The following is a 124,041-nucleotide window of genomic DNA, read 5'->3' on the forward strand; positions in this document are numbered from 1 at the left end:
CAGTGTGCTTGGTTGGATGAAAATGGAGGGGTGGGCTAGTTCTATTTTAAAAAAAAATGTTTTTATACCATATTTGATTCAGAAATTTGGGAGTGGAAGGGAGGAGATATGGTAGAGCTAAAATCCCTCCCTGCCTGTGTTTGTTTCCCCTTCAATATTTGGGGGTGGGGGGGGGGGGGGGGGGGGGGTGGATGGGAGGGAAAGTGGTTTATAATTTTTTGACTGTGCAGACTAAATTGCCTCAAATTTATTTACCACTTTATTAGGTTAGATCTACATAAGTTGAGATAAAATATTAGTGAAAGGGGATAAAAAACAATTATACCTTCTTTTCAAATTTCAAAGAGTGTAGTAAAAAAAATTATGATCTTGATCTCTCTTTTTCCTGACCCTTGGCCCATCTCGTCTGTTGTCTACTCCATAACTAAATCTTGGGTCCTAACATTGCCCTTTCCTGGAGCTACAGCCTTGTCCTATCACATTGTACTTCTATTAATTTCCCCATATTTTCTGGCCTTTGATGAATCTTCTCTCTCCTAAATAACTTGTCTGCTAACCATCACCATTACATATTCTGGCTCCACTTGATCTAGTAATTCAAGTTCCAGTCCCTCTAGCAGGTTGTTAGGCACAATTTTAGGGAAACCCAATTTCCTACCTCAAAACACTTGTTCCTTTCTTTTTCGATCCACATTCTCATTCATGAGTGGTTGTGCTCATATTAGGTTTTGTCTCAACTGTGATAGCACTTCTTCTCTGTCCTTCATATCTTGAGAGCTAGAGCCTCTACTCTGGTTTTCCTAGATAAGAGGCATACCGAGGTAGGAGGCTTCCTCCATAGACAATTTCAAAAGGCATTATACGTGTGGATGCTTCATGTAACATCGTTGGTTGTTAACTTCTCAACGGCTCACACACTGCAACACTTACACATTGACACTTCACTCAATGTCCTTGTTGGTCAGAACCTTTCATAGGTAGTCCTTTTCGAGACATCAACAACCAACTTTGACACCGCTCGGCTGCTCTCAAGATCAACACGGGACTTTTCAGCGTGTTGTTGGTCAGAACTCAATGATTGTCCCCACAAACCAACACGGGACTTTTCAGCGTGTTTTGGCCTCACTCACTCGCTTTTCGGGAAACTTTTTGAAAAGTCACCCATCTGATAATTGCTCTAAGTCAAGCACGTTTAACTATGGAGTTCTTAAGTGAAAGGCTACCAAAAAATAGATGCATCTTGTTAATATAAGTAGTACCAATTAATTTCTTTAAGATATTCTTAACTGTACAGTCTCATACTTGTATAACCTCTGGATCCCTCTCATTTCGGTGTGATTCGTTCAGGGTGTTACACTTGAAAAGATTTGTTGTACCATAGCTAAGCCCGGATCACACAATGAGGTAAAGCAACTCAAGTTGGTTTCCAAACACCTATTCAAGACTTTGGTTTGACCATTTGATTCAAGATGATATGAAGAGCTCATTGTAATTAATGTCCCATGGAACCTAAACAATTATTTCCAAGAATGGCTAAAGAAAAAAGAATCTCAGTCACTAACCACTGATTTGGGAATACCATGCAACCTTACCACATACATATCTTGAAAATAACTCAATGACTATCTTGGCCATACAAGGGTGCTTAAGCAACAAAAATGGCTATAATTTAATTGCATATCATCAACACAAATAGAAGGGCTCATACATAGTCTTGTAGGAAAACCCATTATGAAATCTCTAAGTGTCTTCCCAATGATTCTCTAGAGGCTGTGTGTGGCTTCATATTTGTTCCTTTGACAGACATGACAGGACTCCACAATGTCCTGGACACTTAGTCAATCCAGTAGACAAGGCAACTAGGGGGGTTCTCTCCCCGTCCTCGTTCCAACCAAGGACTGGACTGTTTGAGTTGAACTGAAACAATTCAACAATTTAGCATTTCTTTTTCATCCAGAATTAACAATTTAAATTGCTTATTAGAAGTTTAGAATGGGTTGGTAGAGGGTGGAATTTCTCACCACAACGGAAGTAAAGGCTTTTTTTTTCACTCAATGAACTCAAGGTAAAAGTGGTGATGAAACCCTTTCATCTTCTCTGTCGAGACTCTCCAATGTTGGGGCACCAGTCACAACGACAAAGCAGAGAGAGAAGATCTAAGATTAGAAGAAAGTTTGTGTTATTCACTGGAAGAGCTTGGACAGAAAACCAGAGCTTAACTCAGATTATATATCTGTCGCAAAAATTGCAAATCCCCCATGTCCCTTACATGCCTGCTGTATCTTTTACATTTAACTAACTGGTCATCTCTCAACAGTCAACAGTGCCAAGCCAACTATTGCCAGCTCAACTTACTAATACCTGCTAACTAACTAGCTTCTTGATCTCTCTTCTTGCTCCTGTAGTATACTTTCCAGACCTTGGGTCCTTCTCTGTTATTGTCCACTAACTGATCTGTACCTGAACTTTGGGTCCAAACAATTGACCTCAGAAAAGGCTTTATGAAGTCTAGTGTTATATAGATTATGGCTTATTAAACTTTTTACATTTACCTGGTAGCTGAACAGGGTATAGTATTTGTGCGTGACCTCTTGTTTGAGATTTGTGACATCAATAATATGGAAATATGGTATTATTTCAGTACAGAAAGAAAAATTATACAGTATTCTATTAGGAAACTATCCCCCTCCCTATTGAAGATGTTATATCTCATCTTTATCTTTTGCTGTAGGTGGATTTGTTTTAACAGGAGGGATTATTGGATTCCTTTTTTCACGGAGTCCTGCAACACTAAGCAGTGGTGTGCTCTTTGGGGGTGCTTTACTATTCCTCAGCACCTTTAGCATGAAGGTCTGGAGGCAAGGAAACTCAAGTTTACCATTTATTCTAGGACAAGCAGGTATATGATTTAAGCAGCATTGTTATAGCATTGCATTGGTCTTGGAATAAAATAAAAAAAAGGAAACATAAGGAAGCTGCAGCATAATCTTATTATTTGGATAAATGTTATGTACTCTCTTGACTTGTTTCCTTATTTTACAGCTTTGGCAGGGGTTCTTATCTGGAAGAACTTCCAGAGCTACTCATTGGTAGTACATCTATTTTGACAAAAACTGTTCTTATGTTGTGTCTCATTGGTAGTACATGTACTTATTTGCTTTTCTGGATGCAGGCAAAGAAAATATTTCCATCGGGCATTAGTGCTATTATAAGGTATCTCAATCCATTGCTTTTATCCTAATTAATTATACTTTGGTCTTTGAAATTGATAATTGTTCTTTTAGCCCCTTGTGTGTTAGATTGTCCTAATTTTGGTCTGATTGCTCTATGCTTGCGGGAAATTTTTGTTTGCAGTTCTGCAATGCTCTGCTTTTATTTATATGTGCTTATATCTGGAGGAAATCCCCCGCCTAAGAAATTGAAGGCATCTGCCAGCACTGCATGATGAGATAGTCAAGGTTATGCTAGCCTATATAGAATATGGGGATATGATTCTTATTTTTCTGTGAATTGAAATAAGTTTTGGATGAAAATCTGATAATTTATATCTATATTTTTTTTTATAAATCATAATCGTTATTTTCAGTCCATTTTAGCTGTATATTCAGAATTGGGCTACATTCTGGTCCACATGTGATGTATTGGATGTTCAATGATTTCTGATCGAAATGGATTCAGCTTATATTTTCTCTGATAGATACAGTTCATGCAAAGATTAAGAAAAGGAGAAATGGAAAACAAATGGTGAAGATTAAATTCTGTAATGCCTGTGTTTTTTTCCATACAGAAGGGGAAAAAGAAAAGGGTAACGTGATCCTTTCCCTAATATGGCTCATGACTCGTGACTATTTAGGGTAACAAAAGATTAACAAGGATCGATGTAAACAAGTTAACAATCAACCTAGGCATAAGATTGGTAGTAAAGTAGCGATTAATATTATACTCAGAGCAATACATACTCAACCAAGCAGCATTGGCTAAATGAAAAAACTCCTCTAATTAGTTTTAGTATGGACAAAAAAAATCCGTGTTTTCTGCCCAATAATATGTTTGAGATTAAAATAAATTATTGAACGTAACATGAGGCTAGAAAATTTATGCCCAATATAAATAATTTCTTGCAAGCTGAAGGAAGAATAGGTCTTGCTTTTGGGTATCTTCTTTTGAAGATGAGCAGCAGGAAATTTAAAGGAAGATGTTTGAAAACACCACACACCAGTCTACTTATATTTTCCATACGTAACTTTTTATTTTTTATTGTACCTTCATATACTATGTAATGACCCTAGCTAAGAACCGTGATTGAGTTGTCTGGATAAAAATATTCTATATACAAAACATTATTGTCACAGGTCACTTGACAACTACTACCATCAATGCAATTATGCACAAGCAAAATAGAAATAACTTAATGGTACAAAGCAACAAAAATGCTTAGTTAAGCAAACAAAAGATGCAAACAAGAAGGGTATAGCAATAGGGCAGTTTTTATTTTTTTTTATATTTCGTAATTAATTATAACTTTTGCTTTAAGAAAATTCATATTTTCTGATTAACTCTAGTAGACATCTTTTACACGTTGTTCTATCTACATAAAAATGTACTTTCAAGGCTCTATTAATAAATCAATTCCACAAGCAATACAAGTACACCTATGTCGTTTTTTTTTTTTTTGTTGGGGTAGGTTGGGAATGCTAGAATGTTAAGCTTATTAACGGTGGTTATAACATTGTTCATTTCAACTTTACGAACTCTAGTGATCCTATATAATTTCACCAAAAACAAAAATCATATATAAAACACACGGGGAATAAGTTGAAAAAGTATTAAACTCGAGAGAACTTAGTGTAATTTATTCTAGAAATTACTATATCACACCTTACCTAAATTCTCTGTTGAGAACTTGAGATATCACGCAATAAGGCAAGAAAAAGACATAAGGTTTACGTGGAACGCCCACCAAACAAATGGGTATGCCTTGCAAACTTGCACTCTTTTGTCTTTCTTCCTCCTCGCATTAGAGGTGCAGTTATTGGAGCACGTCGGTCCAACAATCAGGAGTGAGAGACCTAAAATAAACTTTACGATATTTTATTTTTTTTTTACTTAAAATGAGATATCTATACAGTTGAGCCTTTTTATCGATATATATGACACATTTTTGTTTTATAAAAGTTAATATCAAATGATTTTTTGTTGGTGGTTCTAAAGTTTGAGTTATAGTAGTTTTGCCCTAGGACAGTTCTGCTCGAGAGAAACTAGTGTAGGGGTATCACACCAGGTTCCTGCAATGTCTACAACAAGAGCCAAACAAAGAAGGCACCTGGTGGAAATAAGTTACACCCAACTCGAGACTTGTGAGTGACCTTTCTTGGCTTCAATGTCATCACAAACATCACACTCTGTATTATGCATGAGAGAGTTGTTACAATGGGGACACAAAAGTGCACCAATCTCATGATGAATAAGATTGTCTTAAGGATGAGCAACATAACTGAAATGACCACACAAAAAGGAGGTTAAGTGGTTAGACAAACTTGCCCATGCAACATTTGTTGGAATTTTATAATTCCTAATTAATTAATTAGTGTGAGTTACATATTATATTTATTATTTATATTAGTTATTTACATTTATGGACTCAATAAAAGTGATCTAATTTGGTGAGTCTATTGGACTATCTTCAGACATTAATATGGGCTTGATAAACGGAAATCAATTTGACCCGTTAGAAAATAATGAGAACTCAAACAAGTTAAAATCTAAAATAAGGTTGTGGTCCACAATACACTAAATTCAGAAATTGTATTCTCTTTTCCACATCTGACGAGAAATCTAAGGTCCCAAAAGGAAAACAGTGATTTGGTTGAGGAAGAACATAAAACCAACAGTTCCTCAGACTCATTAACTTCGATGTTTATCATGAATTCAGGTATTTTTCACAATCTCTCTTGATAATTTAAAGTAATATGTTTCTGGTGATTATTGGTATTTTATTAAGATTCTTAAAATTTCAAACAAGTGGTATCAGAGCCACCATTATTGTTAGATTATTGAGAATTAAAGTTATTTGGTTTGTGTTATATATGTATTATTTTGTTACATGAATCCTAATTTATTTTGGGATTTTATCTTTGCAATTATAATTATGATTGTAAGTTTGGAAATTTCTTTTTTTTTTTCTTTTCGATCACGATATAATAATCATTATATGCGTGTTCATGTTTTGCGTTTGGATTTCATGAGACAAACTAATTTTTTTCTCACTCCAGAATAATCATCCATTTTTGTTTCTCGTTCATGTGTTTTTTTTATGACGGTTGGTTTTGTTTCCTTATGCATCCATGAATCCATGTCATGCATGCCATGACATGATATACATGTGATACATTATCTTTAGCTTTATTATATCATCATAAGAAAACTCATGTTGAATATCGTTAAATGCAATTTGGCTTTTGCATTTTATTTTTGTTTTTCTTGTTTTTATTTGTGAATTATGTGTATTAATTGGTGATTCCCATTATGTTTTGGTGTAAATTCAGAAATTATAAACCCTCAAAATTATTCCTTTTTTTATGTTTGGTAATTTTGATTGAATTGATTGAAACAATATATTGTCAAAGCAATCTCTATTGCGTAAATTAATTTAATTAAAATTGCATAGATATTATTATAAAATTATTTATGTAAATTGTGCTCAGCCCAAAGGAAGATACAATTTGGCCAAATAATTTTATACCCGTGATGATAAATGTGTTATAATTATAAAGTATTTTCATGTGAATTACAGTCGGTCCAAAGAAAAACTATGATTTGACAGAATTTATTGTCAACATTTGATCATTGCGTTAAGATTGTCAATTACAAATTAATTTCTCTATCCAAAGACTATGAATTAATGTTGTGTTGGGTATCTTGTGATGAATTTGTTATGTGAACTATTTTGCACATGTCTTATTATATATATATATATATATATATATATATATATATATATATATATATATATATATAAAACTTATTGGCTTATTTGTGAGCATGTAATTATTTTTATTTTTATTAGTATTCAGTTTTCTGTTACTAGTGCTACAAATTTATCTGCTCAAGTAAACATATCCCTATGTTGAATGGAACAAATTTTAAGGTCTGGAAGGAAGCCGTAAAAATTGTTCTCGACTGTATGAATTTGGATTTGGCACTAAGAATCGAACGACCCACTTCCACTCCGGAAGCATCCAATGAGGTAAAAATTGAGAAATGGGATCGTTCCAATCGAATGTGCATTATGATCTTGAAGCGCTCTATTCTAGAAGCGTTTCAGAGCTCTATTTCTCAGGGTGAAAATGCAAAAAAAATTTATTAATGAAATTGAACAGTACTTTGCCAAAAATGAGAAGGCGGAGACGAGTAACCTTTTGGCTAAACTCATCTCCATGAAGTATAAGGGCAAAAGTAATATAAAGGAGTACATAATGGAAATGTCTAACTTGGCATCTAAACTGAAAGCAGTTAAGTTAGAGCTTAGTGAAGACCTACTTGTGCATTTAGTTTTTATCTCACTTCCTACACACTTTGGGCAATTCAAAGTGAGTTATAACACTCAGAAGGACAAATGGTCCCTTAATGAGCTTATATCTCACTGTGTGCAAGAGGAAAAGAGGCTGCAGAGAGATAGATTTGAAAGTGCTCATTTAAGTTCCACCTCTCAGAATAAGAAAAGAAAGAAAACTAAGGGTGTTGTTGAAGGGTCTTTTCAGCAAAAGAAACCAAAGAAGGATGAGAGATTTACCTGCTACTTCTGCAAGAAATCTGGACAGATGAAGAAAAAGTGTCCCAAGTACGCCATATGGCGTGTCAAGAAAGGTAAATCTCTTGCCCTTGTTTGTTCTGAAGTTAATTTAGCTTTTGTACCTAAAGATACTTGGTGGGTAGATTTTGGTGCTACTACTCACTTAAGTGTAACCATGTCGGGTTGCCTGTGGAGCCAACTGCCAAGTGGTGACGAAAGATTCATATTTGTTGGCGATGGCAAAAAGGTTGCAGTGGAGGCTATAGGAGCTTTTAGATTGTAATTAAAGACTGTATTTTATTTGGATTTGTTTGAGACTTTTATTGTACTGTCTTTTAAACGAAATTTAATTTCTATTTTTAGTTTGGACAAATTTGGTTTTTCTTGTTCATTTGGAAATAATAAAGTTAGTCTCTACCAGAATTCGAATTTGATTGGTTCCGGTTCCTTAATTGATAATCTATATATGTTGGATGTTAATTATTCCTATAATGAAATATTACAAACAAATTCACGTGGTACAAAAAGAAAATTAAAAGAGAATTCAGCCACTTTATGGCACAAACACTTAAGTCATATCTCTAAATAGAGAATTTAGAGACTTGTGTCGGATGAAATTCTTAAACCTTTAGATTTATCAGACTTTGAAGTCTGTGTTGAATGCATAAAGGAAAAAAAAAACATAAGAAAATTAGGTGCCGAAAGAGCTAAAGACATCTTAGAACTAGTACATACAGACATTTGTGGTCCTTTTCCAACACCTTCTTGGAATAGGCAACAGTACTTTATCTCGTTCATAGATGACTACTCTAGATACGGTTACCTTTATTTGATACATGAGAAGTCCCAATCCCTAGATGTTTTTAAGAGTTTCAAGGCTGAAGTTGAACTTCAACTTGGAAAGAAAATTAAGGCTATCAAATCTGACCGTGGTGGTGAGTACTATGATAGATATGATGGATCAGGAGAACAAAGTCTAGGATCTTTTGCGCTTTTTCTCAAAGAGTGTGGAATTGTTCCGCAATACACTATGTCAGGCAAACCTAGCATGAATGGTGTTGCAGAACGACGAAACTGAACTCTTAAGGATATTGTGAGAAGTATGGTTAGTCATTCTTCCTTGCCAGAGTCACTTTGGGGAGAAGCCTTAAAGATCGCAGCTTACATCCTTAATAGGGTGTCAAGTAAAGTAGTTAATAAAACCTCTTATGAACTTTGGACTGGCAAAAAGCCAAGCATTAAGTATTTGCATATTTGGGGTTATCTGGCTGAGGCGCGGCCTTATAGGCCACATGAAAGAAAGCTAGATTTAAGAACAATTAACTGTTATTTTGTTGGCTATGCTGAACACTCTCGGGGCTATAAGTTTTATGATCCCACTTTAAGATCAATATTTGAAACGGGAAATGCAAGATTTCTTGAGGAAGTTGAGTTTGGGAAGGAAGAGAACATAAGGAAAGTTGTCTTTGAAGAAAAACATGTTATTAATAGTGCTCAAGTCCTCATACCTATTGTTGTTCAAGAAACAACTCCAATAATAGAAAATAATGTTCAAACTATTATTGATGACATTGTTCAAGAACAAGACAACGATGAGGTTTTTCCTCTAATACCTATACAGCAACCTCAATAACCTCAAGAAGTGTCATTAAGGAGATTTGATAGAGAGAGGAGAAGTGCAATCCCTGATGATTATATTATTTTTCTCCAAGAACATGAGGATGGTATTGGTTTAACACAGAATGATCTGATTAACTTCTGTCAAGTCATGCGTAGTTCTAACTCTCAAAATTGGATCAATGCCGTGAAGGATGAGATGAAATCTATGCAAGAAAATGATGTTTGGGATCTCGTCGAATTGCCTAAAAGTGTGAAACCTATTGGTTGCAAATAGATATTTAAAACCAAAAGGGATTTAAAGGGCAATGTCGAGAGATATAAGGCTCATCTAGTCACTAAAGGATTTACCCAAAAGGAAGGCATTGACTATAAAGAAACATTTTCTCCAGTATCTTCAAAGGATTTTTTTAGAACAATAATGACACTGGTAGCTCATTATGATTTAGAGCTACATCAGATGGATGTTAAGACTGTGATTCTAAATAGTGACATTGAAAAAACAATTTATATGATACAACCGAAAAACTTTGTATCAAGTGACTCAAAGTCTATGGTTTGCAAACTAAATGAATTCATCTGTGGTTTGAAACAAGCTTCTCATCAATGGTATTACAAGTTCCATCAAGTCATTACCTCATATGGTTTTGAGGAAAATATAGTTGATGGTTGTGTATACCACAAGTTTAGTGGGAGTAAATACTTATTCTTGGTGTTATATGTCGATGATATACTGCTTGCTAGCAACGATATAAGCTTCTTACAAGAGACTAAGAAATTTTTGACGAAAATTTTTTAGATGAAAGATCTTGGGGAAACCTCTTTTGTATTAAGAATCAAGATACTAAGAGATCGCTCTCAAGGTATCCTAAGATTGTCACAAGAGAGTTATATCGATAAGGTCCTAGATAGATTCGACATGAAAGGTAGTAAAGTAGGAGATGCCCCGATAATTAAAGGAGAAAAATTTAGTCTCAAACAATGCCCCAATAATGACCTTGAAAGAATAAAGATGCAAAAGATTCCTTATGCATCAGCAGTAGGAAGTCTAATGTACGCTCAAGTTTGCACTCGTCCCGATATAGCATTTGTAGTAGGAGTTATGGGTAGATATTTGAGTAATCCTGGAATGCAGCATTGGAAAGCAGCAAAATGTGTGATGCGTTACCTAAAGAGAACAAAAGGATACATGCTCACTTATCAGAAGTCTGAGAATTTGGAGATCATTAGGTACTCAGACTCTAATTTTGATGGATTTCAAGATAGCAAACGCTCCACATCTGGATACATTTTTATGCTGGCTGGATGAGCTATCTCTTGGAAGTCTACTAAACAGATTCTCATAGCTTTTTTGACCATGGTCACGGAGTTCATTGCTTGTTTTGAGGCATCCAACCATGGGATATGGTTGAGAAATTTTGTCACTAGTTTGCGTGTGGTTGACGGCATTGAAAGACCATTAAAGATTTATTTGTACAATAACTTAGCAGTTCTTTACTCCAACAACAATAGGAGTGCAACCAAATCAAAGTTTATTGACATCAAGTTTTTGGTTGTTAAAGAAAAAGTTCCGAATAGACAGATTTCCATAGAACATTTAAGGACTAATGATATGCTAGCTGACCCATTTACAAAAGATTTGGTATCTAAAGTTTTTCATGAGCACACTGCTCATATGGGAGTGACTCCTTATAGTACCTTAGTTTAGTGGGAGTCTCATTTATGTTCTATATATGCCGTATGTTTTTCAGATATTTGTATAGATTGATTTTCTATAAAATAAAGTTGAAGGTTATCATTTCATTCTGAGCTTGTTTTGTTTGTAATATTTATATTGTGTTTGGATTGATCTCTATAAAGAATAAAGTTTGAACTAGTTGAAAATGAACATGAATGAGATCACATTGCATGTTATTTTCATGTCGCTTATCCGTATTTGATCTATGTCATCAAGTATATGTATGTGACATTGGTGATCATTGTGGCTCAATCACGTTGGATTATGAGGAAAACTGCAATGGTTCTGCGTTACTATATAAGATGGACCAAATTGTTTAAGGAAAGTCTAAAAGTAAATAACATACGATTGTGCGCCTAAAGATTTTTGCAATATAAATGATTAAGGTTAATATGAAGCTCAAGTGAGAGATTGTTAGGAATTTTATAATTCATAATTAATTAATTAGTGTGGGCTACATATTATATTTATCATTTATATTAGTTACTTACATTTATGGGTTCAATAAAAATTATCTAATTTGGTGAGTCTATTGGACTATTATTAGAAATTAATATGGGTTTGATAAGTGGAAACCAGTTTAACCCGTTAGGGAATAATGATAACTCTAACAGGTTAAAACCTAAAGTAAGGTTGTGGTCCCCAATATACCAAAATCAAAAATTATATTATCTTCTTCCCATCTGACGAGAAACCTAAGGTCCCAAAAGGAAAACAGTGATTTGGTTGAGGAAAAACACAAAACCAACATTTCCTCATACTCATCAATTCCACTGCTTATTATGGATCCAAATATTTTTCACAACCCCTCTTGATAATCTAACATAATGTGTTTCTAATAATTATTGATATTTTATTAAGATCCCTAAAATTTCAAACAACATTCCCAATACGTCAAATCCCACTTACGTTGTGCTGAAAAAACCAGCATGAATGCAAAAGATTCATCATTGCACACTGCACACACCTCTTAATAACACACAAGTAAATTACATATTCTTCTCAAGTTATATTAAAAAAATTGAAATTTGAAACTCCGAGATCGAGAAAGTTCAATCTTCATTGTACTGATTAATAATTAATCTTATGTGAAACTAATTAACAACTAACAATGAGTAAAAAGTTGTATGCCACACTACTACAAAAACACGCTGATTATATATATATATATATATATATATATATATATATATATATATATATATATATATATATATATATATATATATATATATGCATACATCGTGACGTACTGCTTATCTAGAAAACAAATTTCCTCTAAAACCCTTTAGAATGTGTTTGGATAGGATAATTTAACTAGGTAATGTATTTTTTTATAGGAAATTAAATTCTTTTTTATTAAAAGTAACTGGATATTTTAGTAAAAGGAATTCAAAATTTTAGAATTTTAAAAAAGGATTTTAGTTAGTTGAAAGAATAGAATTTCAAATTTTATATTCAAGGGAGTGAATTTGAAAATTTCTCTCTCCGTCGTCGCCATGCCCCTCCTCCGCCATCTTCACTGACGTACTTGCGACTGAGTTTCTACGGCGTGACGTCGATGCCGCAGCACACTGTTACCACGATGCTCACGGCCTGATTGACGATGTGGATGCACTCGAACAAGTTCACCGAGTTGTCGTGGTCGGCGACGGTGATGCCGAGCACGTAAATGCCGTTCACGAGGCAATACATGGCGCGGTAGCGACTCTCGACACCGATGATGACCTGGTCGTTGGTCGCCGATGGACTCCCCGGCATAGGCATCGTCGGGCGTGGAGTGCTTGTTGACAGCGAAGGCACGGCGTGTCTGGCGGAAGGCGGAGAGGGCGCTGAGGGCGCATGAGGGAGGGAACCACTCGCGCGTTTGGAGAAGGATGTTGGGTCCATTTGCAGGTTGCAGGAAAAGCGCTAGACAAGACATTGGAGATTCTCATATTGTTGAAAAGAGAAGTTATATCCAAATACAGAATTTTAAAAATAAAGAAATTTAAATTGAAATATTTAAAATTCTAAAAATTTAAAATTCTTTAGAATTATAAATTATCTCATCCAAATACTCTCTTAATGTTTCATTCGATGGTCTTGAAATATTTTACTCGCTACCAACAACAATAATAATTAGTATACATAAATGTATTTTACACTGGTGAACATTCAAAAGTTTAATATATAACCAATAGTGATTGGTTGCAGTACAAATCAAACTTTACATGAAATAACAAATATTTGAATCCTGAAGTTCTCTGCCTGATTACTACTCTCAATCCAATTAAGGGATTAATTAAACTAGCTAGTCCTCTGCATATACTTGAAGTTGGTGGGATACATGAAAAAAAAAATAATTAAATGTTTATTAGTACGTAAACCCTAAGCGATTGGGTCACAACACATACAAAAAGAATCACTTGACATGAAGAGATGATCACAACCCTAAGAGGAGATCGTGTAAAGGGAGGTTTTCTCATGTTTGTTCAGGAAAATAATATTGTAATGGGAGATTTTTTAAGTTTGTCTAAAAAACTGCTAATAGGAGGTTTCTCAAGTTTTTGTATATACAATTTTTGCATAGTTTTAACTAAATTATAATTTTCACATTCTTATTTTTTAAATCCATAATTTTAATCCTCAATTTTTAAAATTATACAATTAGTAACTTAGCCGGATGAGCATTAAGTACACAAATGACATAACAGTTATGTGGATATTAGTGATGTAGCAAAGTGGTTTAATTATAATTTAAAAAATGTTATAAAAATGAGACTAGAACTCAAGTTCTCTTTTTTTCTCTTTCTCCACCTATACCACTAAATCATTTTGCTTATTTGAATTATATTACCATGTATACATTACTGTATGAGTTAATTTTTTTTAAAAATATATATTTAATATTAAATCTAGTTTATAAAAAAATTATACATTCAATAAATACACAAATAAAATTATTTTATAAATAAATTATATAGTTCATTATTTAATAGTATATTGTTTTCTTACAAGCACTTTTGTCTTCATATTTGTATCGTATTTTTTCATTTATTTTTACCACATCAATAATTTATATAATTTATTTTAGCATCATAATATTGTAAACTATCTTTTAGTTTAAGTTTATTACTACTTCTAATTAAGGTTTTATAAACTTTGTCATGCATGCATGATATCTAACCTTATATTCTTTGCTTAAATCTGGATTTATCTTAATTCTTATGGATAAAATAATTATAAATGACAAAAATTTTCTTTGGAGTATTTAATATTACTATATGCTCAAAATTCGAATGAGTCTTCATAATTACGCTAAGCTATGTTATACATATTTAGCAATGGATTTAGAGGTGAAATATTTAGAAAAGAATAGACAATCCATATTACTAATTCTATCCTTTTTCTAAATAATTTTTTTCTAACAAAATATATCCTTATTAATTAGTAAGTGATGTACCTAATTTTATGTTTTTTTTTCTGACAGTGGACCTGCTCTCTATACGTATGGCATATTGTCTCAAAAAGGTTTATAAATACGTAGGCTGCGCTTGAGATGTTTATCATATCATGCCACCTGGCCAATGAAAGAACACATTTGAATTATTCGCAAAAGCATTTATTTAATTATATTTGTTTCAATGCACACTCCACATCACTGGGATTTATGTTGAAGCGTTTGGATCAATAGCAAATTGATGGTGGTCGATGTTCAAAACTAGGGACATATCATGAGTACTGTTTTGGTGGATGTTGTCAATTGTGGGTGTGGAGGCATTATCTAAATTGCAATCCGTATGAAAAGTAAAATGCATTATATGCATAAAGAAATTAAACAAAAATAAATAAGTAATCAAACAAAGAAACTGTTCCACGGGGAGTACTATTGATGGGTGTGCCAATTATAGGTCATCCTATTTTCCAAGAACATGATTACCAAATTAAGCACCACCTACGATGGTGGCAAGAATAATATTGTCCCTTTATCTATTGGACGAATGCATTCTAAAATTGTCAGGCTATGAGATGAGATGACACAACTATGTATATATTGCGTTGGTATGCCTAACCCATCTTGATTTGGGGGATGATGGTAAAAGAAAAGGTGATGATAGGGATCCCACAATGGGTGTGAACTATCACCTCCAGGTAGTGAATGTGTGTTTTTCAATGAAATTAGGGTTCATGGACCACATGGTCATTTAGGCTGACTTTTGGCCACGTACACGTCTTTTTCTCTTGTTGGAACCCTTGCACAAGTGGCTCGATCATTAATTCTCAGATATTATATTATATTTCAAGAGAAGAGAAAATTACATAGGTCATTGTAATATTCAATTCAAGTTACCAACAGTCGTCATTAGCTCCAGGAACTAATTCAATGATTTTAAGTTAGATCTCAAATTTAAATTTTATTGATGGAAAAATTTTGATTAAAAAAGAAAAATCTAATAAAAATGATTGATCCGATTTTTCGATGTAAAAACTTTTGAAAGCCATGTTTCAAAGCAAATGACTAGGCACTTATCAAGCATTTTGCTACAGGGTATTGAGCTAGGTGGGGGTGTTATTTCTAGCTTTCTCGACCCTTTAACTAGTCTTTTCGTGCTCGGCACTGCTTAGTGCACTTGAGCATTGATGGGATGCTAATTTCTTTTCTGTATAAAGGTGGCTTTGCAATTGCATGATTGCCTAAGTAGATAATTCTACATTGAAATGGCTATCTTCTCTCAATTTTTGTCATACCGAAAAATGTTAAAATTTAAAATAATGATATAGGTATATTTCTTTATTATAAACACTTATTCAATAACTATTTTTATTATTTTTTTCTTTTTATCATATTATATATGTAAAGTATTTATTAACTTTGTCTATAATTTATTTTTATTAAAAAAATCTAACTTACCACTTATAATAGAATCTCTAATTAAATCTGAATGAAAGCAATTCTTGCTGTGTTGCATATTTTTGAAAACTATTTCAGTTTAAGAGAAAGAAAGTCTTTCGAATTAAACAAACTTACATTTTATCTCTTTAATTTCTTATTGCATTATATTTTTATTATTATTTCTATCACTTCAATCTCTCTTAGCTTGTTTTATTTGTTTATTATTATTATTATTTACACGGCTATCTACAAAGCATTACCCTCATAAATATAAATTCTCACCTATATTTGTTGATTGTTTGAGAGGAAAGAAAATACAAAGTATGAGAAATTTTTTAAATTTAAATTGAAAAAAAAATATAAAGAAACATTTTTGTTCATTTTTTTTCCATACAAGCAAAGATCGTATAGGATGCTACAAATAATATTTATTTTTCCCACTATTATAATTGTAGTCTTGTACATTTAGAAGAATATTTGTCTTTTAGGGATCCAAAATTCAAACCTTTTTTCGTAGTTGGTGAAAGGAGTTGTCTCTGCAGCAATGCGACGGGAGGTTTGACTAAGTGGGGTCTGAGAACAATTTATGGGACGGAATAGACACAAAAATCACATAGTTAACTGAATATAAACAACACCATATATACTACATTGCAACTTGCAAGAAAAGCCCCACTCGCATGCACACATCATTATCTATCTTTTCATTTAAACTCATTGAAGGTGTTTAAGATAAGTTATTTAAATTTATAAAAATAACTTATGTCCTTATATTGTGAGTATTGTTTTTGTATTTGTTTTAATAAATCATACAATTAAAAATTTATGAATAAACTCTAATTTAAGAAGATATTATTAGTTAATGAATGTTTATTTAACTAAACTGATTATCGATCTAATATGTATGTTAGATAATTCATTTCATATTGATTTTTTTGTTGCTAATTTATTTAAAACGTTTTTTGTTAATTCCTTGTGAGACTTATTGTAACTTTTTTATATATTTATATTGAGTAATGATAAGTGCAAACTCATTCATTTCAAACACTATATTAGCATTTATTATTTTTCTTTCATAAAAGACATTTATTATTTTTTATATGTTTCTTTCTTTTATCAAATCATATCACATATTATAACTTTACTAACAAAAACTATATATATAAAAAAACTAACTTATTAGTTTGGTGATTAAGAAAGAAAAAGAAATAAAGAGGTTATAGATTCAATTCCCTGACAAAAACTAACATAAAAAGATATCATAACTCCATTTTTCTATCTTCAAGAAAATAAAACTAACTCAAGTGCTTTAATTAATTCCAATGAATGTGTGGATTAATATATATATGTCGAATATTCAATAGGAGAATTTTATTGTCTATATATATATCTGTAGTACAATCTTAGTTTACTCACACAAAATTGTCTCTCATAGAAAATATCTGTATCTTATAAAAACAATCCTACAATGAATTGCAATTGAAAATTGTTATTAAAATATTTATAACATTATAAATTTGTTATATTTTATATTAGCTTAAATTAATTTATTAGTTATATTCTCTTTAAAGTTTTAACTTAGTTTCTGTAGTTTAAATTTTTAATTAAATTCTTATATTTTTAAATTTTTTTAGTTAAGTATCTAAAAGTTAATACCCTTAAATTAAAGTCCATTATGTGCTACTATAGTATAGCATTTCTTTACCTATAGTATCCCATTATATCCTTATAAGTTGAAGGGAAGAGAGTTTTTTTTATTTTTTTTTACTGTTATTAAATATATATACTCATCATGTCATGGATGTACTCATAAATCTTCCTATGATTTGAAAAAATTGCCTATTCTTCTAATCTTACACTAAGTTGGCCATTTGACAACAGCATTAATATAATATGCTTGATGAAAGACCCAAATTAATATAATTTCCTGAAGCACAATTGTTTCACTACAAACTAGTAGAAATTAACTTTTTTTGAGCTTGGTAATGAAGTATGTTAACGATGTAGTGCATTCTTTGGTATAGATCGATCATAAGGTGAAAAAGTTTTTCCTTCTATTATTGAATACAGTTCTATACTTAGAACATGAATTCAAAATTTCTAATTAAATTAAACTAAAATAATTTCACTCAAATTAATACATGTGTTCAGTGATAGTCACATATACTGCATTCTAAAAATACTTTATAGTAGCATGAATCAGAGAATTATTGCCCCCGTTCTATGTGAAATCGTATGCATATCAAGTACGAGAGTTTTCTTAATTCACAATATTTGGTTTGACATGTTGATCTGCACTTTTATTCTATTTTATTATATATATATATATATATATATATATATATATATATATATATATATATATATATATATATATATAAAAAGAGGAATCAACTTACATTAACTTATTTTTGTTATTTATTTTTTTGAAATCTAACGGATAACATTAGTAATTTATTATAACCATTAAATTTCAAAAAAATAAATGGTAAAAATAAAATATAACTCTAAAGAAGTTTACTCTTAATATAAATTGATTATTTCTCATATATATTTTACGAGACAGACTGACTTGTATTTATCTGTACAAGGAGTTTGTAATAGGAATGTAAAGTTTTAATCTCCTGCTAAAGCTAATGTATGTATTTATCTGTACGTATTAATTTGCTATTTTTCCTCAACGAGTTACATTCTTTTTATTCTACAGCTAATGTATGTTTGTTTTGAAGTTGATCCTTCTCACTTTCCATGTTAAGCTTTTGTGATTTCGGGAATGCAAGTTTTGGTATATATATATATATATATATATATATATATATATATATATATATATATATATAGGTCTGTAAATGTGCATATTGTTACTTTTACAGTCACACATATGCATGATACCATATTAATGGTGGATTACTCAAGTCACATGCTACTTACACATCGAGAATTAGAAAAGATCATAGAATTGAAGGGTGTATCTTTTTAATGTTAGCCATGTGGTTCTGGTGCAGGGAACACTCACTTTGAGGGCCTGTGTGGAAAACGGACCATTGCGTACGTATTTTAGTCATGCGGTCAGTACAAGAAATTCATTGAATATTGACTGATTTAGAGACCAAAACTATAGAGGCACTATAGTACTAATTTAGAGACTGCTGTAGAGACAGAAAATTATAGTCTGTAAATTGGTTAGTGTGGCCATTAAATTGAGTTTTAACTAGAGACCGAGTTTTTAGTGGCTAATGGTTTAAAAAAACTCATTTATCAGATACTGATTTTTCAGCTACTAACCCATTTTGGTGACTGAGCATTTTAATTTCTATTGAAATACAACTAGAGACTGATTCTGCAGTTTCTATTTACACATTTTAGATACTTATTTTCAGTCTCTAATTGTAAGAATTTGAAAATGATATTTTTGGTGTCTAATAGAAATATAATTTGAATAAATTCTTGAAAAGTGGTAACTATTTTCCATTATTATTTATTCTGTTAAATAATATTTTTTATAAAATATTAAAACATTAAAAAAATGACATTATTCTTTATGTAATATAAAGAAATAATTAAATATAAAAAAATATTTGAAATATTAAAATTATTAACAAATTTTATTCACATATTAAAAAATTTAGGTTTATTATTATTTTTTAATTATAGATATATAAAATTAATAATATAATAAATAAAATATATATTGTAATTTTGAAAATATTTTACATGGCAATTTGTCTCTAAAACCAATTTTTCTTGTAGTAGGTGGAGTTTGTTTTTTTTATATATATATAGCATGGGAAAATGAGGATGTTAAATCAATGGTTACTCTTTATTTATAGTGTGCCATACACATAAATAGAAAATAATCATTTGATGGAGATAAGATGATTTTTAATTTGATGAGAACTACTTGTAAAATGGTTTTTAGGTACCTTTTGTACCTATTATTACATATCTAATTCTTTACTTTTGCTGATTTAAAAAAAAAGTAAATATTAATTTATATTTTACATATGTTATGATTATATTTCAGCAAAATAGCCATTAAAATGTTAATACTATTATTAATCTGACCCAGCTCATTTCTTCTTAGGAGCATTTGTGGACTAGAGTTGATTGATTTAGATGAATAAATTAAAAAGCATCCGATCAAATCACTTCTGTTTTTTTATCATTCAATTGGTTTTGATTTTAAAATTAATTAAATCTAATCCGATTCGCTTGATTTATATTAGTTCGAATTGGATTAATTTTCTTTGATATTTAAAAAAGAGTATAAAATATTAAAATATATAAATAATAAAATACACAAGATAACTTTGTTCTTGAAATACATAGGTAAACATTAAACATCACATTTCATATATAATTCAATATAATACAATAGATTGTAGGAACCAAAATAAATACTTAGATGAAAACTATATGTCATTAATAAATCCAAAATTAATCATGTTAACCGTTAAGAAATTGAAGCGATAATGTATCTGAATTTATGACAGTCAAGTAGTCAAGTGTTCTTTAAAATTATGCGGTCATCTAAATCGGCATGTACTCTTTTGAGAAAACTTTATAGTTTTCTCTGATGATAAGATGTCAGAAAAAATGAAAATAATAATATTACATTTTTTACTTTCATTTTTTTAATTTTTGACAAATTTTATCCAAAAAATTAATTTGGTGTATTTTAGTTTACCCACAAATTTAAAAAACTTAGCTTGCAAATTTAATTCATCCACAAATTAATTTTCACAAAGATTATGCATTAACAATTTTATTTAAAAGTCATATACCAACAATAATTTATAATTAAATAACCGTATAAAAAAATTAAATTATAATTAGATGACCATCAAACTCATTTAACAATGAAAACATATTTTAATATCACTTTCTAAATTAAATTTTCTTATATTTATTTACTGATCTTTATTTTTTTATGCAAAAACCTAAACAATCACACACACTTTAATTATTCGAGATTAAAATAAATATTTGAATCCATAATTATTTCTTGAATTAGTAATGTACATGAACAACAATCTTATCATTCTTCCTCTATCTTAATCTCTTCATTAAAAAAAAACCTCAATAGAACATTTGTATCTCTTTATATGAAAAAAAGAAAAATAATTTTGTGACTTGATATATTTAAGACCATAATTAGAATTTCTTATTTATAGACACCACTAGATTTCCATTATGTCAAACTCGACTAATAAAGGTATCCATTTATATATTAAGCTAATATCACATCTTTTGGTAGTCTAATGAACTTATTTAATTAGATCACTTAAAATGTAATCTACTAATTATAAATAATTAATATAATTATTACTAAAATATGAGCCTACACTAAATAAAAATAAAGAAATATAAATTTCCAACATTTAGAACCCTAGTACGTATTTTATTTAAAATAATAAATTTTTTCATTAGCTTTAGAAAATCTATAATCAACGTTCCCTCCAGCTCTCCCCCGAGACACACTCATCTTGACCCATCCGTAACATTGATTTATCTGCTGCGATAATCGAATAATTCTTGTGGCAAAAAGTTTCATATCTCCGACCACAAAACCCTAGCCAAGTACGATAGAATTGCATAATTTTCTACTTGAAAAATTTGTTTCCCACACCATTCCATACCCTCTCACCTTAATGAACTTTAACAACGCATAGTGGCCACACATGGGGATACAAATGATGACAGAAAACAGAAGAAGGCTATATGTTACACTTCCCACCAGAGGATAAGATAGCATGTGAAATAGGGTATAAACCATATTCGATGTTGGATCATGTACTCAAGGAGTAGTAGCAAAATACTATTTAGTACACTTTTCTAACAAGATCAAAATTTATTAAAAATAATGTGTGAAATTGGTCATTAAGTAAAAAATGAGACCTAAATTTTGTGATTTCAATAATTTCAATTAATAATAAAACATGTTTTAAAAAATGTGTGTTTATATATATATATTATGTTGCTAAAAATTTTCTCATGTGCTCACAAGTACCTTTGTCTTTGTCTAATTAACTAGGATAACTACACAGCTAGCTAGCTAATAATAATGCTCCAAAGTTTCTTAACTCCACATCTTGAGGTCTCTTCAGGTTTGCTATCAAGAGTGTGGTGCATGTTCTCAATGTCATCTTCTCTAGCCACATGATCATGATCATCAACTACTTAACTTCTCCACTTTACACAATTAGGTTAGTTGGGGACACTTGTTACTTGCGTGTTAATTTAGATCAGAGAAAGAAGTGACAGGGTTAATCTCATTCATAAATCCACTCCATGATGTAGAAAATTAACGCATTCAGCATCAGATATTTTTATTTTTGTTTTAGCAAATTAAGTACAAGCTTTTGTAATATTTATTTTGGACGATTGAAGCTAACCGTTAATTTGATGACACCCAGTGTCTTAATTTCTCTGTGAGCATGGGACATATATATAGATTCGCAGAATATATGTTTGATGTTGAAGAGTCTGAGAATAGCTACGTCAGTTAGGTCATATAGGCATGTGATATGCCTACAAATCAAATAAATTGGTTAGGTCTAAAGTTTTATTAGAAAGTTACAAGCACGGGGATACCCTTTCGCTATCACAAACTTAAATTTGAGTCTAGAGACTTTGAATGCAAAAATGGTCCTCTTATTAATTGTCTTAGGACGGATATATACTCCAATGCAAAGACGAATTTAAAGCATAATAATGGGGCTGTAATTTTTTTTTCTCTTTTGGATGCATGATATGTACAAACATAATCATTGCTTGACATAAAAAATATAAGATTGATCTAGATCAAAGAAAAATAAAATAAAATCACAGGTTTAAATTCTCTCACTTATAAAAACTAATAATAATAATAACTAATATTTATGAATAAAAAAAAATCACGACTTAGCATGACTAGCAATTTGCTAGCAACGCAAGCCCTTGTCTGCCAAAAGCTTAGGGGTCTGATATCTCTTTGTCAATCATTTTCAGAATAGCTGTAGTGACGATGCTCCAAGCTTCGCCAATTCACCATGTGACAATGACTTGGTACCTTATATCTAATTAATGTCCCCACCCACAAACGATATACTTGCAGAAAAAACAATCAGATACTGTACTATATGTAATTTATATATTGTTGGATTTATTATCGAACAAATCAACTGGTGCAATGCTATCCAGTTTAACAAAAAGTCTTGCAGTTCAAAGTTTTGGATATGTAAGTAGTTAAGTTAAATATTTGAAGAAAAAAATTTGTCATTCATATTACTTGATTATATCTGATTTGAATAGGATTTACTATATGATTGATGATACATTTGATTTATACCGAAAATATATATTCTTGTTGGTTTTATTAAGGACAAAACTTAAATTTAGTTTATTAGGTGTAAGTTGTTGATAGTATTGGAGTTTTACTTGCTAATATATATTAACTTTTATTACATACATTAGCAAGGTGAAACTCTAATCTTGATATAACATTGATAAGACCTAGAAAATTGCATTTAACTTTTCTCCTTATTTTTAATCAAAATCCACGTTTTATCTTAATAATTGTCAATTTTTGTTATTGAAATGAAAATAGTTATTCTAAGATGAAATATTAATTTTATTGAAGACCAATACTATATTTATGTTTTGTCCTACACTTACAGGTCGAAACATGTCCTACAACTACATGTCACTGAAAATTTTGAAATAACAGAAATTGTTGTGTAACTACGGTTGGATTTGTTTTTCTGCGAGTAATTATAAAATAGGGCTACACTCCTGGTTTGCCCTAGCCTCACAAAAGAAAGGAAATAAAACTAAACTTTAATTTTGTTAAACCCACCCCAAACAAAAAAAACAAAAAAAACTCAGTTTTTCTATCCTATTTACTCATGCAAGATAATCTTTCATATGAAGCACTTTTGGTCTCTATAAAAAACTCATCATTATGCAGGTTTTGTTAAAAATAATTTATTTCTATCTTAAGAGAGGCACAAAATAAAATAAATGGAAAAACTTTAGTGAAACGTGTGAACTAATTCTTTGAGATGGAGCGACGAAATTCAATTTACCCAGGTTCAAATTAGGTAGTTCTTCTAATGGACTACTATTCTTGCAATACTGAGCATATTAGAACTTGGTAAAATAATATTTTTTGAACTTTAACTTTTAACTATGTACATCGTGTAATTCACATAACTGTCCTCAGCTACCAAGATATAACTTTGTTGTTGTTAGCATTGTGCCCATATATGATGGCTTGTGCAAATAAAAAAATTTCTAAAACAAATAAGAATTTTTATATTAAAACTTCTATATTCGATCTCTCCCCTATGCTATACATTTTCAGACTTACATTTGTGTTCTGGATTCCTCTATGGCGAGTTGAGCCAATACCATGAAATGAGTCAACATGCTATAGCCTAATAACCAAGTTCTACTCGAATATTTAATCTTAGAAGATTAATATTGAACAATTTGTAATCTATTTTCTATCCTGAAGATCAACCATGCAAACAAAAACAACCCTATAAAGTAATGTAGCAAAGTGATCATTCTGAAATTTAAAGATGCTTTTATCGTGAATAGTTTCTTGTATTCGATCTTGCAGACAACATGGTGCACAAATTTGCATATCATAATTGATATTAAATATATATATCCTTTTTTTCTTTCGTGTGTCACACTCACACACGCCTCTCATGACATGTTTCGATCGACTTTAGTTTGGCTGCAGTCCTAGGATCACAAACCATACAGCAACACTTGTGTAATGAATTGACTGGTTACAGCCACGCCAAGGTACAACACAACATCATTTTGATTCAATCTAGCACGTGATCAACTGATAAGCATTTTAAGATAAGGTGTTTGACAGAACAATGCTTAATTTCTGAAAATTTATGATGACAATGATGCTTATACTCATAAAAAAAAAGCTTAAAAATTAAAACATGACAAATTAATTACTACCGTCTTCATACACAAATTAACTGAATGATCGAGTGTGTAAGGGCTGGCAACCGATAAGAAACAGGAACGCATTCAGGAATTCATCAAGTTGGAGTTCAATTTTTTTTATTTTAATTATTTAAGTATCTAACCTCAAATAAATAAATATTTAATAAATAATGAATTTTATAAAATTATTTATTAGTTTTACACATAAATTTAAAATTAATTTTTATTTAAACGATAAAGGAAGAAACATGTGTATTTATACTAATTTTTTATTTCAAATTTTAGAGTATTTTTTTTGGTTTTACAAGCTCAATAACAATCAAATAGAACAATAACAATAATATCATAATAAAAAAAGAAACAAATTCACTAAATATAATAATAACTAAAAATCATCAAATTTTATAACTATAATATATATAATATTAATAATAATTAAGGTTACTAATTAGATATATTGATAGATAATGAGACTTATAATGATACCTAAAACATATTTAGTATAAGTAATCAAAATTGATGAAAAGTTATAAAAATGTAATTCTTTATCATATCTATTAATTACTATATATATATATATATATATATATATATATATATATATATATATATATATAATATCTTTGGATTAGAATATAATTAATTACAAGATATATAATTAGTGTCAAGTGGTAACATATATTATCAGATTTATTAATTAGTGTATATATATTATTATTATTTTACTGGAACTAATGTATATATTAATTTGTAATTAGTATATTATTTTTATTTAAAATATCTTTTAATGAAAATATTAATTATTAAATGCCTTTAAAAGGAGTTTGAGGGAGAGGGGCTAAAGCTCTGGGTGCCTCACAAATCCATCCCTGATAAGGAGCATGGTAGTATCCCCTATCATTTATTCCATTGTATAAAAATTGTCATGAGAGAGATATAATATTGGTTGGATATTTAAGAAAGAGGAAAATGAGGGAAAGATGACAGGTTTGATATCTCATGTTAGTAAAAAAAAAACTAATAAACTAATAATTTTGATAATTTTTTAAAAAAAATAAAAATTACTATGATATTTGCTAAAAAATTGATAATTATATTAATCAATATTTTACAAAAATCCATAGGTATCTATTGATATTTGCTAAACAATTGATAATTGTATTAATCAATAATCCATAGTACGAAACAATTGCACTAATCAATAATTTATTCAAAATACTTGAAATTTATCAACATACTAATGAAAATACTTCAGTTTAAAAGTTAAATTAAAAGCCAAAATATTTCAATCCAATAAGTCTTAACAAAGTCAATAAATTAAAATGCTTCAAACTTATAAGTTCACTAGTATGAAACATTAGGACAACTTCTTAATTTATATATATGTAAGGGTATTTAAGTAATATCATATTAGCATATATTCGTGGGTACGAATACTTATTGGTGCCCATCTCGTTCATAAACAAGTAAAAAAAAATCTAATCAGTTACTCGCAACTATCTAAATACGTGAATATATTACTCTAAATATTCGTTTATCTCTTTATATTACTCTACACACGGATATTTGCATATATATACGTGAATATTTTTGAACTCCCTATATATATGTTTGTGTAGGCTAACCCTATAAAGAAATTCAAAAACTAATTATATATATTACTCTAAATATTCATTTATCTCTTTATATATATATATATATATATATATATATACACACACACACATTAATTTTATGATATTGGTTAAACTATTCATATTTGTCCCCTATAGTAATCCTCATTTTTATTTTTAGTTTCTACAAGAAAAAAAATTACAAGTTTCAGTCCTTACACGTACATAAAGGTTAAGTTCTAGTCCTTATTGCTAGCACGACGAATCTGCTAACGCATTAGCACATTTGTTAGCTTTCTTATATGCATGCAAAATTCGTTTGTAAGTTTTCTAAATATAAATATGATTGTCCCAAGAGTTTCAAAAGTTTTTCTATATTTAAAATCTAACAACAAAATAAATACAAAAAAAAATGAGATGTTTTCACATTAACCCATTAATATTAATTAATATAATTATGAAAAACGAAATCGTTCATAGAAAATCGTTCATAATATTATTTATTTTAAATTAAAATTCGTGTAGTTGCAATGTGAGGAATATGATAAGGTATTTACAATACTAAAAATATTGTCCACTCTAAAGTGGCAAAGGAATATCCAATTATGAAGAGAACTTATAGTTATACTTCAACATTGATTTATATAAATAAAAAAAGGAAAAGATCGATAAAATAATTACGTAATGTTATGAAGAAAAATAATTATATCATTATAATAAAGATATCATAGAAATATGTTTTTATATATAATATATTACCCGATTATAAATGATAATCTAATGCACCGATTTCAGCAGAGCCTGAATAATATGCATGATTCCAATTAATCTGTATGCTTGAAATTCAAGGGAGAACTGCTACTTAATAGTGTGATGTAAATATCGTTTCTTCCAATTTCATGGCATACACATACATCTGGTGCCATTTACACCACGCAATCCAGAAATGGAGGAGAACTGTATATGATGTACTAGTAATTGTTGCACAACAAAGAAGACTTCATTATCAATATGTTTGAGTCATTGATTTTAAGGACGCGATGAAAAGCATCACTCCACTGACTTTACAATTGGGAGAAAGTCAAGACACTTTTCTATGATGACATTTTAGAGAAAGCATGTAATTTTCACAAAAAGGATAGTGATACGCCCTAGTATAGACACAACACATGACCTAGTTTGTTAGTGTGTAGAAGTTATGGACATTATAGGTAAGGAAGTGATTGTTTAGCATTTGTTCTGGTTGAGCAGTAGTTCACTTTTCTTTTTTTTTGGAAGTTTGAGTAGTAGGTCACTTAAATGGATGAATTGGTAAATTATTTTTTTATTTGAACTAGTTGGAAAATATACAATTAAGCCGTTAATTATCTTTTTTGTTGAGTTAGATATAATTATAATAACTGTCATATTGAAAAATTATTCGACAGTAATTACTTGTGATTGTGAATAATTTTTAAAACTAGTTGAAGGATAAATTAAAAATAACAAATATATATGTGTTTATGAAATAAAGTAATTATCTTTATTAAAACAATTAATTTATTATATTCATTTGTAAAATCCAATTCGTTCATGATCTATAAAATAAAATTCATTCAATTCATTCGTTAACATTTTTTATGGATGAATATCTTATCCATTCATAAATTATTTTTAAAAATTAAATAACTTTTATGATTATTTCAAAATGCTCTTTCTCATTTATCTACAAAATATTCTTAAAAATTATGCACTTTTTATATTTATTTTTTTGTTTAATTCACTTTAAAGAAGTGGTTATTAGTTTTATCGAATTCTTAAGGAAAAAAATTAAAAATAAATAGTTATTTTTACAATTGAAACTATTATGAATAAGTACTAACATTAATATAGAAGAAACTATTCTAAAAAAATTAATGAACTTAAAAGAAATTCAAATATGAAAAAAAAAGTTATGTTAATTGGACTGATATTTTTATCATAGTGATGGTAATTAGATATGAAAATATGACAGGATGAATTGCTATCCATCTACATTTATTCATATATATGACTCATCCAATTCAAGTAATAATTATTTTTAAAAAAAAAAAAAAGTGGATGAATTGGATTAGATTTTACATGAAAATAAGCTAGCTAGATAGATCATGAATAACTGGATTCTTAATTTAACCACCCCTACTCACTGGTTAGAACAAAATTAAATCATATATATATTCAATATTTAATCTTGTTTATTGGATTTTCTGAATGTTGGGATCCAAAGATTCTCTTGTCATATCTAATTAATTAGCAAAAGTATTAATTTGGGGTTTTCTTGTGGATATATGTGTTAAGTTTGTGCTTTCAGAAAAAAAAATTATGGAAGTGAAGAAGAAAAATAATATAAGAGCTGTTTGAATCTTCACATCAACATGTATAGTTTTCTTAGAATTTTCTTGTTTAAATTTGATTGATGTATTAGTTAAATAAAATTGGTTAAAATGGACATTAAAAAGGTGTTATATACTAATGATTATATTAGATTAGTCTTATCGATGGTATAACATTTATATGTTTTATAAGAAAAATAAACTAACAAATAGTGATAAATAATTTTATTAATAACAAAAGTTCCCTGAATGTTAATATAAATTATTATTTTTTGAACAGCAAACAAATTACTTCATCCAAGGAGTACGAGAAGTACTAGTGGAGACATGGAGCTGTAGTATCTTGCATATACAAACAAAATAACACTCTTACATTGAATCCACTGCATGAAACCAGAACTTGATAAAGGACCAAACCACTATTACCCCCACGCGATTATCTTTAAACAAAAGCTGACAAGAGCATTACTTAATGAAACCAATTTTCAAACAAAGCATATCTCGAACAATTTTCAAATTTCAATCATATAATTTTGCTCGGGCTTGTACCTGCACAGCATGCACCACCCATCCACTTACACTCCTTTCTTCCCCCCTGAAACAAACCCTGAACACTAATTAGTACAAAAAGGCTTCACTGAACTTTGCAACATCCTGGGCTAACTATCTCCTAATTTATGCAGACAATAATGGGATTAACGCACCAATCCAAGATTATGAAAGGAGCCTTAAGTGTGATTCATTGCCATTATCTCACCTTTATTAGAGGAACAGCACCACAGAATGTCAAATCAACGTATCCTACCAATAAGTTTTGATTTGAATGTTATTGAATTTCATCTCATTAAATTAAATAAGGTAAGGCATGAGATTTAAATCTTATGAATAAAAAAATATAATTAAAAGAAAAAATTCTGATAAAACTGATCAATTAGATTATTTAATAAATATTAATTATCAATAAAACAGATAAATATTTCGTATCAATCAATATTTTCATGTTGATGAATATAGTTTCTCTTCTTAATTAATTTCGTTTTACAATAGACCAAAACTGGAGACAATGATCAGTAGTCTGATTATTAGGAGAATATGAACTAAGCCAAGAGTACATAAAATACCACATCCAAATAGAGAACTTGCAATGAGAAAATAAATGAGCGTAGATTTCAATTTGATTAGAACAAAAAAGGGTGTGTTAGTTTCTAACTAATATATGGTTGGTTATTATTAATGATTTCAATTTCCTTCTATAATATATGGTTTTAATGATGTACAAACCTTTTGATCTAAATATCATATCTTATGGTTGGCTATTATTAATGATTTTCTTTTTTTTAGAAGAATTCAAGAAGATGATAAGGACTCTCGATCTATACATCAAAGTATGAGCCAAAAATTGCCAAACCTAATAAGAAAGCTAAGTACTATAAAGTTGATTGATGTCAGAAAGGCTAACACTTTTTCAAAAAGTTAAGATTGGGTTTTTCTTATGAATAATATTCATTAGTATTTTGTGAAGATCAAGTCTTGAGAAACTTATAAATGATTATGAAATATACTAAATAATTATGTGGTCGAATCATCACTGAGATTTTGAAGATTGCTCAAGTAATGAAAGTCCTGATGAACAAGCATAGCTTTAGAAATGTTAAATTTATGAAGCATCAAACTGCATTTTCAAAAGATTTGTTACTTATGTAAAAAATGATCATTATAATATAAGTCAATTTTGCTATGAGAAGGAACATGAAAATAAAAATAATTGTTGGAGATCTCACGTTAAACAATGATGATGCTAAAATATTTTATTATAATTCATATTTTAAAATAATATTAAAATTTATCTTAAAAGATTAATTTGTTGAGCCTATCATGGCTCACCCACTATCCGACCATGATATTGGATCATTTACAAATATTCGTTCTTACAAATTTCACATTTTAAATATGGTCTTTGACATGAAAGGAGTATATTAGAGATTATACAAGCCAAGATTGCTTGTGATTAAAAACATTGGATAATTGCCAATGGTGAATCATAAATCTATTGAACATTGACCAGAAAAGCAACTTGTCTACAATCACAAAGTTAAATTCTGAGTATCTTAAGAAATCAAGTTTCTCATCATTTGAACTCCACTCAAGTTTTCGATTGAAGATTCATTGAATCAATTTAAGGAATTAAATAAAAATAATAAAAATCACAAATATTAGATAATAGTATTGTTCAATAAATATTAGAAATATAGTTAGAAATTACATATTATGAATACTTTAAAAATGTCTAATAAATTCAAGAAAAATAAGGAAATGCTTCCATTGCTCAACACCGGGCTTAACGCATAGCTAGTGTGCCAATAAGGAGCTTATAACTACCTATAACTGTCTCAAATGTCATAAGCATTTGCATGCGCTAGCAGACACTTGAATCTTACAACTTATAAATATGTATTTTGAGACCATTTTAGGGGACTTTCATGACATTCACCGCTTTTAAAATTTCCTTCGTTTTCTCTATTCTTGTGGGTTCTTAATGTGAAACAGAGTTGGAGTTTTGGATTCTTAGAATTTTTCAACTTCTGACCCTAATCTTTTCAAAAAAGTGCGCACAGTACAGAAGTGCTTATGAGCCAAAGTTTTTATATAAGAAAGTCGAAGTATATATCTTATTTGATACAAACTCTTTTTTTTTGCGGATCCATTGTAATATTGAGAAAAATTTTGGCATATCCACAAAAACCGGTCAATAATATCAAAATCAGATAAATTGGCCCAAACCAGCTTACTAATGGGATGGCCAAATACATTACAAAATTTTGCTTTCGCCAATGATCTAATTAGAGGAATAATTGGAAGGAGTTTTATTCTAGAAATGAATGTGGAGCTTTGAATGGAGTGCTTCCATAAATTCTCTTCTTTCTCCATCCTATGCCAAGTTCATAATTTTATCTTTTTAGTCTTTTGTATTAGTCAAAATGGCAAGATCCAAGAGAAGGATGAATTAATTGGATCTTCAAAGATTTTATAAGGTCCCTCACAGGATTTTCAGAAACATTTAAATTGATTCTTTGAAATTCTATTGACTCAATCCATTTCGCTGTGGGGTGTTGAATTTAAATATTACTCTTATTTAGTTTTCTAATGCAGTCCTTAATCAACCTTAATTGAGAGTGCCTAGCTACTAGTAATTCAAATTGTTTTTACAACACACAATCCATCAAGCTTCAAAATCTTCCACTTTTCTCTCCAAAGGCTTCATTTTTCCTAAGTCTTCAAGGGTAAAAGATGCTCACCTGTATTATTTTATTTAATTTTTACGGCTTAAAAAATGGCATGATGTTTGTATGGATTAAATGTGGCGTCTTGGTATTTTGATGGTTATTTTGGCCGTTTATGTTCGTGTGTGCCTATTTGTCTAGATTTATTAAAAAAATATTTTAGTTAATTAATATGATAAATAAATTAGTTACTAATTAGAATAAATAAAATCATAACAAGAGTGGCTTATTTTTTAAGGAAAATATTTACTCTTAGTACTCATAGGTTAATTAATAGCTTTCTTTAAATTTTTTGTCAGTGAAAATTAACAATTAACAATATTTTTTTGGGGTTTAAAGGTTAAATCAGATGAAAGATTAGAGGTAATTAATAAAATCATTAATAGCCACTAACCCACCCATAGAGCTAGATAACATGAAAGATTAGAGGTGCAATTATTTCTTTTCATTTCTTAGATTCTCAATCCATTTGGTTGCAATCATTATTGCACAAAAGGTAGTTAATAGAGTTGGTCAAGTCATTCGCGAAATCCAAAACCTGCATGATATATGAATTTCATTTTTTTAGCTCGTTTAAAAAAGAGAATTTTTTAGCCTATCCCACATAACCCATGGGTTTTACCCATGGGCCTCACCGGTATTTTAACCTTTAATAAAAAAAATAATGTGTAATTTAACAAACATGGGAATATTATTTATATTATATTATTTACACTTAGACTTATTTAGATTTAGATTTTATACTTTAGTTAATCTAAACTTGAGAACTTGATAGTTGATATTACCTATTTGTATTGTATTTATTTTATTTGCATTTAGAATAATTTATTTAAACAATTCAGAACTTTTAAGATTTTTAAATTTCTTTTTGTGTGAATGTTGGTTGGCCCGCAAAACCAGCAGGTTATACAAGACAGGTGGGGATTAAAATAAAAAAAAAAAAAAAAAAAAAAAAAAAACCCGCTTAGAATGCAGGTTTCACAGGATGGACTTTATGAATTGCTGGTTTCATGGGTATGGATTTTGCAGGGTGAACTTACCTACATACTTGGCTCTAGTAGTTAATTACCTTTGGGGGTTGGAGTTATTGTGATAGTCTATTTAGTAATATTCATTTTTTAAAAATCAGCAAAAGGAAGAGGACACAAGTGGGTGCCCAAAACCATTACAAAGTCAAAAGAGAAGATCGTTAGATTGTAGTAACCTACGGTTATCCAGTATTAACAAGAGGTTATTTTGTAAATATTGGCTAACCAAAGGCACCAACCAACAACAATCAAGCAATTAAGGTTCAGTAATATTCATTTAATTGCATTTTATTATACATGTTTTCTTTTTTACAGTATATATTAGCTAGGTTCAGTACTTCTCATACTTTTATTTGAATAATATTCTTAGCTTTCTAAAAAAAATTGAGGAAAACATTTAACTACATGAAAAGGAAAATATATATATACATATATAAGAGATATATATTCACAAATATATATATATATATATATAAGAGATTGTTTACTTTTAAAAATAAAGGGTTGAATTTATAATATATAAATTTCAACTTATATATTTCTGTTTATTTTCATAACAATTCAAAATCTTAATTAATATATATATATATATATATATATATATATATATATATATATATATATTATCCTCATAATCCTATTTCTTATTTTTGTTATTATTTTTATACGTAAATAAAAAAATATTTTTACATATAAAATTGTAATGATAAAAATGTTAAATACGATTATCAATTATTTTTAGCTCTATAACACTAGCTAGTCTTTCAAAATATTTGAAATCAATAATAGTTTTTTTTGTTGGACATACGATTATTAAATTTTAAATATTCAGGAAAATATATACATTTACTATTATACATAGATCATTTTCATTTTTGAAAATATTTTTTAAACTAAAAGTATTTTGTACAGAAATTAATTATGTTTGAAAAGAGAATATCTGTAATAATATGATGGGATTAACTCTCCTACCAAAATATTTTCTGACTACAAAACTCATACTTGAGATTGAGATCTTACTTAATGTAGTTAATCAAGTATATATTACTTAAATCAATCATTTATTGATAAATATTTTTTGTTTAATTAATATCTATAATATTTATTAAGCTTTAGTCTTTAAAAAATATAAAATTATTATTTTTAAACTCTTACCAAAACCTAATATCATGCTATTTTTGTTAAATGTAAGAATTATTTTTTCTTATAAAAATTGAAATAAAATAATAATAAAAACGTTACTTTTCACGTACTAACTAGTATATATTAACTTGAAAACTCAAATTTAGATTTCTAAATATTCTTTGACCAATTCTGAGGTATCCATGAATGGGATCGATTATGACAAGGTAGGTCTAAATCAGTCAATGAGAAGATGACAACAAGCAGTGGGGTAGACGAAGCACAAATAAAGAAAGAGATGGATGGGGAAACGTAGAAAACTGCTTAAAAGAGAAGGAGAATAATGTGTGAACTGAGTTTTGTACCACCTTTAAGCCTATGGTCTTCATCAATCGATCGATATAATACAAACTTTTGAACGTAGCTATAGACATATAGCATCCAAAGTAGGGGAGAGTTCGGGACAATAATAATACTTACAAACAACTTATCATCGCTAAACTCCTCAATGATTTTGAATCAAATAATTTGATAGACTCTGAAGGTACTTTTAAAGCTAGAAATTTCTTCTTTCCATATCATTGAGTGCGTTTCAATTAATCCTAATATTACAAATATAATTACACTAAACTTTAGAATTTTTTTGGATCATCATATTATCTCTGGGAAGTATCTAATTATTTTTTTAATAATTAATCTTTATTATTGAACAATCTAATTGACAACTTTTAATGAGATATCATTCTATATAATGAGAGAAAAAAGAAATATTATACTCATATGATATGATGTGATAAAAAAAGATAAAAAATAATAAATGTTAATGAAATATTTAAAATTAAAAAAATGGATAATGTGTCGTTACTCTTCTAGATCAATGAGACCAGCTTAATTTAGTACTGTACTTTTTTCAAGTATCTCTTTGAGAGAAGTTTGTGGGGGATATATAAATTTAAATGTTTTAGCAACTATCATTTTCCAAGCTATTCCATATAGCCTTGATTTCATGGTGAGGATATGCTAGATGTTAGCCTGTTAGGTGTCCTTTTGTATTCTCCATGTCATGACTCGCCACTTCTAGTGTTGGATCAAAATTTAAGTCAAGATGCTTACTACTTATTCCACTAGTTTGCCCGTGTGATCCCTTGTGAGCATCACGTGTACCAGTCCCTACATGATTCCCTCTTAACAAGATAATATGTCAGGCTGGGCCAAAGTGATTCTCCCAAATTAATCATGTCTACATCGGCATCTTTTTGAAAACACAACATCATAAGATGATGAGGAGAAAAATATCGTTTTTCTAGCCACCCAACTTAATTTGTCAGCTTATAATCAATCTGTTGAATCTTGATCATCTTATTATTAATTGAATGTGTGCATGATTGCTAAGGAAAAAAAAAACAAGAAAGCAAGAATAATCACATATAATTGTGTGACATTGTTCGTACTGCATGCATCGTATTCGTGTCTAGATAAAGAGGAATATATATTTATATACAAGTTCATTAAGAGCTTTGATAACCCCGAATCAACAAGACAACAACCATGCATATATAACTTTTTAATGACATTGAGGATGCAAGCTAGGTAAACAATTACAATACATATTCCCTCGTGTAAATTTATAAATGGGTAATATTGAATGATAGAAAGAGGGGGGAGGGGGAGAGAATGTGATGAATAATGTTATAGAAACATAAAAGATATTAAAAAAAGAATGCATGTGAGATTTCCTTCAATGGATTAGGAGTGAATTATTCAAGTGTATTTCAATTCAAAACCTTAAAGCATTAAATGTATAAATCCTTTTTACGTATATGTTTGCCAACTTGGTTATTCATACCAAATGTGAGAGATTCATTAACATTTGTTATTCCAAAAACCTCTCCCCAATCTACAAGTCCCTTTCACGTGGTAATTAAGTTCTCCGTTAAACGAAAATCTTATTCCTTTTGTTCATAAGTATTGGATTTTGATACTACTTATATTTGTACTTCCATTTTACCTTACTTCAACCTTGTCAAGGAAAACATCCAATTCAAACCTACAAGGACCCATCACCAATTTTATTGTTCAATAGTCATCTAAGTCTATCACTTGTTCATACCAAAGGTGTAGCTCTTATTAATTAGAGCATATAATTTTTTGGTGGAATAATCGACATGTTATGATGATGCTGATTGATATTCTAGCTGGGTGTGGGTCTTAGTATAGAAGGATCAAGTTTGGTTAAAGGATTTAGAAAGGGAGCCAATTTATTATTTTTGTTACAATATTGTGGGTGGGTTTTCTTTTGGATTCCGTGGTTAGTTTCTATTTATATTCATCATGAGGGTATAAATAGGAACTAACCTAGGGAAGACATCTGAATGTGTTTTGTATATGGGTTTATGAAGACTTCTCTATTCACACTAATCAATAAAAAAAATAGTAATAATTAACACGGATGCAGAAATAATGTGCCAGTAGATTTTGGCCGGTGAGGGAATAAACATCATTATGATTTTGCACATCATTTTTTTATCAGGTCTGATATATTTGAACCCAAAAAAATTGTGAAATTTTTTATAAGTGATGGGACATGGTGACAGTGTTATTTCATTTTTCTTTTATTACAAGAAATTTAAATATGAAATAAACCTACACATATAGTTAAGAATTTGTAATATTTTATTAAAATGCATTCTTGATTTTTTTTTCGTTATCAATCTTATATATATATATATATATAAGTGATGGATTCTTGATTTTAATAAAATATTACACGAAACGTATGAACATATAACATTTGGCAAACATTACTTTTCGCCACTATATATTAATGTACTAGCTATCCTCTTGTTTTTTTTTTTTTTGTCAAACTTTCATTCTATTAATATTACAAATGCCAGTTTTTTTTTATCAAACTTTATTATAATTCAATACATAATGAGAATACAAATAAACTAAAAAAAACTATAAAAAATACCAATTAAAGCAAGATTTTGTAAAGTAATCATTATTGTTTCCAATATCAGTATTTAGAGTTTTTTTTATGAAGAGTATTATAGAATTATATTTTTACTTAACGTGACAGATCTTGACTAATAATATATATATATATATATATATATATATATATATATATATATATATATCTTTTAAGTTAATTTAAATTTAAACTCAAATTATAAAATAATATCATAATTTATTCTAGTGGTTAATAGTTGATTTATTGAGCCCATATTATTAGATGATTTATAGATGTTCAGTCTGGTAAGTTTTATTTATTTACGAGATATCTAATTAATCTAAATTCAACATGCATGATGGGATATAATAGAGATCTCATGTTGATTAATATTTGTCAAAATAATTAATGGATATAAGTAGGAACAATCATTAATCCGTCATCCCATAAACTAGCATTTAGGTTGCTTAAGTCCAAACTCAATTGAATTCTAAAACTTATGATAAATTAATTTATTTTTTAAATTGATGTTGGTTGAGACTGTAAGGAAGAAGTCGTGAGATAAGAAACTAACAGGATCAAAACCACTGAAGGAACATATTTATTATGTTACTTTTAGAGTAGGGGACCCGAATTTGAGTCTCTCTCTCTCTCATCACTTAACCCTAACACCATCCAAGAGGCTTATAGTAGGGGCCGGACCCGGCAATCACTCTCCTAACTCAAAAAAGAATTCTTCTATTCCATTGTTTCCCAACCTGACAATAGTGTCTTCACTCTTCAGCCTATCAAGTACACACTACTCTTCTTCTTTGCTTGGGACCTCAAAGCCTACTTCAAGCTCAAATATGGTCCCCAAGTAAGAACTCACTCCATCCCATGTGACTGCAATGATCCTTTCTTTAGTTAAATATTAATTAGGTCAGCATTACATTTCTGCACTTTCCTTTCTCATATTAATTATTGTTACATTGAATTCAGTTCTATATACTTTTCTTTTTAGGAATTGAAGATAAGTAGCCAGAGGTTTAAAATAATTTACACTTTATATTTAACTAATTGAGCTATATTTTTTTATATTTAATTGTATATACTATATACTACTTATGAGTCTTACTTTTTGTGCTTTTTTATATTAATTATATTTTTAGTCTCTAATTTTTTGCATATTTTTATTTTTAGTTTCTGAACAAATTAAATTTTAATTGGTTCTAGTTTTTAATGTTTTTGTGTGGTTATGTTTTTAGTCCATATCATTAAATATCTCACAAATAATGATGTGATGGTCACAATGAATGGCACTTGTTATTTTTTAAAATTGTGCAACTGCACTTCATTTTTTTTTTTCTGGTGATTTTAAAACACTTCATTTTCTTTTCTCATAATTTTGGGTTTAAAATGGTCATAAAAAATTTGGATGAATTGTTCAAAAGACATATTAAACTATTCCCAAATAATGCTTCTCATTATTATAATTCTCAAGAGTGTTTTTCCATTATCCAAAAGCAACCAAAATACAAGGGGAAACTCAAATTGAGACCGTGTTTTCGCCATCCATTTCTACCGTTGCTCCCAACCTCCGCCTCAGCCTCCTTTGTTGTCGCCTCTGCCTCCCTCACTGAAGACCAGAACATCGGCAATCTCTGTCTTTCATATCGAAAATATATTAAAAGTTCACTTTTATTTTGAAGTGAATTAATTGAAGTGAAAAAAGAAAGAGATACCAAGAAAAAAAATGTAGGAAAAAAAGTGACATATGTGGAAAAAGAAAAGATAATAAATAAAAATTATGAAATTGAGATAAAAGAAAAATTGAGTGTTATTTATGACAATTGCTTTCGTATTACATCTTCTCTATCATAATTTTATGATAAAAAAACACTAAAGATATACTTATTTATTCTTTCATTTCATTTTGCATTCCATTTTCTTTTTACGTTTCTCTTTTTTTTTTTCATTACATCACTTATTACATTCATTACTTTCTCTTTTTAATATTTTATTCTTTCTATCTCTTTTTTTAACCCCATGTTAGAGTGGATGTTACAATATAACTCATTTGTTGTATGATAATATATAAAAGATAGATAAATGTTATTTATATAATGAATTGTGCAATAAATTTTACAATAATTAAGAGAGAAAGAAAGAGAAAAGAAAGAAATATGAAATACAATAAATTCTTACAATAGAGAAATAGAGACACAAGTGTAATATACTAGTGATAACTGCTAAATAATAGTGAATTAATAGTGAAAAATTGGTCTAAAATTAACTTAGAATTAATTATTTAGTAGTTATTTATGCTTTAATTTGGAAAGATTTAATTAAATTGAATTTTTGGTTGCAGATATAAAATTGGAGGTGTAACAAGCAAAAAAGACAGAAAAATTGAAGAAAAGAAGAAAATTTGAAGAAGGCCCAGTCCAATACACGCGCCTACAAAGGCCCAAAGCCCACTTCAGCAGCTATAAATAGAAAGTCAGTCCAAGGGAAAAGACATCACCACAGAACCCCCTCTCCTAGGGGTTTCATTTACTCCCTTTCTTTCTTTCACTCCCTTCTCATTGTAAAGCCCTCATGACTATGAAAGGCTAAACCCCCTAGCTAGGGCCTGGCATGCCTAAAAAGTCATTGATGTATGGAGCATTTCAAGAGTTATCAATAAAAAGAGGAATTCCCTCCAGGTTCTTTTATTTATTTACCGTTCTTTCTTTTTACATCCTGTATCTCGGAACTTACTTTCTGTTAGGGTTTAATCCACTCGGGAGGGGGTAAAGCCTAACTAGGGATAAGGAATGAATACTTGAATCTGTTTTAAGGGTTAGGCCACTCGGGAAAGGGTAACGCTTAAGAGAACACTAAAAGGAAGAAATTATCGGGTTATCTTTTAGAGGGGTTTCCTTCCAGGTTCTTTTATCTGCTTTTCTTTCTTGCTTATTCTGCATCTCGGACTTTATTTTCTGTTAGTCTTTAAGCCACTCGGGAGAGGTAAAGCCTAATTAGGGATAAGGAATGAATGCGTGAATCGGTTTTAAGGGTTAGGCCACTCGGGAGAGGGTAACGCTTAATAGAACAATAAAAGAAAGAAATTATTGGGTTAGCATGACTTAATGCCCCAATGCTCATGCTTTAGCAAACATCTAGAATGTAATCCTAATGCATCTTAGTTATTGAGTCTTCGCAAAGGGCATTTGGAAGATAGGTAATTAAGGTAGGCTTGTCATCCTGAGGCATCAGGGGCAAGTAGATGGATAGATGTGGGGCAGAATTAGTTCACTGGTATTGATAACAGACAAATCCTGACTTCATATATCTAGGCTGATTAGACTTGTTAGGTTTTAGCAATTTTATTATATAGATTTTATTTTTCCTTTATTTGAATTTCGTAGAAGTAGTTATCTTTATCGCAATTTAAATATTTTATCTTCTAATTTTATCTTTTAATCTTATCTTTAAATCTTTTATCGTTATGATCTTTTATCTTCTAATTTTATCTTTAAATATCTTATCTTTTCTTTATCTTATCTTCTATCTTTCTTTATCTTTTATTTTAAATTCTTATCTCTTGCTTTTAAATTGGATTTGCATTAATCTACGTACAAACAAAGTCCCTGTGAATTCGACACTCGGACTTCCGAGAATTTTACTACTTGTGACGATTTGGTACACTTACCAACGAGTTAACAACTAGGTATAAATTAGGTGAACAGTTTCTCCCCCCACAAAGTATAATTTTGTGTTATTAAGTCCTTCAAAGTATTAAAATTTCAATAAAATTCTGAAAATGTAATTTATTTGTGACTTTAATCCTATCGTTTAAAGATTTTCATTAAAGTTAATGTTTATTCCCATGTGACATGTTGTTTGACCGGGAACACATAAAAAAGATATGTGGCAATCCAATGCATATGTAATAACTCATGGTGTACACGTAAATGAAAGGTAATACTTAGTTAGTGTCGTGATTGATTGGATAAACATGTGTACATTGTCACATGTGCACCAAATTTTCGGTGTCATTCACATTTAAACTATCAATTACCACATAAAAAGATAACGTTCAACATAGGTACAAATGTTAATTTTAATGAAATTTTTTTAACAACACATGAATAAAAGGATAAATAAAATACGCTTTGAGCTACTTTCTTAAATTTTTAATACTTTCAAAGACCTAAATAACAATCAATTATACTTTTGAAGAGCAAGTGATTATTTACCCTTATAAATTAATACTCTATTCTCCAAATATAACCAAAAGCTCTTCATTGTTTTACACACCACATATATAGTGTACTCACTTAAAAAAAAAATGATCAAGTAAATAAGTGCATTCCGAGTTGAATCGAATTAGGGGAAATAACTTTAAAGATACATCAATAGATAAAAGACACTTTTTGCATAGCAGAATAAGCACACCACCACTTGTATATTTGTGAAAGGCATAAGTGCTAAAAATTTGATGGGTGTACTTCACATATACCCAAAGAGATAAAACAGTTGCCTGTAAAAGTATTGAGTGAAATTTCTCCACTTTTTGTCCCTATAATATCCTATATACATATTTTGTCGACTAAAAGATTTGAATATAGTTCTTTATAGGTTTTACCTTATCCATTTTCACCCTTTAATATTAGAGGAGTATTAACAAGTAGGAACACATTCTTTCTAATAATTATTTGTTAAAATTTATTAATAAAATTCGGAGAGAGTCATAAATAAAAAATAGACTTACAAAAGTTTTAATTTCTATTCAACTAATAGTAAAATATGTGTTTAGAATATCAGTGTCTTAAAGACTTTGTTGTGCTAGCATTTTTCTTCCTTTTTCATATGATTCATGACCAAAATTTGCATTTAGTATAATGTCCCATGCAAGTTTAAAAGAAGAAAAAAAAACTAATCATACTTTTATAGACTACTTTATTGTGCCAGAATTAATTCGGCGAGCCACTAGTGTAATATTATTCTTCACTAAATTTTGCATCTATTGTAATAATGTTCGATCATCGTGCAAGTTACAGTAAACAACGATTAACCACGCAAGTTAATAGAAAATGAAATCGGAAGTACATTAAGACTAATGAAATCGGAAGTCGTGGATCACCTAATTAATAATTTCTCCTTTGGGAGGAATTAATTAATTCTGCTTGTAAAACAAAAAATCAATCATATGTAAGAATTTCTATCTTCGGAGTATTTTTTATCAGCCAATGAAATTTTTATTAACAACTGGTACAAGAAGTACCTTGCAATTAAAAAAACACGAGCAACTAAAAAAGTCACTGAAGACAAGATTTCCACTGTTATTAATTATTTTTATTTCATGTGAATAAAAATAACCTATAACCATGATACACCTTTTCCAACACAAAAAACCAACATAACAAAGTCTTGTGAATATAATATCATAAATAACTTAACTATATTTGAACCAACACAATCCAATGACTACTTTCTTCGGAGTATATAATATCATAAATAACTTAACTATATTTGAACGTCGAGGCATTTAAAGTCCAGTAGTATTATAATTGAAGTTTAAACTAAAGACATCTTGTGTTAATTGAACATGCATGATAATGTTAATTATACGGAACAAAATGTATGATACGTATAATTGGAATCACATCACCTTACATCTCAGCTCTGAAGTGATTACTTACTCTCTGTAAAACAGTAGATAAATTGATGCATGCAAGAAAGAAAAGAAGAAGAAAAAGTTTATCCAAAGAGCTATTATAATAATAATAATAATAATAATAATAATAATTTAATTTACTGGCAGACAAAAAAAATGTTAACTATTAGTAATCTATTGATATAATTTTTACTTAATTAATAGAAACTAAATTGTTAGAATAAACATTGTATTTTAACCTTTAATGTTAATATATATAGAGAGAAAGAAAGAGAGAGATGGAAACTTTTTTTATAATCAAAATGTTAAGTATATAAAAAATGGTATGAGACCAATTATATAATCAAATAATGAATTGTGTGTGTGTTTAACATTGATTATTCTTTACGAAAAGCAAAATGATAAGCAAACATTTCATTTTTTTAAGTGTATAAGTGGAAGGGTTGAGAGACAAAAAAAATAGAGATAAATATATATATATATATAAGACAAATAATGTGATAAAAAAGAGAGGATTAGAAAGAAAAAAGGAAGTAAAAATGAAATGAAAAAAAGTAAATATATTACAAATAATAACTCTTACTAAAATCACTCAAATTTATTAATATATTTATTTATTTTTGCTTTTATTCTTTTCTTTCTCTCTTTAATTGATATATAAACGTGATATAATAGTTGATGTTATTTGAGTTAATCATCAAGTCTTAGATTCCAACATTTGTATTCATTGCAAGTTTGGTTTAAAACCGATTCAATTAACTCATTGGTTAAAGCAATGATTCAATACCACTATATCAATTCAAAATACAGGACCTTTAACAATGGTATTAACCTTATTTTGTAAATAGGATTTCCGAAAGTCGATTAAAAAAAAGTAAAGCTTAATTATATTTTTAACTCCTTTAGTTTCGGATTATATACATATTTCTCCTTCAATTTTCTAAGTTGATTAAATTTTCTCTTTTTAAAATTAAACAATTTTAGTTTTACCCTGAATTTTTTTTCCTTAAAACTCTCAAATTACTATTTTATATATAAATATTTGGAGGTTAATAATAAATTTGGTATATGAAAATTTTAAAAGTTTAATGGAAATTTAATAAAATTTTAAAGATTTTATCGAATGTAAGATTAAGGTTAAATATGAAAAGTTTTGAATTTTTTATTGAATGAAATTTGATGCTTTGGTTAGTGAAGGTTAAGCAAAATAAGGTTTGAAATATTAACTCTCTCCCCTAGATTTTCTTTATTGAAATTTTTTATATAAAAAGTAATTTCTCTCAAATATTAAAACCATGTTTAGTAGTCATTCAAGTAATGGAAAATATTTCAGATTGGTTCTGAAGATTAGTAAAATATATTAACTTGGGGAATAAATTGATACATATTAACCTGTTTTTAGATTGGTTCTGAAGATTAGTAAACTATAGTTTTGTTTCTAGAGGGAGTACTTAGAAAAGAAAATATTTTTTATTACAATAATATTGGTGTAGAGAGTATTTATTAATTTTATTTATGCCTAATTTATGTCGTAAATCTGACTTCTCTTCTTCTAATTCTTCTGACCGTGTTTTTTTTTTTTCATTACAAGACTTGAACTAGGGACCTTGTTCAAGGGATGAAGGGATGAAGCTCAATTTCACGGAAAAACAACATATTGATAAAGAAAATAATAATTTAGAAAATGAAATTGAGAGTTTATTTAAAAAGAAAGTAAAAACACCAAAGGACACCCACCACAAGGAATCAGGTTGCCTATAAAAGGAGTCACTCCTTCAATCTGTCCATGCTCTTCCAAACCTTCCCTTCACCTTCTATACCCTGCCTTGCAAAACAATATTCCACCCCCTCATCTTCTTTTCTTACACAAACCAATATTTTCATAAAACAGAAACCATGGTGTCATCAAAACCTAGTGGCTTCTATGAACAAAGGAGCTTTCCATCAATCAAAATCCTCATACTTATACTCCTTAATTCTATACTTCACAAAGCCAACTCAGGCTGCAGCAACTCTGTTTCCAACTCCTTAGTTCCATTTCTATCTCATGAGATACTCTCATCATTGCAAACACTACCTCTAGATGGCCACTTTAGCCTAAGGGACAATGAGGATGCTGCCAAGGACTTTGGCAACATACACCATTTTCCTCCCCTAGCAGTGCTGTATCCAAAAACAGTTTCTGACATATCACTCACCATCAAGCATGTTTTTGAAATGGGGTTTGCCGCACAGCTGAAGATTGCTGCTAGAGGCCATGGCCATTCACTTCAAGGCCAAGCACAAGTACATGGAGGCCTAGTCATTAACATGGAGTCTTTACAGGGTCCTGAAATGAAAGTTCACAATGGAGAATTGCCTTATGTGGATGTCTCAGGAGGTGAGTTGTGGATAAACATTCTGCATGAGACTCTTAAACTTGGGTTGGCACCAAAGTCATGGACAGATTACCTTCACCTCACTGTTGGGGGTACTCTTTCAAATGCTGGCATAAGTGGGCAAGCCTTCAAACATGGACCTCAGATCAATAACATCTTTCAGCTTGAAGTGATCACAGGTAACTGTTAATGCACAATCTATATTCTTAATTTTCCCTGCCTAACAGGATTTTGCATTTTAAGGTTTGTTTAGTGTTTGTTTGGCGTAGTTTTTTTTTATTCGTGGGAATTGAAGGCAGTGTCAGGGATTTACAATAACTCAGGCACCTTGTTCAACCAAGCTAGATTCCTTGACAATAAAAATATGCAATTATTCCTCCAAAAAATAAAGTAAAAGTTGTTAAATTTCATCGTACTAAATGAGATTAATAGTCCCTTCTTTGGAGTGTGAATGGTGCATTCTATAAACTTTTGTGTGGATATCACTTTTGAGTTTTCATCATATTAATCTGGTATGCAAAATTAATACTTTTGTTGTAGGAAAAGGAGAGGTGGTTACCTGCTCAGGGAACCGAAACGCTGACCTTTTTTATGGTGTTCTTGGAGGGCTTGGTCAATTTGGCATCATTACAAGGGCTAGAATTTCTCTTGAACCAGCACCTAAGATGGTGAGTGTACATTCAAAAACTCCAATAGTAAGACAAAAAAAAAATATGGTTCCCAATAATATTTATTGATTATGACATGATATCTGCCTTTTTGACAGGTTAAATGGATTAGGGTGCTCTACTCAGAGTTCTCTACATTTACTAGGGATCAAGAGTATTTGGTATCACTTAACAACACATTTGATTATATTGAAGGGTTTGTGATCATAAACAGAACTGGCATCCTTAACAATTGGAGATCATCCTTTGATCCCAAAAACCAACTTCAAGCCAGCCAATTCAGTTCTGATGGGAAAACCTTCTACTGTCTAGAGATGGCAAAATATTTCAACCCTGGTGAAGCTGAAGCCATGAATCAGGTATGCCATACCAAGCAACTCATTAATAGCACTTGCATGACCAAAATTAAAGCATTGATTGCAAAAAAAAAAAAAAATGTTCTCATCTCCATCACCTGTTGTTCAAATGCAGAGTGTAGCTTACCTACTGTCAAAGTTGAGTTACATTCCATCCACACTCTTCCTATCAGAAGTTTCTTACGTGGAATTCTTAGACAGAGTGCATGTTTCTGAGAAAAAGCTAAGAGCACAAGGCTTGTGGGAAGTTCCCCATCCTTGGCTGAACCTTCTGATCCCAAGGAGTGAGATTCATAACTTTGCTGAAGAAGTATTTGGCAATATTCTTAAAGACACAAACAATGGACCCATACTCATTTACCCCGTCAACCAAACACGGTATATATATATATTTATATACGGACATGACACAAACCAACGAGTTTAAATACTTTCAATCAATCAGAAATAAAAAAAAAAAAGACAAATATGACTTTTAAAGAACAAAAATGATTGTTGACACCAAACAACCTATTTAACACCTATATAAGTATAATAAAATTATATGACGTGATAAGAAGAATAAGATAAAAAAGAAATTATGAATGTTAATGAGGTAGATAGAATGTGGGGTATCTAAATGTCATTGTTCTTTAAAGAGATATTATAAAAGTGAATAAGCTTATTATACAAAATAATTTGTGATTGATTGATGCAGTAGAAATGTAATGGTGCAAATATTATACTCTATTAATTTTTATGATCTAAGTCATTTTTTACTTTTTGTTGTTACAGGTGGAACAGCAAAACATCATTGATTACCCCAGAGGAAGATATTTTTTACCTAGTAGCATTCCTATCCTTAGCTCTCCCAAATTCTACCGGTGCAGACAGTTTAGAACACATTCTAGCCCAAAACAAAAGAGTCATAGATTTCTACACTGGTGCCAAAATGAGAGTGAAGCAATACCTTCCCCATTACAGCACACAGGAAGAATGGCAAGTCCATTTTGGGTCACGATGGGAGACATTCGTGGAAAGAAAAAGGGCCTATGACCCACTAGCACTGCTAGCCCCTGGCCACAAAATCTTTCAAAAGGCTGTCTCCTCTTCGTGTTAGTTTTCTAGTGTGTTGTAAGGTTGTGAACTAATGATAAATTACGTAAGAGTGTTGCTTCCTGCACCTCTCTGGCATCCCATTACATTACGGAATGTCCAATCTGTAATGTAATTTAATCATTCTGTAATGTAATGGGGCATGAAGCAAAATTTGAAGGTGCACGAAGTTTCACTTGTTAATTAATCATGTATGTTTCTTTCTTCCCTCTGGCCTTGCTCTCAATAATTGTGAGCGTGGCCAATGTATTTTCTATTCAAACGGAGCCTTGCTTTTTAGGTCATGGTTAGAAGATTGAAGATTGGGTCAAGAGAACACTAAGTTGATGGTGATGTTTTAAGCTCTTTGCAGGAAATTAAGTTTAAATTTTAGGGCCACCCTTGTAAGAGAAAAATATCAGCAAAGAAAAATGTAAAGCAAAGGTTAAATAAATAGAAATTTGTTATTACCTTTTTCTTTTCATTTTTTAACTGCAATAACTAACCATTTGTTTGCTTAAACTTTTTTTCCTGCCATAATCGTGCAAATAACACAGCAAGTTTTTTCAGACGGAAAAAAAATACCTGTTTAGTCAAATTTTCAATTGACAGTCTATCAAATCCCCCTGTAATATTAGGCACTTAAGTCTTATTCGAGTAGAAGAAATAAGCTTTGATTTTCTCTGAAGTATATTTATTATCAATATAGTCTGTTAAGAATTTAATTAAAATACATTGATAATGTTATAACTTTTTTACACAGTAATTATATTATTTGTAATAACTGCTTCAAAAAATCATACTTATATTATTATTTAGTTTATTAATAGACCAATACCTTCTATCTCTGCTTTCCCACCTCCCAAACAGGCAAAGCATTGCACTACTTTTCCTGTTTTTAAGTTTTGACCAAAATAAAAACAGTTCAAAAAACTTTTAAGGATAAGTTCTTAGGAAACGAAATTTTTACATATAACATCCCACTTAACAAAGACAAGCCAACCACTAGGCAACGGATCAACTATTTGTACAAGAAAATCATTTAGTGATATTACTAACAAAATTTTCTTCAACATCATATATGGCTTTGATTTTAAAATGTACCAGCTAATATTAGCCAGAAACACATGGTCCTCCCAGCTAAAAACAACAAAAAATTGCTAATACTAGAGCACATAGCAGCAACAACATTCACTCCCCCTTAGTAGCACCAGTCCAGCCAAGGCCTGGCCTGCTTACTTGACCCTGTGGTTCTTCATAATCACGCGCATCTCGGATTGAAGCTTCGAAGTCGGTAGAATCACTTGCAACAGGAAGAAAGCTACTGATATCATCTCTTGCACCAAATCCTCCAGCCCGAATAACATCATCAGGTGTTATGGATGCCTCCATGTTTACATCCCCAGATGCATCAATTTCCTCAGGACGTGTACCCTTTGGACAATTCTCTCCACCTTTCCAATCAGCTGCTATCTTTGTCTCTGCAACATCCCCTGAAGATCTTGTAAAATTCTTCAAAACACCTTTGTCCACACCAATCTCTGGATGATTGGTGTTAGTCGATGTGTTGTCAACTTGAATGCCCTCCTTATTATCTGTTAAACTCACAATCAAAGTCTTTATTAAGGGCATCGTGTAACTTGATCAGTACATCAAAAGAAAGTAGAAGTAAAAAAAATTCCAAGATACAGAATTATTAAGTAAAGAATGTCATATTAAGTAATCATTCACTTCCACCTTATCTCTAAAGTAGTTTGAATTAGAAACAAATTCAAATAATGTATCGTGCAGCACAAGATCATACACTCCCTCGAGAAAAACACCCTACTTCAAAGCAAATACTAAAATAAGTGTTTGCACATATTTGAATGAATTAAAAAAGCATATCCAATTTATTAATTTTACTTAATAGTTTTTTACTCTTTGCAGTTTGCAAAGCAGTTACATATCACTTGAACAAATGACTTGTGGTCACTGCAGTAATATACATTATATATTAACTTAATAGATGGAAAAACACTGTCAAGAAACTCATCCTAAGACTTCAAAAGGCCGAAATAGTGAAGAGAAATTTGAATCAAGTGGAAAAAAATTGCAGGAAAGTGCAAAAACTGTCTCCAGATGAATGGCCTAAAAATTCTAGCATGTCATTGACATGCTTCACTCATTGACTATACTTCAAAAAAATAAATGTATCTGATTCCCTTACTTCAATTGTAATGATGTGTCAAACAATTTTCATGGCTTTATTATATTTCTACAAACATTTGCATATGGCATCATCAAAGTAAATTCATTGACATAATCTGCATTGTTAAATGCACTGTCAAGTATCAATTTCACATGGTAATATCAAACATTCATTCAAGATCGAAAAGTAGTTGAAGTGAGCTTCAGATAAAATAGTTAATTACTTAATGATAGTCCTCACCATGCAGCATTTTATTTGATTTGTTCTCCATTGAAGATTGAAGATAAAACCTTGTATAAATAGATTCACATTGGTATTCCTATGTAGGTTCATTCACTGTCTCTGTAGGGTTGAATCCTCCAGGTTCCTCAAAATCTTCTGAAATCTGTACCTACAGAAAGAAGTAGATTATTTGAACAATGTCCAGTGCATAAAGTAGCATGATTGCTTGATATAATTAATCAAAAATGGAGCTTTGGAAACCACTGGAGGGAAAAATGAGAAGGAAAGTAAAAGAGGAGAAACGCCCCACTGTGACTGCTATATCTATCAAGAATCAAGGCCTGCAATAATGTATTGGCATTTTCCTAATTATGAAAGAGTAAACAATATTTGAAATTGGAATGTTGGATTCTCTTGTTGACATAATAGCCATCTTAGTTATTATTTATTATTCTTTATTTTTATGTAGCTATACCAGTTGTAGTATTGTACTATAGCTTGTACATAGCATCTTTCTTAGGGATAAATAACACAAGGACACAAGATAACACTCACATACAGTTCAAGGATTTCGATCGTCTTTACCAAGGTTTTAAATATTTGTCGCGGTTGTATTGCGGTTTTAAATATCATAGTTTGCGATTTTGTCGCATTTGTTGATATCGCGGACAAATGCAACCAATGCAGTCCCAATTACGGTTGCAGACAGTTAAAATACCTTGATGTTGCAGCCCAAATCACGGTTGCAGACCGTTTTTTAAAACCTTGGTCTTTACTATTTTCTAGTTATTATAGTGGCTCACTCAACTACTTCAGGGATGGCAAACAAGTACAGAAGTATGCATTACACACAATGAATTAGATCATTAAGCTTCTACAAGGATGGGAAGTTCTACCAAACCCAGAGGGCAGAGCAATATTGTAGACGATTATAAACTTGCTGGGAGACTGAATTATCTCACTATCATTCATCCAAATACTGTAGACGATTGTTTAGCCAGTTTCTACAACTACAAGTAACAAGCTCCATGGGATAGTCACCAAGAAAGGTTCAGTTTGCATTCTGGATTCTGGAATACATCAAAGATGCATGAGGAGGGATCAATATCTTCTTTATGACGATAAGGGATACACAGTTGCACACAATCAAGCAATATTCTAGTCCCTCTAATTTTGAAATGTTCCGTTTTTCATCTCAATCAATTATCTATCTAAGTCATTTTTTCACCCTCTATAAAGCACTTTTGAGGACCAAAAGTACAAAATTTTAAAGGGACTAAAAACTAAAGTTTGAATATTTTAGAAGGGCAAATACATATTTTACCCTAAAAAGTATTGGGCAATGATACTGGCAACATGTGAATTAGAATATGCAACTTCAACTTGAAGAATGAAAGTATGGAGAACAGAATGGGACAAATAAAACAACTAAACAACGTTGGACATTGAGCTAAGCACAATTTGAGCAACAAGAATTCAGCATAGCAAGTAAATTCCAAATCATAGCCTTCAGCATAGAAATTTTGCACCTTCGATTCACAACGAAATAATAATGAAACAAAGAGACATAGTTTAAAGCGAGATTATGGGGATTGTAAGAAGAAGATGGTTCAATTGAAAAATTTAAAAGAAAAGAAGCAAAGAGCAGTACCTGAATGAAAATGAAGATATGATAGGAGAGGAGAGGGGAAGAATGATGAAACGCTGATTCTGGAGTCGCTGCGGTTTATGATGCGAAAGCGAAAGTGAACGAGACTGGCCACGTGTCTTCCAGAGGCCGCGTTTATGCTACGCTGGTGAGTGTAGAGGCACTTTGCGTAACATACATGGCCCCATGGGTGTTGCCTTTGACAAAATATATTTTTGTTTTGTCTATTTAAAAACAAAAATCTTCCATAAGTAAGTTTGTTTAAATTTACAAAGAATATATATATATATATAAAAGAAAGGCAGAAAATCTGTTTCTTAAAAAATAAAATAAAAATTATTCTAAATAAAAACAGTTTAAACAAAAATATATTTACTGAAAATTCTTTATTATGTTCTTAGAGTATATTTAGTATGAGATCTTGAGTTGAGTTTAAAATTTGATCTTCATTATATCTTTTAAGGAAACTTGAGTTGAGTTTAAAAATTTCAAGAAAATCTGTTTCTTAAAATTTGCATACTAAAATTCACCCTAAATATTTAAATGCTATAACTTCTTAATACCTTAATTAAACTCATGTCACTCATAAATCACCTAAACTCACTCTATTTTATTTTTCTCTCACCATCGTGCTTATATCACACGAACTTCATTCAAGACCATATTTTTCTTTACTTTCTCCCTTGCATGCCACCAAGTCTTCACGGTCATGCCATCCTAAAAGCCATCCAAGCCATTTTTTCTACCTTAATTGCTTTTCATGTCATGGTTTTGGCTCTTATTGGCCAAAGCTCGAACTTTTAATGAGTGAAACTATGTCAAATTGAAGTCGTGATCCTGCTTCTTATCCAATACTTGAGTGGTAAGCCTAAATCTAAATCTCTCTTGTTTCTCTTGATTTTCTCTGTCATTTCTGAAAGGGAATGTTGTGCATTTTGTTATTTCGCACAAACGACCACATTTTGCACTACTTGCAACCTTCTAATCACAGTAGTATGAGGAATTTTTAAAACATCATATTTTTTTTCATCGAGACTCATAAGACTAAAAACTTTCATGGGCATGCATGCATGTGGTGTTTCATGCCCTAGATTCCATATGCAAAGCCACTTTGGCATTCCTTTCATTATATTCTTTGATTTGACAAGTCATACACATACATCAGACATTTGTGCACGAAGTTAAATTGATCAAAAGTTCAAAGAGTAAAACACGTGCAAGGAGCTCAAACGAACCCTAGAGACCCTTGGTGGAACCCTCACCAAGTAAGAGGTGTGTAAGATGACCTATATTGTGTAGGTTGACCTATATTGTGTAGGGTCAGTTGAGAGCACCTCATTCTCAACAACTTATAACTTTGTTTAATGAAAACATGAAATTACCTTAAAATATTGGTTGAAGTACCTGATTGAGAATAATAATTTTTTTGTGTGGGGAGAGAATACTCACTTTAGAGCTTATAGAGTGAGAACAATGACCTAAATAAGTGAGAATATCGATATGAAGGATTAAAAATACCTAGTACAAATTTATATAAATGATAATTCTGAATTTAGGATTAATTAAGGTGTGTTTGGTTTGCATTTTTAATTTTTGTTTTTATTTTTTTAAAACTGTTTTTCATTCTCAAAATATTAGAATTCTGGAAACATGTTTGGTTTGACTTTTTGTTTTCTGCTTTCAATAAATAAAAACACCGAAAATACATTTTCAAAAGGAAATGTATTTTTAGATTTGTTTAAAATTACATTCCTTGCCACTATGTTTTCATTTTACCTAAAATGGAGTTTTTGGTTTCAATTGAAAACGAGATTTTATTGTTTCCAATTTTTTATTCATTTGAGAAAATATTTTTATTGAAAATGTTTTCAAAAATCTAACCAAACGTATTTCATCACCATTTTCTATTTCTAATGAAAATGAAAACATAAAACAGTCAAATCAAACACTCCCTTAAGTTTTTATGATTAATTTTCAATAATTTTAATCAAATAAAAATACTTAATTGAAAGTCAAATACATATTCAAAGATCCAAGATCCAAATCAACTAAAAATAGTAGAAAGATCTAGTTACAAATGTAATAATTTGGTCCTAACATTTTGAAAATTTGAGAACGCTTGTTAGTTTTGGAAGCTAAATTGAATGGTTGTTAATGGATGATAATGACCACTAATGAATTGTAACAACCAATAATGAGTGGTGATGGTTACTAAATGCATTCTTGATGGTAGAATGCCTATATATAGCACATGAATTTGGTCCCTAAGCTCATCCCTTTCAAATTCAGTCTGATACACCATCTAGAGAAAGAAAGAGAGAGAGCTTGAAAGAACCAAAAACAAGAAACTCTTCATGGCAATGGCTAGAGGTATGATTTTGATTTTATTTTCCGCATTTTTGTTAATAACCTGTGTTTCTTTTGTAGTTTGTAATATCACAGGTTAAAAGGTTTAATCTAACATTTGGTATCAGAGCCACAATTGCCTCTGCCTTGTCCATTTTCGGTTTTCGGTATTTTTTCGATTTGATTTCGTTTATGGTATGAAGGGCCTTGTTTCTTAAAAATAAGATTAGAAATCTTTATTTTGTTCGATTTCCTTAATTTTGGCTTTTGAATCGTGAAAAATGGTGTCCAAATGATTTAAAAAACGACCGGGTTTGCATATGGGTCGGGTTTGACCCAATAGAGGTTGAAGATGATGAATAGTGTTTATAAAAATAAAAATAAAATGAAAACTCCTACACTTTGTGCTAGCTGGGTGTCAAATCCTTGACTCTGAGAAGGCTGTAGTATGTGCAGACCATTAAACTAGTGAAGCTTTTCTGATATGCAGTCGTTTTTCATACATTATATACTCATTCTGCTTTACAATTTTTGAAATTTTGATTTATTTTATGCATGAATATATTCTGAAAAAATTTTATTCTATACATATATATATATATATATATATATGAAATCAAATGCATAATATTATGTTTCAATTATAAAATTATATGAGAATCTTATTCATAATTATATTGTATCTTGATTTCGAAATGCAAAATACCATTTATTCTCATATAATAAAGTTTTATGTTTAAGTGATCTTTATAATTTTGATTAATTATGGATTAGCCACAACATCTATATTTGATTAAAATTATATATTAAGTTGGTTAAAGATCATAAAAGGAATTGGACATAATATTGTAATTAATTATACTTATATAATGAATTTTATCCCACGGGAATTTTTTATTATATCTGTATAATTAATTGGGATAAAATGGCGTATTATTTTTCATGATTTACCCACAGGCATCATGATGTATGTATAATTTATCAATTTTATCATAAAGTAAATATTTACGATAGAAATTAAATTATTTTCATGTTGTACTCATAAAGCATGAATTTGAGCAAGTAATTTGATTATTCTGTCATAAGGTTTAATTGTTTCTTATTGAATTAAAAATTTAGCCCACAGGCAATTTTTATGTCACAAGATTCAATTTTATGGTATGTTTACATTGGTAAAAGATACAACTAAGATTAGTATGCCTCAATTTTTGACATAAGCCTTTGAATTTTGCAACTTCTCAAACTATTAGTTTTTCTGATATTCAATGTGATGTTCCCGAACTCAAAGGAGATAACTAGAAAATATGGAAGGAGAGAATTCTTCTACAATTGGGGTGGATGGACATAGACTATGTTATAAGGAAAGACGAACCACCTACAATCACTCATGAAAGTAGTCTAGCTGACGTTGCGCTATATAAGCTGTGGGAGCGATCCAATCGGCTCAGCATGATGTTCATTAAGACCAAAATCTCGACTGGGATATGTGGTTCTGTTGACCAGCATGAAAAGGTCCAAGACTTGCTTAAGGCCATTGATGACCAGTTCATCACTTCAGATAAGACTTTAGCAAGCACTTTGATCATGAAGTTCTCTTCTCTTCGGCTCACCAATGTAAAAGGTGTGCATGAGTACATCATGAAAATGCGAGATATTTCAGCTCAACTTAAGAAACTAGAGGTTGATATGTCTGAGTCCTTCCTAGTGCATTTCATTTTGAACACCCTTCCGCATGAATATGAGTCATTTAAGATTTCCTACAACACATATAAAGATAAATGGTCTATCAATGAATTAATGATCATTTGTGTTTAGGAAGAAGAAAGGCTTGTAATGGAGAAGGGTGAGAGTGCATTGCTGACTACTGCTTATGGGAAGAACAAAGCAATTAAGTCTCAAGCTAATCAGAAGGGAAATGGTAAAATATCACCTCAAGCTGATATTAAGAAGGTGGCAAAGTGTTTCTTTTGCAAGAAGAAGGGACACATGAAGAAGAATTGCCCCGGGTTCCATAAATGGCTTGAGAAGAAAGGTAAATCAATTTCACTAGTATGTTATGAATCTAATATGGTTAGTGTTAATATTAACACCTGGTGGATTGATTCTGGATCTATTATTCATATTGCAAATTCTTTACAGTGTATGCAAAACCTAAGGAAATCAGTGGGAAGTGAGCAAAGCATTTTATCAGGCAATAAGCTAGGCTCACATGTGGAGGCCATTGGAACTTGCATTTTGACTTTAAGTAGTGGCTTTATTTTAAAATTAGAAAGGACCTTTTATGTACCAAGTTTTTCCCGAAACTTGATTTCTATTTCAAGACTTGAACCGTTTGAATATTCCTTTAATTTCAAAGACACATCATTTGAGTTATTTTATAATTCTGAATGTGTTGGGAATGGTATCTTGTCTGATGGTCTTTATCTTTTTGGTTTACAAAATAGTGCCACTTATAGTTCTATGCATGTTCAAACTGGTATTAAAAGGTGTAATATTAATGAGAATTTCTCTATGTTATGGCACTGGAGATTAGGACATATCTCCATTGAGAGGATTAAAAGGTTAGTGAAAGATGGGGTACTCAATACTCTAGATTTTATTGACTTTAAGACTTGTGTGAACTGCATTAAGGGTAAGCAAACCAACATGTCTAAGGAAGGTGCTAACAGGAGTTCAAGCATATTAGAAATAATTCATACTGATATTTGTTGTCCAAATATAGATGCACGTGGTCAGAAATATTTTATCACCTTTATAGATGATTATTCACGATATATGAATGTTTATTTGCTTCATAACAAATACGAAGCATTGGATGCCTTCAAAGTCTTTAAGGCTGAAGTTGAGAACCAATGTGGCAAGCAAATAAAAATAGTGAGATCAGATAGAGGTGGAGAATACTATGGAAGATATACTGAGAATGGACAAGCACCTGGTCCCTTTGCAAAGTTTCTTCAAGAACATGGGATTGTTGCCCAATACACTATGCCTGATTCTCCAAATCAGAATGGTGTGGTAGAAAGAAGGAACCGGACATTATTGGACATGGTGAGGAGTATGCTTAGCAACTCCAATCTTCCTAAATCCTTGTGGGCTGAAGCACTAAAGATGGCAGTGTATATATTAAATCGTGTTCCAACCAAGGCTGTCCCAAAGACACCTTTTGAGTTGTTTAAAGGTTGAAAATCGAGTTTGAAACATATGCGCGTTTGGGGTTGTCCGTCTGAGGTGAGAATATATAATCCACAAGAGAAGAAACTTGACCCGAGAACCATTAGTGGGTATTTCATTGGATATGCTGAAAGGTCTAAAAGTTATAGGTTTTATTGTCCACATTATATTACTAGGATTGTGGAATCAAGAAATGCCAAATTTATTGAAAATGATTTGATAAGTGGGAGTGATCAATTTAGGGACTTAGGTTCTGAAATTGATTATATAGAATCTCAACCTTCCACATCAAATGAAAGATTGGTTGTAATTCATACCCCTCAAGTTCAAAGGGATGATGAACAACACATGATTGGCATTCCACAAACTATTGTTGATAATCTAGTAGATCAAGTTGATCATCAAATTCATGAAAATGATGAACAACCAGTTGAACAACATGATCCCCAAGAAAATGTTGATGCAACATTAAAGAGGTCTACTAGAGTAAGAAAATCAACTATTCCTAGTGATTATATTGTATATTTGCAAGAATCTGACTATAATATTGGAGTTGAAAATGATTCTGAAACTTTTGATCAAGCCATGAGTTGTAAAGAGTCAAATTTATGGTATGATGCCATGAAGGATGAGATGAATTCCATGTAGAGTAACAAAGTTTGGAACCTTGTAGAGATGCCTAATGGGGCAAAGACCATTGGATGTAAATGGGTCTTTAAGACCAAAAAGGATTCATTAGGCAACATTGAAAGATACAAGACAAGACTTGTTGCTAAGGGATTTACTCAAAAGGAAGGAATAGATTACAAAGAGACTTTTTCTCCAGTATCTAAGAAAGATTCTCTTCGTATAATCTTGGCATTAGTTGCTCATTTTGACCTTGAGTTGCAACAAATGGATGTGAAAACAACTTTTCTTAATGGTGATTTAGAGGAGGAGGTTTATATGAAACAACCTGAAGGTTTCTCCTCTAATAGTGGTGAGCATTTGGTTTGCAAGCTTAACAAATCTATATATGGTTTAAAACAAGCTTCCTGTCAGTGGTACCTTAAGTTTCATGAGATAATTTCTTCATTTGGTTTTGATGAAAACCCCATGGATCAATGCATATACCACAAGGTCAGTGGGAGTAAAATATGTTTTCTTATTTTATATGTAGATGATATTTTACTTGCAGCCAACGATCGGGGTTTTGCTACATGAGGTGAAACAATTTCTTTCTAAGAATTTTGACATGAAGGATATGAGTGATGCATCTTATGTCATCGGCATTAAGATTCATAGAGATAGATCTCAAGGTATTTTGGGTCTATCACAGAAAACCTATATTAACAAAATTCTAGAGAGATTTCGGATGAAAGATTGTTCACCAAGTGTTACTCCCATTGTGAAGAGTGATAGGTTTAATTTGAACCAATGTCCAAAGAATGACTTTGAGAGGGAACAAATGAAAAACATTCCTTATGCTTTAGTTGTTGGAAGCCTCATGTATGCTCAAGTATGCACAAGGCCTGACATTGCTTTTCCAGTTGAAATGTTAGGAAGATATCAGAGTAATCCAGGTATTGACCACTGGAGAGCTGCTAAGAAAGTGCTGAGGTACCTTCAAGGGACCAAAGATTACATGCTTACGTATAAACAGACAAACAATCTAGATGTGATTGGTTATTCAGACTCAGACTTTGCTGATTGTGTTGACTCTCGTAGATCAACATCTGGGTATATTTTCATGATGACTGGTGGAGCTATTTCATGGAGGAGTGTTAAGCAATCTTTGACCGCTACTTCTACCATGGAAGCTGAGTTTGTCTCTTGTTTTGAGGCTACATCACATGGTGTATGGCTTAAAAGTTTCATTTCTGGGCTGAAGATAGTTGATACTATTTCAAGGCCTTTAAGAATTTTTTGCGATAACTCAACTGCTGTCTTTATGGTTAAGAATAACAAAAGTGGAAGTCGAAGTAAACACATCGACATTAAATACTTAGCCATTGGAGAAAGAGTAAAAGACAAGAAAGTGGTCATTGAGCATATAAGCACTGAGTTGATGATCGCTGATCCTTTAACTAAGGGTATGCCACCGTTTAAATTTAAGGATCATGTAGAAAGAATGAAACTTGGTTCCACTTTATGATTGTATACTTATATGTTAAAATTGAAACTTTTATATTATGATATTTTCTCATATTTGGGTGCACATTGATTTATTTGAGAAAAATTATGTTTTGGACCAAGAATAAACATTGGGTTTATTCATTAAATTTTATTACCACTTTGAGTATACTGCTTGAAAGAAAGAGGGAGAGCTTGAAAGAACCAAAAACAAGAAACTCTTCATGACAATAGCTGGAGGTATGATTTTGATTTTATTTTCCGTATTTTTGTTAATAACCTGTGTTTCTTTTGTAATCTATAATATCACAGGTTAAAAGGTTTAATCTAACAACAAATTGAGAAATAATTGTAGACTTATTCAATAATTTAACCAAATTGAAAGAAAAATAGTCAAATACAAAAATACAAATTTGTTTCTTTATCTACAGGAATTGTGATTAGCGAAAGAAACAACTAAGAAAAGTTTTCAATTATAATTTATAATAATAAGTTGGTAGGCCCCACACTAGTTGACGCTCCTCCCAACCTCCCATCCCAAAGTCTTCAACGTTATTCAAAATCTTTTTAGGTTACTCGCATTACATAAGCTATATATATTCGCATCTATTTAATCTAATCACAAACAATAAGTCTAAATCATCATATAATTAATAATATTAGCTCAAACGATTTTCATCACCTTGTGGAGGAGTGTGGGAATTTGAACTCTCAAACCCGTTGGAAGTAACCATTTTTCAAAACCCTACTCTTCCTCCCCAAATGTCGTCATCCGCGGCGGTGCATCTCCAATCTCCGATCAACACCTCCTCTGACGCGCCGCCGCCGCCGCCGCCGCATTCTCCGTTCCTCCATTTCAATGCCGACTGCGTAAACCCTTCCGCCGCACGCACGAGGTCGAGGCCGAGGCTCGCCAAGCTGAGGAAGCAGTCTGCTTCGCAGCAGGCCCGGTCACGGAGCAGAACCGCCACCGGCGACGACGGCTCCGGCGCCGGCTTCAATCCGTTTCGCTCCGATCATCAGGTAAACGGTAATGTTAACAGTAGTGGAGTAGAGAGTGGTTCCGATGGTTTTGTGTTTGGGGCTGGGAAGGGCGATTCTGATTCCGCTAGGGATTTGAAGGGGCCGAGTGAGGGAGAAATTGGGGAGGGTGGCGGTGGTGTGGAATTTGTGTTTAGTGCTAAAAAACGGAGTGATGAAGATGAATTGAAAAAGAAAAATGAAAATGTTACAGAGGCGGTTTCTGGTGTTGAGAGGAAGGTGGTGTCGAATTCGGAGGGGGAGCAGGGGGAATTGAATGGTAGGGAGTTTGTTTTTGGTGCTTGTAGAAACAATTTGGATTCTGGTTTAAATACAGAAAAGGGGAAATCTGGTGTACGTGTGGGGGATTCGGGGTTTGATAGTGGTGGGGTGAGGGAATGTGAGACTGAATTTGAGTGTGGAAAGCGTGATAGTGTTAGTAATGTGGAGAAGCTGGAGCCTGTTGGCCGTGTGTGGAATTCGGAACGTGGAATGGGTGCTTTTGGTGTTAAGGTGGGAGTGAATGGTAATAGTGATACAGGTGCTGATCGGTGTGATCATTTGGGTGATGGTGGTAAGTGCGAGAATCGATATGGCAGTCTTAATGGTATTGCTGCTGCTTATAGTGACGTTCCAGTGATGCGCAATTTATCAGATGAGATGGAGAAACTGAACATCAAACATTCTGAGGGTGCTGATATTGCCAGAGATTCGGTGAATTCACATGCAAATGGTAGTGCTGGTTTTGTGTTTGGAGCAAGTGACAAGGCTTTTGGCTATTCTAGTGTTAGTTCAAGAACTGATGCCAGTGGTCAGCAGTCTTGTGCTCAGGCTACTTTTGAGAATATTGGTGGGCAATTTGCTAAAGCGGGTGGATTAAAAGGTGTTCAAAATGGAACTGCTGGTGGTGTTGCCTGTGGTTCTGCAGGAATACGTTGCTCTAAGCCATCCACTAGTCAGGAAACCATCAGAGATTTCCAGTGTGGCAAAATTCCAGAATGTAATGTGTCTGAAGATTCTAAAGTGAATGGAGCTGCAGCATCGTTTTCCTTTTCATCATTTGGTTTTGATTCCCATCCAAATAACCATGCTTCCATGGGCCATTCCTCAAGTGCAGATAATGATAAGGATGGAAATTGTTTTGCAAGTACTCCAGAGGCTTCCAAAGAGTCTTTTGCGGACTTCAAACCCCCAACATGGGATCCTTCTTGTTTCAAAGAAAATTTATTTCCTAAGTTAAATAAAAAAGTTGAATCCACAGCGAAGGACCGATCTTGTAAGGAAAAAGGATCAAAATGTATGAGGAGAAAATTGAAGCCGCATTCTGTAAATAAGAAACAGTCAGAGCTGGACCATTTGTTGAAGGAAAATGGTTCACAGAAAACCCCTGATTCTTCTGGTATCCACTCACCCATGGATTTTTCTCCTTATCAGGAAACAACAGCAAGTGATCATGCGAAAGCTTCTGAAAAATTAAATGATCTGCATTCAACAATTCCTACTGATCAATGGTATGTAGATCCAGATAATAACAAGTTATTGTCATGTAATGTAAGTTCTGTTGATGTTTTTTTTCCTTCTGAGATAGTCTGGCCTAACTTGAAAACCTATCAATTCTGCAGCGGTAGTGTAGCAGGTGCTTCAGCAGGTGCTTCTGCAGATGCTGGGTTTGACTTCACCCCAAACACTGAAAAGCAAAAGGATGATGAATTTCGTTTTGTTCATGGTGTGAATGATTCAAAGGGGAAAGGTTTTGCATTTTTTGCTTCATCAGCTGTGGAGGGTACTCCATTAAAGCGTCAACAGAAGAAGAAATTTAGGAGAAAAATGGGGTGCGACTCTTTTGTTATCTCTCCTCGTGTGAATGGAAACTTTGTATCTTCTGTACAATTTTCTCCCCATAACACTGCCAACATGTCATCACATTCTGACGTACAATTCAAGGAATTGGATGTTGCATCATCGGATACAATTCCAGCAGCCTGCGACACATGGAGACTCAGGTTTCCAACCATAAAAGAAATCAGCTCTTTTATATATACTTTAATAGTGTTTTGATATTTGTTGTGCTGATTTCTGTTAGATGTTCCTGAAATTTGCATTCTTTATTTATATGTGAAATCATGATTTTATATAGGGGGAACCAAGCTCATAAAGATGGGGATCTTTCTAAAGCCGAGGACTTCTACTCTCGAGGAATAAATTCTGTCCCTTCAAGTGAAAGATCAGGATGCTGGGCTAAGCCTCTTTTACTGTGCTATAGTAACCGTGCAGCAACACGGATGAGTCTTGGAAGGATCAGAGAAGCTCTAGAGGATTGCATGATGGCTACAGCTCTGGACCCCTCCTTTATGAAAGTACAGATGAGAACTGCTAAGTAAGTGTCTTGTTTGTTATTCTTTTAGATCACAAAATATAGAGGTTTTTAGTTTCTCCCCCCCTCAAGTAATGAAATATGATTTTCCTCTCCAGCTGTCACCTTTTGCTAGGGGAAGTAGAAAATGCTCAGCAGTGTTTTAATAAGTGCATGGAATCAGGTAATGCTGTTTGTTTGGATCGGAGGGTTATAGTTGAAGCAGCTGAAGGTTTACAGAAGGCTCAGGTATTTTAATGATTTTCTTTTATGTGGATGGCACCATTTTGATAACTTAATTTTGATGCATTTTTTTTATATACCGTCAATTTGTGTTTCAATGACTTTTTCTTGAAACTTGTATTAATATAAATATCAGTCTTATATTACTATCAGCTATTATTACTACTTTAACTATTAGTCTTCCAAGGAGCAATTAATCTTCAATTCTACTATTCTATCTTGGTTTACTTGTGAGGTATGCATGCTTTTATAAGATGTCTAATAAGTGTCACTACATTTTAACAGGAAGTGGTCAAGTGTATAAATAATGCTGCTGAACTTTTAAAAGAGAGGACTTCTGATGCAGCTGTTACTGCTTTAGAACTAGCTTCTAAGGCATTGTCAATAAGTTTATACTCAGAAAAATTGCTTCAAATGAAGGCAGAGGCTCTATGTTTGGTATTTTCTACTCTAATTATTTGCTCCACTCATCTTTATGCATTTTTATTCTGTTTTTTTTTTGTTCTTGTTTTGCTTAATTAATTTGTATTAGGGGAATAAAAGGTGCTGTTTATTATTGTAATGTCTTGCAGCTACAAAAGTATGATGCCACAATTCAGCTTTGTGAACAGAGTCAGCATCTTGCAGAAAAGAATTTTGTCTTGACAAACAATGCAGAGAATTCTGATAGTTCCTTATGTGATAGTTACTCAAGTGTAAAATTGTGGAGGTGGTCATTGAAATCCAAGTGTTACTTTCGTTTGGGAAGGCTTGAAGCATCACTTAATGTTCTCGAGAAATTACAGCAAGTTGTGTCTGTCAATGACAAGTAATTCTATTTATTACTGAGCAAGGCTAATTTTCATTTGCCATTTCAATCAAGATAAATTTTCTTTTTTTCAACAGCTAGGGATGCCTTACGATCAATTCAATTGTGTAGGTGTGTGATTGATAACATTGAAGACTTGCTGACATTAGCTTCTACAATACGAGAACTTCTGAACCACAAGGTAATTTCAAAATGCCCTTTATCCCAAATAGAGTGCCTGAATCCAGATGACAATTATTAAATCATCTTGACCATCATCAGATTTAGTTGCATAACCCTCATCTCAAAAGTTGGTTTTCTAGGGTTTAGTTAGGCCCAAAAACTATCATTCTATGATTCTAAGTTGGTATCAAAGCTCTTGGTCTTGGGGTCTCGCTTCCACACAAAAATCCAAATTTAGGATTGTATCAGAACCTATCCTAGATCCATTAACAGGTCACCTACCGTGTTAACCACGCACCAAGCCTAATAGTGCTGGGTGTGAGGGATGTGTTAGGAAAAAATTCAAGTCCCACATCAACTAGTGATTAGGCCAATATAGTGTAATATAAGTTGGGGACAACTCTCACCCTACAAGTCAGTTTTGTAAGTTGAGTTAGGCCCTAATAAAAATTCTTAGACATAGTATTCCATGTATGAATGGATCTATGACCTATGAGCTAGAAAGCATGGATACAACATGGACATGATGATATGATATTTGTTTCAGTGTTCTTTTTTGTAATTATTAGTGACTAATTGTTAATTCCTGAATCCTGTTTAATTCAGGTTTTATACAAGAGAATAAGTAGTATAGCTTATTGTTTATTTGAAAGATTCTCACATATTTTAGTTTAGTATCATTTGGTATTATGCCTATTAGTGTTATTGATCTTTATTATTCTTCTTAACAACAGAGGGCTGGAAATGAAAACTTTAAATCTGGAAAGTATATGGAAGCTGTTGAGAATTACACTGCTGCTTTATCTTGCAATGTTAAATCACGTCCTTTTATGGCAATTTGTTTCTGCAACCGTGCTGCAGCTCATCAATCTTTAGGCCAAATTGCCGATGCCATTGCGGACTGCAGTGTGGCTATTGCCCTTGATGGAAATTATGCAAAGGTATGCTTTTCTGAAGTCATTTCAATTAGGTGAATTCATGAGTGCATATTTGAATTTTCTTCTGAAATGCTTGCTTAACCTATTAAAATATGTGGATTACAGACAGAAATTTCATTTGAATTAAGCAGTTTAATGGAATATGATGGTTTTTTTGTTTGACTCAGGGTGTCAGAATCTCATTGATCTCATTTTGCAGGCAATTTCAAGAAGAGCCACCTTGCATGAGATGGTTAGAGATTATGAACAAGCAGCTTGTGACCTCAAGAGACTTATAGCTGTCCTTGAAACTCAATCCAATGAAAGAGCCAAACAATCTGACTCACCCAGTGGATCTAATGGTGTGAAAGAATTAAGGCAAGCTCATCAACGTCTGCTTTCAGTGGAAGATCAAGCCAAAAAGGGAACACCCTTGGATGTTTACCTCATTTTGTAAGTTCTTTATTCTATTGAAGAGACTAGAGGTTGTAAAATGCTTGAGTGCTTAACCCACTCAACTGATCTATATTTATATAGACTTAGGGAGTAAATATAATGTGAAATTTACAAGAATATTAATGAAGTTCTAGTACCTATGTACATGCATGTGAATTCCTAGATACATGAATATGTGACTAACTAGGTACATTAATAACTATTCTTTGTTGGAACAACTATCCATACAATGTGTGTAATTCCAACACTCCCCCTCAAGCTGGAGCATATAAGTCAAATGCTCCAAGCTTGGAACAAATATTTTGAATTCTTGGTCTCCTTAGAGATTTTGTAAAGATGTCTGCTAGTTGATCGTTAGAACTAACGAATTCAGTAATAACTTCCTTAGAAAGGACTTTCTCCCGGACAAAATGACAATCAATCTCAATATGTTTAGTTCTCTCATGGAATATCAGATTAGAAGCTATATGTAGGGCTGCCTGGTTATCATAACATAGCTTCATTTGTTGAGTATTTCCAAACTTCAATTCTTGAAGAAGTTGTTTAATCCAAAAGAGCTCACATGTGGCTACAACCATAGTTTATATTCAGCCTCTGCACTAGACCTTGCAACAACATTTTTCTTCTTACTCTTCCATGAGACAAGATTTTCTCCAATAGATACACAATATCCTGAAGTGGAGCGCCTATCAATGGGTGATCTTGCCCAATCTGCATCGCAAAATCCAACTATTTGAGTGCTTCCTTTGTCTTCATAGTGTAGTCCTGGGGTCCTTTTAATGTATCTCAAAATTCGAATTACTGCATCCCAATGATCATTATGAGGAGATTGCATGAATTGACTCACCACTCCAACTGCAAAGGAAATATTTGGCCTTGTAATAGTGAGATAGATAAGCTTCCCAACCAATCTTCGATATCTTTTAGGATCAGAATAAGGCTCCCCCTGATTGGGTAGCAATTTTTGATTTGGATCCATGGGACTATCAATTGGTCTACAATCTGACATACCAGTTTCTTTAAGTATGTCTAATGCATACTTCCTTTGTAAGATGATAATCCCATCTTTTGACTGAGCAACTTCAATTCCAAGAAAATATTTAAGTTTTTCCAAATCCCTAGTCTGAAAATGACTAAATAAATGTTCCTTCAGTCGAGCAATTTTTTCTTGATCATTTTTTGTGATGACTATATCATCTACATAGACCACCAAGTAAACACATCCACTCGATGAGGTATGACAATAAAAAACTGAATGGTCTGTTTCACTTCGTTTCATCCCAAAAGCATGAACAATTGAGTTGAATTTTTCAAACCAAGCTCGTGGGGATTGTTTGAGTCCATAAAGAGACCTCCGAAGTTTGCAAACCAAGCTAGACTCCCCCTGAGCAACAAATCCTGGTGGTTGCTCCATATAAATCTTCTCTTCTAATTCCCCATGTAAGAATGCATTTTTAATATCCAATTGATACAGTGGCCAATGACGGATGACAGCTATGGCAAGAAAGAGTCGAACAAAAGTAATTTTAACCACAGGGGAGAAAGTATCTCCATAATCTAGGCCATAAATCTGGGGATAACCTTTTGCTACCAATTGAGCTTTGAGGCGATCAATTTGTCCATCGGTCCCAACTTCTATAGCATATACCCATCGACAACCAACAGGTTTCTTGCCTTCCATCACTGAAGAGGAACCAACTCCCAAGTACCATTATGCTCCAAAGCTTGCATTTCATCAATCATGGCTTGTCGCCATCCTGGATGATCAAGTGCTTCACAAAGATTTTTAGGAAGAGAAACAGAAGATAAAGAGGAAACAAAAGAATGGTATGAAGAAGAGAGACGATGATAACTTAAGAAGTTATAAATAGGATAAGGATTACGTGTAGACAGAGTACCTTTCCTAAGAGCAATGGGCAAGTCAATATTCTCTTCGGGTAGGTCCATGGTCGGGTTGTCCGCTAGAGTAGGACATGATTCAGCTGGAATATCATTACCTTCAAATTCTGCGTCAGGAATTCTAGGACGACGTCGATATATGATGGGTGATCTTTGAGTCTGCTTAAGTGGAGGATTGCCAGGAATATCTATGGTCTATGGTAGAATCTACAGTTAACTCTGATTCCTGCAAAGAAGGTGATGGATCAAGATAGGGAATAGGAAAAATTTCTTGAAGAGTATTGGACTCAACCATGGAGGGAGCAAAGTATGGTTTTTCTTCAAAAAATGTTACATCTGCCGTGATATAATAACGATTGTGAACAGGAGAGTAACATCGGTAACCTTTTTGTAATTTGGAATATCCAAGGAAAACACATTTGATGGCTCGAGCAACAAGCTTATCAAGACCTGGAGACAAGTTATGAACAAAATAGGTGCATCCAAAAATACGTGGATCAACATGAAACAACGGTTCTTTAAAAAACAAAATGGAATGTGGTATTTTATTTTCAGTAGAGGAAGAAAGCATCCGATTTATCAAAAAACAGGCTGTCAAAACTATATCACCCCAATGCTGGATAGGTATATTGGCATGAAGTAATAATGTACGAGTAGTCTCAACAAGATGCCTATTCTTCCTTTCGGCAATGTCATTCTGTTGAGGAGTATGGGGACAAGAGGACCGATGGAAAATGCCCTACGCTGACAAAAAGGAAGAAATAGCAGAAGAAAAGTATTCTTTCGCATTATCACTCCTAAGGATCTTAATTGTCTTATCAAACTAAGTTTTAATTTCATTAACAAAAGAAGTAAGAATGGACAAAATTTCAGATCGTTCTTTCATTAAGAAACTCAAATACATCGAGAAAATTCATCAATGAAAGTAATGAAATATTTATAACCCATAGACGAAACACAACTAGGACCTCATACCATCGGCTAAAGTAATGAAATGAGGAATTTTAGGAGGAGAAAGGGATGAAAATAAAGAACTATTACCAGCAATGTGATCAAAAGCACTTGAATCAATTATCCATGGACTTTGATTATTACCAGATTGGGAAATGCAGACAGTGGAGTTATGATCACTTATAGCAGATGATGTTTGAGATTCCTTGGTAGCTTTTAGCTGGAGATACCCTTGATAGTCAGCCTCTGAAAACTTTATCTCAGATGTTTCAGACTTCGAAATATTCACCGATTTTTCGGGGAATCCGTGAATAGAATAACAAGTGTCTTGTGTGTGGCCCACTCTCTTACAGTAAGAACACTGAGGACAACCTCCTCTTCCAGCTCATCCTCCTCGGTTTCCACGATCACCTCGTCCCCCTCGGTTAGATACCATGGTAGAAGTTTCAATACTGTCAACTGAATTTCCTTCTATTTTTGGTGAGGGGACTCGAAGGAGCCGGGTAATTAAATTCTCTAGAGAATGAACTTCTTGGCCAGTTAAGACTTGGTCACGAATATGATCAAAATCTGGATGCATCCCACGTAGTACCAAAACCATATATAGATTATCAAGTTTCGTCTTTATGTCTTCAAGTTTATTGGCTTCCAATAATAATTTTAACTCCTCCATTGCAGATTGGGCTTTCGAAACATAGGCAACCATGTCATGATCAATTTGTTTAAGAGTGGCCAATTTCTGAGTAGCAACATACAATTGTTGAATGTCATTAGGAAAAACACTTTGTGCCTTTTTCCACAAAGAATAACAAGTTTTGAAGGCTCTGAAATTTGTCAATATAGTTGGCTCAACAGACTGTCACAAGAGAGCACAAAGCTGATAATTAAGTTTCTTCCATTGCTCGCGTTTGTCTTCTGAAATCTTTTCTGAGGATTGCTCTAGATGTTCATGATAACCTTGGCTAAGAAACCCAAGTTCAACAAAGGCTGACCATGCTAAATAATTTTTTCCATTCAATTTTTCTGAAGTGATTGTTGGTGTTCCAAAGATAGAGAAGGAAGGACCATCAGTTTTTTGAGTGTCTGAAGCCATTTCAGCACTTATCAAAGAGTTGTTTAATCAAAGAACTTATCACCTAGGAAGGAAGGGGAGAGGCCGGCGATCAGATCTGGGCGACTATGCAGTGATTACGATGGCTGGAAGGTGGCACGTGGGTGACACGCGCCGTCACGGTCAAGCGTGCGTAGAGGCACATGGATAGGATTCCGGTTACGCGACTTCGGTGGCTGGATGATCGGTGGTTTCTGAGTGGTTATTCGGCAACGGTGGATAGTGGGCAGGTTGGTGGAAAGAACCTTTGGATATTGAGGTTGCTGTTTGGGCAAAGGCACAAAGACGGGACTTTAGGTTCTGCTGACCAGATGCAGAAACCTTTAAAGAACAAACAAGGTGGCTCTAGATACCATATTGAAGAGACTAAAGGTTGTGAAATGCTTGAGTGCTTAATCCACTCAGCTGATCTATATTTATATAGGCTAAGGGAGTAAATACATTGTGAAATTTACAAGAATATTAATGAAGTTCTAGTACCTAGGTACATGCATGTGAATTCCTAGATACATGAATATGTGACTAACTAGGTACATTAATAACTATTATTTGTTGGAACAACTATCCATACAATGTGTGTAATTCCAACATATTCAATTGGGGGATTACCTGTCCTAAATTTTTTCCAGTATAAGTGTGTAACTCAAACGAAATTGTGTTATCAGGAAAAAAATTATACACTATACGGAAATCTTTTCACTGCTTTTTAAGGTCGTTATTGTCAGAATTGTTCTCATCGTTTATTTGTTTGGCAATGATCAATTGAAAATATGTCCCCATTATATTGTCACTTTGTCTCAGAATACAGATACACGTATCAATGTTCAATCAGGCATTGAACTCCCCAGTTTTCTATTACTGATAGTTGCTAATTCAGAGCACCCAAATCTAAATTCTGTTCTTTACAATGTCAATATCAGAGGAATCAAATCAGCTGATACAGCAACAGATATCAAGAAGGCATACCACAAGGCAGCTCTCAGACATCATCCAGACAAGGTTTGAATCTTTTGTGCCTGCATTACAGTTATCTAACTATAAGCTTTTGGTTGTAAAGATGAGCTGCCCTCATTTTTAGCTTTCAAAACTTTTGTACTTAGGGAACTTTATTTTATCTGTTTTTGGTTTGAATCTAGGCTGGTCAGTTGTTGGCTAGAAGTGAAGTTGGAGATGAAGGCCAACTTTGGAAGGAAATTTCACAGGAGGTGTACAAGGATGCTGATAAGCTTTTCAAAATGATCGGAGAAGCATATGCTGTGCTTTCAGACCCAGCCAAGGTTATACGCATTATTTTTTTGCTGGTTAATGAATCTGAATTCATTATTAACTAGTCTGAGAATACGAGCTGGGTGGGCAAGAGAGAGATAGTTGACAAATAATGATTGAATATATGAATGGCTTACTATACAATCTTAAAACACTTATTTTCAAGCTGGAGCAAACATATTATATGCTGCTAGTTTTTTGCAAATAGAGCTAACAAGTAGTCAGTAAGTAGTTTCATGATTATGAACTTAGAGGTATACTAATTTTCTGATCAAATGTAGCCAATAGGATTAATTTTTGCAAAATCTGTTTTTTTCCTCTCACAAAAGAGCGAGGATGAAGTAATATGACATTTGTCTATTATTTTACATGCCTTCCTCCATCTAATGGTACCATACCCAATACTTGATTCTGTATTATGATAATAGAGATCAACCCTTTAGACACCTGCGTGATAATCAGAACATATAAACCTCACATGCAATTTATGGTATGATAGAGTGGGTAGGTTATAATACCAATTATTTTAGCCTTCAATTGTAATAAGTTTTCTATTGGACTCATTTAGTTTTTAACAACCTCAACAACATTCGTTGCCAATAATATGTATTGCTCTTGTTGGATGTCATCCATAGAGTTTGGTTTTGGTTTATCTTTTGGAAAAGCATTTCTTGTGCTCATATGCCTATGCAGAGCTTATTTCTGCTTGAGGGGGAAACATGTATGTTTCAGAGGGAATAGTATAATAAGTAGAATACAATCTCATAGGCAGCATTATATTGCAAACACGTCTTAACAATCTTTCTCATCATTTGTACATGATGGAGCATTCTGCCTCACTCCCATCCCTTGTCTTACTTTACCTGAATTCCTGGTGTTTCCTATAGTTTAAGCACTATTTGGGGTCTTGAGATGGTCTTTTATTTTTTCCAGCTAGCATAGAGTAATGGACTAGGTACCTTTTAATGGCTTAGAAATTGTAGTGAAAAAATGTGACTGACAGTTAATGTTGTCTGTAAGACTGAGACATGATTGGCCTCATTAATTGGGAAATATGCCTACTGGCTCTATCTGTTGGGAAAGCATAAAATTTGTATGAGACTACTTACTACTGAGTATTTTCTCCTTTGTTTCCATTTTCATGCTTTGGTTGTGGAGGAAGTTTTTCAAAGTTATAAAACTAGTTCAGTTTCATAATTTTCATTAAGGGTTTATTCTTTGTAATTAATATAAAAAACTGATGAGCTTCTACTTTTAATGATATCAGCGCTCGGAGTATGATTTGGAAGAGGAGATAAGGAAAGCTTCTAAGTTATGTAACAGAGGTGGCACAAGCAGGAGATCTTCAGATGCTTATGGGTGTGGAAGATCTTCAGATGCGTATGGGTGTGGAAGACCGTTTGATGATTACAGATCTACCTCTGACAGAACTTCTAACAGACGAAATGGACGGGATCATTGGAAGACCCATGGACATTCGTATTCTCGATGGTAAGAGGATGGATACTCATGTCATGGGCATCGAGAATTGAGATTCTTTTGCCTGGTGAAGGTGATCTTCTTTCTCATTCATGATGGTATGAAAAAGAGGCTTAAATCTGCTTTTGCAGGTAATTTATGACTCTTTTTTGTACTTAATCTGGTTGAAAGTAACTGAGGCCTTTACTAATATATCTCTTTTTTTTTTAAAATTTCTTTTGGTGTGACTCAGGCCATGATTGATTTATTTTTTGGGTCTGACCCGGGCCATTACTCAAATAAGATTGTAAGTAGATTTTGCAAGCATGCCATAGCGATATATGCAAAGATGTATTTATTCTCTATGTATGTGCTTCACCAACTTAAAAGGTAACAAGGCATTGATGCTATACTAATCCTTCCCTTAATCCCATACTTGCTGCTGGACGAGTTTTTCGAAGGGAAAGGGATTGTTCATACAGAAAATCAGGCAGGAAAAACACTGACAAGGGAGCCAATGCAGCTGTTGTTGGGTTTGCATACTTTCTCGAATGTAACTGGTGCTGTTGTAGTTATCACGTATCAGTATTTTTTTTATCTGGATTGATCGAGAAACTAGATAGAAAGTGTGCTTCTGCCTATATAGAAAATATATATTTTTTGAATTGATCCAAATTACATATCCCTTGTCAAAGTTGAAAATTGCCTCTAATTCTTTCTCTTGGATTCCGAATGAGTGAACGAACAGCTTATAGAATTGTATGAAATATTGATTGATTCTTTACTTTATTAGGGTATGTATCTCTGGCTGTATAAGGATAGTGTAATGTGTATTCAAGGTTATCAAACTCAAGAGTTTACGCAGATCCGTGAGAGTTCCATAGATTGGATTCGTAGACTCGTAAGAGTTTACTTCATATAAAAATATCTATAAATAACATACTAATTGAATATTTTAACAATATAATAAAGCAAAACATTAAATTATAAAGTTCAGAATATTTAAATAATCAAGTCTAGTAATAATACATCACTATTAGACAATAACTTGTAGAGATTATAGTAGTGGTAGATTATTCTTATCGAGGGTTTGATTTGATGTTATTGGAGAACAAGAGTTTGGTATTATTAAAGGTGATAATTTTATATTTGAGAATAATACACTAGATGAAGGTATGTTGAATGCTAAACGGACAGAAAATAATAAAAAATGACCTACATTTTGGTCTAATTTTTTTAACTAATTTATTGACTCGGTAGTAAACTCGAGAGTCTATCGAGTTTATTTAGAGTTTATCCAGAGTCTATCAAAAAAAAAAATTTACTTAAAAGTCAACTCGCTTCGAAAACTCTTAAGAGTTAGCGAGTTAACTCGAGAGTTTGATAATCATGTGTGTATTTATTCTATATTTTTTATATAGAAATTGCTTATTTCAAAATCAGACAATGAACAAATCCATATGATGACACATTATAATTTTAAGGACTGAAATGAATATTCACCAGTTGGTTATTCATTTAAAAACACTTTATTATTTATTAAATTACATCGTAATATTCCATTAATTGGCAAAAATTATGGATAGGCAGAGATAATTATAAAATATAAAATATAGAAAATGCACTTGCGTACAGACGCCTATTTGGCAAAAAATTATGAGTGAAAGTACTGTTTTAATTATGGAGCTTCCCCCAATTCAAACGAAGCACCACCCTTTCCCTTTGTCTCCTTTTCTCGGTATAAAATACCTGTCATATCCAGAATTTTTTTGTTTTATAACGAATAAAGATCACTTAGCTTTTCTAATTTTTACTTTTTGAGTAAACTTCGGAACAACTCTAGAATAGGATACTAATCTAATTGGAACACGCATTGGTCCAAATATATAAGGAAAAACATGTTTTAGTTTAGGTTGCAAGTTTTGCTATTATTCTCATTTTTATGATTCATTCATCTGCGAATCTGCTTTAAGAATAGCGTGTATGTATCAAAAAGCTTTTGAGAATATAACAGCATCGAATAATTACTTAAAATGCATGGCTTTCATAAGAGCAGAAACACAATTGATTCATATGCTTTTCTTCACCATTCAGTTCTTCCTTCTTCTTCCCTATACTTTCTCATCTTCCTTTCTTTGCAACGAACAATCAAGGATTTTGCAAAACAGTGAGTGTTTTGCGTTCTGATCTCTGGTACGTGTTTGCATTTCTGATAAGATAGCCATGGCTGAATCATTTATCTTCAGCATTGCGGAGTCACTCATTGCAAAGCTTGCTTCTTGGGCCTTTGAAGAAGCTTCTGAGGCACTGGGCGTACGATCATCTGCGAGAGTTTGAAAAGACTCTCTCATCAGTCAAGGCTGTGCTGTTGGATGCTGAGCAAAAGCAGGAGCAGAACCATGAGCTGCAGGAATGGCTGAGGCAACTCAAAACTGTCTTCTCTGATGCAGAAGATGTGCTCGATGAATTAGAGTGCCAAACACTGCGAAAGCAAGTAGTCAAAGCTTATGGTACCATCAAAGACAAGGTAAGCCATTTCTTCCCAAGTTATAATCCACTTGTTTTTCGTTCCAAGATGGCTCAACAAATCAAAGATGTCAGCATGAGGCTGGACAAGGTTGCAGCTGATAGGCAAAAGTTTGGTCTTCAACCAATTGATGTTGATCAACGTGTTGTGCATTGGAGAGAAATGACACACTCCCGTGTGAGCGATTCAGATGTCATAGGAAGGGAACATGATAAAGAAAAGATCATAGAGCTTTTGATGCAGCAGAATCCTAATGATGATGATACAAGTTTCTGATGACTTTGATATTAAGCAACTCATTATCAAAATCATCAATTCTGCCAATGATTTTGCTGTCTATTGAATCATCGCTGGCATAGCTACCTCATAACTAACAAATAAATCATCGCTGTCTATTGAATCAAGCTGTAATCTGGAGTCTATCTTTGGAGGGATGAAGTTCCCTACTCTGAAAACATTTCGTGTTGTTGACTGTCAAAGTTAGAAGTCCTTGCCACTGGTTGTTAAAAATCTTCCCGAATTAGAAACTTTGGTTGTTGGATTCTGTTTTAATCTGGACTTGGAACTGTGCAAGGACCACCATGAAAAACAAAGCGACAAGTTGAAGTTAAAACATGTTCACCTTTCGGCTTTACCACAGTTGGTGTCCTTGCCCCAATGGCTTCAAGTAACTATCAACTCCTTACAGTCCTTGCATATTTCATTTTGCCACAATCTTGTAATACTTCCAGAGTGGTTGTCAAATCTGACTCATCATCTGAAAGTACTTTTTATATTAAATTGTCCAAAGCTTCTATCTCTCCCGGATAACCTCACCGCACTTGAAAGTTTAACAATTAAAGATTGTCCTGAATTATGTAGAAAATATCAGCGCAATGTTGGAGAACTTTGGTCCAATATATCACATATCAAAGAGGCTATCATTGGTGATCAAAGAGGTTTGGATATAAGGGATGGAAAAGAGAGAAATGACAGAGACTATAATGGGATGTATGATAAACACATTTCATTCATAGTCAATTAATTACAGAGGAGAGAATATGTATAGCCATTCTCTGTGCCTATAGCTAAGGGTAAGATTAAAAGGGAAATCACAGCAAATACAATTGGTAAAAATGCAATACAGAAAACCATTGTGTCCTCAATGAGACAAAACAACAGCTAGCCAAAAGAGCATCTTAACACACAACTCAGCACTTATACGACTTGGTGGACGTGTGAATTTCTGATTTTGCTAATAGGTGAACCAGAAGAGCTGGAGGAAGGAAGAAGAGGAAGACGAAGAGGAATGAATTAGTTACACATATAAGCATTGAAGCCCCTTATTCTATTTATTTATTTATTTGTTCTTGGTGTGTTTTGATTGTTTTCCTTGTTGATTCTCTTGATATGCTTTGAATTCTTCCTGAGCATACCATTTCACATCAAATTGTGCTTATTGGATCATTTGTTTGATGCATGTCTCTTTATATTCCTTTTATCTTCTACTTTTTCTTTCGTGAAAACTGAAAATAAATTTGAGATTCTATGAAATTAAAGGTGATTCAATTTAGAATCTCCTTGATAGTTGTGCAATACAACAATATTTTTTTTATCTGCAATACTTTTTCTCTCATTAATTTGATGTGCATAATGAACTTTGGAAAGCATGTTTTTTGTCCCCTGAACAGTGTACATGCAACAACTCACTGAAACTTGTGACTAAATTTATAGCTGATTATCATCATCAACTTGTGACTAAAAGTATGTATTTAATTTATATATGTTGTCAATAATTTTTTTTATACAAACATTTAATAAATTTATATTTTTTTTCTTTAAGCTAAAAAGCATAAGTTTTACATAATAGGCAATGAATCCTGGCTCTGTGTCTGGACAAGGTCTGATGTGTGTTTGGAAGGCGGTGAGGTGATCATGAATTGCTGGTGGAGGGCTACGAGAATTTAATGGGAGTCATGCATTAAAGATTTAATGTGGCATTTAATTAAAATGTAGGTCATATGCAAAAATGGATCATGACTTTCAAAAGGTCTAGTGTTTTTAAACATTAACTAAGAAATTAAAATAAAAAATATTTATTATAAAAATCATAAAAGAGGATAAAAAATTATAAAATATACAATTTTACATAACTTTACAAAATAGGAACTTCATATATAATTGGGGGAATACTTCGTATTATTTACAGGGATAGGAATTAATCATGTCTCGAGGGGTAGAGGATTCAAAAGCAAAACTGTGTGTGGGGTTTCATATGTTGCTGATTATGTTGGGGTAGGTACCCCTGTACCCTATCTTATATATATATATATATATATATAAAAGAAATGCCTAGTCTTTTCTTAAAAGTTTATTTAGTTAAAACTGTATTTTTTTTATAAAAAAAAACCTTCTAGGTCGACTTAATAGTTAATAGACAAGCCTAATTAAATTTTTACTATAAATTCAAAATACATGAAAAACAGCAAGTTATACCTTGAAAGAGCCTTTTCACTGTAAGTTTAGGCACATTAATTTATTGGAAAAAGTACGTTTTTTCTACAGTCTACATTATTGTTCAATAATATTTAAAAATAAATTTATGTACTAATTACAAATTACGTTTAGGCACATTCATAATATTTAAGTTTAGGCACATTCATAAGTCATACACCTTAATTGGCCGTTTTTTCCTTGGTGGGTAGATAAATCGGTATTTCTGCCATAACAACACCATAAACCACCATAAAAATGAATAACATTAATAACTTGTACGTACGTGAAAGTAGGCACATTGGATGGCAAGCTTGAACGACCCTTCAAATGGAACGAGATTATAGGCTGTGAGCATATTCTTGTAATAAATCGTCAAAAGCGCAAGCAAACAAGAGCTATTGCATACATATATAATAACACGTACACACACATGCACATGCAATATATGTTGATGATTATTACATTACACTCATATCTATCACCACTTTTAAGACCGATATAGTCATAGTACAATGGCCCTCCCCACCAATCTCAAGTTCTTCTGTGTGTTTCTCCTAGTGCTTATTCTCTATTCCTCATCCTTCCTTGCATCAGCTGTTGATCCTAAGGCTGGTACATATGAATCAAATTTATATATGTTGTAAAACCCTTCATTCGTTTCCTTTTTTCTTTTTCTTGATAGAGAAATTCAGAATGAAAAAAGGTGTCATTGTTGAGAGACATCATTTGACAAATATTTGAGGGAACCAAGGATATTAGTAATATCTCCATGTTCCTCACAAACATCATGTTTGCCAGTTTTTTTTGTGTGTGTGTTTATTCCTGTTCTCAAAGCAGTTATATGCACAAATCTTGATAATTAATGTTTTTTCAATAAAATTTAATTTATCTAGTAAATGAAGTTTGATTTTCCTTCTTTTCCAAACGAGTGCATTATACATCCGTACATAAAAAATTGTTGGATGAATCACCACCATAATTAAAATTGTTTTATCTTGTGAATGAAGATCTTGATTTGGCAATTGTTTCTTCGATTTTACTATTGAATATTTTCATTAGAAAGAAATGCATACTAATTGTCTACTTTCTTAATGACCAACCAGAATGAACTTTGTTCTTGCAAACAAGACGCATTCATATACAAGATAACCATTTGTGTCTCCTTTAGTTAGATTTTTTTATTCCTTTGGTTTACTTTTAAGTTTTAATCTTTGGCTTATTAAATTAATGTGAATTAGAATTAAGGAAGAAATTAACATTAAAAGAAAAAACTTTACATTTCTTTTATATATGTTACTGAACATTAATTTATTTACATGGGAGTCACGAAATGACTATACCCATTCACCTTTTCTACGAGCCTACATCATAAATTAACAGTCTCTTCGCATATTTGTGAAGGTGTATACTTTTTTTCCCATGATGTTTTAATTTCCCACTTTCTTATTTTTCGTTACCAACCTTCCCTCCTTTTACGAGGCAAATTTCTTATATGCCTTTGGAAGAAGAAAAAAAATAAAGGATCCTTTGTCGATCTCAATTTGACATTTTTTTCTCACAGAATTTACATACCCTTCATTGTTTAATCTCTCAATTTGGACAATGCATGTACAATGCAAATTTTCACAGCTTTACCCGTGATTGATGAATAGATCAAATTGATGAAAAGAGAGGAAAGGACAAACTCTTTACATTTCTTGGAACCTTTTAAGGCTCTTCTAATTGTAATATCTTGTGGTCCAATTCAAAAAGTCATGGTTCTAGAATAACAATTGGGATATAATTAATGTCTCATTCATTTTTCTTTATTGAGCTTGATATTGGCTTCTCCCTTGCGTGATATGAACAGAAGATGAAGAATTTACCTTCGCTGAAGGAAGTATCAAAGGGCCAAAGAATTGGGGGCAGATCAACCCAAAATGGAAAGTATGTGGAGATGGAAAACTACAATCTCCCATTGATCTCTCTGACCAAATGGCTCAAGAGCTTCCTCAATTGGGTAAACTTGACAAAGTTTATAAACCAGCTCCTGTTGTCCTAATAAATAGGGGTCATGACATCATGGTAAGTCACTAAACCACCGCCACTCTGTGTGCGTTTGAGTCAACATTTGCAAAATTAATTTCGAAGTAAAGTGATTTATATTTGAATATTTTTATTCTATAAACAATTTAGTATAAATTCAATGCATTCAAAATAAATTTTAGATCAAGAATCAACTCCTCACTAACGTGAATTGAAACATGCACTTAAGCAACAAGTTGTTGGTACGAGTGGTACTTGATTCGGTGTCCCTAAGTAATGTCTTGGGTTCAAGTCTTGTAATGGAAATAAAGTGAATGAGAGGAAAGAATCCCACTGAAGATGATAAACCAGATAACAAAAAAAAAATGCACTTTGTCCTATTAGTTCATGAACTTCTTATTTTTTGGATATCTTTTAGTTGTTGCATCTTATTGCAACAACTCACTTGGAAATCTTACTTATTAACATGAACTCATCAACTAGCTGGGACCAAAAATTTCTAGTCACATAGCATTACTTATCAATGGATCAGTACTTCCTGAGAGCTGGGATAAATCTGTTTAATGAACCTAATATCTGTGCTTAATGTTTTGACAGCTGCAATGGAACGGGGATGCAGGCCAGCTTAACATAAATGGAACTTTCTACAATCTGATGCAATGTCATTGGCATACACCTTCAGAGCACACGTTGAATGGAACAAAGTGAGTTTGCCATTTTTCATCCAGATTTTTTAACCTCTTTGATGCAGTGCTAGGGGAAACTCTTTAGGCTTGACTTGACTTGGCTTGGCATGATTCTCCATTTAATTATTGATGTCTTTTATTTGTTATTTAGGTTTGACTTGGAACTGCATGCAGTCCATAAAACCTCTAAAGGAGAGATTGCTGTTATTGGAATCTGGTATAAAATTGGCCATTCAGATCCCTTGCTTTCAAAGGTTTGCTATATTTCTTGGCATATGTGTACACTTTTGGGAATTCATTTATACATGACTTGTACAGTGTTATAGATTAGTACACATGTTCTTATCCAGTTTAGATGAATGTGTGCAAATGTGTAAAATTAAGCACATATAGTTCTATTCTCTCTCTATCAATTGTAAGATAACTTAGTCCCTTTCTGTGATTCTTTAAATCTCAGATTTTAGATGCAGTCTATAGATAAAAATGAAAAATAAAATGGCTCCCTGAATTCTATTCAATGCTGAAAGTCTGAACTTCGCTTTTATAAGTAAATGAATGTGGTTAACTATTTTGAAATTTTAAAAAATGGTCCACAACTACAATTTTGATTATGTCAAGGATTTTGTGATCTTTGCAACTACAATTGTAGCCATTATCAGCTGCATAGATATGTTTATCCATAATTTTCTACAATATCAAGAATACAAAGCTATAATTCTGACCACAATTTAGAACCTTGCTATTAACATTATTTAAAGCAATGAGTTATAAGAAAAGTCATAAAGGAGAATCTAATTTGGTGCTGGAAATGATTATGTGATTAATTTCAAATTTACGTATTGATTGAGTGATTAATATGGTGCTGGAAATGACTGAGTGATTAATTTCAAATCGTTTTTTCTATAACAAAAACTTGATTCTCTCTGGCAGCTGCTCAATGACATAAAATCAATTAAGGACAAGAAGATAGACGTAGGAGTAATCAACCCAGGAGACATCATGTTTGAAACAAAAGAGTACTACAGATATGTTGGTTCTCTTACAACTCCACCATGCACTGAAGGTGTTGTTTGGACAATAGTGAAGGAGGTTTGGTTCTTTTTTCACATGATTTTCTTAACTAGCAAAGACTATTTTTACTAGACACACTTTTTTAAACTTATGTTGCATATGTATTACAGGTGAGGACAGTCTCAACCGAGCAATTGAATGCCTTGAAAGGAGCTGTCCATCATGTAAGTAAATTAGCACCCACTAGATTTATCAAGTTTCCTAAAACAAATGTTTTTGAATTTATAACTGGAATACACTGACATTGTAAAGATTTTTTTAAAACTTTTTTTTACATTTAATCGTGAATTGACATATAATTAAAAGTTGTTGATTTTTATAAGAATGACTTTGATTAAAAGTTTTATATATGCAAGTACATTCTTATTGGTTTATAGTGTAAAATTTTTAAGTATATATATATATATACACACACGTGTGTGTGTGTGTTTTTTTTTCAAGAAGCATGAATACTTCTCTTTTAGAACTGTTGATCAAATATAAAATTCCCATGTAAGTGATCATATACAATAAAAGTACATCTACTTAAGCCTTATCTAAATTGCAACTTTTCCACAGGGAGAGGAAAATGCAAGGCCAACACAAGAACTTGGTGGAAGACAAGTTTTGTTATATAAAGATGTGAATTGGGAATTGTGAATTGTGAAGGGAAGTAACTGCTTCTACACTTGGTCGTAATAAAGTAGAGAGAGTACGGCGTATAGACAAATAAAGGCAACATTAAGGCACGATCCAGCACTGGGGATGATGATCTTTATTTTATTATGTTTTTAAATTGTGTTTTTGGTGTGCTTGTTTTTGTAGTATGTTGTTTTGATTTCTTTGTCCTTTGCTGGTATTATATGAGATAGTAGTGATCATTTGTCCTTTTGAGGAGGGAGAGAAACTGAGTATTGATCATCGTAAATCTTGAAATTGTTCACTTGGCTTCCACATAATATATAAACTTGATTAATTTTGTTTATGACAATATCAACACTAAAATTAAGATCATTTGTAGTATGACAAAAACATGAAAAGGAGTTTTATTATTTAAATTCAATCAAATGAAGTTTGTTGCATGCTTGCGGCAATTGAATAACAATATTTAGTGTAGATCAACATGAAGAAAAAAAAACATTTACAAGTATTATTAATAACTAATTTTTAATGGAATTTTTTCTCTTCATCACGTTTTTTATCCACCCTCGAGAACTACTTGTTACTACATTCGATACTTTAATAGTGATTTTAGTAATAGATTTCGTTGATGTTGCACCTCTGATCAATTGAAACCATCATCACATGAAGTTGTTTTCCAGAGAGCTTACCCTGGAGCAAGAGACTTTCCGCATAACACTTTTATGATTTTGCTTGCAAGCTTAGAATAATAGATATCCATTAAAAAAATGTTATTTATTAAGGAAAAAAAATATATTCCTATAATTAGATTGAAAATTTATTTCTATAACTAGAATTATTTTTTTTCTTACATTTAGACATATTTGATGTAAAAAAAAACTTTTGTTTAGCTCATAAGAATTTTTTATTAGAAACAATCATGTTTAATATATACTACTATATCATCATTATAGATGATAAAATTATCTTTAAATATGTAATATAACTAGATATTAAGTTTAAACTTTAAATAGATTTTGTTGTTGTACAACAATTTCTTTTATGAAATAGTTATAATAATTTGTTGTTTAATTTTTCATAAAATTAATAAAATTTTATTAATTTTTAGAATAAGTTAAGGAAAGTGCAGTTGGTATCATTTACATTGGAACGATAACTGAATAATTCAATTCCCTCCAAAAAAAAATTAAAAAAAAAATCATTCCCCTTCCGTTTCTTCTCGCCGTCTATACACGGCAAATTCAACCGTCAAAATCGAAACATACAGGGTAGCGCACGTTAGTGTAAACGTCACCTGTCCAGCGCACGTTAGCGAACGCCAGTGCTTCCATTCTCAGTACTTTCCCTGGCCTTATCCTGCGCACCACTCTGTTCCTCTTTTTCCTTTTACGGTTACGCTTCTTCTTCTTCATGCTTCGTCCCAGAATTAGGGTTCCTTCCTTCGCATCGTAGTTGCTCGCGTCGCAGCACATGGATCACAGACCGAAATCCAAGGAGTCACTCTCTTACTCCACTCTCTTCAATCTCGAGGTCCGTACTGTTTCTTTTCTTCGCAGAAACCATTGTGCTTCTTCTCACCGTTTGTGTCTGAATTCGCTTCTTTTGAGGTTTCCTATGATGTACTTATATAATTAATTTGAATTGAATTTTAGCATCTTTTGAAAACAAAAAATAGTTCGAGGATTTTGTTTATTTTTCGCTGTTTCTGATTGCATTGTTTTGTAGTCTTTGATGAACTTTCAACTTCCAGAACAAGATAATGATTTTGATTATTACGGAAATAGTAGTCAGGATGAGAGCAGAGACAGCCAAGGTAGACACTATTTCTATATTTGAGGGTTTTTGTTTATATAAGAGACTTTTGTTACTTGGATTTTCATGATTGTATGTAGATATTACTGTTTGGCTAGTGAGTTTGGACTTAGTTTAAGTGTGTTCTGTGTCTTTGTGATGCTTCGGTGAAGGTGTGGGGATTGCAAATCACAGTAATGGGAATGTGCATGAAAAGGAGGTGAATTTGTTCAAGAAGAGGAGGTGGTCTCTAAACAGTGACAACGAGGAGAAGAGCAGTTTTTACGGGACACACATGACGGAGGAGCGATATCGATCAATGCTGGGAGAGCATATTCAGAAATACAAGAGGAGGTTTAAGGGTACCTTGAATAGTCCTGCCCAAAATCAGGCTGCTGTTCCACTTGTGAAAAGCAACACGGGATTAAAAGCTCACAAGTCAGGGAATGAGCGCAGGGGAGGAGGATTACATGTGGCGGAGAGTACATCGGAATGGATGAATGATTCTGGTTCTCAAAAACCTGGAAACTACCGCAATGCAGATTTCTCGCCGCAATATGGCACTGATAGGTTTGCCTTTTCTACTCTGTTGCCTTTTATGGTGTTTGAGTTTTTGAATCATGACTCATGGTTTAAGTGGAAAATTACCTTGCGGTTGTGAACTCCTTTCAGGATTATGTATGAACCTGCATCTTTGGATATCGGGGATGGAATCATTTACAAGATCCCTCCAGTCTATGATAAGTTGGCTGGAGCTCTAAACCTCCCAAGCTGCTCAGATATCCATGTTGAGGATTTATACTTAAAGGGTACTTTGGATTTGGGCTCCTTGGCTGAAATGATGGCTGCTGATAAAAGATTTGGGAACAGAAACCGAGCAGGCATGGGAGAAGCAATACCACAATTTGAATCACTGCAGGCACGACTGAAGGTCATGTCAGCTTCTAATTCGGCTCGTAAGTTCAGTCTGAAAATGTCTGATGTTGATTTGAATTCCTCCATTCCGGAGGGGGCAGCGGGAAGCATAAGGCGATCTATTTTGTCTGAGGGTGGAGTATTGCAGGTTTATTATGTGAAGGTTTTGGAGAAAGGTGACACCTATGAGGTATCTATCATATAATATGAATTGATGTTTTCCCCTTTACACTCTCCATTTTTTTTTATCATTTAGCTTTGTCACATTGGACTGCTTCAGATCATTGAAAGAAGCCTACCTAAGAAGCAAAAGGTGAAGAAAGACCCTGCTTTGATAGAGAAGGAGGAAATGGAAAGATGTGGAAAAGTTTGGGCAAATATTGTAAGAAGAGACATACCAAAGCATCATAGGAACTTCACTATTTTTCATCGAAAGCAGCTCATTGATGCCAAGAGGGTCTCAGAAACTTGTCAAAGAGAGGCATTGCCCTATTTCCCTCCTTGAATACATTTTCTATCTGTTATATTTTGTATTGATTTGTGGTGTATCTAGAATCTAGCTGTCTAGTCTAGTCTAATGATTTTGATGGTAGGTTTTGTATTCGGCATTTTGTCCACAATAACTTATTACTTATATGGACCTATTTTTCTTTCAGGTCAGAATGAAAGTTAGTAGATCCCTTAAATGGACAAGGACTGCCAGTATGCGCACCCGTAAACTAGCTAGAGACATGTTACTGTTCTGGAAACGAATAGACAAGGAGATGGTATTTCTTAATTCCTTCCTGAAATTATTGGTTTTATGGTGCTCGATATTGAACTCTGGAAGACAGTGTATTTCAAGAAGTCATCTTCATTATGTGATTATGGTGATTGGTGACCATTAGTGTAACATGATGGCCTCATACTCCCTTTACTTTTTGAAGTAAATTTTCATGCATGATAGTTGATAATATGTTTTACCTACTGTTGTATGTCTGCACATATTTCATTAATGCATGTTTATTTTACGGATAATAGTTTTGAAATCTCTTATTGCTGAGATTATTGAAATGATGTCACAGTTTTTTAAAAGTAGTGGTAATGATTGATCCAGGTGGTATTGCGCACCCTTTCCAAACTGTGTTATTTAATTTTGGGTCTAAGCTGCTCAATTTAGGTGTTTTTGTCTTTTTGAGATAGAGAAAAGAAGAATTGGGGTTCTTTTAATAGATATCGGACCAACGTCTTGACTCTTGACATAAAATGGGTGGTCAATTTGGTAGACATGCAGATACAACAATGCGTACTTGGATTTATCTTTCAAATTGCAATATTGTCATGCTAGTGTACATTTTCATATGTACATTAGACTTGAATATACTGTAATTTTTTTATTTCATTCCTTGCACAGACAGAAGTGAGGAAGAGGGAGGAAAAAGAAGCTGCTGAAGCTTTGAGGCGTGAACAGGAGCTTCGAGAGGCAAAGAGACAGCAGCAAAGGCTTAATTTTCTTATACAACAAACTGAGCTGTACAGTCACTTTATGCAGAACAAGTCAAACTTACTATCTTCAGAAACTTTACCCAAGGAAGATGAAGATGCAGATGATCAAGATGCACTGATCGACTCTTCAGATGCTGTGCCCGATGAGGAGGAAGATCCTGAAGAGGCTGAATTGAAGAAGGAAGCTTTGAAGGCTGCACAAGAAGCAGTTTCTAAGCAGAAAATGTTGACAAGTGCTTTTGACACTGAATGCTTGAGGCTGCGCCAAGCTGGTGAAACTGATTCACTTCCACCAGATGTTGCTGGAGCGAGTAATATTGATTTGCAAACGCCGTGAGTTTCTTCTCTCTCTTTATTTGTTGTTGTGTAAATGCATTTCTATACTACATGGACACATATATAATTGTACATATGCAAAAATTAAAAAAAAAAAAATTGATGTTCATCTGGATAATATTGAGAGGTGAGTTAAGCAATATTGTTTTAATTTAAATTAAGTTTTTGTATCGATGTGTTGCAGCTCCACCATGCCAGTGGCATCCACAGTTCGGACACCTGAATTATTTAAAGGTGTTCTTAAAGAATATCAGCTAAAAGGTCTTCAGTGGCTCGTTAATTGTTATGAGCAGGTTGTTGAACAATCCTTAATAAAGTCTCAAATCTCAATGATTTATTTCATTTGGTTGTTAATTTGAAGGCTTTTGGTATCTTTCAGGGTTTAAATGGTATTCTAGCGGATGAGATGGGACTTGGAAAGACCATTCAAGCCATGGCTTTTTTGGCCCATTTAGCTGAGGTAGCTATTCATCCACATGTTTTGGTACATTTCTGTGACTTTTATGTAATCTGTTTGTCCCTTTCAGGAAAAAAATATATGGGGACCTTTTCTGGTTGTTGCACCTGCTTCTGTATTAAATAATTGGAATGAGGAACTTGAGCGCTTCTGCCCTGAACTGAAAAGACTTCCATATTGGGGTGGGCTTTCAGAGCGGACAGTACTTAGGAAAAGTATTAACCCAAAGGATCTTTATCGTAGGTAATTTTAATTTCTTTGCATTTTTTACCTTGAAAAACACAGGTGATAGTAATGGCTTTCTACATAGGGTTAATGTTTGAGAAAAATGGATTTCTTTTAATCAAATGTCACTAACCCTACAAAGATACTTCGATACATATAAATTTGGTGTGAGGAATGCAGTCTCCCTTGATACCTCTGGTACTGTTAACAATTCTTATTCATTATTAATACTATATATACATATTTTAGCTGATAAAAAAAAAACTTAGGTGGATATTCTGTGCTGGGAATGTGAGCAATATTTTTAGTCTAGAGTGTGCACATGACACGGGATACAAATACAATATGACACAACCATGGGGATATATGACATTTTAAAAAGTATAGGACTCAACTTGAATGTAATACAAGATATAAAATTAGTATAATACTATAATATTAACATATAGCACAAATCTAGAATCAAAAGAAGAAATTAATGTTTTAAAAGTGATCACAAGTCCTTGTAGATATGATAAAATTCTTAAGTTTATTTAATTATTATTGTGATATTCCTATCTGTATTAGTATAAAAAAATTTATTTAATTACTCACTTGGTCTCTATAGTTTCATAATTTGTACCTTTTAGTCCTTATAGTTTGAAAGTGGTTTTTTTAGTCCTTATAGTTTGAAAGTGATATTTTTAGTCCTTATAATTTGCATTTTAATTCTCTTTTAGTCCCTATAGTTTGAAAGTGGTCTTTTTAGTTCTTATACTTTATATTTCAATTTCCTTTTAGTCCTTACCTCAAAATATGAGTAGTATTATCAATTACAATTAACTACAAAAATATTAGCAAGTAATTCGTAATTAATTTATTGCAAGATAATTTGTAATAAAAAAATAGTTGATAATTTATAACTAATTTGTAGTTAATTATTTTTATTTTTTTTTTGTAGCAAGGACTAAAAGATAATTAAAATACAAATTTTAGGGACTAAAAAGATCACTTTCAAATTATAGGAACTAAAAGAGAAATAAAATACAAACTATAAGGACTAAAAAGACCACTTTTAAACTATAAGGACTAAAAGAGAATTAAAATGTAAATTATAGGGACTAAAAAAATCACTTTCAAACTATAGGAACTAAAAGGTACGAATCGTGAAACTATAGGGGATCGAATGAGTAATTAAACCTTAATTTTAAAAAGCAAAGCAATGAAAATTATAAAATGCAGCTGGGAGTATTTCAAAGTAGTTTTGGAACAAAAATGAAACCCGAAGTAAAGTACAAAAAGTATAGTTTTGCCAATTTTTAACTGTATTTAAATTTGGAAACTGAACAAAAAATGGAGTAAAAACTGCAGTATACATTGAAAATTTTGAAGTTCCTTAAAATTAGGAGTCTTTTGTAATTGGTGCAATTTTGTTTTTGAAATGAAATGATGGTTTTCTCACTTTTAAGTTATTGTTAAACAAAACAATTGGTTTTTTAAGAAAGTAAAAAAAAAAGGATGTCAATGATGGAATCCTCTTTCTTTTGGTGTAGAAGGATTTGGTTGATATGAATAGATTGCTCATCTGCATAGAATCATCTTGTTTTTTAACCTTTGAAATTGTGCAGCTAATCTAGGGCAATATTTTGGCCCTCACCTTCCCAAATAAGCTCCATTGTAATTTATCATTTTGGTATTTAATTTTCACTCCTCTTATTTCTATTGTAACTATACCTTGCTTATTTGCCAGGGAAGCTAAATTTCACATTCTCATCACAAGCTACCAGCTATTAGTATCCGATGAGAAGTATTTTCGTCGCGTGAAATGGCAGTATATGGTTTTAGATGAAGCCCAGGCAATCAAAAGTGCAACCAGGTTCGAAGTCTTGTTTCTGCAGTGCATAAGTGATTGGCATCTCTTATTAATTGATAATTGTTCCAGCCCTTTTTCTAAAAAACAGAAATCAGATTAATTATTTTATATTGTGCATTTCTTTAGGATTGTGTTTTCTACAATTTTGTATGTATTTTTGTTAATTGTGTGGTCAATCAAGAAATTATATTATTATTAACATCTGATTTTGTGATTTCCCTTTTTAAATTTTTCTATGACAGTATAAGATGGAAGACACTCCTCAGTTTTAATTGTCGGAATCGCCTACTGCTGACTGGTACACCCATTCAGAATAATATGGCTGAGTTATGGGCTCTTCTTCACTTCATCATGCCAACTTTATTTGACAGCCATGAGCAGTTTAATGAGTGGTTTTCTAAAGGGTATATATTCCACCTTAAAGTCCTTGAACATGTTAGCTATTTAAATTTAACTATGGTCTAACAATCTTTTATGATCTACCCATGTCAGAATTGAGAACCATGCAGAACATGGGGGTACTTTAAATGAGCACCAACTTAATCGATTGGTAAGTTTCTTTCTTGTTGATAGTCATAGTGATGAGATGGTTAGGATGTGTTATATTATATTATGTTGGATTTTTTTGTAAAATTAGAAATTTTATGTGCTTATGAATAGCCTATGTTGTGGAATAAAGGGTAATTGCTTGGTGTTTCACAAAAGAGGAAGTGGTGCCATTCATTGAGTTCTTGCCTTTATTGTGTGTTAATTTTTCTAGGAATTGTTATATTCACAATGTATACATGAGCTTATGAGTTGTGTTAAAACAGAGATATGATGATAAAAATTACAATCGGATGTATTATATGGTGACTCTTGTTTTTATTATTTCTTCTAAGTTTTAACTATTGTAATTGCATTTTGTTAAGTTAGTTAGATTATCATTTTAAACCCTGATGTTAAGTTCTAATTATCGCTTCTCTTAACAGCATTCAATTCTAAAGCCTTTCATGCTGCGGCGTGTTAAAAAGGATGTGATTTCTGAGCTTACTACAAAAACTGAGGTTACTGTGCATTGTAAGCTGAGTTCTCGGCAGCAGGCTTTCTATCAAGCAATTAAGAACAAGATATCTCTTGCTGAGTTGTTTGATAGTAATCGTGGGCAGCTCAACGAGAAGAGAATTCTGAATTTAATGAACATCGTTATTCAACTAAGGAAGGTAAAGAATCCATAGTATTCAGGCTTTCTTTCCTCCTTGTTCTTAATTTTAGTAGCCCAGATTTTGTATTAATTGGTTCATTTTGAAATAAGGATTGCTGTGATTCAATTTTGTGAAGTTATTTTTTCTTCCCACCAAGAGTGTGCCTGTAATAAATATTACTCATCAACTATGCTAGGTTTGCAACCATCCAGAGTTGTTCGAAAGGAGTGAGGGAAGCACGTACCTTTACTTTGGAGAGATTCCGAATTCCCTTCCACCTCCTCCATTTGGGGAGATGGAGGATGTATATTATTCCGGTGGTCACAACCCCATATCATATGAGGTATTTCCTCATCCTCATGCCTTCTTTACTATACCAAAATATTCAATTTTATTTGGTCTTGTATTGTTGCAAACTTATCCACATTGGTTTCTTAAGAATTTGGTCTCTCCATTCCTATTAGACGTAGTGCCAAATGTAGGAAATCTTTGCATCGCATGATATTTGGTTTTGTACTGTTTAAACTATCCTTGACTCTATAGTTGAGACTTGAGACAAAGCTAATTTGATCCATGAACAAGGTTAGTTTATGAAACATTTAAGTTCATTCAGGACTCGGGACCTTGTTGCAATGTTGCTTTAGTTTGGTTTCTTACATTTTAGAAGGCCAACAATTGAAATTTTAGTATGATTTAGTTTATTATGTTAGCTGTTGGGTTGGTAGTTTTTATGGTCTGAAAATGGGTCCATTGTAAACGGCCGTTATAAAGAGGATTTTTCAATGGTATTAGACAGTAACAAACACTGGTTGACTCAATGTTGAGATTTGAGAAGAATGAAAGAGGATATGGAAGGATAAAATGATACCAAGTAAAAAAAAAATTCTTTTTTTATATGAGAGCCTATAAATAGGAAAAAAACAAAGAATGTACATCTGGGGAATGGTAGAGGGTTAATTAATGCTTTTACACTAAACATTGATCTATTCTGGCTGGTAAAATTTGATACACATGGAACCTGTTGTTTGTTTGGTGCCATTTTTGGCATTTTTATTGTAAAAGGGAAGTATGTTTTCAATATTCAATGTCACCCTTTGGGGAATCTGTTAGATATATGGTTAAAAAATTACCCAGGTCATGATGATATTGGTCTTTCTTTTATTTAGGGTTTTCTCTTTTCCCTAGTAATTAGTTGTTTCTACTATCTTATGTCAAGTATGCCTCCTTTAATTTTCTTTTCTTACTGCTTTTGTTATTTTCCCCAATATTTTTCAGATACCAAAACTTGTCTATCAAGAAATTATACAAAGTTCTGAAACTCTCAGTTCAGCTGTTGGTCGTGGTGTCTCCAGAGAATCTTTTCATAAACATTTTAATATTTTTAGACCGGAAAATGTTTATCGGTCTGTCTTCTCAGAAGATATGTGCAGTAAAAGTGGAAATTTTGGTTTTACCCATATGATGAATTTGTCTCCACATGAAGTGACATTTCTAGCTACTGGTTCTTTTATGGAGCGACTATTATTTTCTATGATGAGATGGGAACAAAAATTCATTGATGAAGCTGTAGACTTTCTAATGGAGACCATAGATGATGATCCAGAATGTAGTTACCTTGAGAAAGAAAAAGTGAGAGCAGTTACGCGAATGTTATTGGTGCCATCAAGATCTGAGACCCAGTTTCTTCAAAAAAAATGGCAAACTGGACCCAGCCATGCTCCTTTTGAGGCCTTGGTTGTCCCCCATCAAGATAGGGTGTTATCAAATGCCAGGCTTCTTCACTCTGCTTACACATATATCCCACAAAGTAGAGCTCCCCCAGTATGTTGTTTCCTTATTATCTGCTGCAGTTATTTTTTCCAAAATTAATTGCCTCTTTTTCTCCCTTTTTAAATAAAATGATAATTAATTATTGACCATTTTCTTCTTTTCCTCTTCATAGATTGGTGCTCACTGCTCAGATAGAAACTTCTACTATAAAATGATTGAAGAATTACATGATCCCTGGGTTAAGAGGTTGCTTGTGGGGTTTGCACGTACATCTGATAATAATGTGCCTAGAAAGCCAGATAGTCCTCATCATTTAATTCAAGAGATAGATTCTGAACTACCTGTTTCTCAGCCTGCTCTTCAGTTAACGTACAGTATTTTTGGGTCTTCTCCACCGATGCGGAATTTTGACCCTGCGAAATTGCTCACTGTAAGTGTTGCTTTTAGTTTTGCTCTTTCTTTCTCATGGAACACCCTCTCCTCTCAACTTTCATGTTGAATAGATCTTCTAATTTTCATGTAGGACTCTGGAAAGCTCCAAACACTTGATATATTATTGAAACGCTTACGAGCAGAAAATCATCGTGTTCTCTTGTTTGCTCAGATGACCAAGATGTTGAATATTTTGGAGGTACTTTCAAAATTTCACAATGTTCAATCTTTTGATATTTATTGTTTATATATAAAAAAAATCTAGGGTTGTATCATTCTGATATGTTGAATTCAAATTGAAAATGTGAAACATGTGTAAATGAATGAACAAAATTAGTCATTACAAAAGCCCTTTGGCACAAGTTAATTTCCCTTCAATATAGTGATTACAACGTACATGAAATCAGTTTATGAGGAGACCTAGAAGTTGCATGTTTGTGTGTGTACATGTATATGTACACACATATGCAAGTATTTATGTTTTTTTTCCTAAAGCTATCTGTGAAATATATGATTTGATATGTTTTAATTACAGCAGTTTAGTATGGTATTATTTCCCTTATTACTCATTATTTAGTTTCCTTATTAATCAGTAATTGATTGATCTTGTAATCAATACTGATTCCCTTTTCCAAATTATAAATAGCATGAGGTGTGGTCTACATTGACACACAACATTACACAGTAAATAACACTGTTATACTATTAAATGAGTTTGGTACTTTGGTTTGATTTTATTTTTAAAAGAAATTGGAACTTGGGCTTTCTAGGTAAGTTCAAATGTTCAATGATTTGAAAATGGAAGCATTCCTACCATGATGAGAATCTATGTACATGGGACAGAGCAACACAATTGTTCCACCAGTCTTGGTTCTTGGCCTTCAACTTTTATGGGTCTTTTTCTATATGCTGACTGGTAATTTAATCATGTTTGCAGGACTACATGAACTATAGAAAATATAGGTATTTTAGACTTGATGGATCATCCACTATTCAGGACCGCAGAGACATGGTCAAAGACTTTCAGCATAGGTAATGTCTTCTAATTTCTTTGTAATCTTTTCATACTGTACTCTGGTTAGACTATTGAACATTAATTATTTCATAATACTTCTGTTTTTTATATTTCTTATTAATTTTTTGTAGGAGTGATATTTTTGTGTTCTTACTGAGTACAAGAGCTGGTGGATTGGGTATCAACTTGACAGCTGCTGACACAGTCATATTTTATGAGAGTGATTGGAATCCAACATTGGATCTACAGGCAATGGACAGAGCTCATCGTTTGGGTCAGACAAAAGATGTTAGTTCCATCTTTCCTGCTACTTGTTCTATGGAAGTCATGTTGCATATTTTTGGGGGATCTCAATTATTGGTCTCTCTCAATTTTCCTTCATTACATGTCTAGAACTGATGCTTCCCTTTCTCAGGATCATGCACATTTTTCTTGCTCAGACATTAAATCTACTCCTTTTAAGTGCTTAACTTATTTAGTTTAAAACTAATTTCAGTTGCATTTTCAAACTTGCAGGTTACTGTTTACCGACTTATATGTAAAGAGACAGTTGAAGAGAAGATTCTTCTTAGAGCTAGTCAGAAAAGTACTGTGCAGAACCTTGTCATGACTGGTGGTTCTGTCGGTGGTGATCTTTTAGCTCCTGAGGATGTTGTATCATTGCTTCTAGATGATGTTCAATTGGAGCAGAAATTAAAGGAAATCCCTCTCCAGGTCAGTTGTGAATTTGGTTACCAAACTTCATTATATCTCTCTGACCAACCAAATGAAATACTAGGAAAAAAGGTTTAGAAACCCTAAAACCATTTTGAGAAAATTTCTGATTGTTTGGCCTCGCTTATCCTTCCAGGTAAAGGATAAGCAAAAGAAAAAACAACCTATGAGAGGTATTCGGGTAAATGAAGACGGTGATGCATCAATGGAAGATCTAACAAGCTCTGTAGCCCAGGGTACCTCAGATAATGATCTTTCCATGGATCCAGAGGGTTCAAAGTCTAGTAATAAAAAGGTATCATCATGCTTCTATTTGTTTATTTGGAGAGGATTATACCTCTAATAAGGCTTTGTTATTGTTGATTATGCCTCTAAACTTATTGGTTACTAAAATTCTTGATACTTATTTCAATTGATTGCATGATATAAAGAAAACTGTTAATTTATGTAAGTTGTGACTCTTAACCCATCATGGTACCTTGACAGACACAAAATAATGACACTCGATTTTAAATATAACTAGCTAACCCTTAACCAATTATGGTACCCATCATAGTGGTTGGTGGATTAATACACAACAAAACTTTTGTCTGTCTCTTTCCAACATGATGATTTTGTGACAATAAAGGACCTGAATCTGTTGTACTTTTTTGGTGGTTGGTGGGTTAATGCACAACAAAACTTTTGTCTCTCTTTCCAACATGATGATTTTGTGACAATAAAGGACCTGAATCTGTTGTACTTTTTTGTTGGTCTTATCATTTATGTGATAGTTTTTGAGTGATTTGAATTTTTAGGTGTACATGATGTTTGCAGAGTTAAAATATTGCAAGTTTATTTTGAATGTTATGTTTAACTTGATAACATAATGTCTACTTGCAGAGAAAAGCTTTCTCAGATAAGCCAACTTCAAGGCCAATGAATTCCCAAAAGATGAGTGAATTTAGTACTACGCCTATGGACGATGAATTGGATGTTGTTGATCCAGTGGGTCAGAAACCCAAGAGACCCAAGAGGATAAAGAAGAATGTGAATGAAAAGTTTGAAGATGCTTTTACTGGGATTGCTGCCCTGATCCCAGAGCAGACCCAATTTCCACCTCCACCAAGCGATTTTAGTGCCGGGGGTTCTAAAGCAGAATCAGGCCAAGACAACTGAAGACATAGTGATTCTTAACCACTACAAAAACTTTGGAGTTACTATTCTCAGCCCTATGGATTGACTTTTTTTGTGGAGACTGCTAAGTTGGCTCTCTGGTTTATCAACAGTTTCTAGTTCCCTATTTCTTGGTTATCCTCTCACTGCAAATAGTGGCTGCAAAGACAGGAGAAGCTGTATATCCTAGATTGTATATAGTAGTCCTTAATGATAGATATTAGATTCTCCTCCCTTCCACAGTTTGGGGGGGCGGGGGCTTTGTAGTTTGTACAGATTGAGCCATCCTTACTTGAGTCGATTTTTTATGTTCCACAAGCAATATTTATAACAAATGATGAGTAATATACGGTAGTCTTGCTACTCGTATTAAGTCTGTTGCATGACAATTAGCACCCCGTAATCAATATGATTGTGAGATCTCTGGTGACCAAGTTTAAGAATAACTTCAATTCATCCGGATCATGAAGGGGTGGTGGAATTCATCAAAGTTAGAAGCTGGTGGTGGATAAGGCTGAGCATGAAAAAGTATCATTGTCTTACTATTAGTGGACATCAAATTCTGTGTTACGTTTATCTTATTGTAACACTAGGTCTGCAATTTGATGTAAAGGGCAGGGTTACTTTTTGTACTCCCATCTTTTAATAAGTATTGCCTTATAAAAAAGAATAACTTGTTCAAATCATATCATACAGTGAATGCTAGTAATCCATTAAAGCTACGAGGAATGACTTGTGAAAATTCAGCTTCCATCCCATGGGTTCGTAAGAATATATAGCTTTGAGTTTTTTTTAGAAAAATATTAGTAAATTATACTAATCACTCATAAGATTTTGTTAAATTAAACAAACTCTTTTTTCTTACATTTACAATAATCTCCTTTACAGGAAAGCATGTTGTAATATTTTTAAAACAATTAAGGGGATTAGTGCAATGTATAAAGGATATATTTTCAAAAATTAAGGGGGCTAGAGCAACAGTAGGTAAAAGCACGGAAAATTTATGTAATTTTACAAAACCTTATGGGTATAATTAGTATAATTTACTAAAAAAAATATTAAAAGAGAAGATTTGTTATGCAGAGGAGCTTATCAAACTTTTCTTCAACGGGCTCTATATATAGAGAAAAAAGTGTAACAAAATATTAAATAATATCATATTGTTCTAAAAATCAAATTGTTAACATCATAAATCTAAGTGATAAGAATGATATCCTTATTTTGTTTAACAAATATCTTAAAGAATTTGATGCATTACAAAAATACTTAAAAATTTAATTATCTATTTTAAAAATTAGTTATTAAGACATACATTTTCAAATAACAATCAACTTTAATTATCATTGACTATGTGGATTAATTGACAAAAAAAAAATATTTCAACTTTATTCATAATTTCAAATTTGAGTCTTGATGTACTTGAAGATAATATTTACTTATAGTTTACTAATATATTCCAACTAAAAAACAAATATATGTATATTAATTAACATACAAATACTTGTTTTTTAGTTAGAGTGCACAACAAGTTATATCATCAGGATAACGAGATAATCTTTAATAATAGCTTACTAATATACTCAACTAAAAAATAAATGAATATGCATTAACAAATCACATAAATATATTCCCTCTTGTTTCAAATATAAGAAGAAAAAAACACATTTTTCTTAATCTTAAATATAAGAAAATTTTAACTAACTTTATCTTATTTAATATTATTATCTTTAAATTAACTTTTATTTAATTGAAGTGTTAGTATCAATCATTCTTTCTTATTCTTGATACTAAATTCTAATGAAGGGTGAGTTGAAAAAAATTGTTTTTTAAATAAAATTGATATAATTAAATGTGCTTAACAAACTTTTTAATTATTATTTCATATTTTTTTCTTATATTTATATCAGAGTCATATGTGTGTATAAAATCAATTTTTCGAACTTTATTAAATTTTTTATTCCTAAAGGAATCGAATTTGTAAATTATTATAAACTCTGGTTATCTAAATTTGTTTAACTTTACTTTAATGCTAAATCAAACAGACACCTCATCTCTAAACTGACTAAATAAAGCTTCACATCAAGAGAAATGTATATTAGTGTATGAATCACTTAAACATTAATTATAACCAAATTGTTACAATAATCAATTAACTCGATCACTTAAATCCAACTAACATAGTGCTTAAGGAACGTACCTGATATTTTTTCTTTTGTTGAGGAACGATACCTGAATCTAATTACATACAAAAGCTAAAAAGTTTCCATCTAACAAGTAATTGAGCATTAATATTTCAAATAAGAAACAGGGCATTAAATATATGTCCGTAATCACAAAAAAGGACAAAGTATGATGACTATATAAGATTCAGAGGGAACCTCACATGAAAGTGTGGGCAAAGTCATACCATATTAATAACCGTTGGGGAAGTTGGCCGTACCCAAATACTTTTAATGCCAATGGATTGATATAGGTGGCACCCCCAGCAATATAACTCCCATGAATTTAAGAGACATCATTTCATCACACCTTGGTTATCTTGATTAAGATATTTTAATTAATTTTTAATTGTAAAATTTATTTGATTGTTTAGTGATAAAATATTTCAGTTAACTTTTAATTTTTTTTACTAACTAAAAAATTCATTTAGTTATTAGATAAAGAAAGTTTTTTTATTAGTTTCTCAATAAATTTTATTGTTCTTTAAAACACTACTTGAAGTAACATTTTTAAAAACACTAATTTCTAATTTTTTTTTGTTTTTTTATTTTATCCTTAATATATTTATTAATTTTCTACTTATCCTTTTTAAATAAATAATAATTTTATTATTTTTCAGTCATTTTACACTTTTAAACTATTTCAATAACTAATTTTACTAAACACTAATAAACTAATTTTTCAGCTTTCAACTAACTTTTCTCAACTAATTTTGTCAAACATAGCTTGTGTGGCATGGCAGAGCTAAAATTGAAAGGCAAATGCTAAGGACACTCTTTAAGGAACTTAAGGTAGAAATATTTTTTATAGGTAAAAAAATAGGTTATCCATGATCATTTTACACACTCTAATGATTTTCACACAAAATATTTTTCTTTTTTATTTTTTTAACTAATGTCCTAAAAATATTGATTAACAAGACCCTTAATTCCTCTCCATTTAAAATAAATAAATATCTTAATCATGTTAAGATTAATTTGTGAAATTTTATTTTTGAAAAGGGACTAAAATGAATAATTTTTTAAATTCATAGACTAAAAAACTAAATTTATATTTGAGAGAAGAAAACAAAGGTGACCCAAATTTAAAAGATTAAAAAACATATTTTTTTTTAGTGAATCTGGATATCGCATAATTGAAAGTAAAAGTTAATTATTTGAGTACCGAGATTTATTTAAAGAAATTATTTTTTCCTAACACGTTTCATACATACAAATGAAATCGAACTTTTGACATGTCTATTGTAAAAAAAAAATACATGTGTGAAATAAAAATAATAATACCAATATTTTTATTACAAACTTTATTTTTTATTTATTGGTTGGTTTAAGTATTTAGCTTTCCCTCCAATTATGTGAGCTCAGAGCCTCAGACGATTAAGAAGCTAGGAATCATAGATATGGTGGGGTCATGAGTTGGATGAGTTAAAGTAAATCAACCCCATCGTTGAAGGACCATAACTTTGTAGTTTTCCCAGCAAAAAAGTTTGGTTTTTTTATTGGCACTAGCCGCGTCTTATAGTTGGGTAGATCAACTAACAAGAGACGGAGAAAACAAAGTTTTATTTGTGTTTGGTTTTGGTTTTGGTTTTTTCCCCATTCCCCTTATCTATTCTTTTGGCTTCGCACGTGCCCTTCTTAGAAACTAAAAGAAAAATACAAGAGCACTTTATGTGTATGCGAGTGAAGATATAAATATCATGGTTCATGCATTACATGTTTCAATTAAATTTAGAGTGGGATATTATAGGCTTCATTGTTTGGTCAGAAATTTTTGCAGACCCAAATTAATGTTCACCTTTGGTCAAGCAACACCCACCAAAAAACACTTTGATTTCCCATTGCCGCATATTTTGTAAAGGCAATCTTATTCTTATGGTAAAAGGGAAAAAAAAAATATTCATTAGTCGGTAAGGGGAAAGTGAGAAGCACAAAATTGAGGCAAGGTTATATAGAAGTCTCAGTTTTAGTTTAATAGGCACATCACACTCACATCTATTGAAGTTCATAATTCCACCTCTTGTGTTTTTTCCAAGGCTTTGCCAACAACAATTCTTTGGCTTAGAGTTATAGAGCATGGTGGGGAGCATTATGGGAGTGGTTCACAATGCATACACAAATGGAAGTGTTGGTGTACAAAATTGTAATGGGGTGGAGGAGAAGCTTGATTGTTTGAGAAGGCTAATTGGGAAGGGTGATGGTGACCCTTTGAGAATTGTGAGTGTTGGAGCTGGTGCTTGGGGAAGTGTTTTTGCAGCATTGCTACAAGACACTTATGGCCAATTTAGGGACAAAATACAGATCAGGATATGGAGAAGGGCAGGAAGGGCAGTGGATAGAGCCACTGCTGAGCATCTCTTTGAGGTCATCAACTCAAGGGAGGATGTGTTGAGGAGGTTGATCCGCCGTTGCGCTTATCTCAAGTATGTTGAGGCAAGGCTTGGTGATAGGACACTCTTTGCAGATGAGATTCTCAAAGATGGTTTTTGCTTGAACATGATTGAAACACCACTTTGTCCTTTGAAGGTTGTCACAAACTTGCAAGAAGCTGTTTGGGATGCTGATATTGTTGTCAATGGCTTGCCTTCAACTGAAACAAGAGAGATCTTTGAGGAGATTAGTAAGTATTGGAAGGAGAGGATCACAGTGCCTATAATTATCTCTTTGTCAAAAGGTATAGAGGCTGCATTGGAGCCTGTTCCACATATTATAACTCCAACAAAGATGATTAACCAAGCAAGTAAGAAGAGTCTTTCTTCATCTCTACTTACATGTTATCTGTTTTGGCTTTCTTTCTAATATATAGAAATAGGTATCTTTCTCATGCCTTTGCCAGGATAGAACAAGCAAACAAGTGTGATGATTATGTTTTTGTCTCTTGCTCTAGTTTAGGGTGCATTTGGATTAGTTGTGAAAAATCAATTATTTCAATAATCTTCTAGATATAAATGATTATACGAAATAAGTTTTATATTTGAATATGCTTGGTGAAAAGTAGTTCCATCTAAGATAACTCATTTAAATGGTCTAAAAAATAGTCTTTTCATAATAAATTATAAAAAGGGTAAAAAGTAATTTGTAGTAATTGGTTTTCTATTCAAATTAATCAATTATTGAAAATAAAATAAAGTTAGTTAAAAGATGAACTGCTAACTTTTAATCATAATCTCTAAAATTTTTAAAATTTATCAACAAAGTGATAAGACTTGTGTCCCTTAATCAAATGGTTCAAGATTTGAATTTTAGTTAGGTCTTGGGTATAGAACAAATCGTGTTGGGAGCGGAATACCTATCTTCTATGCGCTTAAGGCCTCAAATGAAGATTAGTCACTTCTTTATGTAGGGTTACTTTGTACCAATTAAATGGTCAGAAAAAAAATATCTCTAAAATTTTATCTACCATAAAAAAATCATATTTCTTGTTTTTTGAAATTATAATCTTTACAAACGGAAGATTATAATCTTGAAGAAGAATCTAATCCAAACATGATGCATCAGTTAAAAGTTAAAATTATTGCAATATGCAAATTATGAGTTAATCTTCCGTGTGTATCTGAATGCGTTTGAAATTTCATCAATAATCTTGGGTGTTCTTCTTGACTCAACCTTTGTGTTCTCTCTTTAACACATACAGTTTACAAAAATCTAGTTCATATTCATACTGAAGCATATTACATATCAATTGTGATAATTCTCTTGCTGAATTGCATCTTGTTAACGAAGAATTTGTTGCTGAGCAACGAAATTTTCATGCTAAAGTTAATACTTAGCATCCTTGTTTTCTAGTAAATACTCTTTTTTATTTATTTCATCTGATTTTGTATTATCATAGGTCATAGCCTTCTTACCATGCAATAATATCTATTCTTTGCATTGCAAACTTGATAGCTAGAGTGCCTATGGAGAACATACTCTATCTTGGTGGTCCAAATATTGCCTCAGAAATCTACAACAAGGAGTATGCCAATGCAAGAATCTGTGGAGCTGAGAAATGGCGGAAACCTCTGGCGAAGTTTTTACGACAACCACACTTTATTGTCTGGGATAACAGTGACCTCGTCACGCATGAGGTCATGGGTGGCTTGAAAAATGTCTATGCAATAGGAGCTGGTAAGCTTCTAATTAATTGTTATAACTTTACATGCAAGGTCAAACTTGCAGTAATTATATCATCGTGTTTTGGTTTGTGTAATGTTGTCAATTTCACTAGTTGGTTCACTCCCTATTTCACACACAGATTCTACAATCTAAGGAAAATACAAAAGGCAGTATCTGTAACAGATAACCAAACAATTTTAACATTTAAGTATGGTACATATCAAGGCATATTGATAAAGATTTCATCATGATTGATGATGCATATTATTGGAAATTGAATTAAGGACTTCATATGTCTTTCACATGCCATAGAGACTAGACTAGTTGGCATTAACTTGGAAAAGAAAGGGGTTTAACATACCTCTAATTTTATGAGAGGCATTCCCATGTCTTACACTTGATTTCTGATTTACAATCTATAAATCCTGTTTTTCATTTTAATGTTGTCAGGAATGGTAGCTGCCCTTACCAATGAGAGTGCTACAAGCAAATCTGTGTACTTTGCACACTGCACGTCGGAAATGATATTTATCACTCATTTGTTGGCTGAAGAACCTGAGAAACTTGCAGGGCCATTGCTAGCTGACACTTATGTGACCTTGTTAAAAGGCCGTAACGCTTGGTATGGCCAGATGTTAGCTAAGGGTCAATTAAGACCAGACATGGGTGACAGTATTAGTGGCAAAGGAATGATTCAGGTATATTTTGTAATTTTTCATGTCCTAGTTTCTTCCAAACTCATATGCTATGTTCTTGATCAGGTGTGCCAATTGCATCTTTAAAATGTGAAAGTTCAATAATTATATACATTAAAAACTGATGGTGCTTCACAGATAATTTAGCAGCACCCTGTGGTAGTGGCTGGTGGTTTTCATCATTTGTACTTGTATTCATCCTTGCTAGCAATTTATATATGCTTATTTTCAAAGCTTTATGTTGTCTAAGTCATTCTTGGGTTGATGAATATGATGTTACAATTTTTACTTGACATAAGCCACCCATATCACTTTTCTTATTATTTGGCCCTCATAGATTCCCTTGCCACAGCAAAGGTGGAATTAATATCATTCACATAAGAAAGAGAAACCATCCTTGTGTGTTTCTCCTTAGAAACAGTTTTTTGCCTTCATTCAAATCCCAATATAACTAAATAAAAATGATATCCCTGACCCTGCCATTTATTTCTAGGGAGTGTCAGCAGTGGAGGCATTCTTTGAACTTCTGAGCCAATCTAGCCTGAATGTGTTGCATCCTGAAGAAAACAAACCTGTTGCTCCTGTAGAGCTCTGCCCTATCTTGAAGACACTCTACAAAATTTTGATATCAAGGTAATCTCCTGCAACAATTGACTGAAACCTTGGTAGTCTGTTTTCTTTACCCTTATGCTTGTTATCTTTGAACACTTCCAACTCCAAGTACTACATTTGAAAATCTCCTTTACATCTTGCCGATGCACTAAATCTCAGGGAACAGTCATCACAAGCTATTCTGAAAGCCTTGAGGGATGAAAATCTGAATGATCCTCGTGAACGAATTGAGATTGCACAAAGCCATGTTTTCTACAAGCCTTCACTTCTTGGACAACCCTGATTGTTTTCTCATTGGCAAAAGCCAAATGTGGATGCAACTATATATGGAAGCATTTGTCAACTCAAAGAGAATATTTAAATGAGCATGAATGTATTGTTTTGTGATGGATTTTGTATTACATTGTTGTATGTATATATGTCAAAATATAAGCCACTAAGCAATTGGACTAATAACTCCCAAAAACACTCACTACAGTACTGCCTGATGGACACTACAACATTGTGGCCAAAAATGAGAGGAACACTGTTTTTGGAAGAAAAAAAAATCATTAATGGAATGGAATAAGTGTGGAAGGGATACAAAGGGAGTGGAAGGAATGAAACAAAGCTAGCTTTATTCTTGCTTGGAAGATTGATGAGGGATTAGGAATGGAACTAAATTATTTTGTATGGAAGTTAAATTATAAAGATCTTGAATGAAATGTAATATGCTTAATTATGAACAAAATTTATTCCTCCAATTCCACCTCAATTTTGAAGAACAAAAAATTGTGTATTTGAGGAAAACAAAGGGGGAATAGCTTCCCCTTGAGTTCCTTTCCCTTCCCATCCATTTTTCAAACCCCCAAACAAGAGGATTATTTCCCTTCCCCTTATCACTTGTGTGTGAATCTGAAATTGTTACTTTTGTTTTGGCAACATTGGTGAATAAAGTATACAACCTAAAAGCTCAGTCACAGTCACAAAGCACTGTTTTTTGATAAGATGAGTCTATTGAATTTGTATTTTTTAATATAATAGTAACTAACTACAAATCCGTGATAGTAACCTTAACAACTAAAATGGGAATTAGGACCACCTTGATCACTTGCTATTAATTGGACAAGGATCAAGAGTCTATTTCCAGTTTTCACCAATACCTTCTTAAGTTAAAAACTTGCCTGCAACAGAGTTAGAGGTCAATAATTATGCCCCACCACTCTGCTACAAGACAAAGCATATTGCTTTCCTAGTCTTAATGGAATGGGGATGAGAGCATTGACGGAGCTTAAAATTTTTGGAGGCTAGAGTAATTATCATTATAATATATTAATTAAACACAATGATCTTGATAATATCATCTTTTATAGGTGATTTTAAATATTTAATGATATAATTCAAAATATATCATAATTAAATATAAACACAACGCCTGAGAATTTAAATAAAAAATTTTGAATTTGTTTTATACTTCAATATATTACGGATATAATTAAAAACTAATAAAAATCTATTTCACAAATACCCACGTGTTTTGCACAAACACTATTGAAAAAAAAAGTGTAAAATATTTATAAAATGTGGAAGAATTACATTTCATAATTGCTTAAATCCTATTGACAGATTATACATCTTTGATTCCCCTTAAGGAAAAAGAATCTTCACCAGGAAAAACTAATTCCATCATGTTGACAAAAAAAAACTAAAATCAATTGAAAAAACTCTGATCTAATACCTAATTAAGAATTTTTTTTTCCTTTTTTACAAGATTTTTAAATGTATACAATTTACCATAGGAAAACATCATAGCAAAGGAAAATCTGCAATTTCATCATTTCTGAATCCATTAGTCCGTGGTTCATTATTCCATTAATGAAAAACGATTGTATGGATATATCAAATAATCTAATGAGAACGTAAATGAATCGCAAAGGCTCCTGCTAAAACTGTGTTTAATGTAAAAGTTAATATAACAAAATTAGAGAGAAAAACAGTATAAAACTGAAAGTGACACATACACATCACCAAATTTGTTAATGCTGTAACCCGCGCTTCATATTTAACAATGAAACTCAGCAGCATGTGAATGCGGCACAACAGTTAAGTTTAAAGTCTTCTCTGCAGTCAGTGACTAACCAGTTGCAAGGAAGAAAACCTATACTTCCTTTCATTTACAAAAAAACTACTCTTGAGAATTCTATCTATATAGGCTGTACAATTTCCTCACTGTCACAAAACCCATTTTGGTTTGCCTATGTATCATTCATAACTACGTCAGAATCCTATACCAACTTCCAGGGAAGCACTGGACATAACCAAAACCAACCAAGAGAGATACCCAAAAAGGCATGGCAGAAAAATGGGTAACCACCAGTAATAAGTTCAGCAGCTACTGAGCTGCTTAGCTAATTGTTCAACCAAAGCTCCTTTTCGAAGCTTATAGTACTGTTTTACTTTGTGGTCCTTTGCCATGGCCCTCAAATCAATCAATGACAAGCTATTCAAGTCACCAGGCAGCAAAGATGAGGCCCCGTCATGGGAATCCACCAAGGAATGCAAGTTGCTACTATGAAGAACTAACTGGCTTCTGCTGTCCATAGAAACCCTGTCTGAATTTGTTTCCATGTCCACAGTGATTGGCAACTTTAAAGCTTTTCTTCTCTTTTGTAATTCAGAGAAGTTGCTATCATAAGGAACAAGAGCACGACCTTCAGTTTCATGCTTGTCGGGTTGCACTGCTCTTCTAGTAATAATCTTCCGGTTCATGGGCTCATTTAAAATGGCAACATCAGTACAGGGTTTCGATCTTCGCTGCCTCTTGGTTGATACAATTATGGGTGTACTTGGAATAACTTCTGTACAACTGTCATATGGTTCTCTGGAAGAAAATGCCTCTAGTTCCAGTTTCTGCTTTTCCCGAGCTTTTAGCTTTGAAGGGAAACTCATGTTCAATTTTCTGAATTCAGAAGTAATTTGGGACTTAAGGTCTTGTGCTTCTTGTTCCTCTTCATCTTCATCTATCATCTGTAAATCAGTATTCAGTGTACTCTTGGTTTGAATCCCTAGCAGAAACCAATGCAGAATTTTCAGCATTAATAAGGGAGTGGTATTTTCAATGTTGAACACTAGTCCAGAATTATTACCATTACTTCCTTTAAAGGAGCAAAATTCAGTATCAGCACTACAAAATGTTTGAGGATAAACAACTTGTAAAGGTAAATCCACAGAGTTCAAATCTTCATCTGGAGCAACCTTGGATTGTTTCTTGTAGGCTCTCTGTGCAGTTTCTGGAGCAAAATCACATACCTTTTTGTCTAAATTGGAATTCCTACTTTTCCGTTGTGAAGTAGCTAATCTGGAATTAGGATACTTTTTCCTCCCCTTGATGTCAGTTGCAGGTCTAAAATCATCTGAGCTAACATCTTCTTTGACAAATTCATTTTCTTTCTGCACAATTTAAGAAAAAAATGCATTTAAAAACCTTGTTTAAAATAAAATTGTAAATTGATTAGAAGGGGAACAACAGCACTTCTTGCACCTTGGCTTCATTTGGAATATTTTCATTGTCTTTGGCAGAAAACAAATCCAATATTTGACCTATATCTGTATCAATGAGTTGACTTCTTTCAACTTCATTTCCAGAAACTTTATCAGATGTTTCTGATAATTTCATCCAATCAGAGTGATCAGGAGATTCAGGTCCACTTTTTTGTTGTTGTGAAGTAGCTAATCTGGAATGAGGATACTCTTTCCTCCCCTTGACGCCAATTGCAGGTCTAAAATCATCTGAGCTAACATCTTTTTCTTTGACAAACTCACTTTCTTTCTGCAGAATTTAAGAAAAAAAATGGACCAAAAACCTTGTTTAAAATTAAAGTTAAAGTAAAATAGTAATTGCAGCATCCAAGAAGTTTAAATTGATTACAAGGGATCCAACACTTCTTGCACCTTGACTTCACTTGGAATATTTTCATTGTCTTTGGCAGAAAACAAATCCAAGATTTGACCTATATCTGTATTGATGAGTTGGTTTCTTCCAACTTCTTCATTTCCAGCAACTTTATTATCAGATGTTTCTGATAATTTCATCCAATGAGAGTGATCAGGTCCCCTTTTTCGTTGTTGTGAAGTAGCTAACCTGGAATGAGGATACTCTTTCCTCCCCTTGACACCAATTGCAGGTCTAAAATCATCTAAGCTAACATCATTTTCTTTGACAAATTCATTTTCTTTCTGCACAATTTAAGAAAAAAAATGGACCAAAAACCTTGTTTAAAATTAAAGTCAAATATTAATTGCAACATCCAAGAAGTTTAAATTGATTAGGAGAACAACACTTCTTGCACCTTGACTTCACTTGGAATGTTTCCATCATCTTTGGTGGAAAACAAATCCAACATTTGACCAATATCTGTATTAATGAGTTGGCTTTTTCTGACTTCTTCATTACCAGTAACTTCATTATCAAATGTTTCTGATAATTTCGTCTCATCAGAGATGATAGCTCCTAAATCAGGACTTCTAACAAGAGATTTTTCAGGCAAATCCTTAAAAGAAAAAAATCTAGTCAGGATTTAAAGCAGGTCCACTGGCAGGGACATGTTTGATAGGGGATTCAAGGCATCACGTACAACATTAAAGCTGTAATGTAATCTAGGAAGATACAAAATGAGCCTCTCTACAATAGGCATTGCCCTTGGGCTTTGCTCCAAATTTATCATGCATAAATATGGTTGCCAAGGTTAGAGTTAGACCTTCACAAAAAAAAAAAAGCCAAATAAAAATAAAACCATACAGATTGCAATTGCAAGCACAATGTAAAGTCCGAAAACTGCTACCAGTCTACCACATTAGCCATTTTACTGGGATTTACTCTCTTTTCCTTAGGTTTCAATGTCAAACAACAGTTTGCACTGTCAGAAACTAGAGTATGTGAATCCCTTCTTAAATGCTACTTTAAAATTAAAGCTCAAAATAACTTTAAAAAAAAACTGTTTGACAGCTGGAAAAAACAAAGTCCTTAATTTTTTAAGAGTTTTTCTCTAAATGCGTTTAGCACAACTTCTCCTTTTAAAGAGAAGACAAGCTAAAAAAAACTGGGCCAAATGGGTAATTGATATTTGATGGCTTATAGTTGACAGGAACAAGGTGCAACTGAAAAAATGACTTATTTTTAAGTGATCCTTAAGTTTCATCTAAAGTAAGACTAACAATATTCTCTCGTCTATGGGTGGCCAGCTACAAGGTCAGCGAATTTGGGGTGAAAGCTTTAGTCTTCTTGTTAAACTCAAGTGTCAAAATTGGCCAAAAATCAGTTTAGGATGATTGGACTTGGAGCCGACAATAACAACTGGTAAGAGATTTAAGCAAGCTCAGAGCCATGTGCATATCTAACTCATTGTAGGCTTATTTGTAAATGCCCAAAAGTAAATGGAATGTGCTCAAATCAACTTAAAACACTAATTATTAGCGACAAATCTCCACTATATGCGTCTCCAAATATCATATCCATTGCCTAAATCATGGCTTTATGTGGGCTAGAGAGAGGCAGCTAATTACTGCACATTTATGTTAAACTTGTTACTTGTATGATTGAAAGCAATTGCATATCCAGAAGTAGACATACCAAGCAATCGTCACACAAACAGATACAGTAAGAATTAGTCTTAAATGGGTCTAATATTCCAGAGGCTAAAAAAAAATTGAAAGGAAACATTGGTGTAGCAATCAACTATTACAAAAAAAGTGTTCAGCTCAAGCGTTAAAATTTATAGTACATTAAGACATGCAGGAATAGAAAATAAGTGCATTTAAATTGAAAACATACAACAGAGCTTTCTCTACCTCAATCTTTTCAGGATTATCTGATCTCTTTTCATGAAGCTCCAAAAGAAGTTCCGAGCTTTCAGAGGTTCCATGGAGTTCTTTTTCTTCCTCCTTAATGATTATATTAGAATCAAAAGTGCTAGAATCCTTGTCTAGTGCATGTCCAGTAACATTCACAATTGGACTCAACATATTCATATCCAGAGACTGCTTCAAATTGAAAAGGTGGGGCAAGAAAACATGCCAGTTACATTCAAAACCAAGGGTCAACAGTTAAAGACTGTACATCAAACCAACACTACCAGAAGATACACAAGAGTAACAAAGGAGGTAGGAGTAAATATATGTGCTAAATGGCAAGCAAGGGATAGCTTAATACATATTGTTGTCATTATCCAGCACTTGCAAGACAGAGAAAATCCATAACCCTTAAACTAAAATAAAAGAATAACAGTTATACAATTAATAAGCTATTGTATAGTACATACAATAGTTTAAATTATAATCAACAGTAGCATAATTACTTCCCCCTGCAGAAATATTGGAATAATAGAAATTAAGCAATATATGCCAAAAAATGAAAACAGAAAATAAATTTCAAAAGGGATTTCAAAAGCCAAACCTGGGCAAGTATTTCATTAAGTGTCTCAGCAGGTTCTTTATCTAACAGTGGCTGCATCTCTGCATCATCAGCATAATCATTCTTCAAAGTGCTAACCGCCACATCAAGCCGGCTGATTCTCTCAGTGAGAGCAGCACAGCATATATCAGGCCACTTTTCATGCTCGGTGCAGGCCAATTCATTCTGAAGCAACAAGAGATCCCTTTCAAGTTCCTCAATCTCGGTATCTGCCTTGGTGATCAAAATTCTTAAAACCCGAACACAGGATTCCACATTCAAGGCATCCTCCTCTATGAAATCTACAAAGTTCAACAGAAAGCCAGAGTAAACACAACACACACGGAGGACACAAATGCAGTGCGAGTGCGGGGAGTGAAACAATAATTTACCACGGCCACACCCAAAGTAGAAGTCACATTCAGGATGCTGTGACCAGTAATTACTACCACTCGCAACTGAGACAAGTAAATAAATAAATTACATGTCAAAAGCAATTTGATTTGTTTGGATAAACTTCCTGATTATAATCATTTATAGAAGAAAATCAAATAATGAAAAAAAATTCAAGAGGGATCAATTTACTCCATATGCAACTCTGGGTAAAATTACTCCTTCAACAAATCTGAGTATATATTAAAATTTCATTAATTCAACTCTAAATTACTGAGTAGAGTAAGTAACAAATTTCCATAGAATTCTAAAACTATTTAATTCTTCATTAACTAAACATTTTAAAAATGTCGACTTTAAGATTAAAATACCTACAAATATATTATTTGTATAACATGTGCGCATAGAATATATTGAACGGATTATTTAATAAGTTGATTAGAACTTTTTCTGAGAGAGAGAGAGAGGAAAGTTGATTACTGCTATAACTTATTAAACCCACTAAACGAATAATTAATAAAATAATGACTTGAGAAATAGTAATAGTAATAGTAATAGTAGTAGAGAAGAAAAGGAGAAACCTTGGGCATAGGACGAACTCCAGAGATCCCAAGCCATGAACTCCAGCAGGTAACTATATCCTGAAAAATGAAAATTAAAAAAAAAAAAAAGCGGCTTTGAGGAAGACGAGAAGGTGAATATAATAATAATAATAGAGAACATGCAAGTAAAGAAAATGAAGAAAGAGCGAACAGCATTGAACGGAGAGGAACGAACATGGTGTTGGTGGTTGCGAAAGAGGGTTGAAACGACAAAGGCATTGCGTACGGAACGACAAAGGAAATTCTTCAAGAGAAGAGAAGGGGAAAGGGGGGGGGAGAATTAATTAATATTACGATGTACGCACCAACCAGAGTATTAATTAATTAATGAAGTAGAAGAAGCATTAAGAATGATGGTCACATCACATAGTGCAACCATAAATATTAATGCAGTAGAAAGATGAAATTAGTGTGGGAAAATGCAATGAGGAAGGAAGCACGTTTGTTTTTTCGGCTTCACCTGGAAAAAAAACGAGTCCGTGAAACGCGAAAGGGTTTGCCTAGGGTTTTGCGATTGTCGACCAATTCAGACCCATAAGAGAAGAGAAGAAGAGTGAGTGTGCTGTGTGCAGCGAAAAGGCTGCAACTGAAAATGAAAGCGGCGAGGGCGAGGGCGAGGGCGATATGGTAATTTCATTCTCTGCGACGTGGGCCCGGGGGTTCTGGTGGGGCCTCGTTTGACTGGGCTAGTTTGTGGGCCGTCGATTGTTTTCAGGTGCTATTTTTATCGGCGAATCGGTGCCCAATGGGGCCCACACGTCAACTCTCTTTCTTTTCTTTACTACTACAAGTACAGCACGTCTATTCTATTTTTCTAACTTTTCAAAGTCTTTTTATAAAATCTTTTTCTTCATCTTTATTTTCATTTTATTAAATACAGAAAATATTTAATATTTCTTCGATATTATTAAATATTTATTTATCATAAAATATTGGAAGGACTGATAAGAAGATTTATCAAATAATATTTCGTATGGTGTGATAAAAAGAAAAATTAGATGTTCCATTTACTAATAATACTTTTTACATGTTTTTTATTGGGTGTATACAGACTTTAAATCAATGTTTTTAAAATGAGATTGTTGATTCCACTGGTAAATATACTGATTTAAAGTCAATAATTCAAAGTTGAATCGATTTTATATTTTTTAATATTATATAATATTTTAAATAATAAAATAATATAGAATTATAAAAAATTAACATCTAAAAATTATAAATTAGTATAATGATTAAATTATGTGTTTCATAACATAAAAATTAATAATAGTTGTAAAAATAATTCATAATTATATGAAATATTGAAGAATGTATTTTTATTTATCTTAAAAATATTTTGAAATAAATAAAAATAATAAAATTAAAAATTAAAAAAATAGTTCAACATTGATTTTGTGTTGGTTTAATTGATTCTAAAATGCTTAAAAATTGTAGTCTTTGGGTCGTCACTTAATGGATTTTTTATTGAGCCGGTTGAATCGGCCTATCCAATCTAGTTTTATCAATCACAGTTAAAACATCAATAATTTTATAATAAAGAAAATAATAAACAACTTAAAGTTTTGTTTAATTATCTTATATAACATTAAAATGAAACTGATAGTATTTAACTGTTCATAATATTATTTTTAATAAAAATAAATACTTATTTTAATAACTTGACTATTAAAAATTTACATGAAAGATGAATCTTAAATTTAAATTTAAATTTAAATAATAAAAGTACAAAACATCTATTTTTTTCCTTTAGAAAATCACTTATATTATTTCATTAAGAATAAAAAAGTCAATACAATTAATTGACTCTTGGTTTGGCCTTAGATGATCAAATTAAGATTTTTGAGTTGAATTTCATCAACTGCATTTTCATGTGATTTTTAATACAGTTGGGGTGGTTAACCCCTGTTATTCAAAAGAAGAAAAAAAAAAAAAAAGGAGTCAATACAAGTAGAAATCAAATGAAAAATATGGTGTCTAGCAAAAGAAAAACTTGTTTAAAAAAAAAACTTATTAGTTTCGTCAATGCTTCTTCATATTTCTCTTTTTATCTTAACCATTTTTCCACCTTTTGCGTCACATATACAAAGAGATTTTTTTTAATGCTAAAGGAAAAGGATATATATATTTTTACATACTTATTTAATATTAGTATATGAATTATTTATAATTAAAGAAATTATCCTATAATTTATTAAATTATTAAACAGATTTAATAAAAGAACAAACTTGTATCATTTAATTAATTTTCATAATTTTATTTTTATTTTTTTATTCATATGAACCGAATTTAATTATTCTTTCCGTTCCTAATTATAAGATTTTTTTCAAAAATTTGTTTGTTTCTTTTTACAAGATCTTTTCCTAATTTTTAGATGCATTAATTATTTTTTCTATATATACTTACTTAATTATTCTCTCTACAAACATTAATGAAAAAAAAAGTAAGTAGATAAAGAGAATAAAAAGATAATTTTGAAAAAATAATACAAATAATTGACAAATTTAATGCGATAATTACTTTTGTTTGAGGAATGTGAATTAATTAAAAAAAATCTTATAATTAGAGAGAATGAGATTAGTAGAGAATTTATAAAAATTGACACATTATTCAAGAGAATTACATCCCTTGTAATTTTTTATTAATATTGAATATGTTTAAAAATATATCAGATATTATACTAAAATATTTATCTCGTCGAAGGAGTACTTTGTAAATGAATAATATTAATATAGGATTTTTGTGTTATAAAAATTTAATGCATCTCACTCTAATTTTCAAGATGAATTTGAAGTTTCTCTCATTTTTTTTATAAGCGTTTCACTCAAATTTTATATGATTATGAAAGAAAAGGCTTAAATCCCAGAAATTTTTCACCTATAGATTTATATAAATCCCATGGTTGAAGTTACCAAACTTGTGACATTCAATGGTAAAAATCATATATCCCGTGAGTGTATGTTTAGTTATGTGATAAATCATATTTTTTACTGCAAAAACGAAGCTCATATCATTTCATCTACAATTTATAATTATTATAATGATGATCATTTCATTTGGTATGCACATATACCATTCTCAATTTATTCTCAACTGTTTTTGACATTAATATCTGTCCAGAAAACATAAAAGCAAAAAAATAATATAATCATTCTCAAAATGTGGACACCATACTTATCTGTCTCACTATCACATGAACCTCAAGCAGCAACTCCATATGTACCTGCCCCTGTTTAAATTGCATGGAAGCATCAATGTTGCTGGTGATATACATGGAGGCCCCAAATTTGATTCTAATCCCCTTGCTCCTTCAGATGAGAGTTGTCCATCACTTCAGTGATCTAAAATCATCTTAACTGAAACAACTTTATATATATAGCTTCTGCCTTAAATGAAAAATTATATACTAAATTTTATTATTAACTCACTATTAGAATAAACACATTCAAAGATATTATTTTACTTCAAAATTGATTATAATCGTAATTGTTTTTTAAAATTAATTTCATTCAAACTTAATTTTGTAAATCCAAACATAACCAAAAGTTTTATTTATCAAGAAATAAATTAATAAGAATTTATTTTCATGAAATAGGTTTCTTTTTCAAGGATAAAAAAAATCATAAGATAAGTGGTGAATGATAATAAATCCAGATCGATTTGCCACGTCTTTTCTTTTTATATAAGTCTCGCCATCTTAGGGTGTATTAACATATTTTTCAGTCAATGTTTTATCTTCTCTTTTCTTTTTCTTTTTTTGATAGGATCTTCTCTTCTCTTTTCTTTTATGCACAATGTTTTATTTTCTTATGTGAAATTTGGATTTGGTTGTTACAATCATAGTTTTCATTAAAGCACGTTCTCGTTTTATTCTTTGAAAGTATTCTGAGGTCATTATCCAAAAAAAAGAGGTATTCTGAGGTATTAATTTATGCAACAATTGATTCTTCAAACAATAGTTTTTCGATACCAAAAATAATTAAAAAGATATTATGTACAAAATTTAAGAGCAGCATCTTGTTTCAGCCGGAACTTTACCATGCTTGGTTTTTAAAAAATATAATATAATACTTTACTTATTCTTTCAAGATGTCTCTCTATCAAATATGTTCATGATATACTATTGCATCGAGACTTAATTAGTATAAAAAATTAATATTATCCCAAAATATTGACTAATTTTTTGGGTTATTATTTTATTGATTTGAAATATTTAATATGTTAGTAGATGATTAATTTTTATTAAAAAAATCTTGACTTTCAATAATTATTTATTTTCAAATTTTTTTATCTATAAAACTCAAGATATTTTATTTCAAAAAAATAATTCAGCTCCATTCGTATTAACAATACCTTAGCATTCCTTTTCAAAAAAAAAAAAACAATATGTTAGTATTTGAGAACTGTTAGAACTATTTTTATAACGGTTAAATTAATGTTTTAAAAATCTTTCAAAAGATCGTGAAATAGGGTGATTAACCCTCCTTGTTTTGACAAAAAGAAAAAAGAAAAAAAAAACCCTCTTGTCTATTTTATAAACTTATTTTTAAATGGATTTGTTTTAAAGAGATGGATATGTTTTGACCAAAGACCAAGTTAAACGAAAAATTTGAGGAGGTGACATTTTAGGAATTTTTTTACAGAAACATAAAAAATATATATATACATAAGCATACATATCTTTTTTATTATTTATACAAACATATAATTTTATTATTTGCTGTATAAATTCATTTTCAAAAGATCCAAATTTATACTATAATTTTAAAAAAATTTGCAAAATCAACCCGAATTCTCAACTGTCTAAGAAAAAAAAATTTGCAAAAGCTTGCTCTTTTTCACGCCCTAGCTCATTTTCTTCTCTCTGTTCCTCACTCACTCGCATTTATTCACCATGACCAAGCAAGAAGCTAATTGGTCTCCATACGATAACAACGGAGGGTAAGTTTACCCCCCCTATCTCTCTCTAAATGAGTATTTTTCAATTTTTCATTCATTTTTTGTAGATCATGTGTTGCAATTGCTGGAGCAGATTACTGCGTCATCACCGCGGATACGAGATACGAGGATGTCCACCGCTTACAATATCCTCACTCGCGATTACTCCAAAATCTCCCAATTGTATGTTTTTTCCCCTAAAATTATTGATTCTCGCCCTAAATTTTCAATTCTTTCGAATTTGAGGAATTGGGAGCTGTTGATTTGATTTACTTGATCTAAGCATTGCACAAAGGGACGCTGTTTGTTTGGTCTGTGTTGTTCAAGGATGTAAACTTAGGATTTTTTTATTATTTGGCCTGACAGGGCAGAAAAGTGTGTTATGGCTTCTTCTGATTTTGCAAATTATTTTAACGTGGTTTTGTAATTTTTTTTAAAATTAAGTGTAAATTCGAATCTCTAAACTCGAATTTAAATTATAAATAATAAAATTATATATTTGTGTAAATAACAAAGAGATATGTATGATGATTGTGTATATATTTGGTTTTTTTTTATGTTTCTCTAAAAATTTCCATTTCAGGTCAGCTTCAATGTTGAAACAATTATTGCATCATACTAGATGTCCAACAATTATAAGGAACCCGCAAATTCGAATTGTTGTTTGGGGTAAGTTGGCGCATGTGGAAGTAGCAAATCCATGATTGTTGTTGGTTCATGTAGCATGGAACGCGATCTCGGATTAAAAAAGTAAAACATCAAGTCAAAATTATTGGTTCATATGTTCCTTAATAAATAAATAATAAAAAAAACAGACTCGTTTAAATAATATGTTTTAAAACATATCTATTTTGATTATACATTTATAAAAGAGACCCAGAAGGGTCAATCACCCTCGTAGAATATCAAGAGTTTCATTAGTTATGCTTATGGTTTCCATTTTAATTTTTACTATTTTTTAATTTTTAGATAGTAGTAATGAATAGTAAGATTTTATTGCCATAGTGATAGTAATTATTTTTTTTAATAAACATATGAACTTTTTTAAAATTACAATACTGCAATACCACAAAGTTCACAAATTGAATTTATGGAGTTTCTCACTTCCCCTTTTATCATTTCAGTACAAGATCTTCCAATGTTCATTATCCTTTTCTCCATTCCCCTTTCATTTTAAGTACGAGACATGTCTGATGTTGTCAATTCACTTTGCATAACTTAAACCACAGGACAAGGAACCCCAACCACTCTGAAGTTTGTCACATGCACTTCATCTCTTCTTTTGGTGCTGCACTGCAACACACATGCATTGTGAATTCAGTAACCTATCTTAAAATTGGCATTTCCATCTTGTTAGACATTTTTCTATTTCTTGGGTTTCCAAACTCCAATATTTGTTTTGACTCTACTATTATAGTTAGTCTACGTTCCGTTCATAAAGACATAACTAGCAACAAGTTGTTGGAATACATTATCATGGTATGGTTCGAAGTTTCAATGATGCAAGGTTGTGTTAGGCGTCAAGTCAATTAAAAGATTGTTTAAGGTTCTTAGACACTAGAAATGTGTCATTTTTAGAAAAATAAGTTAAGAAGTCAAGGATACTCTCAAGTTTTAAAATTAAATTAAATTACTTTTATCCCATCTATCTTAACCATGAATTAAATTAGATGATGTGTTTTATTTTGAGAGTTGTTATTTTCACTACTAAAATTGCTTTTCTCAAGTAAAATGTTTAAAATTATTTGATTACCCATAGTTCTATTTTCCCACACCCCTTTCCTTTTCCCCTTTTCCCTATTTTTGTTCAAACACTTTCCCCCAACTTTTCATTTCCATTTTCTCAACCCCAAACAACTCTATTGTCATTCATTGAGTTTGTCGTCGTCATTGTCATCCATTGAGGTCATTGTTATTGTCGTCATCCATTGAGATTAATGTTGTCTCTATCGTCCTCACTTTTTAAGATCTATTTTTATATATGATATGAGAAAGTCACTTTTTAAGATCTATTTTTATATACGATATGAGAAAGACAAAGAGAAACTTGAACGTAGGCATAGAGATAAACTTGAATCTGTCGCTCAAAGTGTGATGAGTTCAACACCTTCATGTTACATCGCCCAAATATACCTTGGATCTCGCTCCAGCATATTCTTTTTTTTTTTTTTACTTCTTCAATCTTAAAAAACACTTCAAGTTTTAATTAATTTCCAAAATCTTATAAAAAATGTTTACTTTTTATAGGATTAAATATGCATTTGGTCCTTCAAATATTTATCGAGATTGATTTTATTTCTCTAAAAATATTTTTATTACATTTGTTTCTTGAAATTTTAAAAATTTTCCTTTTAAGTTATTTATTTAACTCTATTAACTTTTTCTATTAAAAGTTTACAGTAGTAGATATTTCAGCATTAACATTTTCGTTTTCAGCATTAAATTAATATTCAATGTGCTTTGCAAGAATAAAAAAATCATATTAGAACTCTATTGTTTCCAAACAAATAAATGCATACAATTAAACTCATATATTTCCTTGTTGGTGGAACGTTATTCTAGGAACAAGCATTCATAAGTGCATTGGCTTGACTGTGATAGTTCACATTATTTATAACGGGTGGATGTAGCTTACATTTAATATAAAAGATTAACGGAGTTAACTAAAAATCTTAAAATAAGACTTTTGAAAATTTTAGGAACCAAATACAATGAAGTTATTATTGGAAGAGTAAAACTAATATGGGTCAATATTTCGAGGACTAAAATAATATTTAATAAGGATGTTTGTGATATGATTTTATTTAATTTTTAATTAAAAGATTATTCGAACTAAAAATAAAAATTATATGGTTCATGAATGTAATCTCAAATTCGAACAAAATCAGAATAATCTTTTACTGTTTTGTTTGGATCCATGTTGAAATTTTTAATATTTTGAATTATATCTTAATATAATAAAGTAAAGGAAAATTATTACAATGTATAAAAAAAAAACTAATTCGCATGGCATTAGCCACGAGTAGTCTACGAAAATCATCATAGACAAGATTTCCCAGCTAAACACCACTCTAGAGAATTGTCTCCAAGTTAGATGGATGACGTCCTTCACATTGATTGCCTTCACGCGAATATGATAATTTTATATTAGATCACAATTTCTTTCAGATACTAACCAACGTCCTAAGATTTCTATTGGTTAAGAAACATAAATTAAAAATATTTTTATTAGAATATGGATAATAGAGCGTTGACAAAATTTTTAGAATAAATATTTGAGTAATTTTTTAGAATAAATATTTGAGTAAATAGTCATTTTTGTCCATGAATAATAGAGCGTTACCAAATTTATTTTTGAAATATGAAAATTCAAATTTTAGTTTCCGAAACAAATTTATCCATTCGTTAACTTTGGTCCGTTAGAAAGAGTCTATGTAACATATTCAAAAATGAATTTGTCAGCACTCTGTATATTCACAGACAAAAATGATTGTTTATCTAAAACATAATTTAATTTTCATCTTTTTCTCTTTTTTTTAATCGTTGCAAATAATAAACATTTTAAAAAAATAAGAAAATAAACATAAATTAGAACAAACATAATAATAAGCATAATATTGATTAACAAATATAATTTGTCTATTGTTCTGAAATTTCTAATGTGACAATAGTTTGTCCAAAATATGAGACTTAAACAAAAATGCACAGTCATTAAGTTAATCTTTATAAAAAAAAAAATGAGACAACTTGATTTTGTTATTATCTAATGATGTTACAATCGAAATTTCAAACCAGACAGATTATGCTTATTAATCAATATTATGTTTATTATTATGTTTTGTTCTAACTTATGCTTGTTTTCCTATATTTTTTAAGTGTTTATTGTAATGTTATATTTGCAACGATTAAAAAAAGAGAAAAAATGAAGATTAAATTATATTTTGAGCAAATAGCCATTTTCATCCCTGGATGTGTAGAGCGCTAACCAATTCGTCCCTAAATGTGTCACGTAGGTTCTTTCATTAACGGTAACAGATGAAAGTTAATAGATAAATGAATTTGTCGCACTTTTTTATACTTTCGGGGACTAAAATTTGAATTTTCATCTTGCGGAGACAAATTTTTCAACACTATACATATTCAAGGATAAAAATAACTATTTATCCTGGATATTTTTTTCTTTTAGTTTCTTAATGAGTGTCTAACAAGACCTTTTTTTTACCGTATTAATATATTATAATTAACCAATAGGGGTTGTGATGGAAGTTTCACATTCATTAAAGTTACTACAAATGTTACACATGTTTCTATTTATAACCTAAGTAGCTTTCTTGAGAAGCTAGTGTTATATTCCTTCAGTAATTAAGCTCACCCCATGCCAGAATACATGAAGGAAGAAAACTTCCTTAAGAAGCAAGTATTACACCTTTTCAATAGTTAAGTTCACCCCCTTGGGAACATACACTCCTCCAATAGCTCAGCTCACCCCCCCCCCCATACAAAAAAAAGTTCCTACTACAAAGCCTACTTAAAATTTCCTGAAATACAAGGTTAAAATCCTATATTATTAGGGTACCTTTAACTTGTAAGGTAAGGTACTCTTAATTTGTACAAACCTAAAATGACCAAAATATAGGACCCAAAAGAAGGAAAACATATTCTAATATGTACAAAGATAAGTGGACTCATACTTAGTCCATAAACCCAAAATCTATCCTAAAGCTCATGAGAACCCTAGGACTTTCTCCTGCATCTTTGGCTCAATATTCTTGGAGTCTTCTATCTAATGTCCTCAGGGGGGTAGGATTGCATTAGGTTGAGTCTAACAAAATGAGCTAGACTCTTACAACATGATGAACCATGGTTTGAATTTAAGTTGAAAGAGGTGTTCGCATTTAATGTTCGACGGACCGTGCCTCAAATTCAAATAGGATTATTTTGTAAGAAAGAGACCTTTTTGAGAAACTAAAATATATTACTATTAAATCCTAATGAAATAAGAAATTAATTAAAAATGTGTTGATAAACAACTTTTATATTATAGTTTAATGACAAATTCTCACACACACACCCCATATATATATATAAATTTATTAACAATGATAAGAAATATCATATAAATTATCTCTCAAGGTTGATTTTTAATTAGTTTATAGTGTAATTCCTTTTAGACTAACGTGGATGCCAATTAAACAAAATAATAATATCCTATTAAATTTGATTTGTTAAAAAAAATCTATTAAATTTAATTAGAAGTAAAAAGAATTGTACTATCATTTAATCATATATTACCATATGTGATAATTATTAACTCTTATAAAATTACTTTAAAAATCATATATAAACAAATTCTAACTATTTAAACTGTATCAATTTTAAACCAATTTATTATAGAACTATATATTTTACCTAAAAATTATACATTTAAAAAACTACATGTCATGACGTTATTTATTTTATGAAATCATGATGTTAACTTAAAAACAATTGACTATAATGAATGTAAATTATGATTTTAGGTCAAATTCATATATAATATTAATAACTCAAATATTAGAATTATTAACGTGAGGAAGAGTTTATCTAAATATCACCATGGATTTCGAGCATGCATCATTATCCATGAAGGTTCCTTATCAACTACGATTTTTTCTTGTCATGATGCTTATTTTTTGCACACTCAAATATTATATATATATATATATATATATATATATATATATATATATATATATATATATATATATATATATATATATATTGAACCAGGGGTATTTTTTAACTAATGGTGAATGACTAATTCCTTAAGATATATAAATTCTTCTAGAGTGGTTTTGGACAAAGAATTTTAATTGGAGAAAATAATTTATTAGAGAATTTAAATTTCTGTAATCTAAAATTCATTGTTTGGATTTTTTTATATGAAGAATTTGAATTTTTGAAATTTTAAAACGGAATTTTAAACAACTAAAAATGTGAAATTTCAATTTCCTTTTAAAAGGTAAGAAATTAAAATTCTTTTTTGATAGAAGAATCTTTTAAAATGTCCCCGTATTTTTTTTATAACATTTATCCTCTCTTTCATCTAAAAATTTCAGAAATTCCGTTTTTGAACTCGCGAAGGTGCTCGCAACGCGAAGAGCTTGGGTCATGTCTTGCTCAGTTGATGAATGTTGTGGTCGGGTGTGATGGTATACGCCGTCGTGTCCCGATTCCCATGGGACTTCCCATGTTAGATCAGTATTCTTTTCTTTGGAAGCACACCAACCATATTCTCTTTTCTTTTTGTATTCATTTTCTTTAACTCTCTCAATTTTAATTTTTTTCATCCCAATACAAAATTTTAAAAATAAAAGAATTTCAATTAAAGTATTTAAAATTCTTAAAATTTAACATTTCTCAAAATCTCAAATTCCCTCATCCAAACATAGGAGTAAAATTATTTGCCAACCTAACAAAAGGAGAAAGAGAAACAAGGAAAACACCCCAAAAATCAGGAATAATTTACTCCCATCCTAACATTCGGGAGAAAAATTGGGTGGTGGAAGGACCATGGTATTGATGTGTGGGACACCCCCTTTCCAATTTCAATCTAAAAATGTTCTCTCAAAATAATACTAGTTTGCTTTACATTTTAAGTTATTTTAAATTCAATTTCAATTTCATAATATCATCACCTATTAGTCAAAGAGATAAAAAAAAAACTCTCACTCTACTTGCATAAGGAAATATTTTTATTAAATTTAATTAAAATATAATATTACTATATTTTTTTATTCATTATTTTGGAATAAGTATCTTTCCTTAGAAATAATTCCACTCAAGATGGATACAACTATTACTCGGGACAAAATCATTCTTCTCAATATTTAATGGAGTTGCATAACAATACTCAAATTTGAGACCACTTAAGCCAATCAACAAGCAACCTTTAATTCATACCATTGTAAATTTATTATACTATTCAATTACATTAAAAAAAATATTATTCAATTACATATTATCATATATAATAAATTTATTAATTATTTAATTTTATAATAATTGCTCGTATATAAACTTATCTGTGATTGGTTGAGAATGTTTATAGTTTATACTAGTAGCGGGTGAAAATTAACTTAATTTTATTTTTTTATTACAAAAGCAATACAATCATAACCAACAAGAATTTCACTACCAAATATTTTTAAATTGTGCATAGATTTTTTTATATGGTATTAGTGATTAGTGACTAGTAATTGTGAGCATTGATCGGTTAAGAGAGAGTAAGTTAATAGCCCTTGAAAATGTCAACAAAAAGCTTTCTATAAATGGCCATTCCTCTAATTTAGTACAACATCATTAGCAATTGCATCAACAACAAAAACTCCACTCAATTCTATTCCACTAGCTTTCAACCAACGTTCATCAATCATCATCACCAATGCTGAGAGATGGATGACCCATATATATAACAATTAAAATTTAAGACCCCATTTTTGATAGTCCACAGAAACAAAACCAGCAGGTTCTGTCTGTCTGTCCCATTCACAACATACCAACAAAAAGTTTCAATGAGCACACATGGTTCTTACAGCATGAGATCCAAAGGCTCCTTTGAAAATGAAGCCAAGGCAACAGGGAAAGAAAGTGGGGTAAGTAAACTAAAATAAACAAAAGCATAAACCAAGACACAAAAAGAAATAAAAAAAAATAAGATCTGTTTTTTTTTTTTTTGAGAAAGATCATTTTTTATTATTATTGTTTTGAATTTTGAGAATTATGTAATGATGAGAGGTTGATGTTGTGAAAAAAAAAATGGAAATCCAGGGAGGAGGCGGTGGTGGAGGTGGCAAGAGTGGAAAGACAATGTCAACCAACAGCAAGGAGAATTTGTTCATAGTTTTTCTTGTTACACTTTGGTACTCTTCAAACATTGGTGTGATCCTTCTGAACAAGTATCTGCTCTCAAACTATGGATTCAAGTTCCCAATCTTCCTCACAATGTGCCACATGTCGGCCTGTGCTGTCCTCAGCTATGTCTCCATTGTGTTCTTCAAGGTGGTGCCTCAGCAGATGATCAAATCAAGGTCCCAGTTCATCAAGATTGCAACTTTGAGCCTTGTTTTCTGTGCCTCTGTGGTTGGTGGCAACATTTCTCTCAGGTACCTTGCTGTGTCATTCAACCAGGCTGTTGGGGCAACCACACCCTTTTTCACTGCTGTTTTTGCCTATTTGGCCACCCTCAAGAGAGAGGCCTGGGTTACCTATGGTGCCCTGGTTCCTGTTGTTGCTGGAGTTGTCATTGCAAGTGGGGTATGCTTTTGTTCTCTTTATCTTAATCTCTCTGCTTTCTATTGATTTGTTGTATTTGAATGTTGTGAATGATCATGGAAGTGTTTCTTTTTGAGATCGGGATAGAGGTCTTGATTGATTCATATTGGTGTGTGAAGGGCATTTGTGTAACAACTATAGAGACATGCCAATGCTGCATCAAGTTCCTTGTGCCACTCCAGATCTGGAGTGGTGTTGGACAGATTTGGTGGTGGTGGTGGTTTGTGTGATTTAGTTGATCTGTTATTGTTTGGAAAGTATAAGGATTTTTGTTTTCATGAAGTGAAATCTGTTTGGAAGTTAATGAGATCTCAACTTTTCAAGAACTGCAAGTCTATGACAATCACTGGGAAAATGATTCTTCTTGATATTATTCTTTGTTGTCTTCTTCTTTTTGGATCTGCACTGTACTAGTTTATTAGCTTATAAGTTATATCAGAGAGCCATATTTTTGGGATTTTTTTTATAATCAACTAGCATTGAAGTTACTTAATTATCATTTTATTTCATCTAATCGTGTTATATATATATGATTATGATGCCTCCCCTAAAGCTTGTCACGAATTTGGCTCTTTGTAGTTACCTACTTATCAAATGTTGTGGTATTCTGTGTATTGCACTATTGCACACCACAAATATAATTTATTAATTTGTTATATGACTGGCAAGTGGCAAGAAATAGTAGTTCCTTTAGACGGGGATGGTGCATATTTTCCTTTCTGTTTTCCCGGTTTATTCATTTTGTTTCTGTAGAGCTACAAGATTTTCTTGGTGATTGCAGGGCGAGCCAGGGTTTCACTTATTTGGATTCATTATGTGCCTAAGTGCAACCGCTGCAAGAGCCTTCAAGTCTGTCCTTCAGAGCATTTTACTCTCTTCTGAAGGGTAAAAATATTTTACACTGTATCTACGATTTCTAACTTCCTCCTTTTCATCTAACTTCAAAAGCTAACCAGCTAAAAATTATATCAAAGGTTACTGAAATCTGCAATCAAGATATTGTGCATCAATAGGGAACTAGCCGTCTAAACTTTTCTTGGAAAACAACCATTGAAGGATGTTTCAGGAAGTTGTTAACTGTACTGTGTGTGGAAGATATGATGTCTTGACTCATAAGACATGCAATAGTATATCTTTTTTGAATAAAAAAGCTGGAAAGTAATATGCTGTCATACATAAAAACGTACTTCAATCAAGGTGTTTGCAACTAATGAAACTTTTCAGTGATTT

The 124,041-nt window shown here is 31.8% G+C and overlaps 11 protein-coding genes and 1 long non-coding RNA gene across 22 annotated transcripts in view; 10 read left to right on the forward strand and 2 right to left on the reverse strand.

Annotated features, from left to right (window-relative positions):
• Positions 1-3,696, forward strand: part of LOC114406682 (protein FATTY ACID EXPORT 1, chloroplastic-like) — a 5,515-nt gene extending 1,819 nt beyond the window's left edge. The window contains exons 3-6 of the mRNA XM_028369448.1: positions 2,732-2,899; positions 3,043-3,089; positions 3,173-3,213; positions 3,355-3,696. Of these exons, the coding sequence (XP_028225249.1) occupies positions 2,732-2,899; positions 3,043-3,089; positions 3,173-3,213; positions 3,355-3,445 (347 nt within the window). The 3' untranslated portion in view covers positions 3,446-3,696. The remainder of the gene's footprint in view (positions 1-2,731; positions 2,900-3,042; positions 3,090-3,172; positions 3,214-3,354) is intronic.
• Positions 3,697-7,475: 3,779 nt separating this feature from the next.
• Positions 7,476-8,870, forward strand: LOC114405227. The gene is made up of 2 exons (XM_028367851.1): positions 7,476-8,071; positions 8,567-8,870. The coding sequence occupies exons 1-2, from the start codon at positions 7,476-7,478 to the stop codon at positions 8,868-8,870; spliced, it is 900 nt and encodes a 299-aa protein (XP_028223652.1).
• Positions 8,871-44,767: 35,897 nt separating this feature from the next.
• LOC114406683 (cytokinin dehydrogenase 1-like) lies at positions 44,768-47,930 on the forward strand. Its single transcript, XM_028369449.1, has 5 exons — positions 44,768-45,527; positions 45,889-46,016; positions 46,115-46,375; positions 46,488-46,750; positions 47,147-47,930. Exons 1-5 carry the CDS (start codon positions 44,867-44,869, stop codon positions 47,469-47,471), a joined length of 1,638 nt encoding a protein of 545 aa, XP_028225250.1. The 5' UTR covers positions 44,768-44,866; the 3' UTR covers positions 47,472-47,930.
• Positions 47,931-48,370: 440 nt separating this feature from the next.
• Positions 48,371-51,688, reverse strand: LOC114406684. 3 transcript variants are annotated; one of them, XM_028369450.1, is made up of 3 exons: positions 51,511-51,688; positions 49,878-50,028; positions 48,371-49,041 (listed from the first exon to the last, which is right to left on the reverse strand). In XM_028369450.1, the coding sequence occupies exons 2-3, from the start codon at positions 49,906-49,908 to the stop codon at positions 48,638-48,640; spliced, it is 435 nt and encodes a 144-aa protein (XP_028225251.1). In that variant the 5' UTR covers positions 49,909-50,028; positions 51,511-51,688; the 3' UTR covers positions 48,371-48,637. The 3 variants fall into 3 exon arrangements, with proteins under 3 accessions (XP_028225251.1, XP_028225253.1, XP_028225252.1); XM_028369452.1 differs by having other exon boundaries at positions 49,878-50,022; positions 51,511-51,684; XM_028369451.1 differs by lacking the exon at positions 51,511-51,688 and adding an exon at positions 50,756-50,895.
• An 8,047-nt stretch (positions 51,689-59,735) lies between these two features.
• Positions 59,736-72,591, forward strand: LOC114406685. 2 transcript variants are annotated; one of them, XM_028369453.1, is made up of 13 exons: positions 59,736-61,667; positions 61,779-62,159; positions 62,294-62,533; positions 62,629-62,758; positions 63,038-63,190; positions 63,325-63,560; positions 63,672-63,741; positions 64,457-64,663; positions 64,860-65,092; positions 69,977-70,055; positions 70,193-70,333; positions 71,590-71,932; positions 72,034-72,591. In XM_028369453.1, the coding sequence occupies exons 1-12, from the start codon at positions 59,899-59,901 to the stop codon at positions 71,815-71,817; spliced, it is 3,867 nt and encodes a 1,288-aa protein (XP_028225254.1). In that variant the 5' UTR covers positions 59,736-59,898; the 3' UTR covers positions 71,818-71,932; positions 72,034-72,591. The 2 variants fall into 2 exon arrangements, with proteins under 2 accessions (XP_028225254.1, XP_028225255.1); XM_028369454.1 differs by having other exon boundaries at positions 71,590-71,874.
• A 356-nt stretch (positions 72,592-72,947) lies between these two features.
• On the forward strand, positions 72,948-76,060 carry LOC114405228 (disease resistance protein RGA2-like). The gene is made up of 2 exons (XM_028367852.1): positions 72,948-72,953; positions 74,002-76,060. The coding sequence occupies exons 1-2, from the start codon at positions 72,948-72,950 to the stop codon at positions 74,581-74,583; spliced, it is 588 nt and encodes a 195-aa protein (XP_028223653.1). The 3' UTR covers positions 74,584-76,060.
• Positions 76,061-76,980: 920 nt separating this feature from the next.
• Positions 76,981-81,526, forward strand: LOC114406687 (alpha carbonic anhydrase 4-like). The gene is made up of 7 exons (XM_028369455.1): positions 76,981-77,394; positions 78,632-78,846; positions 79,405-79,511; positions 79,645-79,747; positions 80,424-80,582; positions 80,675-80,728; positions 81,123-81,526. The coding sequence occupies exons 1-7, from the start codon at positions 77,295-77,297 to the stop codon at positions 81,201-81,203; spliced, it is 819 nt and encodes a 272-aa protein (XP_028225256.1). The 5' UTR covers positions 76,981-77,294; the 3' UTR covers positions 81,204-81,526.
• A 1,013-nt stretch (positions 81,527-82,539) lies between these two features.
• LOC114406688 (chromatin-remodeling ATPase INO80-like) lies at positions 82,540-95,207 on the forward strand. 2 transcript variants are annotated; one of them, XM_028369456.1, is made up of 23 exons: positions 82,540-82,715; positions 82,911-82,998; positions 83,150-83,546; positions 83,649-84,081; positions 84,172-84,372; positions 84,548-84,658; positions 85,285-85,709; positions 85,897-86,005; positions 86,092-86,172; positions 86,240-86,412; positions 88,124-88,249; positions 88,489-88,650; positions 88,739-88,796; positions 89,218-89,448; positions 89,627-89,773; positions 90,706-91,251; positions 91,373-91,630; positions 91,724-91,831; positions 92,570-92,664; positions 92,779-92,935; positions 93,164-93,361; positions 93,498-93,656; positions 94,244-95,207. In XM_028369456.1, the coding sequence occupies exons 1-23, from the start codon at positions 82,656-82,658 to the stop codon at positions 94,517-94,519; spliced, it is 4,599 nt and encodes a 1,532-aa protein (XP_028225257.1). In that variant the 5' UTR covers positions 82,540-82,655; the 3' UTR covers positions 94,520-95,207. The 2 variants fall into 2 exon arrangements, with proteins under 2 accessions (XP_028225257.1, XP_028225258.1); XM_028369457.1 differs by lacking the exon at positions 82,911-82,998 and having other exon boundaries at positions 82,541-82,715.
• Positions 95,208-98,407: 3,200 nt separating this feature from the next.
• LOC114406689 (glycerol-3-phosphate dehydrogenase [NAD(+)] GPDHC1, cytosolic) lies at positions 98,408-102,541 on the forward strand. Its single transcript, XM_028369458.1, has 5 exons — positions 98,408-99,475; positions 100,624-100,845; positions 101,284-101,531; positions 102,022-102,161; positions 102,300-102,541. Exons 1-5 carry the CDS (start codon positions 98,812-98,814, stop codon positions 102,421-102,423), a joined length of 1,398 nt encoding a protein of 465 aa, XP_028225259.1. The 5' UTR covers positions 98,408-98,811; the 3' UTR covers positions 102,424-102,541.
• Positions 102,542-104,118: 1,577 nt separating this feature from the next.
• LOC114406690 lies at positions 104,119-110,157 on the reverse strand. 6 transcript variants are annotated; one of them, XM_028369459.1, is made up of 11 exons: positions 110,023-110,157; positions 109,738-109,806; positions 109,542-109,601; positions 108,960-109,025; positions 108,571-108,869; positions 107,967-108,155; positions 106,469-106,669; positions 106,071-106,355; positions 105,661-105,948; positions 105,266-105,569; positions 104,119-105,184 (listed from the first exon to the last, which is right to left on the reverse strand). In XM_028369459.1, the coding sequence occupies exons 3-11, from the start codon at positions 109,576-109,578 to the stop codon at positions 104,505-104,507; spliced, it is 2,349 nt and encodes a 782-aa protein (XP_028225260.1). In that variant the 5' UTR covers positions 109,579-109,601; positions 109,738-109,806; positions 110,023-110,157; the 3' UTR covers positions 104,119-104,504. The 6 variants fall into 6 exon arrangements, with proteins under 6 accessions (XP_028225260.1, XP_028225261.1, XP_028225262.1 ...); XM_028369460.1 differs by lacking the exon at positions 109,738-109,806; XM_028369461.1 differs by lacking the exon at positions 108,960-109,025.
• Positions 110,158-114,335: 4,178 nt separating this feature from the next.
• Positions 114,336-115,990, forward strand: LOC114406691. Of its 2 annotated transcripts, XR_003665466.1 has the most exons (4): positions 114,336-114,501; positions 114,567-114,681; positions 115,082-115,167; positions 115,728-115,990. It is a non-coding gene; the product is annotated as an uncharacterized LOC114406691 (long non-coding RNA). The 2 variants fall into 2 exon arrangements; XR_003665465.1 differs by lacking the exon at positions 115,728-115,990 and having other exon boundaries at positions 115,082-115,422.
• Positions 115,991-121,832: 5,842 nt separating this feature from the next.
• Positions 121,833-124,041, forward strand: part of LOC114406693 (UDP-URONIC ACID TRANSPORTER 1-like) — a 4,954-nt gene continuing 2,745 nt past the window's right edge. Inside the window, exons 1-3 of the mRNA XM_028369465.1 lie at positions 121,833-122,132; positions 122,308-122,793; positions 123,593-123,696. Coding sequence (XP_028225266.1) covers positions 122,052-122,132; positions 122,308-122,793; positions 123,593-123,696 — 671 coding nt within the window. The 5' untranslated portion in view covers positions 121,833-122,051. The remainder of the gene's footprint in view (positions 122,133-122,307; positions 122,794-123,592; positions 123,697-124,041) is intronic.

Source organism: Glycine soja, chromosome 3, assembly GCF_004193775.1.
Source record: "Glycine soja cultivar W05 chromosome 3, ASM419377v2, whole genome shotgun sequence".
NCBI lineage: Eukaryota > Viridiplantae > Streptophyta > Magnoliopsida > Fabales > Fabaceae > Glycine > Glycine soja.

What these genes read in the sequence shown, in the direction of transcription:
- LOC114406689 (XM_028369458.1), top strand. Translation starts at nt 98,812, where the DNA reads ATGGTGGGGAGCATTATGGGAGTGGTTCACAATGCATACACAAATGGA. An exon ending in TGTCTATGCAATAGGAGCTG is followed by an intron (nt 100,846 to 101,283) that starts GTAAGCTTCTAA and finishes TAATGTTGTCAG; the next exon opens with GAATGGTAGCTGCCCTTACC. An exon ending in TACAAAATTTTGATATCAAG is followed by an intron (nt 102,162 to 102,299) that starts GTAATCTCCTGC and finishes ACTAAATCTCAG; the next exon opens with GGAACAGTCATCACAAGCTA.
- LOC114406683 (XM_028369449.1), top strand. Translation starts at nt 44,867, where the DNA reads ATGGTGTCATCAAAACCTAGTGGCTTCTATGAACAAAGGAGCTTTCCA. An exon ending in TCAGCTTGAAGTGATCACAG is followed by an intron (nt 45,528 to 45,888) that starts GTAACTGTTAAT and finishes CTTTTGTTGTAG; the next exon opens with GAAAAGGAGAGGTGGTTACC. An exon ending in AAGCTGAAGCCATGAATCAG is followed by an intron (nt 46,376 to 46,487) that starts GTATGCCATACC and finishes GTTCAAATGCAG; the next exon opens with AGTGTAGCTTACCTACTGTC.
- LOC114406684 (XM_028369450.1), bottom strand. Translation starts at nt 49,908, where the DNA reads ATGGAGAACAAATCAAATAAAATGCTGCATG. An exon ending in ATCAAATAAAATGCTGCATG is followed by an intron (nt 49,042 to 49,877) that starts GTGAGGACTATC and finishes TGAGTTTAACAG; the next exon opens with ATAATAAGGAGGGCATTCAA.
- LOC114406690 (XM_028369460.1), bottom strand. Translation starts at nt 109,578, where the DNA reads ATGGCTTGGGATCTCTGGAGTTCGTCCTATGCCCAAG. An exon ending in TTAATGAAATACTTGCCCAG is followed by an intron (nt 108,156 to 108,570) that starts GTTTGGCTTTTG and finishes AATTTGAAGCAG; the next exon opens with TCTCTGGATATGAATATGTT. An exon ending in CTCCTTTAAAGGAAGTAATG is followed by an intron (nt 105,185 to 105,265) that starts GTAATAATTCTG and finishes GGTTTCTGCTAG; the next exon opens with GGATTCAAACCAAGAGTACA.
- LOC114406685 (XM_028369453.1), top strand. Translation starts at nt 59,899, where the DNA reads ATGTCGTCATCCGCGGCGGTGCATCTCCAATCTCCGATCAACACCTCC. An exon ending in AGGCAGAGGCTCTATGTTTG is followed by an intron (nt 63,191 to 63,324) that starts GTATTTTCTACT and finishes AATGTCTTGCAG; the next exon opens with CTACAAAAGTATGATGCCAC. An exon ending in TCAGACATCATCCAGACAAG is followed by an intron (nt 70,056 to 70,192) that starts GTTTGAATCTTT and finishes GTTTGAATCTAG; the next exon opens with GCTGGTCAGTTGTTGGCTAG.
- LOC114405227 (XM_028367851.1), top strand. Translation starts at nt 7,476, where the DNA reads ATGGAAATGTCTAACTTGGCATCTAAACTGAAAGCAGTTAAGTTAGAG. An exon ending in GCTATAGGAGCTTTTAGATT is followed by an intron (nt 8,072 to 8,566) that starts GTAATTAAAGAC and finishes TTCTTGGAATAG; the next exon opens with GCAACAGTACTTTATCTCGT.
- LOC114406688 (XM_028369456.1), top strand. Translation starts at nt 82,656, where the DNA reads ATGGATCACAGACCGAAATCCAAGGAGTCACTCTCTTACTCCACTCTC. An exon ending in AGAAAGGTGACACCTATGAG is followed by an intron (nt 84,082 to 84,171) that starts GTATCTATCATA and finishes GGACTGCTTCAG; the next exon opens with ATCATTGAAAGAAGCCTACC. An exon ending in CAGAAACTTGTCAAAGAGAG is followed by an intron (nt 84,373 to 84,547) that starts GCATTGCCCTAT and finishes TTTTTCTTTCAG; the next exon opens with GTCAGAATGAAAGTTAGTAG.
- LOC114406687 (XM_028369455.1), top strand. Translation starts at nt 77,295, where the DNA reads ATGGCCCTCCCCACCAATCTCAAGTTCTTCTGTGTGTTTCTCCTAGTG. An exon ending in CAGATCCCTTGCTTTCAAAG is followed by an intron (nt 79,748 to 80,423) that starts GTTTGCTATATT and finishes TCTCTCTGGCAG; the next exon opens with CTGCTCAATGACATAAAATC. An exon ending in TGAAAGGAGCTGTCCATCAT is followed by an intron (nt 80,729 to 81,122) that starts GTAAGTAAATTA and finishes ACTTTTCCACAG; the next exon opens with GGAGAGGAAAATGCAAGGCC.